This window comes from Amia ocellicauda, unplaced genomic scaffold (genome assembly GCF_036373705.1).
Source record: "Amia ocellicauda isolate fAmiCal2 unplaced genomic scaffold, fAmiCal2.hap1 HAP1_SCAFFOLD_96, whole genome shotgun sequence".
Taxonomy (NCBI): Eukaryota; Metazoa; Chordata; class Actinopteri; order Amiiformes; family Amiidae; genus Amia; species Amia ocellicauda.
The window spans coordinates 137402-275163 of record NW_027103021.1 but is presented as its reverse complement, the minus strand read 5'-3'; the positions used below and the strand labels follow the sequence as shown (position 1 = coordinate 275163).

The following is a 137762-nucleotide window of genomic DNA, read 5'->3' as shown; positions in this document are numbered from 1 at the left end:
TAAAGTTATTGGATCCTATAGGGTATAAAGTTAAAAGTCACACATAAAAGAAAACAACAACATGCCAAAAAATGCAACGAAGTATCCCATAACCACAATATGTAATCTTTACATGCAAAAGTTAATAGAAACAAGAATATCGAAGTTGCCATGGTAAGAATACATAATGTCTCCGTATAGAATAGTATTCAAAGTTATACAGTATATCTAACCTTTAATTAGTTATTTTAAATCAAACTTATGTGTAATGATTGTAGGCTATTCATATTGCAGATATTAAACAACTAAAAACATGATCCTAAGTCAAACTCACTAACAAGCCATTCAGCGGTGGTTCTAGCCCCTTTCATCTCGGGGGGCATGGCTGGGGCCAGTTGTAATCGTAGCGGGGCCATCATCGGGGGGGTGTATTGTCCATGATGTTAGTGGTGGGGGGGGTGCTGACAGTGTTTTGTCCACGGTGCCAGTTAGGGGGGCCACAGGGGGTATGTGCCAAATTTGAGGTATGTGCCTATCCTGCGTTTTCTTTTCTTTCTTATTTCTTTTTTTTTTTACATACCAAAGTAAAGCTGTGACCTTATTTGGCAAAGTAGGGTTCAGGATTTAAATTCACAGTGGCTACCTGAACTAACAGTAATGGGGCACACAACAAGTAAACAGAGAAAATAACTACACTATTCCTACCCTCCCAAATCTTACAGGACAGGTGAGATGCCCCTACTCCAAGATACTTATACAATAGAAAAACTATGGTAATAATAATATAGCCCAAGACAAAAAATATTAATCTTTCTAGACTGTATTAAAGTTCAGCACTTCGGAAAAATAGAATTATTTTGTATTTCAATAAAACAAAAATAATTACTGGTATCCACACACCCAACCAATGTAAATGTCACGGACGGTGTTAATTAGCTCCTTAATCACCATTACTTATTATATTTATATTTCACTTCACTTTATGCAATATGGCTTGTGTATTTTGTTTGGTTCTATATTGCCATTATTTTGTGTGGTGATTATCTTTCACTTTATTGTTTAATTTGTTATTCACTTAGTATTATTTTGATTGTTTGCACGTGTGCCTTATTATTTGTGTTTCTTTGAGCCAATCACCACCGCACAACTCACCTGGGTCCACCTGCACTCTTCACACGCGTCCCCACTTAATCACCCTGCCCTGGGAGAGGAGAGGAGGGAGCGTCTGATACGAGCCGCAGAGACCTCCCACATTGGAAAGTGGACTTCAGCAGACAGGAGGGGAGGTGGCAGACCTGGGAGCAGGACCCAGATCAACACGGCGCACAGGGACAGAATAGTGATGTCGTTCGCGAATGTGCCGGGTCCCGTCTGAGAAAGGATGTCTGTTCTTATGTTTTTATTTCTTATAAATGAATACAAGACAGAATAAAAGTATGAATGTTGTGTTGATGTGCTGCGTATGATGACATTGTCCCGGTGCTCCCGTTTGGTGCAGCACACACACCTCAACACAACATTCAGTCAGTGCGAGTGGTGCGGCCGAGCAGTGTGGCGAAAAGTTCATCTTTAATTACGGGTCAGAAAACAAGATGAGTGACAGGCACAAACGAAGTAGCATTTGGATGCATTTTGATAATATAAACAACAAAGGCAGAATGTAAAAATTGTAAAGTATCATATCAAGCAGGGTCTACTAACAACCTTCACAGACACATTAGAATTATAAATCCATCAATGCAGTTGGAAGAAAACAGGCAAGCTAGCATGCCTGCTACTGAAAATGAAAATACCTGTGCGATTACTGGAACCATTGCTGCTGCAGTGCTCACAGCCACCCCTCAGGCATCAGGTACTGCGACCTATTGCAACCCATAGTTCTATAAGCCAATTTATGCCAAAGGCCATGACCCCAGCAAGACCAAACACAATTGATGAGGTATTGGCTAAAATTATTGCAAGGGAATTCCAACCATTCTCAGTCGTGGAGGACAAGGGATTTAGAAGCTACACCCATGCTCTCAATCCAATGTATGTTCTTCCAAGCAGGAAAACACTCTCCCAAACAACTATTCCAAGACTGTATGACAGACAATGTGCTTCACTGCAAGAAAGGGTTAAAAAGGCTACAGCAGTTTGCCTGACAACTGACTGCTGGACATCCAGAGCCACCACTTCCTTCATGTCTGCTACATGTCACTTCATTGAAAATTATAAAAAATGGTGTCCAATCTTCTGGACTGTTTTGAGTTTAGTGGCAGACACACTTCAGATAACTTGGCAGAGGGACTGCTAAGAGTGGCAAGTAGAAAACAAAGTGGATTGCTGTGTTACTGACAACGCAGCTAACATCACCAAAGCTTTTTAACATCTTGAAATGGACCCACCACCCATGTCTCGTGCACACAATCAACCTGGTTGTAAGACATGCCCTGAAGGTGATGAAGCCCACTGTGAACAAAGTGAAGGCGATGCGGGAATTCTTCCATAAGAGCACACGAGCCACAGAGAAGCTGAAGTCTTCTCAACGCCAGATGGGTATGCCTGAGCTGAGGTCCAAACAAGAAGGTGGAATTCAACATTTCATATGCTGAAACGGGTTCTGGAGTCCAAGGATGCAATCATCTCTACCTTGGCCATTATCAATGCACCTGTTGATGCTCTGAGCCAAGAAGAGTGGGAGGAAGTGCGAGAGACATGCACTGTTCAGGAACCCTTTGAGCAGTCACTGTGGAGATCAGTGCAGACAGGTACAATGGACAACTGTTTTTACATTAGTATTACATAATTGCATATTTGAGGTGCATATTAGAGGGGAATGGCAGTAATAATAGACAAGAATAAACTGAACAAAGTCCATATACCACATAATAAAACAAAGCATAATTCTGAGTTTTCTCTTTTTTTTTCAGCTACGTGACAGCCTCCAAAATGCTACTCCTGTGCAAGGGTCTGCAGAGAATAACAGCCCACCACCAGACAGGAGGAACAGTAACCAAAGGGAAAGAGAGAGAGTTGGTGACTGCTCTCTGTGCATCTATGGAAAGAAAGTTCCACAGAATGGAATACAATACTGTTCTCTCAGAAACCACCATAATGGACCCAAGGTTCAAACAGCTGTCCTTCAATGACAACAGAGCTGTTGATGAGGCACCTCAAAGAGTAACAGCAGCAGCAAGATGCAGCCCCAGCAGCCAGCAGGCTACACCACTAGGAGGCCAAGAGGGAGAAGAGGGAGCAGGGGCACTAGAAGTGGAGCCACAAACGTCTGCTGTTTGGAGGTTCTTTGATGAAAGAGCAACAGGAGACACTGCAAGAAGGAATCCCACAGCAGATGCTATACTGGAAGTAAGATCCTATCTTGAAGAGCCCCTTATCCAAAGAGCCACAGACCCGCTGAGCTGGTGGGAGACCGAGGCTTCAGTCTACCCACGACTGGTCAAGGTGATGGCAGGGAGACTCTGCATCGTAGCAACATCAGTCCCTTCAGAAAGAATCTTCTCCAAAACAGGGCAGATAATAACAGAAACCGGATCAGCCCCTGTAAGCTGAGGCACTTAGACTTTCTTAATGCCAGTCTGCACTAAAGACAAGGTCACTGGTAATATATACATCTAGAACTGTTGGATGCTGCCGTTATGCGCATTGTAATTCATTTTTTATTTGTTATATGGTTCCATTTTGAGTGTGGTTTGCTTGGAATGGTTTGTGTTTTGGATAGTTCAATATAAATAAAACGTTCAATACACGTGTAATAGTGTTTGATGTTTTCACATGATTTACGTTTTTTTTTTAATACAAAACATGTAAATTATGGTATTCTGGAAATTATAAGATTAAGTATAATTACATTGAATAAGTGATGTATGTGCACACATACCAATCATAGGTCCAAACATTGCTAAATTTGCCTGAATTATAAAAGCCAGAAGTGGTACTAAATGAAGAGCCATTTGGGAGCCGAAAGAGCCCGCTCTTATTGCTGAATTGAGCCAAATGGTCTGGCTCACTGAAACCAGCCGGAATTCCCATCACTAGGACAGAAGCAGAGAGAGATGGATTCCTCTGGAGGCTACAGTGAGTGCACCTTTGGTTTCGCTGATTTCCATGGAGTGTGGAAACGTAGAGAAGTTTAAGACGCCAAGCTGCGAGTGATTTCCTGCTGTGCCCACCCCTCTCCCCTCCTTGGATTATAAGCGATCGAGGAAAGACATTGAACATTACAGTGTCTGTTTACATACTGGACCTACTAACCTGGGCGCTGTGTTGCTTGGGTATTCCTCCGTGCAGTGGGCAGGGCAGCTGGAAACCGGCAAACAGGGAAACCGGCAAACAGAGAAAGCGAGAAGAGGGTTAACATTAACGTTAACGAGGCTGACCCGGCAGTCCACTGTCCACATTCCGCCCTGCAGTGAGATGGTGCTGTGGGCACAGGTGCCAGAGTTCCCCCACATAGCGGAATACTGTGTCCTGATCGAGGCTTGGGATGAGGAGCGAGAGCGGCAGGTGGCACGGACCATCACGTGGGTATGCCAGGGTAGGGTCCCGTTGCCAGTGTTAAATCTTTTCCCCTACCCTGTAGATGTGCCCCAGCGCTGCCCACTGGCTAGACTCTCCCGTATAGACCAGCAGGACATTATCACTGAGGATGAGGCGACATTCCAGTTCCGATATCCAGACATGGTAGAAGTGGGGGTCCGTCCGGTCCAGACACAGGGGGTGACAGGGCCCGTGGACTGGACAGGGGGAGCCACCGACTTGTCCAGGGAGCAGTGAGGATGGTTAGGCCCTGTTGCAAAAGTGGTGTTGCGTCTAGTAATGTAACCATTCCTTATATCCCAGGACATTAGTTTATAGACACTGTTGCACCGTTTGTAGTAGAACACTTGCATTTACTCATAAGGCAGTTCCCTAATCTCAATCCCTTACACTGGTTTATTTATGGACTTCCTTCCTAATTGATAGGGTATTACTGTTTGTGAAAGAACTATTTCCATACAGTCAAAGTTTCATGACATTAGACTTTAAACTAACTCATATCTCATTCAATTATTTATTCATTTATTCTACATCAAGTTATATCTTCAGTAACGTCCATATTTTCCCACGTTTCATTCAATCACCATCAGAAGCTCTCTGTGCTAAAAGTGGCAGCACATTTGTCTCACACACATCAAACTCGCCTTTTCCTGCTTCCCAAGCCTTATCAACTTACTCAGACCCTCGTCAACTTACTCAAACCCTCTTCAACTTTGGTCAACATTGCTCTGCATTCTAACAGCTATTCTTTCTCCTATTCTTAATTTCTTACAAGAAATGTATTCAGGTTTTTTTATCAATATGTTTTATTTATATTTATACAGATGTCACTCCATTATTCGTTTATTGAAGTCATATATGTACCTAACAAAATATTAGCCAATAGGCCATTGATCTCAATAATGATTCCCATAATCCTAGGACACCTTCTCTTTTACTCTTCCTTTCCATTCTTCCTTTTCTCCTGTAAAGCATTTTATATTACTTGAGCTTACTTATTCTATAGTTGTAATCTTATACTTCTGCGGTATCTTACCCTTTTCCTACATCACTCATCTTAAAACCATGGTCTACTTTGACTTTCATTTCAGGTATTATATGCTAGGCACCAATAACCAAACATTTTCTGAAAGACTGTAACATGTCACCAGACTGTTTACATTCTCCTGCTTTCACAGGCTGTCAGGGCTGCACCAGGCTCTCTTCTAGCCTTTCGTTTCCTTGAATTTGACTTTTGACAGAGCTTGTCCATAACATGATGTTTAACAAACAAATTCTGGTTCTTCTTGTGGAGACACCATGACTATTCATGTATTACTATTATTATCCATCTGTTTATTCAATGTATATTTTGGATTACTTTTCTTATAATAGTCTTTCTTTCTGATTTCTGATGCTTGAGGCACTCTGTATAGAGCCAAAGATCCTCATGAATATGATAAATCTGTTGTTACATTTTTAAATATAATTCTAAAATGATTGCCAAAACATAGACATTTACCTTATATCACCTTCAAACTATACATATTCATAAACACACAAAGCACATACACATTGATATCTAAAGATAATTCAGATATCCAATCTGTGGCATGTTTTATTGACCCTGCAGTGTCTCAAACAGCCCTTATAACTTATTATTTAAGCTTATGATTATTTAGAATAAAATGTCAAATAATCCCACTCGATTATTTCATTATTTCACTATCTCAGTTTTCTTGATCCATTGTGAAAAAGTTCTGTTATTTCCTCCTCATCTGTAGAGGCTACATTAGCCCACTCCCCGGTCTGATATTCTCGTAGTAACTGTATCCAAATGTTGGGCGGACATTTAGCCTTCACGATGATGTGTACATCGTGCGGGTGAAGGAGGTGAATAACCATCTTTTCATCTAGAATATCCCAAAAAGTTGTGTTACCCTGGTTTGGTTTTAATTTTGGGAGGGACGCCCATATCATTTCTTTTTCTCCTGGGGAGAAGGGGACATGGGTTTTAGTCGTATAGACTATTGATTGACCTTCCTCTTTACTCTGTCTAGTTTTGACTTGCATGGGTGCAGCTGGGACCGTTTTCAGAGCGGTCAGATCTGGATACAATGTATTATTATAACCAAAATCAGTGATTGATTTATATTCCGGATTATATGGGGGAGGAGCGCTAGCAAAACCTCCTTTTTCATATTCCCATGCTTTGCGATCTAAATCATCCCAATCGGGCCTGTCGTCCTCGGAGTGATCTGTGTCGCGACGCGCTCCTAACACGGCAGCACATCGCGCACCTACACCTTCACCTTTTCTGACCACTTTTCTTGCCCTTCTAATTTGCCTTGTAGTTCTATTAATTCTATCGTATTTTTCACAACTTCTTCTCTCAATTCACATTACTGTTTATGATGATCTTCCATTTCTGTTATTTTCTTTTCTTGATTCTCACCAACCTGACACAATATCACAATTCCTTTCTCTGTCTTATCTGGTTGTTGTTGCTTCCACCAGTCCCGGTGCTCCTTCGAAGACCAGTCTTTCTCCCAACTTCCTTCCAACATTTTCTTCTCTACATTCTGTTTTTTTATTTCTCAAAAAACCAATAATGCTGGTGTCACTCACTGTGACGATTTATCTGAAATATTACATTATTATATATTATATTATGTATATATATTATAATAAAAACAAACACTCCAGTAAGGTACGGACACCCGTACATGACACTGGCTAAGGTAAGGGAACCCATAAACAACCATAAGCACCCCCGGACCTAGGACAGACTGTAACTTGCTAACTTGCTAACTGTTTTGTTTGCTTCTCATCGTTTTCTGCTAGTTGCATGCCAAACGAGTTCGTTCTGTCCAAAATATAAGCTTTTTTTCTTCTAATAAACTCAATACAAATACAGTGCACTAGCAACTATTTCCCTTTCAAAAGTTGTAGTCCCGTTTCAGTTAAAACAAAATGTGTGCTTCAAAGAAAGAAAATACTATTTTACTACTATACTTATCACAAAGCCTCTCAACACAATCTCAGGTGCAGGTGCACTCTGCGCTATCCTTTGCCCGAGCTTTGTCCAGGAAAACTCACTGTAGCCATCTTAGTTCAACACGGGCTCTCCTTACCTGCGAGTCACACGGGTCCAGTTCACTTTGCAAGTGAACAGTCTCTTCTCAGAAACAATAAGGAAACTTGGAAAGAAACACAATCCCAGGTCGGTGTTAAAAAAAAGTTCTTTGTTTTCATATTAAAAGAAAACATTTGTATTTTCTCTGCACACTTCACAGCTCCAATTAGCACACTCAACTAATCCCTGCCCCCCTCAGAACCGTCACTAAAGAAAGGTACTCACAGTCATTTTAAATATGACATCCTGTAGTGTTTCATTTCAAAATATGATCTTATTATCACTTGAACCAAATAAATCCTTTGACCCACTAATACCAAATTACAGTTAGGGGGGCCACAGGTGTGATTTGAAAATACGATCTTCCATGTCTTTCTGTTGTGTTTTGACCTGGGGATCTGTAATTGTCCAAGTGGCTACTGCACATGTACTTATTTAATATTAAATGTGTTATTTAATTAGGCTTGGTTCTGGTGAGCATGTACAAGACGTCAGCTTTTTAAATAACTGTGTGTATTGGATCATACACATTTTAGAAATACTAGGTAGAAAGGTAGAAAACAGCAATAGCATTGAAAAAGTGTGATTGTAGTTCTGCTCTTCTGCAATATATTTCTACAAGATCTTTAACATCTTCTTTAACATTGTTTTAAAGGCTGGGACCAATATGGTGGAATATCTCCAACACACGGACATTGAGAGACTCGACCCCTTTGTGCTGCTGCTCAGAGACCAACTCTCAGTTGTCTCTGAGTAGGCTATGGATCAACTTCCTTTCCTAATATGAAGGAGACAATGGATACAAAACCTATGAAAAACAGGCGATTATTGTTATTCTTCTCATTATAAACAAAATGTGTGCTTCAAAGAAAGAAAATACTATTGCTGCTGACTTGTGTTTCTTTTCCCTCTTTACCTGCTCTTATCACAAAGCTTCTCAACACAATCTCAGGTGCAGGTGCACTCTGCGCTATCCTTTGCCCGAGCTTTGTCCAGGAAAACTCACTGTAGCCATCTTAGTTCAACACGGGCTCTCCTTACCTGCGAGTCACACGGGTCCAGTTCACTTTGCAAGTGAACAGTCTCTTCTCAGAAACAATAAGGAAACTTGGAAAGAAACACAATCCCAGGTCGGTGTTAAAAAAAAGTTCTTTGTTTTCATATTAAAAGAAAACATTTGTATTTTCTCTGCACACTTCACAGCTCCAATTAGCACACTCAACTAATCCCTGCCCCCCTCAGAACCGTCACTAAAGAAAGGTACTCACAGTCATTTTAAATATGACATCCTGTAGTGTTTCATTTCAAAATATGATCTTATTATCACTTGAACCAAATAAATCCTTTGACCCACTAATACCAAATTACAGTTAGGGGGGCCACAGGTGTGATTTGAAAATACGATCTTCCATGTCTTTCTGTTGTGTTTTGACCTGGGGATCTGTAATTGTCCAAGTGGCTACTGCACATGTACTTATTTAATATTAAATGTGTTATTTAATTAGGCTTGGTTCTGGTGAGCATGTACAAGACGTCAGCTTTTTAAATAACTGTGTGTATTGGATCATACACATTTTAGAAATACTAGGTAGAAAGGTAGAAAACAGCAATAGCATTGAAAAAGTGTGATTGTAGTTCTGCTCTTCTGCAATATATTTCTACAAGATCTTTAACATCTTCTTTAACATTGTTTTAAAGGCTGGGACCAATATGGTGGAATATCTCCAACACACGGACATTGAGAGACTCGACCCCTTTGTGCTGCTGCTCAGAGACCAACTCTCAGTTGTCTCTGAGTAGGCTATGGATCAACTTCCTTTCCTAATATGAAGGAGACAATGGATACAAAACCTATGAAAAACAGGCGATTATTGTTATTCTTCTCATTATAAACTACTTAATACATCTCTCGCATAAAGTACAACAGGATAGTGGTGACGTCATTCAGGATTGGATTGCCATTGGTCAAAAGCCCTCTGAGAGAAATTGTGTGGCGACACTCCACACTCTTAGAAGAAATTGTTCTGCACAGAACCATAAAGGGTTCCTCGAGTAATCGCTCTGGTGGATCCCTTTATGGTTCTATGTAGAACCCCTTCAAAGGGGTTACATGAAGAACCCCCAAACATAGCGTTCTACACAGAACCATTCGTTTTAAAATGTTATATATAGAACCCATTCAAAAGGGGGACACGTGCTATACCTGAATTTGTTTTCCAAATACAATCTTTAAAAAATGTATGAGTTCATATATACAAACACACATACACAACGTAGAAATCGCACTACTAGTGAAGTAACTTCATTTACATTATATGCCACAACTCCTCAATTTGGAAAGCAAAAACAAGACATCTGATGTAAAAGTGTAAACTAATTACGAACAGCACTTTTGATTTTTATCTTCAATTCAGGGGCTACTTATTCGCACAGTAAACTGTATTCTCTCTTCAGAGTGACTGGAATGTTTTTGCCTACATTCAACTTAAATATGAAAGTTTCCAAAAACGACATAGTTTTCTTTAAGGCTATTCAATGCCAAACACAAAATTCTCTCTGCTTTCAGTGCTTGTCCTTCAGCACAATTACACAGGTTCATGATGTTCTCATTTCAATACATTGTTTTCTTATTTAAACTATTTGACTTTGAGCTTACATTGAGAATAAAATCACGTTTGCAAGTAAAACCTGGCCAAGAAAGGAAGCAGCACTACAATAAAACAATACACAGAATACAAAGCAGTTCCTTCAAAAGTGAAAGTGATAAAGAGTGATGTCTGTCAGTAAATTACGTTGAGATACATATTGGTTATTTTGAATTAGGAGTCCAACTTCAATAACTTCTATTAACAAGCCAAAATACAGATCAGAATTACGGGTAATTGAAAAGAATATGTAGCGCCTAGGTAAGCTTGGATGTGTTCAGAGAAACACTAAAAACGGATTGGCTTTATTTGTGGAATGCAATCCTGAAGAGTATTTGATATTTTGGGTAATAAGCTGACCGAAAATATTAGGAGAGCCATATGCACAAAATAGTATAGTCTCCTAGTGCACGTCACCGCCCTCTATTGCATAATCTACAACACCTTATACATCAAACCCAATTTACTAATATTATTGTTATGCATTCATTTGTCACATCTGCCTTTGCTGGTAAGGATAACAGTACAGGATCATCAATATGTACTGAAACGAAACCTGTCCTAGTAAGGTCGTGTCCTAACTGGATTTGACAGAGGAGCGTGTAGCTGCCACCACCTTTGGTTTACCGGACGGTCCGGTCGAATAACCCTGGAAGCTAAAATTAGTGATGTTAAAGGGAGAGTGAAAAGCCAAGAGGAAGTATATAACCAAGTCTTTTTAATAACCAATTTAATACGCTGGGTACACAATGTGCAATTTAGGCAAATAGAATAACAATCACAGTATCACTAAACAATCCATAAAAAGTAAATATCCATTAAACAGTTAAGTTAATTTCTCCCTCAAATACATACGACCAATTAATATAATAAAAACGCAATTGACCTTCATTAAAGAAATACTAAAATAAACCATACAATAAACACCAATGTAAGTGAAAAGAAACCACAATATAAACATCAGATAAACCATACAATAAACACACCAATATAAGTTACCACAATTACAACAGCAATTTCAACTATAAAAGCAAAATACAAACTCTTCAATGTAAAGCCAAAAAAAAAACAAAAAACGGGTTAATTGTTGTTTTAGATCAATTGATTGGAATATAGCTAATAGGATCAGCACAATCCAATCAATCAATCACTCACTTGGCCCTGTTACACAGACTGATTAATAGCAGTATGTTTAAGTCTAACCATAAATTCATAAATTAGAGCAAAGAAACTGTTACTATGTTTAAACTTGGTTTTATACAAGTCCTTGCCCAATGAAAACATGTAATCAAATACACATAATCCCACAAACAAACACATATAGATTTAAAATAGAGTCAGAGAGCTCCCGTCAACTGAACAGCTCCCCAGCATTTGGCGCACACTGCACACTGCACACTGCACACTGCACACTGCACACTGCACACTGCACACTGCACACTGCACACTGCACACTGCACACTGCACATGTAAAAACAAGCAGCCCCCTATTATCTGCACACAAACCAACACAAGCAATGCTAGCCGTAGAAAGAGTCTCTCTTGTGTCTTCTGAGCACTGCTTATATCCCCATCTGCTCCCGGTATGACATCCCGTGATTGGTCGCAATGCTCAGTCCAATTAGGGTTAATAAGAGCCAATTCAATCAGTGACAGAGCCGACTGGCTCATCACAGTACTACTATATTTACAGCATGACATAACAGCGCGGCGCTGGAGCGGGAAAGTGCGCTTCTTTTTGCACATCGTCTACATGCGCGAAAAGCCTGGACACTTGGGCTAAAAAAAAGACAAACATAGAAAGTGTGAAATATGAACGTTAACATTGTAGCGCAAACATTGGGCTTCGAGCCACGTGTAACAGACAGTGCGATTCAGAACAAAGTCAAAAATAGCTTCTGCACAACAATACAACTCTTAGCTAGTAAATTCATGTGGAAAATGGACGCCCCGTCTACAGGGCTGCGGCAAGTCGTGGCCTATTTGTTGGGGAAGGATGTTGAGCTCGGTTTTCCAAACGAGCCGCTGCATATTGACCTATGTCTATTGTCTAAATGTCTATTTATTTATTGATGTATTCATTTATTTATTTCAACATGTATTGATTCATTGATGATTTTCTCTGTGTATTCATTTTTAATTCTGGCATGGATTATCCTGCATACAAAAGCAAAGGCCCGGGACAGTGCGAGCATGACTTATACAGCGCAGTGCAATCATGGTCGCTGCTTGACATCGTCCTGCAAATAAAAAAACATTGGCTGGATGTCAAGTCACACATTGCCGGGCCAGACCTCGAACCCGGATCCTCCGGATCGTCACCCTGCTGCTCTCCAGCTGAGCTACTCCGGCAACGGAGCATCGGCGCGGAAGGGCGCTATTAAGTGTGCGCTGTTTCTGCCGTCACTCATCTCCTGCAATGCCGTGTTTATGTGAGAGCTGTGACGCGCTGTAGCAGCAACTACATGTTTACTACATCTCATCTCCTCTGGGGTTTCAGTGTTTGTGAGACGGTGACACTAAACGCTGAAGTATAATGTCGGCCAATAAGCGCACTGGACACCGCCCACTGGCTGTGATTGACACAGCGGGCTTGTATGACGTCATTCACTGCTACAATGATCGAGCGCAGAAATACACCGTGGTCGTGCAAAAATGCTTTTTCTACTCTTGCGGTTTTTATTTTACACTACAGGAATAAATAACTAAACCAATATTAAATACATAGATACATGTCCCTGCCGATTCATTGAACATGTAGCACTATTTGCACATGCATGTATTTATTGTCTCACATTAGAGATGAGATGTAGAAAACATGTAGTTGCTGCTACAGCGCGTCACAGCTCTCACATAAACACGGCATTGCACATGCCTGTAGCCAAAGTCCGTTTTTTTGTCTTCATTAAAATGATCCTTTACAGGAGTATTACATGCGAAGCCAAGGCCGGCCCTATCGGAACAGGCAAATGCTAGGGGCGCCCGAAAGAGTGAACATTTGTACGGAGGTTTGTTGCACTCAGTGCTTGTTATTGTGTGGAACCAAGTCACAGCAATTCCTGGTTATTAGCCAATAGGATGTGAGTGTTAATATGGGATGTCCTGTATAGAGCTGCTGTTAGGGAGTCAGTCAGTGAGTTGACTGCGCGCAGATTCCCTGCTCTCTCTGCACTGGGCAACAGCGGCACTTTGTACTGTCAAAAACAACACAAACACAGCTATTGGGTTTTGCTGATTTCTATACATAAGCAGCTAAAATTGGACATTGTCAACCTCGCCTCTAAAATATAAAAGTGCGCACACGACCGGGGGTCACGGTGCCATAGCTTGTGTTCACCTAGAAACTCGTCCGGCAGCGGCGGACGCAGCGGATTTCAGTGCAGACGCGTTTCAGCAGCGACACGTTTCCATCACACCCACCGGCACCGCGTCCAGTTTGCATATATAATGTTGCTTGATATGGGATTTTCCGCTGCTGATGTGTGGTTGTGAAGCAAAGATATGTTTGAGTCCAAATCTGCCTGATTTCATGGAGATTTTGAGCTGTTTTTTGACTTGTCTCCAGTTGTTAAAATCTTCCCCAGAACCCGCACCCTGAATTACTCAATCGTCTTCGCCCTCATTTTTCAACACTAATTTTGTGCAGTGCACAGTGGGACAAAGGGAAATGGTACAGACTTGAATCTAATAAGACACAAAATGCTTGAAAGTTTCTATTATGTTTATCTATATGACTACAATAATCTTTAACAAATTAAAATGTAAGTGGTCTGAAACCGTTTTAATACAAATATATACATTTATTTAACCAGTTGATTTTTGTACTTTGTGAAATGAATGTACTAAATATAAGCAACGGGGTAAGTGACTAATTCACAGATTTAGTCCATGTCTGGACCTTGATTATACCTTGACCAAGAAATGTGGACCCTGACACAACATAATTGACTACCCCTGCTGTAGAACATTGCTACATTATGCATATTGCACTAAGGTGTCTGTAATATCGTTTTTTCGTGCAATACTTTTATAATACTGTATTTATAATTCATTTTATGTCACTTGTTTCTTTAATACTGTTTTTATACTGTTTGTGTGGGGGTTTTGTTTCTAAAATAAAGAAGATCTCAAAGACATAAAGCTATGCAGTCTGTGAGTGTATGAACACAATGAGCCTGCGATGCAGGGGGCACCACTTAAAATCTTGCCTAGGGCACCAAATTGGCCCTGTGCGCAGCAACTGACGTTATGCAAACGACATCCAGCTGGATAGTGAGTATGGGGTGAAAAGAGCAGGAGAGACGGGAGAGAAAGCAGGCAGCAGCGTCATTGTCGCAGAATATTGAACATATGTTCAAAAACACTGCCAAACAGGGTAAGGTTGTTATATTTACTACCTAATCTAACAGTTGAGATAGATAACGCTAACTACGTGCTAGCAAACAGTCGTCAACTCCACGCAGAAGGTAGCTAATGTTTTTACTCGTGTGTGTCTGTGTCTGTCAGATTACACAAAAACTACAAGACCGATTTTCACGAAACTCAGTGGAGGGGTGTAGCATGGGTCAAGGAAGAACACAGTAAATTCTGACCATTATCCATCCAGTGGGACTAGCTAGCTACAGTGACCGATTCAGAAGATTTTTACCCTGAATATGTGTGATGTGTCGGCGCTCCATTCACGTGTGTGTGTGTGTGTGCGCATGTGTCTGTGTGTCTGCGTGCGTGCATGCGTGTGTTTGGACTGAAAAAGGTGGTACATGATCTTGGTAAGCAATTTGACAACATTGTAGTAAATATTTTCGGTGCATCAAAAAGCGTCCTCGTTAAGATACCAGCAGACAAGCTAATCCAGCACAAATTAGTGCATAAAAAGTAACCAAAATGAAGTATTTAAACCTCATAATTGAATACAAAATGAGGGGAAAAACTGCAAAAAGGTCCACTTTTTGAAAAAAAGAACCCCCCTTCCACTAGGCTGGCTACGGGCCTGTTGCAGGAGATGAGTGACAGCAGAAACAGCGCACAGTTAATAGCGCTCTTCCGGGTCTTTCCGGAGTTGCCCGAGTAGCTCAGTCGGGAGCGCGTCAGACTGAAGGTATGAAGCCCCAGGTCCGATCCTTGGCTCTGGCAATGAGCTACACTGTTTCCACTTCCACACTTTTACTCTGCACAACAATCTGACGCAGAGCAACCATGATTTTACAGCAAAGTGAAATCATGGTCACTCTGCTTCAGATTGTTCTGCAAAGTAAAAGCTTTCATTTCATGTTGTGTAAAAAAAGTGCAAAAGTCCAAAAGTGTCTTGACAAGTGTTGAAATTAAAGCTAGACCCACGCTAACGCGATTCTTTAAATCCCAGACGATATTTAAAATGGTGGGCTGCTCACATTTAACGACAGGCAGGATTTCACGGAATTTAGGTCTTTTGCATCATGATGCCCCAAAACAACTATTGTTATTTGAGGTATTTGAATCAATACTTATGAAAGTCAAAATCAAAAACTCAAAATAATGTAACTTGTTTTCGTGGATGTGCTCGACTCTCATTGGCTGCTGCCGGTCTCGGACCCGAGTCGCATCTTTAATATGAATCGTGTTGGATCTGCTCGCCTGCCTGGCGAGCTGCAGGTTTGAGCAGAGGGCAGCGGCTCATCGGTTAGGCCCCGACCTGCTGCTTTCTGTTCAACCGGACACTCAATGACTCCATTGAATGAACAACCGGCTTAGATTGTACTTTTCAAATTGTGTAAAAAATAGTTGGTTCTTTAATATGTTATTCATACAATTCTATGCTTAACTTAAACCCTCTACAGTTAAAAATAATGAAAATGCTCTGATTAAGGTTCAATTAAGCAATCGAGAGCTCTGTTGGAACAGATACCACAGGCAGTGCCCATCTTGCCCATCTTGCCAAAGACTATCAACATCAATATTATTAGCATTAGTAATGTAACTATTCTCAATTTCCCAGCTGAGCTCACAGACACTTTCACTGACCCCCCCTCCTTCCTGGGGGGTGAATCCCTTCCTAATTGATAGGGTATTTCTGTTAGTGAAAGGACTATTTCCATACAATATCATGCCTTTAGACTTTAAACTATATCTCATTCAATGATTTATTTATTTTACATTAAGTTATACCTTCAGTAACTTCCTTATTTTCCCTCATATTCCATTCAACCACCTTCACAACTCTCATGCTGAAAGTGGCAGCACATGTCTTTCACACATATCAAACTCCCTTTTTCCAGCTTCCCAAGCCTTATCAACTCTTAAACCCCTCGTCAACTTCCTCAAACCTTCCTCAACATCGCTCAGACCCACTAAATTGCTCTGTATCCTAAAAGCTGTTCTTTCTCCTTTTCCTAATTTCTTACAAGAAAATTCAAGTTATATTTATTGACATGTATTATTACTATTTATACACACATTTCACTCCATTATTTTAACTAAAATATTTACTTAACAAAATATCTTTTAGAAAATAAGCCTTTTAATTGATTTCAATAATGATTCCCAGGTACCTCAGGAAAACAAAGTTTCAAAAAATGTGTCCAGTCAATGATTTCCCCAATGAAGAGTTTGCGTGGGCACTAAGACTGTCCACCTGCGCGGCTCATATGTCCTTATTGTGTCAACTTCCTCCTATTGAAGTCCAATCTACACCGGTACATGTTCAGAAGAACTGTTCCCGAAACTAGGTTGAACTGATCAATAGTTAATTTCTTACCTACACATTGTATTTAGGGATCTTATATCTGGGAATTTCAAAAACTCTTCATTGTGGAACTCACAGCTACAAAACGACCCTTTAATTTCCTGGAGTATCTGGTTATCTATTGAAGACTCTGTATAGGAAGTTGAAGAAAGTGTTTTGTGATAATTATATAATGTTTTATATTAATACTAGCATTAGAAGTAGTTTGTATACAGACTGAGCAGATTAGATTTAGCAGCACAAGTAAAGGGTCAACAAGGTTGATTTGTTAGAAACTCCTGTCAGAAATGAAAGATCACCCAGTGCCGAAATAGCCTACAGATGTCTGCTGAGAATTTGTTTATGACTTAATCGTTTCTCCAGATAGGCAGGAATTGTTTCTGTTAACGAGCGATTGACACTAGGTAAATGACGACCGTGGGATCGCATCTTCCTAGTGCACATCAAAGACGGACATCTGCTTTGGATCCATCACCTCTTCACGGGAGGACAGATCATAAAACGGACCCGGACCTGTATCTTCTGATTGGATGAACGGCCATAAGATGTTACGTCATTTTCCTATAAAGCTGCACTCATGTTGGTAAACATTAAGTCTCACTGAAGGAATTATTCCTGACGTGGGGCTTCCGAGCGGCTTGATTAAAGTTCTATTTGCTTTATCTCCACGATTTCTCCACTGATTTCCGAGACGGTTCTACATCTATGTATTCATATCTTCACCATATTTTACTGTTTCCTCAGATTCCCATTTCAGAAATTAGCTCAAATTCAATTTTCAACATTTTATTTTGTATTTCTGGGTTGTAAAATAGTATTTTATTTTTATTTTCTCCTTTAAATGGTTCAATGTTAATTTAGCTCACTTCTTCAATGCTTGTCATTTTATATTTCTATAGTATCCTTCAAATTCGTACCCTTTGACTACTTCACTCATCTTAAATCCAAGGTCTAATTTATTTCAGGTATTTTATGCTGGCCCCAAACATTTTCTGAAAATAAGACTATAATATATCACTATTCTGTTTACATTCTCCTGCCTGGATTTTACATCAGGCTGTCAGGGCTGCACCAGAGTGCTGCTCCTGTGGATGTCAGCCTTTCATTTCCCTTTAATTTGACTTTATAGAATTTGTCCATAATATGATTTTTAACAAACAAATCCTTGTCCTTCTGGGTCTTAGACGACACCATTACTATTTATTTACTTTATTATTACTTTATTTTTATTATTTAGTGTATATTGTGTATTACTTTAACATTATTCTCATAATAGAATATATAATTTATTTATAATTTGTGATGCCTTATGCACTCTATATGCACTCTATATACAGTTAAATGTTTAGATCCAGCCTGGAGCTGAACCTCTGGAGCCACTGGGGAGCTGTTCAGTTGACGGGAGCTCTCTGACTCTATTTTAAATCTATATGTGTTTGTTTGTGGGATTATGTGTATTTGATTACATGTTTTCATTGTTTAAACTTGGTTTTATACAAGTCCTTGCCAATAGTAACAATGTCTTTGCTTTAATTTATGAATTTATGGTTAGACTTAAACATACTGCTATTAATCAGTCTGTGTAACAGGGCCAAGTGAGTGATTGATTGATTGGATTTTGCTGATCCTATTAGCTATATTCCAATCAATTGATCTAAAACAGCAATTAACCCGTTTTTTTTTTTTTTTTTTTGGCTTGTTGTGAATTTTGGCTTTACATTGAAGAGTTTGTATTGTGTTCTTTTTTTAGTTGAAATTGCTGTTGGAAGATCGTATTTTTTTTTCGCCACACTGCTCGGCCGCACCACTCACACTGACTGAATGTTGTGTTGAGGTGTGTGTGCTGCACCAAACGGGAGCACCGGGACAATGTCATCATACGCAGCACATCAACACAACATTCATACTTTTATTCTGTCTTTTTTTTTTTTTTGGCTTGTTGTGAATTTTGGCTTTACATTGAAGAGTTTGTATTGTGTCCTTTTTTAGTTGAAATTGCTGTTGTAATTGTGGTAACTTATATTGGTGTGTTTATTGTATGGTTTATCTGATGTTTATATTGTGGTTTCTTTTCACTTACATTGGTGTTTATTGTATGGTTTATTTTAGTATTTCTTTAATGAAGGTCAATTGCGGTTTTATTATAATAATTGGTCGTATGTATTTGAGGGAGAAATTAACTTAACTGTTTAATGGATATTGACTTTTTATGGATTGTTTAGTGATACTGTGATTGTTATTCTATTTGCCTAAATTGCACATTGTGTACCCAGCGTATTAAATTGGTTATTAAAAAGACTTGGTTATATACTTCCTCTTGGCTTTTCACTCTCCCTTTACATCACTAATTTTAGCTTCCAGGGTTATTCGACCGGACCGTCCGGTAAACCAAAGGTGGTGGCAGCTACACGCTCCTCTGTCAAATCCAGTTAGGACACGACCTTACTAGGACAGGTTTCGTTTCAGTACATATTGATGATCCTGTACTGTTATCCTAACCAACAAAGGCAGATGTGACAAATTAATGCATAACAATAATATTAGTAAATTGGGTTTGATGTATAAGGTGTTGTAGATTATGCAATAGATCTCAACGTAATTTACTGACAGACATCACTCTTTATCACTTTCACTTTTGAAGGAACTGCTTTGTATTCTGTGTATTGTTTTATTGTAGTGCTGCTTCCTTTCTTGGCCAGGTTTTACTTGCAAACGTGATTTTATTCTCAATGTAAGCTCAAAGTCAAATAGTTTAAATAAGAAAACAATGTATTGAAATGAGAACATCATGAACCTGTGTAATTGTGCTGAAGGACAAGCACTGAAAGCAGAGAGAATTTTGTGTTTGGCATTGAATAGCCTTAAAGAAAACTATGCCGTTTTTGGAAACTTTCATATTTAAGTTGAATGTAGGCAAAAACATTCCAGTCACTCTGAAGAGAGAATACAGTTTACTGTTCGAATAAGTAGCCCCTGAATTGAAGATAAAAATCAAAAGTGCTGTTCGTAATTAGTTTACACTTTTACATCAGATGTCTTGTTTTTGCGTTCCAAATTGAGGAGTTGTGGCATATAATGTAAATGAAGTTACTTCACTAGTAGTGCGATTTCTACGTTGTGTATGTGTGTTTGTATATATGAACTCATACATTTTTTAAAGATTGTATTTGGAAAACAAATTCAGGTATAGCACGTGTCCCCCTTTTGAATGGGTTCTATATATAACATTTTAAAACGAATGGTTCTGTGTAGAACGCTATGTTTGGGGGTTCTTCATGTAACCCCTTTGAAGGGGTTCTACATAGAACCATAAAGGGATCCACCAGAGCGATTACTCGAGGAACCCTTTATGGTTCTGTGCAGAACAATATCTTCTAAGAGTGTGGAGTGTCGCCACACAATTTCTCTCAGAGGGCTTTTGACCAATGGCAATCCAATCCTGAATGACATCACCACTATCCTGTTGTACTTTATGCGAGAGATGTATTAAGTAGTTTATAATGAGAAGAATAACAATAATCACCTGTTTTTCATAGTTGCCTATAGGTTTTGTATCCATTGTCTCCTTCATATTAGGAAAGGAAGTTGATCCATAGCCTACTCAGAGACAACTGAGAGTTGGTCTCTGAGCAGCAGCACAAAGGGGTCGAGTCTCTCAATGTCCGTGTGTTGGAGATATTCCACCATATTGGTCCCAGCCTTTAAAACAATGTTAATGAAAGGTACTCACAGTCATTTTAAATATTACATCCTGTAGTGTTTCCTTTCAAAATATAATCTTATTATGACTTGAACTAAATAAATCCTTTGACCCACTAATACCAAATTACAGTTAGGGGGGCCACAGGTGTGATTTGAAAATACGATCTTCCATGTCTTTCTGTTGTGTTTTGACCTGGGGATCTGTAATTGTCCAAGTGGCTACTGCACATGTACTTATTTAATATTAAATGTGTTATTTAATTAGGCTTGGTTCTGGTGAGCATGTACAAGACGTCAGCTTTTTAAATAACTGTGTGTATTGGATCATACACATTTTAGAAATACTCTCTCAAACTTCCCGCATTGGTACCTCACCAGGGAGGTAGAAAAAAGCAATAGCATTGAAAAAGTGTGATTGTAGTTCTGCTCTTCTGCAATATATTTCTACAAGATCAAGAACGGGCTCTGAAAACACTGAGGGTACAGGACGAGGACAGCGAAGCAATGAGCAACACTTGATACAGGATAAGAGCAACGGATACTTAGAATTTATAGGTGTAGGCCCCGTAGTAAAATATTCCCATCCGTTTTCATGGTACAATACTTTGATAATGACCCCCAATAGTCTTTCAAATGCCTGAATATCTGAAAAACATTTTTTTTTTCTGAATTGAAAACCCTAGCTGGCTATGCATTCGTTTGGCACCATCTAACATTTCGGAATCTGTGCATTCTTTACCCTTCCACAGGCGGTACACACTGGCAGCAAAACATAAATTGTTACCTTGGTTTATGTCTATTATTTTACAAAATAAAATACCTTTTAAGCGCCTCCGCGCACCACCACCACCTTGCATATTTCTAATCACAGTGACCGTTATTCGCAAACTCAAATGTGATAGAATTTTGTTGTGACTTTGTAGTAAATTAGCTATGCTCTCTAAGAAATCCGCAGCGTCCAGCTCCCCCACATTTCGACTCCTCGATTAGAAAGGATTATGTAATGACCCCGAGCTCGGTCTCAGCTGTACAAAATCATTAGGACCCACATTGTGTGATATTTCATTTAGCAATCCTTGCACAGCTCCATGCACAATACGGACAGCATTCATATAAGATTGTACCAGATCCAGGTTCACAAACCTGAATTCTTCATAAAACTCCATACCCCGAAACCTATTAATTTCTCGGTCATAGCGACGAATAATCTCCAAAAACCCCCGAGGAGGGTCCCCGCCAACGCCACCCTCAGCCATTTGTTCATCATTTTCATTATTCATCTCTAACATTGCAGCATCACCACCCCCGATCTGATTATCATTGTTATTAGCTACCGATGCTAGTTCCTTAGATACATCCTGATCTATATATTCCTGAATTTCCAAGTTTACCGGATGGCCTCCCGTCTGGAGAGTGTGCAACAGTGTCTGTGACCGTGCTAATTGTGACACATTTGTTCTAAATTTAAGCCTACGCAGCATTCTTTTCGCAGCATTAATTTTATTTCGCATTACCCCCCTAATTACACAAGCAGACTGACAGATTTTGTGCTTCTCCTTTTTCATTGTTTGTCAATTGTTGTTTTCAGAATTGGTTGTTTTTTGTAACAACCCTTCTCGATCTTGCAGAGACTGATTGATTCACAGTGTGAATTACAGATTCATCAAACTCTCATCAGAAACGGGGCAATTCCCTATTTGTTTTAACAAATTTGTCAAAACATGTATTATGCACTGAGCGGTGTTTAACGCCTCCACAAGCTGACTGCATATCTTGCTAAACACCAGGGCCCTACAATCACCAGGGGTCTGTATGTCAACACAGGGTGATTGATCACATTTCATCTCAGTATCCCCACTAGTGGTGGCTTTAACCGTGCTTTTACCCCGTTTACCTCTTTTTACAGTAGCGGAGCTCGGTCGGTTCACTTTCACACATTGCACCCCCACATCGGTGGTGTCGTGTGCCACCCGGTTTGTCTTACTCAGGGCTTTTCTGGGCGCTGTGTTTCCCCTTTGTGTGACTGGTGGCTGTCTCCCCCGCTGTAGAACGGACCTCCCTTTATCAGCACGATCGGATCTCTTCACCTGTTTTCCACTTGACAAGCCTCTCAAGCAGGGCAATGCAGGCTGTGCCGCATTTTTAGCTATAATAAAACAAACATGTCAATTACACTTTATACAGTGACTTTTCACTACATTTCGAACAAATACAAAATATAATATTATTATTATTATTATTATTATTATTATTAATAACATTGGTAAAAACGGTGAATGTTACACACCTCCATTCAAAGTTTGCTCTGTGACTTGGGGTGGGTGGGGGAGTGCTTAGTTATGTGGGTTAAACAACTGTCAAATCAAAAAACAAACATTGGTCCCATAAATGTACACAATATAATGTTTTAGAAGATGTAATTAATTTATAATATGTAACAACTTGTTCTATGGCATACCATGAAATCTGAATAAAACTGGCCATTAAACACATTGCTTTGGCCCACCTTCAGAACACGTGTCTCCTGCGGTTTGGAAGGCGCTGTTCGGGACGTAGGCATTGGGGGTTGCGAGTTCCACTCTCCGTGGTCCCCTGCGGGGTGCTCGGCCCGACAGTCTCGGCTCTGTTATTCTGTGCTGTAATATCTCGGTTCTCTCTCACCTTAAATTATACAAACCATGAACTATGCATGATATACTAACACTTTTAAACCAAACTCTATTACTATAAAAAACATTCTTACCATCAATACATGATAACGCATTTACTAGCTCTTCCTCATCAAATGGACCCCAGTCAGATGCCATTATGAAGAGTGTGTCCCTTCATATATTATATTGGATGTGTAAAATTAACTGCTTGGAGCGGCTTATTTATGGGGGGGCAAAATGGTATTTCATAATTTTTCTAAGAATCACACAAAATTGTATTCCACATAACATACCAGGAAACCGCCAAAAATGTTGTTCTTATTACAGAATTCAGTTGGGGCGGTATGTTGGGGTGTCTATTTCACTCCGATAAAGTTGATCTCCAACAGACATCTGTATCTATGCGTGCTATGGTCATGGTCTCACGTTCAAAACAACGTGTACACACTGGGTGAGGTGACCATTTGGAGAGATAAATTGTTATCACATATTTGTTATGGACACGAGCCTAATGGGTACAAATGACTGTACCCACGTGGCACCCATACACGCACCCAACTCCGCCCACACTCCTCCTCCTCTGTAGAGCCACTGCCCCCCATTTACCCACGTGTCCCCACACACGCCCCCAACCCCACCCACACCACGCCTCCTCTGTAGAGCCGCCGGCCACCATTTACAGTATAAAGAGCATGCTGGTAAACACAGAAAACATGTCACCCGTTCGGGACAGAACAGGTCTGCGGTAACTGGTGGAAACCCCCATAGCGCACTATGGCTACACCAGCTAAGAAGACACCCCCTAGCGACCACGCTGCTGATGAAGATGCGGGGGCACCTAACACAAAATTAAGATGGTCGGAAGACAGGGACCCAAAAGAGGTAACACTTTATTTTACTTTAAAAACGTGTTTAGAATATTATTATTAATTTTAAACGTATGCCGGTGTTTACATGCTGTTAGGCCGTATGTGTGTATATATAAATTTCAATGCAAAGTGAATTTAAATGCATGTTTTCTTCTTTGTATGTTTATCAAAAGAATAGTGTCAGCGCTCCTCCTCCGAGCCCCAGGGATGCTCTCCCAATGTCTGATGAAGACGAAGGTGTCAACACTGGTGATGAGTCTGAAGATGATGACAAGGACCATGAACATGGCAGGGAGGATAAAACCTCAGACACTGATGATGGAGTTGGACCATCAATGGAAAGAGAGGTAAATATAGAGGTCCTACAACTGTGTATAGTTGTGTACTTCTTTACTGACCGACACACATTACAGTTTTAAGTGTTATTTTCTTTTCTCTTCATTAGAATAGTGGAGTACCAGACACCAGTGATATGGATTCCTCTGTCAACTCTTTAAGACCCCGAACAAGATTGAACATTGCATGCTTCTGTTCTTGCCTTGCTAGAACCCACAAGAGTTTTGATTCAGACAGGGAAGTTCCGAGATATAATTGTAAAAACTATGATGATCATGTAACACTAGTGATGACACACACCATAAAGGGCATTATTGCGCTAGTGTTACAACATTGTATTGGCCGTGAATTAGTTGATAAGTGTGAGGCCTGTCTGATAGGTGACCCCAGCCAAGCACAGCATCTCTGTCTAACTTTAGATCACGAGCAAGGGAGTGTCTGGAGTAGTGTCGCTCTTATATGTAACAAAATAAGTGTCACCCACTTTCTAAATGTTGTGTTATGTGTTGCACGTGCCCTATGTGGGCTATGCATCACCAGACAGACTGAGAAAGAAGTGAAATCTCTTTTGCATAGCTTAGAAACATGCACTCTACCTTCGAGATGGTTAAGTGACTTGTTGGAAAGTGTAGATGAGTAAGTGATACAATTAATTGAGAAGGTTATAAATAACAAGCCTTATAAGATGTTTTACAAATTTGTTTTGCAATAAGACATTATATATATTTTTTCCAGAGAAAGAAAACTCCTGCTGCCGTGGGTTTATGTATACGTATGTTTGAGGAATCTCTGCTTGAAGATGCCATCCTCACTCTAATAGCTCACAAGTTTGGTGATTTGTATGACACTAGTAATCCTAATGTGACATTGCTGGTTGAGGATATTGTGAAAACAGTGGATGCCCTCCCCAACATGCTCAAGAGAATGCTGTATAAAGATCCACGTCCTGGTGTACCTGCTTTTACAGCTGTTCAAAAAGTTCTCCAGAGTTCTTTTGGAAACACCATCCCTATCATGACCAAGTCCAATATATATGTGTGTATTTAAAACTTGTATTTTTTAATTTACTAAAACAGTATCATAAGACAATATAACCTTAAAAACACAGTTTATGCTATAAAACATTACACCTCCACACAAGCAGGGTGAGGTACACTCGGACCCTCACCATGATGGATGTCACCCTAGCAAAATGGCTACCATCTTACCAAATGACCTATGACCTTACAAATGGTAACAAAATGGCTCCCATCTTACCAGATGACCTATGACCTTACAAATGGCTGACATCCAATATGGCCGATATCATCCAAGATGGCTGACAAGGGAGGGTAAAAGGGTAACCCTGGGGGTGATGGGAAGGAGAGAGAAGTTCCGGTTCAAAGGTGGGGGTAACCGGAAGGTGAGGTGGGCCTTCCGGTCTATGGTACGTAGGGAGGGCGGGACTTCCGGCTGTCAAAATTGTAAGTGATGCTGCCATCATACCGTTTGACATTGTCTCCAAGGTTCTCATCGTGAATAACAAACAAAATTCAAACTACCTTCTGGCCTGACCTTCTAGCTTGACCTAATCTTTCTTAAGTATACAAGAGAGAAAAACAGGTGTGAGAAAAGAATTTCTAACTTTCCTTCCATACATACATACATACATACATACATACATACATACATACATACATACGGAAAATAAATAATAGAATTTTGAATCACAATAAGATGTTATCAAGTACAGAAAAAGAAAATGTAATAAAATGTGATCTTAAATACATACAAATAAAGAAAATTGGTTTACTATTTCCAGATTCCTTTTTTGAAATACAATGACATGCATTACAAATGAGTATTTACATTATATTTACAGCCGGTGCTCGTGTGTCACTGTGTCCCTCAGGCTGTGGTAGGCGCTGACATATTGGGCAGCCAGGGTGGCTGTGTGTCCCTCCCCCAGGAGGACTGACCGTTTTTCTTTTTTCTAAGTTTTGTCACAGGTTGGGTGGGCATCCATTATGTTGTTACAGAATGTGTCCCTTATTTTGGGCTAAAGCTTTCCGTGGAGGGGAACGTGGATCAGTTTGTACCATTTTTGGGAAGATCTGCCTTGTTGGGGCGGAGCTGTGATCCAGGTGAACAGCAGATCGGGCATAGGTGGGCATGTGGGCAGAGGAGTAGGAAGGCCGGTCAAGCAAATAAGCTTGCTAAGGTACGCAGCAGCAGCAAGCAGCCCCCCCATCCAGCCAGCCAGCCAGTCTGGCTAGCAGTGACTGAGTGGTTGACAGACGGCAAGCAACGGAATGTACGTGCTCTGTGATGTCATAGCAGTCAGCTGAGAGAGGCTCGTGATGTCATCGCTGAGCTGTCTGTCTGTCTGTCTGTCTCTCTCTCTCTCTCTCTCTCTCTCTCTCTTCCTCTCAATTCAATTCATTTGTATTGTCAAAGCAATTGGACATACATACATACATACATACATACATATATATATATATATATATATATACATACATACAAACATCCATACATGCTAGAAAGTCATTACTATGTTATCTTAAAGGCTAACTAAGCAGAACATATATCATTATAGAACAGAGTTCATAGGTCAACACATGGTTTTAGGGAACAGGCTCGTAGGTCATACCGTTTGACATTGTCTCCAAGGTTCTCATCGTAAATAACAAACAGAAATCAAACTATCTTCTGGGCTGATCTTCTAGTTTGACCGTATCTTTCTTAAGTATACAAGAGAGAAAAACAGGTGTAAGAAAATAATTTCTAATTTTCCTTCTACACATATATACATACATACATACATATGTAGCGTTATGTTGGGTGTATTTGGATAAGAGCATTTGGGCTCTGAGCTGAAGCACGGATCTAAAGAAGACCTCTCCCCCCCCCAAAGTTATCAGATTTCCTTAGCTCATCAGCTTGGAACTGGTTTGCATCAACGTGACAGTTTTGGGGAGGATGGCACCGAGAAGAGGCCAAATAGTTTGGAATTCTGCTATGAGATGTCTGGAGAAAGGGGCCTGTAGGTGATAAAAACTCTTTGAAGTGGACGAGAGCCGAAATCCCGACATAGAGCTACGAACCCGGGCCAACCGGCATTTCCAAAAGATGGCATGGATTGACATCAGTCATAAATCAAGCCCCCCTCCAATAGGACACTGGGGGCTGAAACCGAAATCCAATCTCAAGAACTCAGGGACCAATCACCTACTGATCTGACAGACTTTAAGGAACAGCGGACAGTCTTTCTCTCTCTCTTTCTCTCACCTGAACCAGAAACTCGCTGCCACAGCTCAACCTGTAGCTCTGTTGCCAGAACCGGAATCAGAAACCAACCAAGTCTTTGCCGGCAACAGAAGAGTTAAACTGGGAGAAGGAGATTGAGCCGTACGAAGAATTCTTTTAAAGGACTTTATTAAATAAATAACTTTACAGACCCACCTGATCAGTGGAGTTTTACAGCTGGACAATTGACTAAGTCGACTGAATACGAAAGTGTCAGTCACTTAAATAGCTATTTGAGTCTTAAGAAACTTGACCCTTGGAATAAACAGGGCCCTGCTTTCCTCAAAGACTTTGTCTTCAAGTAACTACGGTGGAACCCTGCTTACAAAGAAGATTTTGTGCACAACCTTGGAGCATTCAAACCAGTGGAAAATCTGTTTGGAAAAGACTCTACATTCCCGAAACCCCAACTTACAGGTGCATCGACTGAGTGGAAGTTCTTGGACAAAGCCGAACCGGACTGCCTTTGTTCCAAACCACACGGACCTCGTGCCGAGTGCTGTTATCTGAGCCCGAAGGCAGAGAGGCCTCTCTGCGACGAAGTTCACATAAGTTTAACAGTTTGGAGTTTGTGATTCATGACATTTGAGAAATCAATTAGAAATGTTAATCTGTGATTCATAACTCTAGAATGTGTAATATCATTTAGTTTTCTTAAATATAAATGTGTGTTGCATTAAACTGTTTTGTTGATAATTTTAGAAATAAAATCTGTCAACCCCGAGAAATATCTTCTCATTCCTGTTTAACTGTTTAGTCTGAAATTGACACAAGTTAATAGACATTAGATTATTGGTGGCCCTGCCTATCCTTAATCATTGAATAATAATCAGTTAAGGGAAATTGTGGTAACAAATAGGATCTTTCTCGGCACCTAAACGTAAATGAGACTGATATATATATAACGAGAAGTTACCCGACATAAAAACGAACCTGCGTAGTTATTTAATGTCTGACTAATAATACTAACGAGAGACTCACCTTCGTCTTACTAACCGGTATTGTAGTCAATGTGTTTATAACCTTTTTTGTTTAACGATTTGTTAAACGGAATGTACGTGCTCTGTGCTGTCATAGCAGTAAGCTGAGAGAGGCTCGTCATGTCATCGCTGAGCTGGCTGGCTGGCTGGCTCTCTGTGTGTGTGTGTGTGTGTGTGTGTGTGTATGTGTGTCTCTCTGTCTGTCTGTCTGTCTGTCTCTCTCTCTCTCTCTCTCCCTCTCAATTCAATTCATTTGTATTGTCAAAGCAATTGGACATGCATACATACATACATACATATATATGGAAAATAAACAATATGTGTACATCTCTTTCGGCATTAGTGGTGCCCTCACAGATGTGCAAGTTACATGACAGACAGACAGACAGACACACACACACTTTCACACACAGACAGACAGACAGACAGACAGACACACGCATATTATGGGTCTTTGTTGGGTAGTGAAATGGGTAGCATCAGTCGCAGTGTGGGTAATGTCAGGGAGCCAATCATAGTCCCCGTTATTTGCATATCGTGGCGCAAAGCATTCTGGGAAAAGCAACTAAACACGTTTAGTCATGTATTTGTCCATAGTTTACACATGAGATGAACGAGACAGTATGACGTATTGAGCACCTAGGATTCCTCATGTGTATGTGAGGGGCAGAGGAACCGGATCCCAAGTGTGCGTCCCTGGTGCTATAGGTTTCAAAGCATGCAGGGGAATAGGCACCCCACCCTGACACCTACAGAAGACTGGATAGGGAGATATAAATAGCAATGGGGAGACTCTTGTACTTGGTGTGGCTCTATCCATATAGTGGGGCCAGCAGCCACTTAGCAGGTGCAGCAATAGAAGCTCAGCCTGGGGAGACTGGATTTAGCATTTCCTCTCCATTTTGATAACTATCCATAATCATTTCTGCAAAATACTTCTATGATACCTATGTATGTTTTTTACTTGTACTATATTATACTATCAAGTATCAGTGTACACATACAATGTGACCTGTTACATTAATACAGAGGCCACGGAAGGCCAGATCACTAATAGCCACTGTCCCCTGATATTACACTTTTTTACAATCACTTTGGCACTCATTTCAGAACCTTGATGTCATTTTTCAAAACTCTAGACACTAAACTCACACCCGATGATCAAAATGCACATTTTTCAAAACTCTAACACTTTTTTACAATTGCTTGGATACAATACACATCAACCTCAGATCATTTGTTCATTGAACTAAAATGACACAACTTACATCAAAGTATTACCATTTCAAAATGCAATTCACACATTACATCTGAGATCACTGTCTATTCATTTCATTACAGAGATCTAACTATCAATTGATACAGCTGCTCAAAATGATAAGTGACTGTTGCATTACTCTTAATGCATAGTTTTATGGAAACTGACAAACAGTATTCCATGTTTCGATCATGAAAGTTTCAGGATAATGAGATCCATTGACACCAATAACCGAGGAGCATGGTTTCTTAGGGTTACCATAGACTTGACTGTGTCTTCTTGTTTGTGAAGGAACAGGACTGTGTTTTCCTGTCTGGGTTCCCGCAGGCTTAAGTGGGTTTGACCTACTATTAGAAAAAAAAAAAAAAAAAGGAGCGCTAATTAATTGTTCAATATCTGATACGCCGGTAATAATATAAAATAACGTGTTTATAGTTTATAGAAGTTTATAGTGTTTATGGTAAATGAAGAAAAGTCATTAAGTTATATACAAGTTCTATAAATGCAAACATTGAAAAGCATGTTTGTTGTTATTCCTATATAGGATTTAGTATTATTTGTGTTTTCTTGTTTTTTGCTATGTTTTCTCCCCTGTCGTTTATTGTTATTTTGCGGGCTTGCACGCCTTGGTTGTTGTGTACAAAACGATACATAGAAAATGGGAAAACGTGTTACTGTGTGGGAACAGCTCTAGTAAGACGGGCGACCCGCCACTTAAAGGTACACATGTAAGGTACATGTATGATAACTATGGAGTGAAGCGGTGCGTTTGACTGGACAATAGGTGACAGAAAATTAAGGTTTCCAAAAGATGGGACTTTTGATTCAGATAGACTTGAGCACCTAAAAACGGTTTTGCAAAATAGGAATACAAAGCATTAAGAAATGAGAAACCAAAGCTAGCTATCTTAAAACATTTGTTAGAGAAAAGAAAGAAAAGACAACAGGCATAATTCAATCTGAATGCCCCGAAGACAAATTAAAAATATATATATATATATGTTTTTCAGTATAAATGACAGTCCTCAAGATACTGAAGGAAAATTACTAGATAAGTAATAAATAAGGGTAGTTTGAGACACTGCAGGTCAATATAACATGCCAACCAAAACCATGGTATCTGAATTTACTATGGATATACATTAATATGTGTCTCTTTGTATGTTTGTACGTTTTCAGTTTGCGCAAGGTAAATGTCCATATTTTGACTTTTTCATGTACTGTATAGTCCAGAATATGACTAAGAGAGTCATAAGTCACAAATAGTTACAGAATGATAGCTAAAAAACGCCAGTTAAATATGTTGTAATAACAGACCTACAAGAAAGTCAGCATTTAACTGTACACAGAATGCTATTGCAAACAGAAATAATAATACAAAATTAAGTTATTTAAATAGGTCTTACGAATACAGAAGTTAAAAGTAACATGTTAGAAATGGAATTAGAGCCAAATTTAGAAATAGGAATCCGAGGCAACCACAAACATTCGGTGAAGGTTTCTTACATATTGATAAATAGATAACCAGATACTCCAGGAAATTAACGATGTGCTCATTTGGAAGCTATGAGTTCCACAATGAAGAGTTTTTAAATCCCTAGTAATAGATCCCTAAATACAATGTGTAGGTAAGAAATTAACTATTGATCAGTTCAATCTGGATTCGGGAACAGTTCTTCTGAACCTGTACTGGTGTAGATTGGACTTCAATAGGAGGAAGTGACACAATAAAGACATGAGCCGCGCAGGAGGACAGTCTTAGTGCCCACGCAGGTTCTTAGTTGGGGAAATCATTGACTGGACACATTTTTTGAAAATGTGCTTTCCTGAAGTACCTGGACATCATTATTGAGATCAATGAAAAGGCTTATTTTCCAAAGATTAAATACATTCATTAACTACAATAATGTAGTGAAATGTATATAAATAGTAATAATACAAATCGATCAAATATAACTTGCATTTTCTTGTAAGAAATTAGGAATAGGAGAAAGAACAGCTGTTGGGATGCAGTGCGATGTTATCCAAAATTGAAAGCGGTTGAGAAAGGAGAGTTTGTTCTGTGTGAGACAAATGTACTGCCACGAGAGACTCTGATGGTGATTGACTGGAATATGAGGGAAAATAATGAAGTTACTACAGGTATAACTAAAGGTGTAACATAACTAATTTAATGAAACATAGTCATGGCAAGTTATAAAACTGTTTGGAAATAGTCCTTTCACAAACAGAAATACCCTATCAATTAGGAAGAGGGGGGCAGGGGGCAAGGGCCGTATGTGCTCCTCTGCTCCCCCTGTTCGCCTGAGCAGACAAGCAGCCTGAGATGAGAGAGAGAGAGAGAGAGAGAGAGAGAGAGAGAGAGAGAGAGAGAGAAGTCAGAGACAAGGCAGAGACTGTAAGTACGTGTAAGGGTTCATAACTTATTACAAACAGAGCAAGAGTGTAATGAATGGTAATTTACACTGCTTGTATTAATAATGATAATAATATTGATGTTGATACAGACGAATACATCACATACTAGATGACAACCGCATAAAACTAATAATAATGAAAATAGGAATAATAGGAGTATGGAAATAATTTCAAATTATGGTTTATTGGTAAAAAATGAATTGAGAAACAAAGATTAATAACTGCCATCATTTACCCAACTACTATTAACTATGGTGTTGAAGGAGCTGCTGTAATAGTTATTGTAATGTTCTCAGGTATTTAAGTTAGATAAAAGGACAAAGATAAGCACATTGTTTTGAAACTTTGACAACTCCACACAAAAAGAGTATCTACACTAGGAAGTAAAGCTGATTCAATAAACACAGGAGATATGATGCTGCTGACGACAGCTGAGTGCTGTACTGAAATAATTTGATAAATGAGATAAATTGGAATCAAGATTATTATTATTTTGAATTGTCCCTTTACTAGAAACCTTATAGATTGTGCGAATGTCAACTAATGTGATAGAGATGCCTTTTATAAGGACGATCTCTGATGTTGTGTGAACCACACATTGTGTCTTCAGACTGATTTATTCCACATGGCAGATATGCATATTATGAATCGTGTCCTGAAGGAACCGATGTCTGACCCATATGGAGAAGATGCTGGTGTTCTTGTTGAGACACAGTAGGCCGAGGGCGCGGCTTTAAAGACAGCCTCACAGCAACTTGAACAGACCAATGCTGAGGTCCACTACGCTGAAGTGATGCTTGACTCAGTGGAGAAATAAGTTAAAATACTATAATTAAAGGTTTTCCAGATTATAGGAATCTACAATATATTGTGAAACTGCTCAGATGACGTCCGCAGTAGCACATATTCTTCTATTGATAGTTTAATTTATAATGTACTATTAGTGGAGATGTCACATTATTCAAATGAATAGAATGACAGCCATGAAGTCAGAATCAGTCCATTGCCCTTCACTTAAGATTTGTACAATGTATAATGTTTATAAATCAAAACGCAACAAATATATGTACAATACAGTTTACAAACTGAATTTGTAAAAAAGAATGTTTTGCTGACTTTTGTATTCTCTTTGAAGCAACAAAATGTATGTGTTATGTATGTCGTAACTAGGGTTTGACTTTTATGACCTGGGGCTGGATGAAATTTAATTTGAGATGCACTGTAAAAGCTCCAGGAAATTGCAACTGGCCACTGCACCTTCCATAAGAGAGCTCAAACATTTGCTAATGCATTGGTTGCCTCACAGGCACTCTTTCCCTGGTTTGCCCATGTGGCGCATGGTGTTGGCCACACGGGCAAAGGGGGGATGTGTGCATCAGTCTTTTAAATTGGTTTGCCCCAGGTTTTATAGTAACAGCTTAGCAATATTGTAGAACTTGCCACATTTGTCAAGCTCATAATCCTGCAATATGCAAATAGATTGTGTTCAAAAGCTTAAATGTTGTGGATATGAATATATACTTGTAATAATATATAGGTGTTCTAAATGGGTTGAAGCCTATCCCGTAGGAAGGCTGAAGTAGTAAAAGTAGCAAAAATACAGTTAAGGGATGTTATATGTAGATTTCGCATTCCAGGGAAATTTCCAGTGATAGGAACACTCACTTCACTGGGACAATAGTGCAGGAACTATGCAAAGCCCTGCGAGGTAAACAACATTTTCACTGCCCCATCAGGCTCAGTCAGCTGGAGCAGTGGAGAAACAAAATGGGATATTAAAGAATAAGCTGTCTAATATATGCAAACAAACAGGACTCAAACGTCCAGATCCCCTTCCTATAGTCCTAATGACAATGAAATCGTCAGCAAATTGAGAAAAACAGGTCTTTCTCCGTGTGAGATTATTATGGGATGACTTATGAGACTCTCCATCACTCCTCCATTGTCTGTAAGGGAAATGGACATCCACTTGATGGATGATGCTATGTTGTCTTTTTGTATGGGACTAACACGTGCTTTCGAAGCTGTCCATTCACAGATGAAAGCCGCCCAGACTGAACCATCCCAGCAGGTTTACCACCCCTTCCAGCAAGATGACTGTGTATATCAAAGCACACAAGAGAAAGTCCTCCCAACAGCCCAGGTGGACAGGGCCCTACCAGGTGCTCCTGACCACCCACACAGCTGTGAAGTGCCTAGGAACGACGACATGGATCCACTCCTCACACTGCAAACTTGCCAATCGAGGCGATCAGCACAACCCTGGTGGAGAACAGAGGGATAAAGGAATTGTTCTTCCACATCAGATTTGACATTACTGTATGTATGCAGGCCCTTGTAATTGCTTTTCCAATACTGCCAACTGGTTATTGATGATTGATTTCACATTGTGGTACGAGTATCGAGTGAAATGCGTGCTATCCACCTCAACAACACAGCGATAACATGGAGCCGGCAGGTGATCCAGGTCACAATAGAGGTCAAGCAGTGGGAGGAGGAAGACGTGGTGGTCAAAGGTGTAGCGTAAGGTACACTTATAAAATTCAATTAAAGAAGTGAATTTATAGTATCACCTTATCACGAATCCTGGAATCTTGTAGAACTCATTTTCTGTAATAATTGGATGCAGACACCAATTCCAAAGATATAAATTGTCAAATTTATTCAAAAACAAAGACTAAATGTAGCACTACACTAATTATACAAAAGGGAAAAACTAATTAAAATTCAACTCTAGATCAACAAATCAAAGACAAATCACTTCCGTGACCAAATCAAAGACCATGGGATCGCATATGATAACACACAAATCATTAAACAAAAAAGGTTATAAACACATTGACTACAATACCGGTTAGTAAGACGAAGGTGAGTCTCTCATTAGTATTGTTAGTCAGACATTCAATAACTACGCAGGTTAGTATTTATGTCAGGTAACTTCTCGTTATATATATATCAGTCTCATTAACGTTTAGGTGGAGAGAAAGATCCTATCATTACTTGTTACCACAATTTCCCTTAACTGATTATTATTCAATGATTAAGGATAGGCAGGGCCACCTATAATCTGGTGTCTATTAACTTGTGTCAATTTCAGACTAAACAGTTAAACAGGAATGAGAAGATATTTCTCGGCGTTGTCAGATTTTATTTCTAAAATTATCAACAAAACAGTTGAATGCAACACACATTTATATTTAAGAAAACTAAATGATATTACACATTCTAGAGTTATGAATCACAGATTAACATTTCTAATTGATTTCTCAAATGTCATGAATCATGAACTCCAAACTGTTAAACTTATGTGAACTTCGTCGCAGAGAGGCCTCTCTGGCTTCGGGCTCAGATAACAGCACACGGCACGAGGTCCGTGTGGTTTGGAACAAAGGCAGTCCGGTTCGGCTTTGTCCAAGAACTTCCACTCAGTCGATGCACCTGGAAGTTGGGGTTTCGCGAATGTAGAGTCTTTTCCAAACAGATTTTCCACTGGTTTGAAGGCTCCAAGGTAGTGCACAAAATCTTCTTTGTAAGCAGGGTTCCACCGTAGTTACTTGAAGACAAAGTCTTTGAGGAAAGCAGGGCCCTGTTTATTCCAAGGGTCAAGTTTCTTAAGACTCAAATAGCTATTTAAGTGACTGACACTTTCGTATTCAGTCGACTTAGTCAATTGTCCAGCTGTAAAACTCCACTGATCAGGTGGGTCTGTGAAGTTATTTATTTAATAAAGTCCTTTAAAATAATTCTTCGCTCAATCTCCTTCTCCCAGTTTAACTCTTCTGTTGCCGGCAAAGACTTGGTTGGTTTCTGATTCCGGTTCTGGCAACAGAGCTACAGGTTGAGCTGTGGCAGCGAGATTCTGGTTCAGGTGAGAGAGAGAGAGAGAGAAAGACTGTCCGCTGTTCCTTATAGTCTGTCAGATCAGTAGGTGATTGGTCCCTGAGTTCTTGAGATTCGATTTCGGTTTCAGCCCCAAGTGTCCTATTGGAGGGAGGCTTTATTTATGACTGATGTCAATCCATGCCATCTTTTGGAAATGCCGGTTGGCCTGGGTTCGTAGCTCTATGTCGGGATTTCGGCTCTCATCCACTTCAAAGAGTTTTTATCACCTACAGGCCCCTTTCTCCAGACATCTCATAGCAGAATTCCAAACTATTTGGCCTCTTCTCGGTGCCATCCTCCCCAAAACTGTCACTTTGATGCAAACCAGTTCCAAGCTGATGAGCTAAGGAAATCTGATAACTTTGGGGGGGGAGAGGTCTTCTTTAGATCAGTGCTTCAGCTCAGAGCCCAAATGCTCTTATCAAAATACACCCAACATAACGCTACATATGTATGTATGTATGTATATATGTGTAGAAGGAAAATTAGAAATTATTTTCTTACACCTGTTTTTCTCTCTTGTATACTTAAGAAAGATACGGTCAAGCTAGAAGGTCAGCCCAGAAGATAGTTTGATTTCTGTTTGTTATTTACGATGAGAACCTTGGAGACATTGTCAAACGGTATGACCTACGTGCCTGTTCCCTAAAACCATGTGTTGACCTATGAACTCTGTTCTATAATGATATATGTTCTGCTTAGTTAGCCTTTAAGATAACATTGTAATGACTTTCTAGCATGTATAGATGTATATATGTATGTATATATATATATATATATATATATGTATGTATGTATGTCCAATTGCTTTGACAATACAAATGAATTGAATTGAGAGGAAGAGAGAGAGAGAGAGAGAGAGAGAAAGAGAGAGAGAGAGACAGACAGACAGACAGACAGACAGCTCAGCGATGACATCACGAGCCTCTCTCAGCTGACTGCTATGACATCACAGAGCACGTACATTCCGATGCTTGTCGTCTGTCAACCACTCAGTCACTGCTAGCCAGACTGTCCCTAAGACAAAGTGTACAATACTTCAATTATATCTCCTCCAGACTGAAAGAGAGTATTACGAGCTACGATGAAGTTACCCAAGAGACGTATAAAGCTTGCAGCACCTGGTATTTCCAGGAGGTCACCCATCCAAGTACTGACCAGGACCTGCCCCGTTCAGCTTACGCGATCTGACGAGATCGAGCGCGTTCAGGACGGTGTGGACACAAGCCGAGAGGCCTGGCTGCATGATGTCTCTTAATGGTTGGCGGGTATTGACGGAACTTCCAGCAAAAAAAAAAAAAAAGAAAAACGGAGGGAAAAATATCAGTGCAGCAAAGGATGTTGAAAGTAGCCAGGTACGTGTACAATACTTCAATTATATCTCCTCCAGACAGAAAGAGAGTATTAAGAGCTACGATATAGTTACCCAGGAGACGTAAAAAGCTTGCAGCACCAGGTTTTTCTAGGAGGTCTCACATTCAAGTACTGACCAGGTCCTGCCCCGTTTAGCTTCCGAGATCTGATGAGATCGGGCGCATTCAGGACAATGTGTCCGCATGCCAAGAGGCCTGGCTACATGATGTCTCTTAAAGGCTGGAGGATATTGACGGAACTTCCAGCAAAATAATGAAGAAAAAAGAAAAATGGAGGGAAAAATATCAGTGCAGCAAAGGGTGTTGAAAGTAACCGGGTACGTGTACAATATTTCAATTATATCTCCTCCAGACTGAAAGAGAGTATTAAGAGCTACGATAAAGTTACCCAGCAGACGTAAAAAGCTGGCAGCACCTGGTATTTCCAGGAGATCTCCCATCCAAGTACTGACCAGGTCCTGCCCCGTTTCGTTTCCGAGATCTGACGAGATCGGGCGCGTTCAGGTCTGTGTGTCCGCAAGCCGAGATGCCTGGTTGCATGATGTCTCTTAAAGGCTGGCGGATATTGATGGAACTTCCAGAAAAAAGAAAAAATAAAAAGAAAAATGGCGGGAAAAATATCAGTGCAGCAAAGGGTGTTGAATGTAGCCGGGTACGTGTACAATTCTTCAATTATATCTCCTCCAGACAGAAATAGAGTATTAAAAGCTACGATGAAGTTACCCAGGAGACGAAAAAGCTTGCAGCACCTGGTATTTCCAGGAGGTCACCCATCCAAGTACTGACGAGGCCCTGCACCGTTTAGCTTCCGAGATCTGATGAGATCGACCGCGTTCAGGACGGTGTGGCCGCAAGCCAAGCAGCCTGGCTGCATGATGTCTCTTAAAGGCTGGAGGGTATTGACGGAACTTCCGGCAAAAAAAAAAAGAAAAAAGAAAAATGGAGGAAAAAATATCAGTGCAGCAAAGGGTGTTGAAAGTAGCCGGGTATGTGTACAATTCTTCAATTATATCTCCTCCAGACTGAAAGAGAGTATTACGAGCTACGATGAAGTTACCCAAGAGACGTATAAAGCTTGCAGCACCTGGTATTTCCAGGAGGTCACCCATCCAAGTACTGACCAGGACCTGCCCCGTTCAGCTTACGCGATCTGACGAGATCGAGCGCGTTCAGGACGGTGTGGACACAAGCCGAGAGGCCTGGTTGCATGATGTCTCTTAATGGTTGGCGGGTATTGACGGAACTTCCAGCAAAAAAAAAAAAAAAGAAAAACGGAGGGAAAAATATCAGTGCAGCAAAGGATGTTGAAAGTAGCCAGGTACGTGTACAATACTTCAATTATATCTCCTCCAGACAGAAAGAGAGTATTAAGAGCTACGATATAGTTACCCAGGAGACGTAAAAAGCTTGCAGAACCAGGTATTTCCAGGAGGTCCCACATTCAAGTAATGACCAGGCCCTGCCCCGTTTAGCTTCCGAGATCTGACGAGATGGGGCGCGTTCAGGACGGTGTGGTTGCAAGCCAAGAGGCCTGGCTGTATGATGTCTCTTAAAGGCTGGAGGGTATTGATGGAAATTCCAGAAAAAAAAAAAAAAAAAGAAAAACGGAGGGAAAAATATCAGTGCAGCAAAGGGTGTTGAAAGTAGCCGGGTACGTGTACAATTCTTCAATTATATCTCCTCCAGACTGAAAGAGAGTATTAAGAGCTACGATGAAGTTACACAGGATACGTAAAAAGCTTGCATCACCTGGTATTTCCAGGAGGTCACCCATCCAAGTACTAACCAGGCCCTGGCCCGTTTAGTTTCCAAGGTCTGACGAGATCGGGCGCGTTCAGGACGGTGTGGCCGCAAGCCAAGAGGCCTGGCTGCATGATGTCTCTAAATGGCTGGAGGATATTGACAGAACTTCCAGCAAAAAAAAATGAAAAAAGAAAAATGGAGGGAAAAATATCAGTGCAGCAAAGGGTGTTAAAAGTAGCCGGGTACGTGTACAATACTTCAATTATATCTCCTCCAGACAGAAAGAGAGTATTACGAGCTACGATGAAGTTACCCAAGAGACGTATAAAGCTTGTAGCACCTGGTATTTCCAGGAGGTCACCCATCCAAGTACTGACCAGGACCTGCCCCGTTCAGCTTACGCGATCTGACGAGATCGAGCGCGTTCAGGACGGTGTGGACACAAGCCGAGAGGCCTGGTTGCATGATGTCTCTTAATGGTTGGCGGGTATTGACGGAACTTCCAGCAAAAAAAAAAAAAAAGAAAAACGAAGGGAAAAATATCAGTGCAGCAAAGGATGTTGAAAGTAGCCAGGTACGTGTACAATACTTCAATTATATCTCCTCCAGACAGAAAGAGAGTATTAAGAGCTACGATATAGTTACCCAGGAGACGTAAAAAGCTTGCAGAACCAGGTATTTCCAGGAGGTCCCACATTCAAGTAATGACCAGGCCCTGCCCCGTTTAGCTTCCGAGATCTGACGAGATGGGGCGCGTTCAGGACGGTGTGGTTGCAAGCCAAGAGGCCTGGCTGTATGATGTCTCTTAAAGGCTGGAGGGTATTGATGGAACTTCCAGCAAAAAAAAAAAAAAAAAGAAAAACGGAGGGAAAAATATCAGTGCAGCAAAGGGTATTGAAAGTAGCTGGGTACGTGTACAATTCTTCAATTATATCTCCTCCAGACTGAAAGAGAGTATTAAGAGCTACGATGAAGTTACACAGGATACGTAAAAAGCTTGCATCACCTGGTATTTCCAGGAGGTTACCCATCCAAGTACTAACCAGGCCTTGGCCCGTTTAGTTTCCAAGGTCTGACGAGATCGGGCGCGTTCAGGACGGTGTGGCCGCAAGCCAAGAGGCCTGGCTGCATGATGTCTCTAAATGGTTGGAGGATATTGACAGAACTTCCAGCAAAAAAAAATGAAAAAAGAAAAATGGAGGGAAAAATATCAGTGCAGCAAAGGGTGTTAAAAGTAGCCGGGTACGTGTACAATACTTCAATTATATCTCCTCCAGACAGAAAGAGAGTATAAAGAGCTACGATGAAGTTACCCAGGAGATGTAAAAGCTTGCAGCACCAGGTTTTTCTAGGAGGTCTCACATTCAAGTACTGACCAGGTCCTGCCCCGTTTCGTTTCCGAGATCTGATGAGATCGGGCGCGTTCAGGTCTGTGTGTCCGCAAGCCGAGATGCCTGGTTGCATGATGTCTCTTAAAGGCTGGCGGATATTGATGGAACTTCCAGAAAAAATAAAAAATAAAAAGAAAAATGGCGGGAAAAATATCAGTACAGCAAAGGGTGTTGAAAGTAGCCGGGTACGTGTACAATTCTTCAATTATATCTCCTCCAGACAGAAATAGAGTATTAAAAGCTACGATGAAGTTACCCAGGAGACGAAAAAGTTTGCAGCACCTGGTATTTCCAGGAGGTCACCCATCCAAGTACTGACGAGGCCCTGCACCGTTTAGCTTCCGAGATCTGAAGAGATCGACCGCGTTCAGGACGGTGTGGCCGCAAGCCAAGCAGCCTGGCTGCATGATGTCTCTTAAAGGCTGGAGGGTATTGACGGAACTTCCAGCAAAAAAAAAAAAGAAAAAAAAAAAATGGAGGGAAAAATATCTGTGCAGTAAAGGGTGTTGAAAGTAGCCGGGTACGTGTACAATTCTTCAATTAAATCTCCTCCAGACAGAAAGAGAGTATTAAGAGCTACGATAAAGTTACCCAGGAGAAGTAAAAAGCTTGCAGCACCTGGTATTTCCAGGAGGTCACCCATCCAAGTACTGACCAGGCCCTGCCCCGTTTAGCTTCCGAGATCTGACGAGATCGGGCGCATTCAGGACGGTGTGGCCGCAAGCCAAGAGGCCTGGCTGCATGATGTCTCTTAAAGGCTGGCGGGTATTGACGGAACTTCCAGCAAAAAAAAAAAAAAAGAAAAACGGAGGGAAAAATATCAGTGCAGCAAAGGATGTTGAAAGTAGCCAGGTACGTGTACAATACTTCAATTATATCTCCTCCAGACAGAAAGAGAGTATTAAGAGCTACGATATAGTTACCCAGGAGACGTAAAAAGCTTGCAGAACCAGGTATTTCCAGGAGGTCCCACATTCAAGTAATGACCAGGCCCTGCCCCGTTTAGCTTCCGAGATCTGACGAGATGGGGCGCGTTCAGGACGGTGTGGTTGCAAGCCAAGAGGCCTGGCTGTATGATGTCTCTTAAAGGCTGGAGGGTATTGATGGAAATTCCAGAAAAAAAAAAAAAAAAAGAAAAACGGAGGGAAAAATATCAGTGCAGCAAAGGGTGTTGAAAGTAGCCGGGTACGTGTACAATTCTTCAATTATATCTCCTCCAGACTGAAAGAGAGTATTAAGAGCTACGATGAAGTTACACAGGATACGTAAAAAGCTTGCATCACCTGGTATTTCCAGGAGGTCACCCATCCAAGTACTAACCAGGCCCTGGCCCGTTTAGTTTCCAAGGTCTGACGAGATCGGGCGCGTTCAGGACGGTGTGGCCGCAAGCCAAGAGGCCTGGCTGCATGATGTCTCTAAATGGCTGGAGGATATTGACAGAACTTCCAGCAAAAAAAAATGAAAAAAGAAAAATGGAGGGAAAAATATCAGTGCAGCAAAGGGTGTTAAAAGTAGCCGGGTACGTGTACAATACTTCAATTATATCTCCTCCAGACAGAAAGAGAGTATTACGAGCTACGATGAAGTTACCCAAGAGACGTATAAAGCTTGTAGCACCTGGTATTTCCAGGAGGTCACCCATCCAAGTACTGACCAGGACCTGCCCCGTTCAGCTTACGCGATCTGACGAGATCGAGCGCGTTCAGGACGGTGTGGACACAAGCCGAGAGGCCTGGTTGCATGATGTCTCTTAATGGTTGGCGGGTATTGACGGAACTTCCAGCAAAAAAAAAAAAAAAGAAAAACGAAGGGAAAAATATCAGTGCAGCAAAGGATGTTGAAAGTAGCCAGGTACGTGTACAATACTTCAATTATATCTCCTCCAGACAGAAAGAGAGTATTAAGAGCTACGATATAGTTACCCAGGAGACGTAAAAAGCTTGCAGAACCAGGTATTTCCAGGAGGTCCCACATTCAAGTAATGACCAGGCCCTGCCCCGTTTAGCTTCCGAGATCTGACGAGATGGGGCGCGTTCAGGACGGTGTGGTTGCAAGCCAAGAGGCCTGGCTGTATGATGTCTCTTAAAGGCTGGAGGGTATTGATGGAACTTCCAGCAAAAAAAAAAAAAAAAAGAAAAACGGAGGGAAAAATATCAGTGCAGCAAAGGGTATTGAAAGTAGCTGGGTACGTGTACAATTCTTCAATTATATCTCCTCCAGACTGAAAGAGAGTATTAAGAGCTACGATGAAGTTACACAGGATACGTAAAAAGCTTGCATCACCTGGTATTTCCAGGAGGTTACCCATCCAAGTACTAACCAGGCCTTGGCCCGTTTAGTTTCCAAGGTCTGACGAGATCGGGCGCGTTCAGGACGGTGTGGCCGCAAGCCAAGAGGCCTGGCTGCATGATGTCTCTAAATGGTTGGAGGATATTGACAGAACTTCCAGCAAAAAAAAATGAAAAAAGAAAAATGGAGGGAAAAATATCAGTGCAGCAAAGGGTGTTAAAAGTAGCCGGGTACGTGTACAATACTTCAATTATATCTCCTCCAGACAGAAAGAGAGTATAAAGAGCTACGATGAAGTTACCCAGGAGATGTAAAAGCTTGCAGCACCAGGTTTTTCTAGGAGGTCTCACATTCAAGTACTGACCAGGTCCTGCCCCGTTTCGTTTCCGAGATCTGATGAGATCGGGCGCGTTCAGGTCTGTGTGTCCGCAAGCCGAGATGCCTGGTTGCATGATGTCTCTTAAAGGCTGGCGGATATTGATGGAACTTCCAGAAAAAATAAAAAATAAAAAGAAAAATGGCGGGAAAAATATCAGTACAGCAAAGGGTGTTGAAAGTAGCCGGGTACGTGTACAATTCTTCAATTATATCTCCTCCAGACAGAAATAGAGTATTAAAAGCTACGATGAAGTTACCCAGGAGACGAAAAAGTTTGCAGCACCTGGTATTTCCAGGAGGTCACCCATCCAAGTACTGACGAGGCCCTGCACCGTTTAGCTTCCGAGATCTGAAGAGATCGACCGCGTTCAGGACGGTGTGGCCGCAAGCCAAGCAGCCTGGCTGCATGATGTCTCTTAAAGGCTGGAGGGTATTGACGGAACTTCCAGCAAAAAAAAAAAAGAAAAAAAAAAAATGGAGGGAAAAATATCTGTGCAGTAAAGGGTGTTGAAAGTAGCCGGGTACGTGTACAATTCTTCAATTAAATCTCCTCCAGACAGAAAGAGAGTATTAAGAGCTACGATAAAGTTACCCAGGAGAAGTAAAAAGCTTGCAGCACCTGGTATTTCCAGGAGGTCACCCATCCAAGTACTGACCAGGCCCTGCCCCGTTTAGCTTCCGAGATCTGACGAGATCGGGCGCATTCAGGACGGTGTGGCCGCAAGCCAAGAGGCCTGGCTGCATGATGTCTCTTAAAGGCTGGCGGGTATTGACGGAACTTCCAGCAAAAAAAAAAAAAAAAAATAGAAAAAGGGAGGGAAAAATATCAGTGCAGCAAAGGGTGTTGAAAGTAGCCGGGTACATGTACAATTCTTCAATTATATCTCCTCCAGACAGATAGAGAGTATTAAGAGCTACGATAAAGTTACCCAGGAGACGTAAAAGCTTGCAGCACTAGGTATTTCCAGGCGGTCTCACATTCATGTACTAACCAGGTCCTGCCCCGTTTAGCTTCCGAGATCTGACGAGATCGGGCGCGTTCAGTATGGTGTGGCCGCAAGCCGAGATGCCTGGCTGCATGATGTCTCTTAAAGGATGGCGGGTATTGACGGAATTTCCAGCAAAAAAAAAAAAGAAAAATAGAGGGAAAAATATCAGTGCAGCAAAGGGTGTTGAAAGTAGCCGGGTACGTGTACAATTCTTCAATTATATCTCCTCCAGACAGAAAAAGAGAATTAAGAGCTACGATGCAGTTACCCAGGAGACGTAAAAAGCTTGCAGCACCTGGTTTTCCAGGAGGTCACACATCCATGTACTGACCAGGCCCTGCCCCGTTTAGCTTCCGAAATCTGATATGATCGGGCGCATTCAGGACGGTGTGACTACAAGCCAAGAGGCCTGGCTGCATGATGTCTCTTAAAGGCTGGCGGATATTGACGGAACTTCCAGCAAAAAAATAAAATAAAATGAAAAATGGAGGGAAAAATATCAGTGCAGCAAAGGGTGTTGAAAGTAGCCTAGTACGTGTACAATTCTTCAATTATATCTCCTGGAGACAGAAAGAGAGTATTAAGAGCTACGATGAAGTTACCCAGGAGACGTAAAAGGCTTGCAGCACCTGGTATTTCTAGGAGGTCTCCCATCCAAGTACTGACCAGGCCCTGCCCCGTTTAGCTTCCGAGATCTGACGAGATTGGGCGCATTCAGGACGGTGTGGCCACAAGCCGAAAGACCTGGCTGCATGATGTCTCTTAAAGGTTGGCGGGTATTGACGGAACTTCCAGCAAGAAAAAAAAAAAGAAAAATGGATGGAAAAATATCAGTGCAGCAAAGGGTGTTGACAGTAGCTGGGTACGTGTACAATTCTTCAATTAAATCTCCTGCAGACAGAAAGAGAGAGTTAAGAGCTACGATAAAGTTACCCAGGACACGTAAAAGCTTACAGCACCTGGTATTTCTAGGAGGTCTACCATCCAAGTACTAACCAGGCCCTGCCCCGTTTAGCTTCCGAGATCTGACGAGATCGGGCGCATTCAGGACGGTGTGGCCACAAGCCGAAAGGCCTGGCTGCATGATGTCTCTTAAAGGTTGGCGGGTATTGACGGAACTTCCAGCAAAAAATAAAAAGAAAAAAAGAAAAAAGAAAAATGGATGGAAAAATATCAGTGCAGCAAAGGGTGTTGAAAGTAGCCGGGTACGTGTACAATACTTCAATTATATCTCCTCCAGACAGAGAGAGAGTATTAAGAGCTACAATAAAGTTACCCAGGAGACGTAAAAGCTTGCAGCACTAGGTATTTCCAGGAGGTCTCACATTCATGTACTGACCAGGTCCTGCCCCGTTTAGCTTCCGAGATCTGACGAGATCGGGCGCGTTCAGGATGGTGTGGCCGCAAGCCGAGATGCCTGGCTACATGATGTCTCTTAAAGGCTGGCGGGTATTGACGGAACTGCCAGCAAAAAAAAAAAGAAAAATACAGGGAAATATACCAGTGCAGCAAAGGGTGTTGAAAGTAGCCGGGTACGTGTACAATTCTTCAATTATATCTCCTGGAGACAGAAAGAGAGTATTAAGAGCTACGATGAAGTTACCCAGGAGACGTAAAAAGCTTGCAGCACTGGTATTTCTAGGAGGTCTCCCATCCAAGTACTGACCAGACCCTGCCCCGTTCAGCTTCCGAGATCTGACGAGATCGGGCGCATTCAGGACGGTGTGGCCACAAGCCGAAAGGCCTGGCTGCATGATGTCTCTTAAAGGTTGGCGGGTATTGACGGAACTTCCAGCAAAAGAAAAAAAAAAAAAAAATAGAAAAATGGAGGGAAAAATATCAGTGCAGGAAAGGGTGTTGAAAGTAGCCGGGTACGTGTACAATTCTTCAATTATATCTCCTCCAGACAGATAGAGAGTATTAAGAGCTACGATAAAGTTACCCAGGAGACGTAAAAGCTTGCAGCACCAGGTATTTCCTGGAGGTCTCACATTCAAGTACTGACCAGGTCCTGCCCCGTTTAGCTTCCGAGATCTGACGAGATCGGGCGCGTTCAGGACGGTGTGGCCACAAGCCGAGATGTCTGGCTGCATGATGTCTCTTAAAGGCTGGCGGGTATTGACGGAATTTCCAGCAAAAAAAAAAAAAAAAAAAATAGAAAAATGGAGGGAAAAATATCAGTGCAGGAAAGGGTGTTGAAAGTAGCCGGGTACGTGTACAATTCTTCAATTATATCTCCTGGAGACAGAAAGAGAGTATTAAGAGCTACAATGAAGTTACCCAGGAGACGTAAAAGGCTTGCAGCACCTGGTATTTCTAGGAGGTCTCCCATCCAAGTACTGACCAGGCCCTGCCCCGTTTAGCTTCCGAAATCTGACGAGATTGGGCGCATTCAGGACGGTGTGGCCGCAAGCCAAGAGGCCTGGCTGCATGATGTCTCTTAAAGGCTGGCGGGTATTGACGGAACTTCCAGCAAAAAAAAAAAAAAAAAATAGAAAAAGGGAGGGAAAAATATCAGTGCAGCAAAGGGTGTTGAAAGTAGCCGGGTACATGTACAATTCTTCAATTATATCTCCTCCAGACAGATAGAGAGTATTAAGAGCTACGATAAAGTTACCCAGGAGACGTAAAAGCTTGCAGCACTAGGTATTTCCAGGCGGTCTCACATTCATGTACTAACCAGGTCCTGCCCCGTTTAGCTTCCGAGATCTGACGAGATCGGGCGCGTTCAGTATGGTGTGGCCGCAAGCCGAGATGCCTGGCTGCATGATGTCTCTTAAAGGATGGCGGGTATTGACGGAATTTCCAGCAAAAAAAAAAAAGAAAAATAGAGGGAAAAATATCAGTGCAGCAAAGGGTGTTGAAAGTAGCCGGGTACGTGTACAATTCTTCAATTATATCTCCTCCAGACAGAAAAAGAGAATTAAGAGCTACGATGCAGTTACCCAGGAGACGTAAAAAGCTTGCAGCACCTGGTTTTCCAGGAGGTCACACATCCATGTACTGACCAGGCCCTGCCCCGTTTAGCTTCCGAAATCTGATATGATCGGGCGCATTCAGGACGGTGTGACTACAAGCCAAGAGGCCTGGCTGCATGATGTCTCTTAAAGGCTGGCGGATATTGACGGAACTTCCAGCAAAAAAATAAAATAAAATGAAAAATGGAGGGAAAAATATCAGTGCAGCAAAGGGTGTTGAAAGTAGCCTAGTACGTGTACAATTCTTCAATTATATCTCCTGGAGACAGAAAGAGAGTATTAAGAGCTACGATGAAGTTACCCAGGAGACGTAAAAGGCTTGCAGCACCTGGTATTTCTAGGAGGTCTCCCATCCAAGTACTGACCAGGCCCTGCCCCGTTTAGCTTCCGAGATCTGACGAGATTGGGCGCATTCAGGACGGTGTGGCCACAAGCCGAAAGACCTGGCTGCATGATGTCTCTTAAAGGTTGGCGGGTATTGACGGAACTTCCAGCAAGAAAAAAAAAAAGAAAAATGGATGGAAAAATATCAGTGCAGCAAAGGGTGTTGACAGTAGCTGGGTACGTGTACAATTCTTCAATTAAATCTCCTGCAGACAGAAAGAGAGAGTTAAGAGCTACGATAAAGTTACCCAGGACACGTAAAAGCTTACAGCACCTGGTATTTCTAGGAGGTCTACCATCCAAGTACTAACCAGGCCCTGCCCCGTTTAGCTTCCGAGATCTGACGAGATCGGGCGCATTCAGGACGGTGTGGCCACAAGCCGAAAGGCCTGGCTGCATGATGTCTCTTAAAGGTTGGCGGGTATTGACGGAACTTCCAGCAAAAAATAAAAAGAAAAAAAGAAAAAAGAAAAATGGATGGAAAAATATCAGTGCAGCAAAGGGTGTTGAAAGTAGCCGGGTACGTGTACAATACTTCAATTATATCTCCTCCAGACAGAGAGAGAGTATTAAGAGCTACAATAAAGTTACCCAGGAGACGTAAAAGCTTGCAGCACTAGGTATTTCCAGGAGGTCTCACATTCATGTACTGACCAGGTCCTGCCCCGTTTAGCTTCCGAGATCTGACGAGATCGGGCGCGTTCAGGATGGTGTGGCCGCAAGCCGAGATGCCTGGCTACATGATGTCTCTTAAAGGCTGGCGGGTATTGACGGAACTGCCAGCAAAAAAAAAAAGAAAAATACAGGGAAATATACCAGTGCAGCAAAGGGTGTTGAAAGTAGCCGGGTACGTGTACAATTCTTCAATTATATCTCCTGGAGACAGAAAGAGAGTATTAAGAGCTACGATGAAGTTACCCAGGAGACGTAAAAAGCTTGCAGCACTGGTATTTCTAGGAGGTCTCCCATCCAAGTACTGACCAGACCCTGCCCCGTTCAGCTTCCGAGATCTGACGAGATCGGGCGCATTCAGGACGGTGTGGCCACAAGCCGAAAGGCCTGGCTGCATGATGTCTCTTAAAGGTTGGCGGGTATTGACGGAACTTCCAGCAAAAGAAAAAAAAAAAAAAAATAGAAAAATGGAGGGAAAAATATCAGTGCAGGAAAGGGTGTTGAAAGTAGCCGGGTACGTGTACAATTCTTCAATTATATCTCCTCCAGACAGATAGAGAGTATTAAGAGCTACGATAAAGTTACCCAGGAGACGTAAAAGCTTGCAGCACCAGGTATTTCCTGGAGGTCTCACATTCAAGTACTGACCAGGTCCTGCCCCGTTTAGCTTCCGAGATCTGACGAGATCGGGCGCGTTCAGGACGGTGTGGCCACAAGCCGAGATGTCTGGCTGCATGATGTCTCTTAAAGGCTGGCGGGTATTGACGGAATTTCCAGCAAAAAAAAAAAAAAAAAAATAGAAAAATGGAGGGAAAAATATCAGTGCAGGAAAGGGTGTTGAAAGTAGCCGGGTACGTGTACAATTCTTCAATTATATCTCCTGGAGACAGAAAGAGAGTATTAAGAGCTACGATAAAGTTACCCAGGAGACGTAAAAGCTTGCAGCACTAGGTATTTCCAGGAGGTCTCACATTCATGTACTGACCAGGTCCTGCCCCGTTTAGCTTCCGAGATCTCACGAGATCGGGCGCGTTCAGGATGGTGTGGCCGCAAGCCGAGATGCCTGGCTGCATGATGTCTCTTTAAGGCTGGCGGGTATTGACGGAACTTCCAGCAAAAAAAAAATATAAAAAAAGAAAAATAGAGGGAAATATACCAGTGCAGCAAAGGGTGTTGAAAGTAGCCGGGTACGTGTACAATTCTTCAATTATATCTCCTGGAGACAGAATGAGAGTATTAAGAGCTACGATGAAGTTACCCAGGAGACGTAAAAAGCTTGCAGCACCTGGTATTTCTAGGAGGTCTCCCATCCAAGTACAGACCAGGCCCTGTCTCGTTTAGCTTGCGAGATCTGACGAGATCGGGCGCATTCAGGACGGTGTGGCCACAAGCCGAAAGGCCTGGCTGCATGATGTCCCTTAAAGGCTGGCGGGTATTGACGGAACTGCCAGCAAAAAAAAAAAAAAAAAAAGAAAAATGGATGGAAAAATATCAGTGCAGCAAATAGTGTTGACAGTAGCTGGGTACGTGTACAATACTTCAATTATATCTCCTCCAGACAGATAGAGAGTATTAAGAGCTACGATGAAGTTACCCAGGAGACGTAAAAAGCTTGCAGCACCTGGTATTTCTAGGAGGTCTCCCATCCAAGTACTGACCAGGCCCTGCCCCGTTTAGCTTCCGAGATCTGACGAGATCGGGCGCATTCAGGACGGTGTGGCCACAAGCCGAAAGGCCTGGCTGCATGATGTCTCTTAAAGGTTGGCGGGTATTGACGGAACTTCCAGCAAAAAAAAAAAAAAAGAAAAATGGAGGGAAAAATATCAGTGCAGGAAAGGGTGTTGAAAGTAGCCGAGTACGTGTACAATTCTTCAATTATATCTCCTGGAGACAGAAAGAGAGTATTAAGAGCTACGATGAAGTTACCCAGGAGACGTAAAAAGCTTGCAGGACCTGGTATTTCCAGGAGGTCTCCCATCAAAGTACTGACCAGGCCCTGCCCCGTTCAGCTTCCGAGATCTGATGAGATCGGGCGCGTTCAGGACGGAGTGGCCACAAGCCGAAAGGCCTGGCTGCATGATGTCTCTTAAAGGTTGGCGGGTATTGACGGAACTTCCAGCAAAAAAAAAAATTAAAAAAAGAAAAAAGAAAAATAAATGGAAAAATATCAGTGCAGCAAAGGGTGTTGACAGTAGCTGGATACGTGTACAATACTTCAATTATATCTCCTCCAGACAGAGAGAGAGTATTAAGAGCTACGATAAAGTTACCCAGGAGACGTAAAAGCTTGCAGCACTAGGTATTTCCAGGAGGTCTCACTTTCATGTACTGACCAGGTCCTGCCCCGTTTAGCTTCCGAGATCTGACGAGATCGGGCGCGTTCAGGATGGTGTGGCCGCAAGCTGAGATGCCTGGCTGCATGATGTCTCTTAAAGGCTGGCGGGTATTGACGGAACTGCCAGCAAAAAAAAAAAAAAAAAAAGAAAAATGGATGGAAAAATATCAGTGCAGCAAATAGTGTTGACAGTAGCTGGGTACGTGTACAATACTTCAATTATATCTCCTCCAGACAGATAGAGAGTATTAAGAGCTACGATGAAGTTACCCAGGAGACGTAAAAAGCTTGCAGCACCTGGTATTTCTAGGAGGTCTCCCATCCAAGTACTGACCAGGCCCTGCCCCGTTTAGCTTCCGAGATCTGACGAGATCGGGCGCATTCAGGACGGTGTGGCCACAAGCCGAAAGGCCTGGCTGCATGATGTCTCTTAAAGGTTGGCGGGTATTGACGGAACTTCCAGCAAAAAAAAAAAAAAAAAAAAATAGAAAAATGGAGGGAAAAATATCAGTGCAGGAAAGGGTGTTGAAAGTAGCCGGGTACGTGTACAATTCTTCAATTATATCTCCTGCAGACTGAAAGAGAGTATTAAGAGCTACGATAAAGTTACCCAGGAGACGTAAAAGCTTGCAGCACCTGGTATTTCCAGGAGGTCTCACATTCAAGTACTGACTAGGTCCTGCCCGTTTAGCTTCCGAGATCTGACAATATCATGCGCGTTCAGGACGGTGTGGCCGAAAGCCAAGAGGCCCGGCTGCATGATGTCTCTTTAAGGCTGGCGGGTATTGACGGAACTTCAAGCAAAAAAAAAAAGAAAAAAGAAAAATGGAGGGAAAAATATCAGTGCAGCAAAGGGTTTTGAAAGTAGCCGGGTACGTGTACAATTCTTCAATAATATCTCCTACAGACTGAAAGAGAGTATTAAGAGCTATGATGAAGTTACCCAGGAGACGTAAAAAGCTTGCAGCACCTGGTATTTCCAGGAGGTCACCCATCCAAGTACTGACCAGGCCCTGCCCCGTTAGCTTCCGAGATCTGACGAGATCGGGCGCGTTCAGGACGGTGTGGCCGCAAGCCAAGAGGCCTGGCTGCATGATGTCTCTTAAAGGCTGGCGGGTATTGATGGAACTTCCAGCAAAAAAAAAAAAAAAAAAAAATGGAAAATGGAGGGAAAAATATCAGTGCAGCAAAGGCTGTTGAAAGTAGCCGGGTACGTGTACAATACTTCAATTATATCTCCTCCAGACAGATAGAGTATTAAGAGCTACGATGAAGTTTCCCAGGAGACGTAAAAAGCTTGCAGCACCAGGTATTTCCAGGAGGTCTCCCATCCAAGTACTGACCAGGCCCTGCCCCGCTTAGCTTCCGAGATCTGATGAGATCGGGCGTGTTCAGGACGGTGTGGCCGCAAGCCAAGAGGCCTGGCTGCATGATGTCTCTTAAAGGTTGGCGGGTATTGACGGAACTTCCAGCAAAAAAAAAAAAAAAAAAAAATAGAAAAATGGAGGGAAAAATATCAGTGCAGGAAAGGGTGTTGAAAGTAGCCGGGTACGTGTACAATTCTTCAATTATATCTCCTGCAGACTGAAAGAGAGTATTAAGAGCTACGATAAAGTTACCCAGGAGACGTAAAAGCTTGCAGCACCTGGTATTTCCAGGAGGTCTCACATTCAAGTACTGACCAGGTCCTGCCCGTTTAGCTTCCGAGATCTGACAATATCATGCGCGTTCAGGACGGTGTGGCCGAAAGCCAAGAGGCCCGGCTGCATGATGTCTCTTTAAGGCTGGCGGGTATTGACGGAACTTCAAGCAAAAAAAAAAAGAAAAAAGAAAAATGGAGGGAAAAATATCAGTGCAGCAAAGGGTTTTGAAAGTAGCCGGGTACGTGTACAATTCTTCAATAATATCTCCTACAGACTGAAAGAGAGTATTAAGAGCTATGATGAAGTTACCCAGGAGACGTAAAAAGCTTGCAGCACCTGGTATTTCCAGGAGGTCACCCATCCAAGTACTGACCAGGCCCTGCCCCGTTAGCTTCCGAGATCTGACGAGATCGGGCGCGTTCAGGACGGTGTGGCCGCAAGCCAAGAGGCCTGGCTGCATGATGTCTCTTAAAGGCTGGCGGGTATTGATGGAACTTCCAGCAAAAAAAAAAAAAAAAAAAAATGGAAAATGGAGGGAAAAATATCAGTGCAGCAAAGGCTGTTGAAAGTAGCCGGGTACGTGTACAATACTTCAATTATATCTCCTCCAGACAGATAGAGTATTAAGAGCTACGATGAAGTTTCCCAGGAGACGTAAAAAGCTTGCAGCACCAGGTATTTCCAGGAGGTCTCCCATCCAAGTACTGACCAGGCCCTGCCCCGCTTAGCTTCCGAGATCTGATGAGATCGGGCGTGTTCAGGACGGTGTGGCCGCAAGCCAAGAGGCCTGGCTGCATGATGTCTCTTAAAGGTTGGCGGGTATTGACGGAACTTCCAGCAAAAAAAAAAAAAAAAAAAAATAGAAAAATGGAGGGAAAAATATCAGTGCAGGAAAGGGTGTTGAAAGTAGCCGGGTACGTGTACAATTCTTCAATTATATCTCCTGCAGACTGAAAGAGAGTATTAAGAGCTACGATAAAGTTACCCAGGAGACGTAAAAGCTTGCAGCACCTGGTATTTCCAGGAGGTCTCACATTCAAGTACTGACCAGGTCCTGCCCGTTTAGCTTCCGAGATCTGACAATATCATGCGCGTTCAGGACGGTGTGGCCGAAAGCCAAGAGGCCCGGCTGCATGATGTCTCTTTAAGGCTGGCGGGTATTGACGGAACTTCAAGCAAAAAAAAAAAGAAAAAAGAAAAATGGAGGGAAAAATATCAGTGCAGCAAAGGGTTTTGAAAGTAGCCGGGTACGTGTACAATTCTTCAATAATATCTCCTACAGACTGAAAGAGAGTATTAAGAGCTATGATGAAGTTACCCAGGAGACGTAAAAAGCTTGCAGCACCTGGTATTTCCAGGAGGTCACCCATCCAAGTACTGACCAGGCCCTGCCCCGTTAGCTTCCGAGATCTGACGAGATCGGGCGCGTTCAGGACGGTGTGGCCGCAAGCCAAGAGGCCTGGCTGCATGATGTCTCTTAAAGGCTGGCGGGTATTGATGGAACTTCCAGCAAAAAAAAAAAAAAAAAAAAATGGAAAATGGAGGGAAAAATATCAGTGCAGCAAAGGCTGTTGAAAGTAGCCGGGTACGTGTACAATACTTCAATTATATCTCCTCCAGACAGATAGAGTATTAAGAGCTACGATGAAGTTTCCCAGGAGACGTAAAAAGCTTGCAGCACCAGGTATTTCCAGGAGGTCTCCCATCCAAGTACTGACCAGGCCCTGCCCCGCTTAGCTTCCGAGATCTGATGAGATCGGGCGTGTTCAGGACGGTGTGGCCGCAAGCCAAGAGGCCTGGCTGCATGATGTCTCTTAAAGGTTGGCGGGTATTGACGGAACTTCCAGCAAAAAAAAAAAAAAAAAAAAATAGAAAAATGGAGGGAAAAATATCAGTGCAGGAAAGGGTGTTGAAAGTAGCCGGGTACGTGTACAATTCTTCAATTATATCTCCTGCAGACTGAAAGAGAGTATTAAGAGCTACGATAAAGTTACCCAGGAGACGTAAAAGCTTGCAGCACCTGGTATTTCCAGGAGGTCTCACATTCAAGTACTGACCAGGTCCTGCCCGTTTAGCTTCCGAGATCTGACAATATCATGCGCGTTCAGGACGGTGTGGCCGAAAGCCAAGAGGCCCGGCTGCATGATGTCTCTTTAAGGCTGGCGGGTATTGACGGAACTTCAAGCAAAAAAAAAAAGAAAAAAGAAAAATGGAGGGAAAAATATCAGTGCAGCAAAGGGTTTTGAAAGTAGCCGGGTACGTGTACAATTCTTCAATAATATCTCCTACAGACTGAAAGAGAGTATTAAGAGCTATGATGAAGTTACCCAGGAGACGTAAAAAGCTTGCAGCACCTGGTATTTCCAGGAGGTCACCCATCCAAGTACTGACCAGGCCCTGCCCCGTTAGCTTCCGAGATCTGACGAGATCGGGCGCGTTCAGGACGGTGTGGCCGCAAGCCAAGAGGCCTGGCTGCATGATGTCTCTTAAAGGCTGGCGGGTATTGATGGAACTTCCAGCAAAAAAAAAAAAAAAAAAAAATGGAAAATGGAGGGAAAAATATCAGTGCAGCAAAGGCTGTTGAAAGTAGCCGGGTACGTGTACAATACTTCAATTATATCTCCTCCAGACAGATAGAGAGTATTAAGAGCTACGATGAAGTTTCCCAGGAGACGTAAAAAGCTTGCAGCACCAGGTATTTCCAGGAGGTCTCCCATCCAAGTACTGACCAGGCCCTGCCCCGCTTAGCTTCCGAGATCTGATGAGATCGGGCGTGTTCAGGACGGTGTGGCCACAAGCCAAGAGGCCTGGCTGCATGATGTCTCTTAAAGGCTGGCGGGTATTGACGGAACTTCCAGCAAAAAATAAAAAATAAATAAATAGAAAAATGGAGGGAAAAATATCAGTGCAGGACAGGGTGTTGAAAGTAGCCGGGTACATGTACAATTCTTCAATTATATCTCCTCCAGACTGAATGAGAGTATTAAGAGCTACGCTGAAGTTACCCAGGAGATGTAAAAAGCTTTCAGCACCTGGTATTTCCAGGAGGTCAACCATCCAATTACTGACCAGGCCCTGCCCAGTTTTTCTTCCGAGATCTGACGAGATCTTGCGTCTTCAGGACGGTGTGGCCTCAAGCCAAGAGGCCTGGCTGCATGATGTCTCTTAAAGGCTGGAGGGTATTGATGGAACTTCCAGCAAGAAACAAAAGAAAAAAGAAAAATGGAGGGAAAAATATCAGTGCAGCAAAGCGTGTTGAAGGTAGCCGGGTACGTGTACAATTCTTCAATTATATCTCCTCCAGACAGATAGAGAGTATTAAGAGCTACGATAAAGTTACCCAGGAGACGTAAAAGCTTGCAGCACCAGGTATTTCCAGGAGGTCTCAAATTCAAGTACTGACCAGGTCCTGCCCCGTTTAGCTTCCGAGAACTGACGAGATCGGGCGCGTTCAGGACGGTGTGGCCACAAGCCGAGAGGCCTGGCTGCATGATGTCTCTTAAAGGTTGGCGGGTATTGACGGAACTTCCTGCAAAAAAAAAAAAAAAAAAAGAAAAATGGATGGAAAAATATCAGTGCAGCAAATGTTGTTGACAGTAGCTGGGTACGTGTACAATACTTCAATTATATCTCCTCCAGACAGATAGAGAGTATTAAGAGCTACGATAAAGTTACCCAGGAGACGTAAAAGCTTGCAGCACCAGGTATTTCCAGGAGGTCTCACATTCATGTACTGACCAGGTCCTGCCCCGTTTAGCTTCCGAGATCTGACTTGATCGGGCGCGTTCAGGATGGTGTGGCCGCAAGCCAAGATGCCTGGCTGCATGATGTCTCTTAAAGGCTGGCGGGTATTGACGGAATTTCCAGAAAAAAAAAAAAAAATTGAAAAATGGCGAGAAAAATATCAGTGCAGGAAAGGGTGTTGAAAGTAGCCGGGTACGTGTACAATTCTTCAATTATATCTCCTGGAGACAGAAAGAGAGTATTAAGAGCTACGATGAAGTTACCCAGGAGATGTAAAAAGCTTGCAGCACCTGGTATTTCTAGGAAGTCTCCCATCCAAGTACCGACCAGGCCGTGCCCCGTTTAGCTTCCGAGATCTGACGATATCATGCGCGTTCAGGACGGTGTGGCCGAAAGCCGAGAGGCCCGGCTGCATGATGTCTCTTAAAGGTTGGCGGGTATTGACGGAACTTCCAGCAAAAAAAAAAAAAAAAAAAAAGAAAAATGGATGGAAAAATATCAGTGCAGCAAAGGGTGTTGACAGTAGCTGGGTACGTGTACAATTCTTCAATTATATCTCCTCCAGACAGAAAGAGAGAACTAAGAGCTACGATAAAGTTACCCAGGAGACGTAAAATCTTGCAGCACCAGGTATTTCCTGGAGGTCTCCCATCCAAGTACTGACCAGGTCCTGCCCCGTTTAGCTTCCGAGATCTTCCGAGATCGGGCACGTTCAGGACGATGTGGCCGCAAGCCGAGAGGCCTGGCTGCATGATGTCTCTTAAAGGTTGGCGGGTATTGACGGAACTTCCAGCAAAAAAAAAAAAAAAAAAAAGAAAAATGGATGGAAAAATATCAGTGCAGCAAAGGGTGTTGACAGTAGCTGGGTACGTGTACAATTCTTCAATTATATCTCCTCCAGACAGAAAGAGAGAACTAAGAGCTACGATGAAGTTACCCAGGAGACGTAAAAAGCTTGCAGCACCTGGTATTTCTAGGAGGTCTCCCATCCAAGTACTGACCAGGCCCTGCCCCGTTTAGCTTCCGAGATCTTACGAGATCGGGCGCATTCAGGACGGTGTGGCCACAAGCCGAAAGGCCTGGCTGCATGATGTCTCTTAAAGGTTGGCGGGTATTGACGGAACTTCCAGCAAAAAGAAAAAAAAAAAAAAATAGAAAAATGGAAGGAAAAATATCAGTGCAGGAAAGGGTGTTGAAAGTAGCCGGGTACGTGTACAATTCTTCAATTATATCTCCTGCAGACTGAAAGAGAGTATTAAGAGCTACGATAAAGTTACCCAGGAGACGTAAAAGCTTGCAGCACCTGGTATTTCCAGGAGGTCTCACATTCAAGTACTGACCAGGTCCTGCCCCGTTTAGCTTCCGAGATCTGACGATATCATGCGCATTCAGGACGGTGTGGCCGAAAGCCAAGAGGCCCAGCTGCATGATGTCTCTTTAAGGCTGGCGGGTATTGACGGAACTTCCAGCAAAAAAAAAAAGAAAAAAGAAAAATGGAGGGAAAAATATCAGTGCAGCAAAAGGTTTTGAAAGTAGCCGGGTACGTGTACAATTCTTCAATAATATCTCCTACAGACTGAAAGAGAGTATTAAGAGCTATGATGAAGTTACCCAGGAGACGTAAAAAGCTTGCAGCACCTGGTATTTCTAGGAGGTCTCCCATCCAAGTACTGACCAGGCCCTGCCCCGTTTAGCTTCCGAGATCTGACGAGATCGGGCGCATTCAGGACGGTGTGGCCACAAGCCGAAAGGCCTGGCTGCATGATGTCTCTTAAAGGTTGGCGGGTATTGACGGAACTTCCAGCAAAAAAAAAAAAGAAAAAAAGAAAAAAGAAAAATGGATGGAAAAATATCAGTGCAGCAAAGGGTGTTGACAGTAGCTGGATACGTGTACAATACTTCAATTATATCTCCTCCAGACAGAGAGAGAGTATTAAGAGCTACGATAAAGTTACCCAGGAGACGTAAAAGCTTGCAGCACTAGGTATTTCCAGGAGGTCTCACTTTCATGTACTGACCAGGTCCTGCCGCGTTTAGCTTCCGAGATCTGACGAGATCGGGCGCGTTCAGGATGGTGTGGCCGCAAGCCGAGATGCCTGGCTGCACGATGTCTCTTAAAGGCTGGCGGGTATTGACGGAACTGCCAGCAAAAAAAAAAAGAAAAATAGAGGGAAATATACCAGTGCAGCAAAGGGTGTTGAAAGTAGCCGGGTACGTGTACAATTCTTCAATTATATCTCCTGGAGACAGAAAGAGAGTATTAAGAGCTACGATGAAGTTACCCAGGAGACGTAAAAAGCTTGCAGCACCTGGTATTTCCAGGAGGTCTCCCATCCAAGTACTGACCAGGCCCTGCCCCGTTTAGCTTCCGAGATGTAACGAGATCGGGCGCATTCAGGACGGTGTGGCCACAAGCCGAAAGGCCTGGCTGCATGATGTCTCTTAAAGGTTGGCGGGTATTGACGGAACTTCCAGCAAAAAAAAAAAAAAAAAAAGAAAAATGGATGGAAAAATATCAGTGCAGCAAATGGTGTTGACAGTAGCTGGGTACGTGTACAATACTTCAATTATATCTCCTACAGACAGAGAGAGAGTATTAAGAGCTACGATAAAGTTACCCAGGAGACGTAAAAGCTTGCAGAACTAGGTATTTCCAGGAGGTCTCACTTTCATGTACTGACCAGGTCCTGCCCCGTTTAGCTTCCGAGATCTGACGAGATCGGGCGCGTTCAAGATGGTGTGGCCGCAAGCCGAGATGCCTGGCTGCATGATGTCTCTTAAAGGCTGGCGGGTATTGACGGAACTGCCAGCAAAAAAAAAAAAGAAAAATAGAGGAAAATATACCAGTGCAGCAAAGGGTGTTGAAAGTAGCCGGGTACGTGTACAATTCTTCAATTATATCTCCTGGAGACAGAAAGAGAGTATTAAGAGCTACGATGAAGTTACCCAGGAGACGTAAAAAGCTTGCAGCACCTGGTATTTCCAGGAGGTCACCCATCCAAGTACTGACCAGGCCCTGCCCCGTTAGCTTCCGAGATCTGATGAGATCGGGCGCGTTCAGGACGGTGTGGCCGCAAGCCAAGAGGCCTGGCTGCATGATGTCTCTTAAAGGCTGGCGGGTATTGACGAACTTCCAGCAAAAAAAAAAAAAAAAAAAAATGGAAAATGGAGGGAAAAATATCAGTGCAGCAAAGGCTGTTGAAAGTAGCCGGGTACGTGTACAATTCTTCAATTATATCTTCTCCAGACAGAAAGAGAGTATTAAGAGCTACGATGAAGTTTCCCAGGAGACGTAAAAAGCTTGCAGTACCAGGTATTTCCAGGAGGTCTCCCATCCAAGTACTGACGAGTCCCTGCCCCGTTTAGCTTCCGAGATCTGACGAAATCGGGCGTGTTCAGGACGGTGTTGCCACAAGCCAAAAAGCCGGGCTGCATGATGTCTCTTAAAGGCTGGCGGGTATTGACAGAACTTCCAGCAAAAAATAAAAAATAAATAAATAGAAAAATGGAGAGAAAAATATCAGTGCAGGACAGGGTGTTGAAAGTAGCCGGGTACATGTACAATTCTTCAATTATATCTCCTCCAGACTGAATGAGAGTATTAAGAGCTACGCTGAAGTTACCCAGGAGATGTAAAAAGCTTTCAGCACCTGGTATTTCCAGGAGGTCACGGATCCAATTACTGACCAGGCCCTGCCCAGTTTTTCTTCCGAGATCTGACGAGATCTTGCGTCTTCAGGACGGTGTGGCCGCAAGCCGAGATGCCTGGCTGCATGATGTCTCTTAAAGGTTGGCGGGTATTGACGGAACTTCCAGCAAAAAAAAAATATAAAAAAAGAAAAAAGAAAAATGGATGGAAAAATATCAGTGCAGCAAAGGGTGTTGACAGTAGCTGGATACGTGTACAATACTTCAATTATATCTCCTCCAGACAGAGAGAGAGTATTAAGAGCTACGATGAAGTTACCCAGGGACGTAAAAAGCTTGCAGCACCTGGTATTTCTAGGAGGTCTCCCATCCAAGTACTGACCAGGCCCTGCCCCGTTTAGCTTCCGAGATCTGACGAGATCGGGCGCATTCAGGACGGTGTGGCCACAAGCCGAAAGGCCTGGCTGCATGATGTCTCTTAAAGGTTGGCGGGTATTGACGGAACTGCCAGCCAAAAAAAAAAAGAAAAATAGAGGGATATATACCAGTGCAGCAAAGGGTGTTGAAAGTAGCCGGGTACGTGTACAATTCTTCAATTATATCTCCTGGAGACAGAAAGAGAGTATTAAGAGCTACGATGAAGTTACCCAGGAGACGTAAAAAGCTTGCAGCACCTAGTATTTCTAGGAGGTCTCCCATCCAAGTACTGACCAGGCCCTGCCCCGTTTAGCTTCCGAGATCTGACGAGATCGGGCGCATTCAGGACGGTGTGGCCACAAGCCGAAAGGCCTGGCTGCATGATGTCTCTTAAAGGTTGGCGGGTATTGACGGAACTTCCAGCAAGAAGAAAAAAAAAAAAAATAGAAAAATGGAGGGAAAAATATCAGTGCAGGAAAGGGTGTTGAAAGTAGCCGGGTACGTGTACAATTCTTCAATTATATCTCCTGCAGACTGAAAGAGAGTATTAAGAGCTATGATGAAGTTACCCAGGAGACGTAAAAAGCTTGCAGCACCTGGTATTTCCAGGAGGTCACACATCCAAGTACTGACCAGGCCCTGCCCCGTTAAGCTTCCGAAATCTGATATGATCGGGCGCGTTCAGGACGGTGTGACTACAAGCCAAGAGGCCTGGCTGCATGATGTCTCTTAAAGGCTGTCGGATATTGACGGAACTTTCAGCAAAAAAAAAAAAAAATGGATGGAAAAATATCAGTGCAACAAAGGGTGTTGACAGTAGCTGGGTACGTGTACAATACTTCAATTATATCTCCTCCAGACAGATAGAGAGCATTAAGAGCTACGATAAAGTTACCCAGGAGACGTAAAAGCTTGCAGCACGAGGTATTTCCAGGAGGTCTCACATTCATGTACTGACCAGGTCCTGCCCTGTTTAGCTTCCGAGATCTGACAAGATCGGGCGCGTTCAGGACGGTGTGGCCGCAAGCCGAGATGTCTGGCTGCATGATGTCTCTTAAAGGCTGGCGGGTATTGACGGAATTTCCAGCAAAAAAAAAAAAAAAAAAAAAGAAAAATGGAGGGAAAAATATCAGTGCAGGAAAGGGTGTTGAAAGTAGCCGGGTACGTGTACAATTCTTCAATTATATCTCCTGGAGACAGAAAGAGAGTATTAAGAGCTACGATGAAGTTACCCAGGAGACGTAAAAAGCTTGCAGGACCTGGTATTTCCAGGAGGTCTCCCATCAAAGTACTGACCAGGCCCTGCCCCGTTTAGCTTCCGAGATCTGATGAGATCGGGCGCGTTCAGGACGGAGTGGCCACAAGCCGAAAGGCCTGGCTGCATGATGTCTCTTAAAGGTTGGCGGGTATTGACGGAACTTCCAGCAAAAAAAAAAATTAAAAAAAGAAAAAAGAAAAATAAATGGAAAAATATCAGTGCAGCAAAGGGTGTTGACAGTAGCTGGATACGTGTACAATACTTTAATTATATCTCCTCCAGACAGAGAGAGAGTATTAAGAGCTACGATAAAGTTACCCAGGAGACGTAAAAGCTTGCAGCACGAGGTATTTCCAGGAGGTCTCACTTTCATGTACTGACCAGGTCCTGCCCCGTTTAGCTTCCGAGATCTGACGAGATCGGGCGCGTTCAGGATGGTGTGGCCGCAAGCTGAGATGCCTGGCTGCATGATGTCTCTTAAAGGCTGGCGGGTATTGACGGAACTGCCAGAAAAAAAAAAAAAAAAAAAAGAAAAATGGATGGAAAAATATCAGTGCAGCAAATAGTGTTGACAGTAGCTGGGTACGTGTACAATACTTCAATTATATCTCCTCCAGACAGATAGAGAGTATTAAGAGCTACGATGAAGTTACCCAGGAGACGTAAAAAGCTTGCAGCACCTGGTATTTCTAGGAGGTCTCCCATCCAAGTACTGACCAGGCCCTGCCCCGTTTAGCTTCCGAGATCTGACGAGATCGGGCGCATTCAGGACGGTGTGGCCACAAGCCGAAAGGCCTGGCTGCATGATGTCTCTTAAAGGTTGGCGGGTATTGACGGAACTTCCAGCAAAAAAAAAAAAAAAAAAAAATAGAAAAATGGAGGGAAAAATATCAGTGCAGGAAAGGGTGTTGAAAGTAGCCGGGTACGTGTACAATTCTTCAATTATATCTCCTGCAGACTGAAAGAGAGTATTAAGAGCTACGATAAAGTTACCCAGGAGACGTAAAAGCTTGCAGCACCTGGTATTTCCAGGAGGTCTCACATTCAAGTACTGACCAGGTCCTGCCCGTTTAGCTTCCGCGATCTGACAATATCATGCGCGTTCAGGACGGTGTGGCCGAAAGCCAAGAGGCCCGGCTGCATGATGTCTCTTTAAGGCTGGCGGGTATTGACGGAACTTCAAGCAAAAAAAAAAAGAAAAAAGAAAAATGGAGGGAAAAATATCAGTGCAGCAAAGGGTTTTGAAAGTAGCCGGGTACGTGTACAATTCTTCAATAATATCTCCTACAGACTGAAAGAGAGTATTAAGAGCTATGATGAAGTTACCCAGGAGACGTAAAAAGCTTGCAGCACCTGGTATTTCCAGGAGGTCACCCATCCAAGTACTGACCAGGCCCTGCCCCGTTAGCTTCCGAGATCTGACGAGATCGGGCGCGTTCAGGACGGTGTGGCCGCAAGCCAAGAGGCCTGGCTGCATGATGTCTCTTAAAGGCTGGCGGGTATTGATGGAACTTCCAGCAAAAAAAAAAAAAAAAAAAAATGGAAAATGGAGGGAAAAATATCAGTGCAGCAAAGGCTGTTGAAAGTAGCCGGGTACGTATACAATACTTCAATTATATCTCCTCCAGACAGATAGAGAGTATTAAGAGCTACGATGAAGTTTCCCAGGAGACGTAAAAAGCTTGCAGCACCAGGTATTTCCAGGAGGTCTCCCATCCAAGTACTGACCAGGCCCTGCCCCGCTTAGCTTCCGAGATCTGATGAGATCGGGCGTGTTCAGGACGGTGTGGCCGCAAGCCAAGAGGCCTGGCTGCATGATGTCTCTTAAAGGCTGGCGGGTATTGACGGAACTTCCAGCAAAAAATAAAAAATAAATAAATAGAAAAATGGAGGGAAAAATATCAGTGCAGGACAGGGTGTTGAAAGTAGCCGGGTACATGTACAATTCTTCAATTATATCTCCTCCAGACTGAATGAGAGTATTAAGAGCTACGCTGAAGTTACCCAGGAGATGTAAAAAGCTTTCAGCACCTGGTATTTCCAGGAGGTCAACCATCCAATTACTGACCAGGCCCTGCCCAGTTTTTCTTCCGAGATCTGACGAGATCTTGCGTCTTCAGGACGGTGTGGCCTCAAGCCAAGAGGCCTGGCTGCATGATGTCTCTTAAAGGCTGGAGGGTATTGATGGAACTTCCAGCAAGAAACAAAAGAAAAAAGAAAAATGGAGGGAAAAATATCAGTGCAGCAAAGCGTGTTGAAGGTAGCCGGGTACGTGTACAATTCTTCAATTATATCTCCTCCAGACAGATAGAGAGTATTAAGAGCTACGATAAAGTTACCCAGGAGACGTAAAAGCTTGCAGCACCAGGTATTTCCAGGAGGTCTCACATTCAAGTACTGACCAGGTCCTGCCCCGTTTAGCTTCCGAGATCTGACGAGATCGGGCGCGTTCAGGACGGTGTGGCCGCAAGCCGAGATGTCTGGCTGCATGATGTCTCTTAAAGGCTGGCGTGTATTGACGGAATTTCCAGCAAAAAAAAAAAAAAAAAAGAAAAATGGATGGAAAAATATCAGTGCAGGAAAGGGTGTTGAAAGTAGCCGGGTACGTGTACAATTCTTCAAATATATCTCCTCCAGACAGATAGAGAGTATTAAGAGCTACGATAAAGTTACCCAGGAGACGTAAAAGCTTGCAGCACCAGGTATTTCCAGGAGGTCTCACATTCATGTACTGACCAGGTCCTGCCCCTTTTAGCTTCCAAGATCTGACGAGATCGGGCGAGTTCAGGATGGTGTGGCCACAAGCCGAGATGCCTGGCTGCATGATGTCTCTTAAAGGCTGGCGGGTATTGACGGAATTTCCAGCAAAAAAAAAAAAAAAAAAAATAGAAAACTGGAGGGAAAAATATCAGTGCAGGAAAGGGTGTTGAAAGTAGCCGGGTACGTGTACAATTCTTCAATTATATCTCCTGGAGACAGAAAGAGAGTATTAAGAGCTACGATGAAGTTACCCAGGAGACGTAAAAAGCTTGCAGCACCTGGTATTTCTAGGAGGTCTCCCATCCAAGTACTGACCAGGCCCTGCCCCGTTTAGCTTCCGAGATCTGACGAGATCGGGCGCATTCAGGACGGTGTGGCCACAAGCCGAAAGGCCTGGCTGCATGATGTCTCTTAAAGGTTGGCGGGTATTGACAGAACTTCCAGCAAAAAAAAAAAAAAAAAAAAAAAAAAGAAAAATGGATGGAAAAATATCAGTGCAGCAAAGGGTGTTGACAGTAGATGGGTACGTGTACAATTCTTCAATTATATCTCCTCCAGACAGAAAGAAAGAACTAAGAGCTACGATAAAGTTACCCAGGAGACGTAAAATCTTGCAGCACCAGGTATTTCCAGGAGGTCTCCCATTCAAGTACTGACCAGGTCCTGCCCCGTTTAGCTTCCGAGATCTTACGAGATCGGGCGCATTCAGGACGGTGTGGCCACAAGCCGAAAGGCCTGGCTGCATGATGTCTCTTAAAGGTTGGCGGGTATTGACGGAACTTCCAGCAAAAAAAAAAAAGAAAAAAAGAAAAAAGAAAAATGGATGGAAAAATATCAGTGCAGCAAAGGGTGTTGACAGTAGCTGGATACGTGTACAATACTTCAATTATATCTCCTCCAGACTGAATGAGAGTATTAAGAGCTACGCTGAAGTTACCCAGGAGATGTAAAAAGCTTTCAGCACCTGGTATTTCCAGGAGGTCAACCATCCAATTACTGACCAGGCCCTGCCCAGTTTTTCTTCCGAGATCTGACGAGATCTTGCGTCTTCAGGACGGTGTGGCCTCAAGCCAAGAGGCCTGGCTGCATGATGTCTCTTAAAGGCTGGAGGGTATTGATGGAACTTCCAGCAAGAAACAAAAGAAAAAAGAAAAATGGAGGGAAAAATATCAGTGCAGCAAAGCGTGTTGAAGGTAGCCGGGTACGTGTACAATTCTTCAATTATATCTCCTCCAGACAGATAGAGAGTATTAAGAGCTACGATAAAGTTACCCAGGAGACGTAAAAGCTTGCAGCACCAGGTATTTCCAGGAGGTCTCACATTCAAGTACTGACCAGGTCCTGCCCCGTTTAGCTTCCGAGATCTGACGAGATCGGGCGCGTTCAGGACGGTGTGGCCGCAAGCCGAGATGTCTGGCTGCATGATGTCTCTTAAAGGCTGGCGTGTATTGACGGAATTTCCAGCAAAAAAAAAAAAAAAAAAGAAAAATGGATGGAAAAATATCAGTGCAGGAAAGGGTGTTGAAAGTAGCCGGGTACGTGTACAATTCTTCAAATATATCTCCTCCAGACAGATAGAGAGTATTAAGAGCTACGATAAAGTTACCCAGGAGACGTAAAAGCTTGCAGCACCAGGTATTTCCAGGAGGTCTCACATTCATGTACTGACCAGGTCCTGCCCCTTTTAGCTTCCAAGATCTGACGAGATCGGGCGAGTTCAGGATGGTGTGGCCGCAAGCCGAGATGCCTGGCTGCATGATGTCTCTTAAAGGCTGGCGGGTATTGACGGAATTTCCAGCAAAAAAAAAAAAAAAAAAAATAGAAAACTGGAGGGAAAAATATCAGTGCAGGAAAGGGTGTTGAAAGTAGCCGGGTACGTGTACAATTCTTCAATTATATCTCCTGGAGACAGAAAGAGAGTATTAAGAGCTACGATGAAGTTACCCAGGAGACGTAAAAAGCTTGCAGCACCTGGTATTTCTAGAAGGTCTCCCATCCAAGTACTGACCAGGCCCTGCCCCGTTTAGCTTCCGAGATCTGACGAGATCGGGCGCATTCAGGACGGTGTGGCCACAAGCCGAAAGGCCTGGCTGCATGATGTCTCTTAAAGGTTGGCGGGTATTGACAGAACTTCCAGCAAAAAAAAAAAAAAAAAAAAAAAAAAAGAAAAATGGATGGAAAAATATCAGTGCAGCAAAGGGTGTTGACAGTAGCTGGGTACGTGTACAATTCTTCAATTATATCTCCTCCAGACAGAAAGAAAGAACTAAGAGCTACGATAAAGTTACCCAGGAGACGTAAAATCTTGCAGCACCAGGTATTTCCAGGAGGTCTCCCATTCAAGTACTGACCAGGTCCTGCCCCGTTTAGCTTCCGAGATCTTACGAGATCGGGCGCATTCAGGACGGTGTGGCCACAAGCCGAAAGGCCTGGCTGCATGATGTCTCTTAAAGGTTGGCGGGTATTGACGGAACTTCCAGCAAAAAAAAAAAAGAAAAAAAGAAAAAAGAAAAATGGATGGGAAAATATCAGTGCAGCAAAGGGTGTTGACAGTAGCTGGATACGTGTACAATACTTCAATTATATCTCCTCCAGACAGAGAGAGAGTATTGAGAGCTACGATAAAGTTACCCAGGAGACGTAAAAGCTTGCAGCACCTGGTATTTCTAGGAGGTCTCCCATCCAAGTACTGACCAGGCCCTGCCCCGTTTAGCTTCCGAGATCTGACGAGATCGGGCGCATTCAGGACGGTGTGGCCACAAGCCGAAAGGCCTGGCTGCATGATGTCTCTTAAAGGTTGGCGGGTATTGACAGAACTTCCAGCAAAAAAAAAAAAAAAAAAAAAAAAAAAGAAAAATGGATGGAAAAATATCAGTGCAGCAAAGGGTGTTGACAGTAGCTGGGTACGTGTACAATTCTTCAATTATATCTCCTCCAGACAGAAAGAAAGAACTAAGAGCTACGATAAAGTTACCTAGGAGACGTAAAATCTTGCAGCACCAGGTATTTCCAGGAGGTCTCCCATCCAAGTACTGACCAGGTCCTGCCCCGTTTAGCTGCCAAAATCTTACGAGATCGGGCGCAATCAGGACGGTGTGGCCACAAGCCGAAAGGCCTGGCTGCATGATGTCTCTTAAAGGTTGGCGGGTATTGACGGAACTTCCAGCAAAAAAAAAAAAGAAAAAAAGAAAAAAGAAAAATGGATGGAAAAATATCAGTGCAGCAAAGGGTGTTGACAGTAGCTGGATACGTGTACAATACTTCAATTATATCTCCTCCAGACAGAGAGAGAGTATTGAGAGCTACGATAAAGTTACCCAGGAGACGTAAAAGCTTGCAGCACTAGGTATTTCCAGGAGGTCTCACATTCAAGTACTGACCAGGTCCTGCCCGTTTAGCTTCCGAGATCTGACAATATCATGCGCGTTCAGGACGGTGTGGCCGAAAGCCAAGAGGCCCGGCTGCATGATGTCTCTTTAAGGCTGGCGGGTATTGACGGAACTTCAAGCAAAAAAAAAAAGAAAAAAGAAAAATGGAGGGAAAAATATCAGTGCAGCAAAGGGTTTTGAAAGTAGCCGGGTACGTGTACAATTCTTCAATAATATCTCCTACAGACTGAAAGAGAGTATTAAGAGCTATGATGAAGTTACCCAGGAGACGTAAAAAGCTTGCAGCACCTGGTATTTCCAGGAGGTCACCCATCCAAGTACTGACCAGGCCCTGCCCCGTTAGCTTCCGAGATCTGACGAGATCGGGCGCGTTCAGGACGGTGTGGTCGCAAGCCAAGAGGCCTGGCTGCATGATGTCTCTTAAAGGCTGGCGGGTATTGATGGAACTTCCAGCAAAAAAAAAAAAAAAAAAAAATGGAAAATGGAGGGAAAAATATCAGTGCAGCAAAGGCTGTTGAAAGTAGCCGGGTACGTGTACAATACTTCAATTATATCTCCTCCAGACAGATAGAGAGTATTAAGAGCTACGATGAAGTTTCCCAGGAGACGTAAAAAGCTTGCAGCACCAGGTATTTCCAGGAGGTCTCCCATCCAAGTACTGACCAGGCCCTGCCCCGCTTAGCTTCCGAGATCTGATGAGATCGGGCGTGTTCAGGACGGTGTGGCCGCAAGCCAAGAGGGCTGGCTGCATGATGTCTCTTAAAGGCTGGCGGGTATTGACGGAACTTCCAGCAAAAAATAAAAAATAAATAAATAGAAAAATGGAGGGAAAAATATCAGTGCAGGACACGGTGTTGAAAGTAGCCGGGTACATGTACAATTCTTCAATTATATCTCCTCCAGACTGAATGAGAGTATTAAGAGCTACGCTGAAGTTACCCAGGAGATGTAAAAAGCTTTCAGCACCTGGTATTTCCAGGAGGTCAACCATCCAATTACTGACCAGGCCCTGCCCAGTTTTTCTTCCGAGATCTGACGAGATCTTGCGTCTTCAGGACGGTGTGGCCTCAAGCCAAGAGGCCTGGCTGCATGATGTCTCTTAAAGGCTGGAGGGTATTGATGGAACTTCCAGCAAGAAACAAAAGAAAAAAGAAAAATGGAGGGAAAAATATCAGTGCAGCAAAGCGTGTTGAAGGTAGCCGGGTACGTGTACAATTCTTCAATTATATCTCCTCCAGACAGATAGAGAGTATTAAGAGCTACGATAAAGTTACCCAGGAGACGTAAAAGCTTGCAGCACCAGGTATTTCCAGGAGGTCTCACATTCAAGTACTGACCAGGTCCTGCCCCGTTTAGCTTCCGAGATCTGATGAGATCGGGCGCGTTCAGGACGGTGTGGCCGCAAGCCGAGATGTCTGGCTGCATGATGTCTCTTAAAGGCTGGCGTGTATTGACGGAATTTCCAGCAAAAAAAAAAAAAAAAAAGAAAAATGGATGGAAAAATATCAGTGCAGGAAAGGGTGTTGAAAGTAGCCGGGTACGTGTACAATTCTTCAATTATATCTCCTGGAGACAGAAAGAGAGTATTAAGAGCTACGATGAAGTTACCCAGGAGACGTAAAAAGCTTGCAGCACCTGGTATTTCTAGGAGGTCTCCCATCCAAGTACTGACCAGGCCCTGCCCCGTTTAGCTTCCGAGATCTGACGAGATCGGGCGCATTCAGGACGGTGTGGCCACAAGCCGAAAGGCCTGGCTGCATGATGTCTCTTAAACGTTGGCGGGTATTGACAGAACTTCCAGCAAAAAAAAAAAAAAAAAAAAAAAAAAGAAAAATGGATGGAAAAATATCAGTGCAGCAAAGGGTGTTGACAGTAGCTGGGTACGTGTACAATTCTTCAATTATATCTCCTCCAGACAGAAAGAAAGAACTAAGAGCTACGATAAAGTTACCCAGGAGACGTAAAATCTTGCAGCACCAGGTATTTCCAGGAGGTCTCCCATCCAAGTACTGACCAGGTCCTGCCCCGTTTAGCTTCCGAGATCTTACGAGATCGGGCGCATTCAGGACGGTGTGGCCACAAGCCGAAAGGCCTGGCTGCATGATGTCTCTTAAAGGTTGGCGGGTATTGACGGAACTTCCAGCAAAAAAAAAAAAGAAAAAAAGAAAAAAGAAAAATGGATGGAAAAATATCAGTGCAGCAAAGGGTGTTGACAGTAGCTGGATACGTGTACAATACTTCAATTATATCTCCTCCAGACAGAGAGAGAGTATTGAGAGCTACGATAAAGTTACCCAGGAGACGTAAAAGCTTGCAGCACCTGGTATTTCTAGGAGGTCTCCCATCCAAGTACTGACCAGGCCCTGCCCCGTTTAGCTTCCGAGATCTGATGAGATCGGGCGCATTCAGGACGGTGTGGCCACAAGCCGAAAGGCCTGGCTGCATGATGTCTCTTAAAGGTTGGCGGGTATTGACAGAACTTCCAGCAAAAAAAAAAAAGAAGAAAAGAAAAAAGAAAAATGGATGGAAAAATATCAGTGCAGCAAAGGGTGTTGACAGTAGCTGGATACGTGTACAATACTTCAATTATATCTCCTCCAGACAGAGAGAGAGTATTGAGAGCTACGATAAAGTTACCCAGGAGACGTAAAAGCTTGCAGCACTAGGTATTTCCAGGGGGTCTCACTTTCATGTACTGACCAGGTCCTGCCCCGTTTAGCTTCCGAGATCTGACGAGATCGGGCGCGTTCAGGATGGTGTGGCCGCAAGCCGAGATGCCTGGCTGCATGATGTCTCTAAAAGGCTGGCGGGTATTGACGGAACTGCCACCAAAAAAAAAAAAGAAAAATAGAGGGAAATATACCAGTGCAGCAAAGGGTGTTGAAAGTAGCCGGGTACGTGTACAATTCTTCAATTATATCTCCTGGAGACAGAAAGAGAGTATTAAGAGCTACGATGAAGTTACCCAGGAGACGTAAAAAGCTTGCAGCACCTGGTATTTCTAGGAGGTCTCCCATCCAAGTACTGACCAGGCCCTGCCCCGTTTAGCTTCCGAAATCTGACGAGATCGGGCGCATTCAGGATGGTGTGGCCGCAAGCCAAGAGGCCTGGCTGCATGATGTCTCTTAAAGGTTGGTGGGTATTGACGGAACTTCCAGCAAAAAAAAAAAGAAAAATAGAAGGAAATATACCAGTGCAGCAAAGGGTGTTGAAAGTAGCCGGGTACGTGGACAATTCTTCAATTATATCTCCTGGAGACAGAAAGAGAGTATTAAGAGCTACGATGAAGTTACCCAGGAGACGTAAAAAGCTTGCAGCACCTGGTATTTCTAGGAGGTCTCCCATCCAAGTACTGACAAGGCCCTGCCCCGTTTAGCTTCCGAGATCTGACGAGATCGGGCGCATTCAGGACGGTGTGGCCACAAGCCGAAAGGCCTGGCTGCATGATGTCTCTTAAAGGTTGGCGGGTATTGACGGAACTTCCAGCAAAAAAAAAAAAGAAAAAAAGAAAAAAGAAAAATGGATGGAAAAATATCAGTGCAGCAAAGGGTGTTGACAGTAGCTGGATACGTGTACAATACTTCAATTATATCTCCTCCAGACAGAGAGAGAGTATTGAGAGCTACGATAAAGTTACCCAGGAGACGTAAAAGCTTGCAGCACTAGGTATTTCCAGGAGGTCTCACTTTCATGTACTGACCAGGTCCTGCCCCGTTTAGCTTCCGAGATCTGACGAGATCGGGCGCGTTCAGGATGGTGTGGCCGCAAGCCGAGATGCCTGGCTGCATGATGTCTCTTAAAGGCTGGCGGGTATTGACGGAACTGCCACCAAAAAAAAAAAAGAAAAATAGAGGGAAATATACCAGTGCAGCAAAGGGTGTTGAAAGTAGCCGGGTACGTGTACAATTCTTCAATTATATCTCCTGGAGACAGAAAGAGAGTATTAAGAGCTACGATGAAGTTACCCAGGAGACGTAAAAAGCTTGCAGCACCTGGTATTTCTAGGAGGTCTCCCATCCAAGTACTGACCAGGCCCTGCCCCATTTAGCTTCCGAGATCTGACGAGATCGGGCGCATTCAGGACGGTGTGGCCGCAAGCCAAGAGGCCTGGCTGCATGATGTCTCTTAAAGGTTGGCGGGTATTGACGGAACTTCCAGCAAAAAAAAAAAAAAAAAAGAAAAATGGATGGAAAAATATCAGTGCAGCAAATGGTGTTGACAGTAGCTGGGTACGTGTACAATACTTCAATTATATCTCCTCCAGACAGATAGAGAGTATTAAGAGCTACGATAAAGTTACCCAGGAGACGTAAAAGCTTGCAGCACCAGGTATTTCCAGGAGGTCTCACATTCATGTACTGACCAGGTCCTGCCCCGTTTAGCTTCCGAGATCTGACGAGATCGGGCGCGTTCAGGATGGTGTGGCCGCAAGCCGAGATGCCTGGCTGCATGATGTCTCTTAAAGGCTGGCGGGTATTGACGGAATTTCCAGCAAAAAAAAAAAAAAATATATAGAAAAATGGAGGGAAAAATATCAGTGCAGGAAAGGGTGTTGAAAGTAGCCGGGTACGTGTACAATTCTTCAATTATGTCTTCTCCAGACAGAAAGAGAGTATTAAGAGCTACGATGAAGTTCCCCAGGAGACGTAAAAAGCTGGCAGCACCTGGTATTTCCAGGAGATCTCCCATCGAAGTACTGACCAGGCCCTGCCCCGTTTAGTTTCCGAGATCTGACGAGATCGGGCGCGTTCAGGACTTTGTGTCCGCAAGCCGAGAGGCCTGGCTGCATGATGTCTCTTAAAGGTTGGCGGGTATTGACGGAACTTCCAGCAAAAAAAAAAAAAAGAAAAATGGAGGGAAAAATATCAGTGCAGCAAAGCGTGTTGAAGGTAGCCGGGTACGTGTACAATTCTTCAATTATATCTCCTGGAGACATAAAGAGAGTATTAAGAGCTACGATGAAGTTACCCAGGAGACGTAAAAAGCTTGCAGCACCTGGTATTTCTCGGAGGTCTCCCATCCAAGTACTGACCAGGCCCTGCCCCGTTTAACTTCCGAGATCTGACGAGATCTGGCGCATTCAGGACGGTGTGGCCGGAAGCCGAGAGGCCTGGCTGCATGATGTCTCTTAAAGGTTGGTGGGTATTGACGGAACTTCCAGCAAAAAAAAAAAGAAAAAAAAGAAAAATGGATGGAAAAATATCAGTGCAGCAAAGGGTGTTGAAAGTAGCCGGGTACGTGTACAATACTTCAATTATATCTCCTCCAGACAGAAAGAGAGTATTAAGAGCTACGATGAAGTTACCCAGGAGACAAAAAAGCTAGCAGCACCTGGTATTTCCAGGAGGTCACCCATCCAAGTACTGACCAGGACCTGCCCCGTTTTGCTTCCGAGATCTGACGAGATCGGGCGCGTTCAGGCCGGTGTGGCCTCAAGCCAAGAGGCCTGGCTGCATGATGTCTCTTAAAGGCTGGAGGTTATTGACGGAACTTCCAGCAAAATAAAAAAGAAAAAAGAATAATGGAGGGAAAAATATCAGTGCAGCAAAGGGTGTTGAAAGTAGCCGGGTATGTGTACAATTCTTCAATTATATCTCCTCCAGACAGAAAGAGAGTATTTAGAGCTACGATAAAGTTACCCAGGAGACGAAATAACTTGCAGCACCTGATATCTCCAGGAGGTCACCCATCCAAGTACTGACGAACCCTTGCCCCGTTTAGCTTCCGAGATCTGATGAGATTGGGCGCGTTCAGGACGGTGTGGCCGCAAGCCAAGAGGCCTGGCTGCATGATGTCTCTTAAAGGCTGACGGGTATTGACGGAACTTCCAGCAAAAAAAAAATGGATAAAGAAAAATGGAGGGAAAAATATCAGTGCAGCAATGGGTGTTGAAAGTAGCCGGGTACGTGTACAATACTTCAATTATATCTCCTCCAGACAGAAAGAGAGTATTAAGAGCTACGATGAACTCACCTAAAGGATTATTAGGAACACCATACTAATACTGTGTTTGACCCTCTTTCGCCTTCAGAACTGCTTTAATTCTACATGGCATTGATTCAACAAGGTGCTGAAAGCATTCTTTAGAAATGTTGGCCCATATTGATAGGATAGCATCTTGCAGTTGATGGAGATTTGTGGGATGCACATCCAGGGCACGAAGCTCCCGTTCCACCACATCCCAAAGATGCTCTATTGGGTTGAGATCTGGTGACTGTGGGGGCCAGTTTAGTACAGTGAACTCATTGTCATGTTCAAGAAACCAATTTGAAATGATTCGACCTTTGTGACATGGTGCATTATCCTGCTGGAAGTAGCCATCAGAGGATGGGTACATGGTGGTCAAAAAGGGATGGACATGGTCAGAAACAATGCTCAGGTAGGCCGTAGCATTTAAACGATGCCCAATTGGCACTAAGGGGCCTAAAGTGTGCCAAGAAGACATCCCCCACACCATTACACCACCACCACCAGCCTGCACAGTGGTAACAAGACATGATGGATCCATGTTCTCATTCTGTTTACGCCAAATTCTGACTCTACCATCTGAATGTCTCACCTCTTTTTCCTATTTGTAGTGGAGATGAGTGGTACCCGGTGGGGTCTTCTGCTGTTGTAGCCCATCCGCCTCAAGGTTGTACGTGTTGTGGCTTCACAAATGCTTTGCTGCATACCTCGGTTGTAGCGAGTGGTTATTTCAGTCAAAGTTGCTCTTCTATCAGCTTGAATCAGTCGGCCCATTCTCCTCTGACCTCTAGCATCAACAAGGCATTTTCGCCCACAGGACTGCCGCATACTGGATGTTTTTCCCTTTTCACACCATTCTTTGTAAACCCTAGAAATGGTTGTGCGTGAAAATCCCAGTAACTGAGCAGATTGTGAAATACTCAGACCGGCCCGTCTGGCACCAACAACCATGCCACGCTCAAAATTGCTTAAATCACCTTTCATTCCCATTCAGACATTCAGTTTGGAGTTCAGGAGATTGTCTTGACCAGGACCACACCCCTAAATGCATTGAAGCAACTGCCATGTGATTGGTTGATTAGATAATTGCATTAATGAGAAATTGAACAGGTGTTCCTAATAATCCTTTAGGTGAGTGTATATGTATGTATGTTTATGTATGTCCAATTGCTTTGACAATACAAATGAAATGAATTGAGAGAGAGAGAGAGAGAGAGAGAGAGGAATATGAGCTCCTAAAAAACATTTGTTTTTATACATAAGCGGATTTAATTTGTGATTTACAAATGAATATATAGCACTATAAACATACACAGAAGACATGGAATAGAAATTCAGAAGAAAAAGTATTCAAAAAATAATAATTTTAAGAGAAACACAAAAAGAAGAAAGCAGAGAGACAGTTCAGGAAGAAAAGTCAGAAAAGAAAAGCTGACGACAAGAATTGGAGGTAAGAGACAAATAATTAAACAAAAAAATATGTATTAATAAAATAAATAAGCATTCTCAGTAGTTGACTCAGCCAATGAAAATGCAGAGCTCCGATTTGAATAGAGTGACAGTAGGAGAGAGCCCAACTGCCACTGAGACTGATACAAATCTATCGAACAGCAGTCTGACTGCAGAGCTGCCTTTTGAAATCCGATACCCTGAAGACATTCGCTCTGCACAGGCTAAGAAGGACTACAAACAAGCTGTGATGAGAGCATCTCCTGAGACCCTCATCCTAGACTACACCGGTAATGGAGAAAACAGGGTCAAGAACAATCTACTGTTCTACACCGCCTTTCACAAAACCCTGTGCCAGACATACCCCAATAACAACAAGAGGGGCATTAGCAGAGGCAGGCAGATCTCAGTGCTGGTAGAGAAAGACACAGACAGTGTGATGCTCACTTTTAATGTATACCACAACGGGACCATCATGGTGCAGGGCAGCGAGAGCAGCCTGGACCAATTAGCTCTCGGCTTCCACACCTCAAAGCAGCAGACTGAGGTAGAGAAACAAGAGCCAGAGCCGGCCACCCTGCAGTCTGCCCCCAGCCACACGGAGCCAGACAGTGCCCCATCTCCCACAGACTGCCCCCCTGTCTCCCCAAAACTCTCCAGCAACATTAAAACACTAAAGGAATGCCTATCAGTGCTGGAGCTGGAGTTTGCGGAGTTCAGGGAGCAGACCTTGAGCACCCTGGCCCAGACCTCCTTGTGCGATCAGCTCCGGGATGAGATGCACAGACTAAAGATGAAGCACAAGGCTGAGATCCATGAGCTGAGAGCAGCAGTGAGAGACCTGGAGGAGCAGAGCCAAACCCTGAGGACGGAGCTGCGCAGAGCGAGGGAGGAGCTGACCAGGACACCCCAGCACAGCCAGCTAAGGAGCCTGCAGAGCCAGCTGGAGGAGCTAAGAGAGGAGCTACACATCACTGGAGCACAGAGACTGCACTGCACTGACCCCACAACACCTCCAACCCCTGACGCACCCACTGATCCACCCACACTCCCCACCACTCCTGACACACCCACTATCACCAGACCTGCCACTAATACACAACCCCCTGAAACGCCACTCCCCCAAAACACACCCGCTGCCCCCACCACTCCCGACGCAAACCCGGAGTGGCAGGTCAACGCAGAGGTGGTCATTCTGAGCGAATCCAATGGGAAGTTCCTGGTTGAGAGGCGCCTCTTCCCTGGGCGAAAAGTGAAAAAGCTTTGGTGCTCCACAGCACAGAGAGCCCTGGAGCTGCTCTCCAAGAGGAGGCTTTGCCAAGTCAAACACATCCTCATCCACACCGGCACTAACGACCTGAGTGCCCGCAGGGGCGATGTGGCCTCAGCCCTGAGACAGGTAGCAACGAAAGCCACAGAGGAATTCCCAACTGCCAAAATTTCCATCTCCACACTGCTGCCCCGCACAGACGTGCCCCTGCACATCATCCAGGCCATCAACGCAGAAGTGTCCCGAAGATGTGCCCTCCTCCCCAACGTCCACCTGGCACACCACTGAGACATCCAGCCACATCACCTGTATGACCACGTCCACCTCAACAAGACGGGTGTGAGGATCATCTCAAAGGTCCTCAAGGACACAACCCTGGGCCGAAACCCCACACACCCCCACCTCGAGACCAGGAGCAACCCCCCCAGCCCCCGGCCACATCCCCAGCCACCGGCTCCACCCCAGCCCCAGCCCCTGAGACCCCGCGGCCCCATTCCCCACCCCCCCATCCCCAGAGGGCCCGTCCAGCACAGCAGAGCGGACAGCCGGGGACCAGCACAGCCACACAGCCACGCAGCAGCGGCTTCCAGAGCCTGGAGGCCCGATGCTGCCCAGCTGGCCCAGATAAGGCAACTCCTCAGTGTCATCTGTACCACACTGCTGAGTTAACTGAGCCTCAACACACATATATATGGTTGTGGAGATGGAGAGTAAGAAAAAATGTGATTTAATTATTCTGATATTTTGATGCAAAGATAAAATCTTTGAGTGATTATTATGTATATCCATATATAATTATTAATAGTAATATAATATCAGTTGTAGACCACAAATTAAACTTTCTTATGTAGAAGAGACAAGTATAATAAAATATATTAACATGTCCTTTAAAATAAGCAGTTGGAATATGCAGGGTTTACGCTCCTCAACTTTTGGAATGAAGAGCACAGGCCCTGAACTGATCAACACTGTAAATAGTTCAGATGTTTTCATTCTTGTAGAGACTTGGTGCTGTGCAGATATGTCTATACACTGGATGGATACAATGGATACAGGGAGCTGATTGTGCCCTCCTATAAAAAACCCAAAGTCAGGTGTGGCAGGGCCTCGTGGGGGATTATCGTGTGGTACAGGGAGGAGCTCCGAGCAGCCCTATGCCCAGTACAGAGAGGAGACACACACCTGTGGATGAAAATCAGAAAAGACACCCTACAAAATAACACAGATATATACCTATGTGCAATTTATATGCCACCCGCAGACTCCCCCTACTATAATGAGGAAGGCTTTCATGAGCTTCAAAACGAAATCTGCCACTTCCAGACCCTGGGCTCTGTACTGCTGTGTGGCGATCTCAATGCCAGGACTGGCAGAGAGATGGACTACATCAATACAGAGGGGAACACACACCTGTTCGGAGACTCCCCGCTGTGCCACACACACACCTCCACACTGACACAGCCACGACAGCGTGGTAAACAAGAGCAGGAAGCAGGTAGTGCGCCTATGTAAAAGCCTGGGTCTATATATCATCAATGGCAGGACCAGGGGGTACTCTCTGGGGAGATTCACATACTGCTCGGCTCTGGGCAGCAGTGTGGTGGACTACGCCATAACTGACCTGGACCCACAAGCCAACAATGCGTTTGTAGTCAGACAACAATCTCCACTATCAGACCACAGCCAAATAACACTTTACCTAAAAAGATCAGCGCAGCCACAAGTCAGAGCCAAACTTCCCACAAAACTGGTCTCCCTGCCACCCAGTTAGAGATGGTCAGAGCCCAGCACAGAGAACTACACAAGAGCCCTGAATAGTGATGAGATTGAAAACATGTTAGACAGATATCAATCCTCACACTATCAAATAAACCAAAACGGAATAAACTCAGCCACCAAAACACTGAATGAAATATTTGAGAGACTGGCTTTAAAATCAAACATTAAAACAATTAAAAACCAAAATATGAAATCGTCTAAAAGAAAAAAAGAACAGTGGTGTGACCAGGAGTGTGAAACTTCTAGGAAACACCTGAGACATCTCTCCAACACTAAACACAGAGAGCCCGACAACCAGGAGGCTCGCCTCAGCTACTGCCAGGCCCTGCGGCACTACAAGCAACTCCTCAGTAAGAAAAAAGACCACTATATGGGCAGAATAAATACCCCAAAAACAAAAAATGAAATACCAATTCAAAATGGAGAAATCTGGAAAACACACTTTGAAAAACTTTACCAAAATGTTGAAAACAATCCAAAGCCAGAACAGGTTAAAATATTAAAAAACCTAAATAAATTGGAAGAAATCATTAAGAATAACCAAAATCCCTTAGATAACCCATTTACAATACAGGAACTAAAACATCAACTCAAAATCCTCAAACCCAGGAAAGTCAGCGGCCCCGACAGCATCAGCCCTGAGATGCTGAAGCACAGCAGCCCGCAGCTGCAGGAGGCTCTGCTCAAACTCTTTAACCTGGTGCTGAGAGCCGGGTGTTTCCCTGAGGTCGGGAATCAAGGATTGATCACCCCGATTTTTAAAAGTGGAGACAAATTAGACCCCAATAACTACTGGGGCAGCTGTGTGAGCAGTAACCTGGGGAAGGTGTTCTGCAGTATCATCAACGCCCAGATACTGGCCTTCCTTACCAAGCACAGTGTCCTGAATAAGAGTCAGATTGGCTTCCTACCAAAACACCGCACAACCGATCATATTTACACTCTACACACCCTCATAAATAAATATACCCAAAACAATAAAGGAAAAATATTTGCCTGTTTTGTAGACTTTAGAAAGGCATTTGACTCAATCTGGCACAAGGGATTATTTTATAAACTTCTACAGAGTGGTGTAGGGGGTAAAGTTTATGACATCATTAAATCAATGTATTCTAAAAACAAATGCGGAGTTCAAATTGGCAACTCAAGAACAGAGTTCCTCACTCAGGGGCGGGGAGTGAGACAGGGCTGCAGTCTGAGTCCAACACTGTTCAACATCTACATCATCGAGTTGGCCACAGTGTTGGAGCAGTCTGACGCCCGCAGCCTAACTCTCCATGACACAGAGATCAAGTTCCTGCTCTACGCAGACGACCTGGTGCTGCTGTCGCCCACAGAGCAGGGGCTTCAGCAGAACCTGGCGCTGCTAGAGCAGTACTGTCAGAAATGGGCCCTGGCAGTCAATCTGGACAAGACCAGAGTTATGGTTTTCCAGAAAAAAGCCCCATCTCAGGGAAACAGGTACCGCTTCACTCTGGGCAGCACTGGATTAGAGCACTGCACCAGATACAACTACCTTGGCCTGACCATCAGTGCGTCAGGGAGCTTCAGCCTGGCTATAAACGCATTAAAAGACAAGGCACGCCGGGCATTTTATGCCATAAAGACACAATTTGGGAAAACAACAATACCAATAACTATTTGGATTAAAATATTAAACTCCATCATCCAACCAATCCTGCTATATGGGAGCGAAGTGTGGGGTCCCCTCATGAACCTCAATAACAGCAATTGGGACAAAAGCCCCATGGAAATATTCCACCTAGAATTTAATAAAAACATCTTACACGTACACAGAAACGCCCCCACGGCTCTGAGGCTCACAGAGCCCGAACACACAATGACCAAAACAACTACAATTGGGAAAATTGACATGTACCTGAAAAGCAAATACACAAAAGATTAGAGACACGAATTAGAATTACAAAACAAATTGGAATGCTACCGGGCCCTGAATAGAAACATTACATTGGCTGAATACTTAAAAATCCAAAATATAAAAGAGAGACAAAATCTAACTAAATACAGGCTCAGTGACCACAGCCTCGCCATTGAAAAAGGCCGCTACAGAAAATTCTGGGTTGCCAGAGAAGAGCGGCTGTGCAGCCAGTGTGACCTAGGGGAGGTCGAAACACAGGCGCATTTCCTGCTGTCCTGCCCTAAATACACAAAAATCAGGGAGACATACTTTAAAATATTAAAAATGCATATCCCTGAGTTCAGCATGATCCCCGATTGCTGCAAACTCCCCGTCCTGCTGGGAGAGGAGGAGCGCACTGCCTTCTTAGCAGCGCAATATGTATCCACCTGCCACAGCCTGCGAGACAGTGTGTAGACACCAGCCTGTGGCACTCCATTTGCAAAACAAAATAAAAACAGTGATTTTTCTGATGTCATGACACAAATTTTGATACAAACAACAAATATGGTTTATATCCTACTTAATTTTATTTCAATGTGTACTATATTTGTTCCACTGAATCTTGTATTGCAATGTTTTGTCTTGATTGATAGAACATTTGTATCTGCTTTGGCAATATTGTGATAGATCATGCCAATAAAGCACCTTTGAATTGAATTGAAATGAATTGACAGACAGACAGACACACGCACACACACACACACACACACACACACACACACACACACACACAGAGCCAGCCAGCCAGACAGCCAGCCAGCTCAGCCATGACATCACGAGCCTCTCTCAGCTGACTGCTATGACATCACAGAGCACGTACATTCCGTTGCTTGCCGTCTGTCAACCACTCAGTCACTGCCAGCCAGACTGGCTGGCTGGCTGGATGGGGGGGCTGCTTGCTGCTGCTGCGTATCTTAGCAAGCTAATTTGCCTGACCGGCCTTCCTACTCCTATGCCCAAATGCCCACCTAAGCCTCGTTTGTAATGCATGTCATTGTATTTCAAAAAGGAATCTGGAAATAGTAAACCTATTTTCTTTATTTGAATGTATTAAAGATCACATTTTATTACATTTTCTTTTTCTGTACTTCATTACATTATATTGAGATTCATAATTCTATTATTTATTTTCCGTATGTATGTATGTATGTATTATTGTATGGAAGGAAAGTTAGAAATGATTTTCTCAAACCTGTTTTTCTCTCTTGTATACTTAAGAAAGATAAGGTCAAGCTAGAAGGTCAGGAGGCCATAAGGTAGTTTGATTTCTGTTTGTTATTTACGATGAGAACCTTGGAGACAATGTCAAACGGTATGACCTACGTGCCTGTTCCTTAAAACCATGTGTAGATCTATGAACTCTGTTCTATAATGAAATATGTTCTGCTTAGTTAGCCTTTAAGATAACATAGTAATGATTTTCTAGCATGTATGTATGTATGTATGTATGTCCAATTGCTTTGACAATACAAATGAATTGAATTGAGAGGGAGAGAGAGAGAGAGAGAGACAGACAGACAGACAGACTGACAAACACAAACAGACACACACACACACACACACACACACACACACACACAGACACACACACAGCCAGCCAGCCAGCCAGCCAGCCAGCCAGCTCAGCGATGACATCACAAGCCTCTCTCAGCTGACTGCTATGACATCACAGAGCATGAACATTCCGTTGCTTGCCGTCTGTCAACCACTCAGTCACTGCTAGCCAGACTGGCTGGCTGGCTGGATGGGGGGGCTGCTTGCTGCTGCTGCGTACCTTAGCAAGCTTATTTGCTTGACCGGCCTTCCTACTCCTCTGCCCACATGCCCACCTATGCCCGATCTGCTGTTCACCTGGATCACAGCTCCGCCCCAACAAGGCAGATCCTCCCAAAAATGGTACAAACTGATCCACGTTCCCCTCCACAGAAAGCTTTAGCCCAAAATAAGGGACACATTCTGCCCAATATGTCAGCGCCAACCACAGCCTGAGGGACACAGTGACACACGAGCACCGGCTGTAAATATAATGTAAATACTCGTTTGTAATGCATGTCATTGTATTTCAAAAAAGGAATCTGGAAATGGTATACCTATTTTCTTTATTTGTATGTATTAAAGATCACATTTTATTACATTTTCTTTTTCTGTACTTCATTACATCTTATTGTGATTCATAATTCTATTATTTATTTTCCGTGTATATGTATGTATGTATGTATTGTGACAAACCAAGGGGCAGGGTCATACATGGCAGATATGTCAGGCCAGGTCTGCTGCAAGGTGTGTACTCTAGGGTAGAATACCGACCCTAGGCAACTACACTCCCCAGAAACCCTCAGGCAGCCATTCTAGCACCTAATGTGGTCACTTGGTGTTACTTCCTCAATTATTCACCAGGTATATAAGGCGGGCCTGAGAGAGAGAGAAGTGAGAGACAATAGGGTGAGTTATCTGGAAAACAGAGGTAGCTCATAAGGAGAAAGCCAAGACTTATTTATTCCAGACTTTGTTTAAAATAGAATGATTATGTAAGATTAGTTACAACTCCAGTGTGAGTTAGGTTTTGTTTTCAGATTTGTTTTGTTTGAAGTAAACATACAGGCACAGCCCTGTATTTGCAACCTCCTCCCTGGGTCATTACTGGTTTTTACTCCTAAGAAGATCACAGAGAAGACCCGCACATGTGTACAGCCAAGGCGTTTTGTCACATTTGGTGTAGAATGCGGGCAGCACCTCATGAAACCCAGACTGGCTGAGTGAATTTTTTTATCCAAAAAAAAAAAAACTACAGGCTGTAATAGCCCAACAGGAAGCGACCAGGGTGCAGCAGGTGGCTCACCAGGATGCTATGCGGATGCATCAGGAAGCACTGCAGGTCCAGCATGATACAAATAAAATGTTTAGAGAAGAGCAGGAAAAGGTGACTAAAGAGCTGAAAGAGAGTGTTGAAGCACTTGCAACCAGGATTGGGCCACAGGGGGCTGCAACCCATTCCACTCCCCGCACCAATCACTTTCTGCAGAAAATGACAAAACAGGACGATGTTGAGGCCTTCCTTATGACCTTTGAGAGGACAGCAGAGAGAGGGATGGCCAAAAGATTCCTGGGCAGGGCTTGTGGCACCTTATCTGGCAGGGGATGCACAGAAAGCGTACTTTGATCTGGAGCTGAAGGACGCCCAGGACTATGATAAATTGAAAGCGGAGATAATGACCCGATTGGGCGTGACCACCGCAGTGAGGGCACATCGGTTTCAGCAGTGGGCCTACCAACCAGGACAACCAATCCGAACGCAGATGTTTGATCTGATCCATCTGGCCAGGAAATGGCTACAGCCAGAGGTCCATTCATCAGCCGAGGTGGTGGAGGCCATAGTCCTTGACAACTACCAACGCTGTTTGCCTAAGGACGTTCGACGCTGGGTTGGCCAGAATGAGGTGCTGTCCGCTGACACCTTGGTGGCCATTGTAGAGCGGTTCTATACAGCCGGAGCAGCAGAGCATGTACCGGAGGTTAAAAACTCGTTCCCCAGGCCATGACGAACCAGCGGACCGGGTAAGATGGTTCCAAAGTACTCTGGGAAACATGACGCGCTGGATTGGAAGAAAAGAGCAAGACTGGGGGGGGCAAAGGTGGGGCCTAAAGCCGAGACTAAGGGTTATAGGGGGTCACCATCACAACCAATTGTCTGCTACAATTGTGACAAAGTAGGACATATTCCGGCCCACTGCCCAGGTAGAGAGGAACCAATGCAATGTAATGTGTGTGATATGGGGAAAGAGAAACCGGTATTTTATGCCTGCCCTGTTGGGACGGATGTTTTCATAGGCGGAGTACCTAATCCAAAACACATGTGTACAGTGATAGTCGATGAGAAAGAAGTGGCTGCTCTACTCGACTCTGGCAGTATGGTTACACTGGTCACAGAAAAATTAGTAGCGACCAACAAGCTGGATAGACATCAGGAGCTCAGTATCACATGCACACATGGTGACACACGCCCCTATCCCACAGCCCTTGTAAACATACAGACAGAGGCCGGGAAACTAGATTACGAAGTCGGTGTGGTACCCAACATGCCATATGATGTGATACTGGGACGATATTTTCCTAATTTTGGAAAACTAGATAGAAAACATAGTAAATTGGAAATGCACACTGAAAACTGTAAGCCAGAAGTTGCCTCGATCCCACAACTAGAGCTAAAAGTAGACCTGGTTCCAGTTGAGTCGACAGTGAAGGTTTTGGTTGGGGAAAATTAAACTGAAAACATAAGGGTGGAATGTAGTGACGTAGATGACCCTATGGAGGGTGAGGAACCCAGCACTAGCAGGGTGGGTGAGAATCCATTCATAGAGACCCCTGAAGCTGACAATGTAGAAGTGTCAGTGTTAGAGGGACTCCCCACTGATTTTGGCAGCGCACAGGTGCGAGATCTCACTCTACACTATGCTAAAGAAAATGTGAAGGTAGTAAATGGGACCCCTATGACTACTGCAGACCCGCCAACAGCTTATCCTTATTTTATGGTAAAAAATGACCTATTGTACCGTGTAAATAAGATAGGGGTGGACATTGTGGAGCAATTGCTAGTTCCCACCCCATTCAGACGAACAGTTCTCAATCTGGCACATGGGCATATCCTCGGGGGACATCTGGGGATGGACAAAACCAAGGATAGACTCCTGAGGAGGTTTTACTGGCCAGGCGTACATGCAGACGTGACAGAACATTGTAGCTCATGTCCTGAATGTCAACTACATGCTCCTAAACCAGCCTTCAGAAGCCCACTGGTCCCTTTGCCCATCATAGAGACCCCCTTTGCTAGGATAGCTATGGATGTGGTGGGACCTCTCCCAAAATCAGCCAGAGGGCATCAGTATATACTGGTTATTTTGGATTATGCCACCAGGTACCCAGAAGCCATTCCACTGCGGACCATGGCTTCAAAAGGTATTGCAAAAGAGCTAATGTTGATGTGTAGTAGGGTGGGGATACCGAGGGAGATATTAACAGATCAGGGCACACCCTTTATGTCTAAGGTTATGACCGATCTGTGTAAATTGTTGCAGGTTAAGCAGTTGAGAACATCAGTCTACCACCCACAAACAGATGGGTTGGTTGAGAGATTTAATAGGACCCTGAAGTCCATGCTAAGAAAGGTAATCGATAAGGATGGGAAAAATTGGGAATTCATGCTGCCCTACTTGATGTCTGCCATTAGGGAAGTCCCACAGGCTTCCCTGGGCTTTTCGCCTTTTGAACTGTTATATGGGAGGCACCCCAGGGGGATATTAGACATAGCCCGTGAAACGTGGGAACACGAGTCCACTCCTTTCCGGAGTGTAGTCGAGCACATCAATGCTATGCAAGAGAGAATAGCCACAGTCACTCCCATTGTGAGAGAGCACCTAAGGCAGGCACAGGAACACCAACAATTCGCCTATAATCGTCAGGCTACACTGAGGGTGTTCCAGCCTGGTGATAGGGTGTTGGTGTTGGTTCCCACTGTAGAATGTAAATTTCTGGCTACGTGGATGGGACCTTATGAGATTATAGAGCGAATACGGGAAGTGAACTATAAGGTTCAGCAACCCGGCCGCCGACCCCCAGAACAAATATATCATGTCAACTTAATAAAAGCCTGGAAGGACAGGGAAGTGTTGATGTTGACTTACCCCCCTCAGCCACTAGGGACACCGAAGGTGAATATTGCAGCTGCCTTGTCACCTGACCAGTTGAAGGAGGTGAACGACTTGATAATACGTAATAGGGAAGTTTTCTCAGGCATACCGGGGCGTACCCATTTAGTCTCTCACAACATTGTGTCTCTCCCAGGAAAGAAGGTAAATATGAGGCCTTACAGGGTACCAGAAGCTCGCAGGAACACTATTAGAAATGAGGTTAAGGAAATGCTGGAGGCAGGGGTTATTGAAGAATCCCACAGTGAGTGGTCCAGCCCTATAGTCATGGTTTCCAAACCTGATGGCTCCTGGAGATTCTGTAATGATTTTAGAAAGGTTAATGAAATTTCAAAGTTTGATGCATACCCAATGCCCCGAGTAGATGAATTGTTAGAGAATATTGGGAATGCTCGCTATATTTCAACTATTGACTTAGCCAAGGGCTACTGGCAGATTCCCTTGACCCCGGGTGCCAAAGAAAAAACAGCCTTTGCAACCCCAGATGGTCTGTTTCACTACACAGTGATGCCCTTTGGCCTGCATGGTGCTCCTGCCACCTTTCAAAGGTTGATGGACCACATACTTAGACCACACAGGACGTATGCGGCAGCATATTTAGATGATGTGGTCATTCACAGTCCAGATTGGGAATTACATTTGTCTCAGCTCCAAGCGGTATTGGATTCAATACATGCAGCAGGCCTGATGGCTAATCCAACCAAATGCAATTTGGGGTTGGAAGAGGCCAAATACTTGGGCTATACAGTAGGGAGGGGTATGGTGAAACCCCAAATATCCAAGGTTGAAGCCATAAACTCTTGGCCTAGGCCTGTCAATAAAAAGCAGGTTAGGGCATTTTTAGGGTTAACTGGGTATTACCGGAGGTTTATTCCCAACTATGCTACCTTAGCGGCCCCTCTGACTGATATGACTAAGGCTACAGAACCCAATATGGTTAGATGGGGTGATACAGCAAACCGGGCTTTCCGGAGCCTACAGGAGGCGCTCTGCCGCAACCCCGTTTTAATGGTACCTGACTTTCAGAAAGAATTTATAGTCCAGACGGACGCCTCTGAGGTGGGGATCGGAGTGGTTTTGTCCCAAAGAATGGGTGATCACGAACACCCGGTGTTGTTCCTTAGCAGAAAGTTGGAATCCAATGAAATAAATTATTTGGTAGTTGAAGAAGAATGTTTGGCAGTGAAGTGGGCTTTGGACAGTCTTCGATACTATTTGTTGGGCAGGCACTTCACCCTGATCACTGACCATGCCCCCCTCACTTGGATGCATCGTTCGAAAGACAGGAATGCCCGTGTGATGAGGTGGTTTTTGAGTCTCCAACATTTTCATTTCACCCTGCAGCACAGGCCAGGGAAGGCCATGGGGAATGTTGATGGGCTGTCCCGGGTGCATGCTTTTTTGCGGCTGTCGCTCGACCTATGGGGTCGCAGCTGGGGGGGAGGATGTGGGACAAACCAAGGGGCAGGGTCATACATGGCAGACATGTCAGGCCAGGTCTGCTGCAAGGTCTGCACTCTAGGGAAGAAAACCGACCCTAGACAACTACACTCCCCAGAAACCCTCAGGCAGCCTAATGTGGTCACTTGGTGCTACTTCCTCAATTATTCACCAAGTATATAAGGCGGAAAGATAGAGTCAAGCTAGAAGGTCAGGCCAGAAGCTAGTTTGATTTCTGTTTGTTATTTACGATGAGAACCTTGGAAACAATGTCAAACGGTATGACCTACGTGCCTGTTCCCTAAAACCATGTGTAGACCTATGGACTCTGTTCTATAATGATATATGTTCTGCTTAGTTAGCCTTTAAGATAACATAGTAATGACTTTCTAGCATGTATGCATGTATGTATGTCCAATTGCTTTGACAATACAAATGAATTGAATTGAGAGGGAGAGAGAGAGAGAGAGAGAGAGAGAGAGAGAGAGACAGACAGACTGAAAAACAGACAAACAGACACACACACACACACACAGACATACACACACACACACAGAGCCAGCCAGCCAGCCAGCTCAGCGATGACATCACGAGCCTCTCTCAGCTGACTGCTATGACATCACAGAGCACGTACATTCCGTTGCTTGCCGTCTGACAACCACTCAGTCACTGCCAGCCAGACTGGCTGGCTGGCTGGATGTGGGGGATGCTTGCTGCTGCTGCGTACCTTAGCAAGCTTATTTGCTTGACCGGCCTTCCAACTCCTCTGCCCACATGCCCACCTATGCCCGATCTGCTGTTCACCTGGTCACAGCTCCGCCCCAACAAGGCAGATTCTCCCAAAAATGGTACAAACTGATCCACGTTCCCCTCCACGGAAAGCTTTAGCCCAAAATAAGGGACAAATTCTGTAACAACATAATGGATGCCCACCCAACCTGTGACAAAACTGAGAAAAAAGAAAAACGCCAGTCCTCCTGGGGGAGGGACACACAGCCACCCTGGCTGCCCAATATGTCAGCGCCTACCACAGCCTGAGGGACACAGTGACACACGAGCACCGGCTGTAAATATAATGTAAATACTTGTTTGTTATGCATGTCATTGTATTTCAAAAATGGAATCTGGAAATAGTAAACCTATTTTCTTTATTTGTATGTATTAAAGATCACATTTTTTTACATTTTCATTTTCTGTACTTCATTACATCTTATTGTGATTCATAATTCTATTATTTATTTTCCGTGTAGATGTATGTATGTATGTATGTATGTATGTATGTATGTATGTATATGTATGTATGTCCAATTGCTTTGACAATACAAATGAATTGAATTGAGAGGGAGAGAGAGAAAGAGAGAGAGAGAGAGAGAGAGAGAGAGAGAGAGAGAGAGGAATATGAGCTCCTAAAAAACATTTGTTTTTATACATAAGCAGATTTAATTTGTCATTTACAAATGAATATATAGCACTATAAACATACACAGAAGACATGGAATAGAAATTCAGAAGGAAAAGTATTCAAAAAATAATAATTTTAAGAGAAACACAAAAAGAAGAAAGCAGAGAGACAGTTCAGGAAGAAAAGTCAGAAAAGAAAAGCTGAAGACAAGAATTGGAGGTAAGACCTTTCACCTATAGAGACAAATAATTAAACAAAAAAATATGTATTAATAAAATAAATAAGCATTCTCAGTAGTTGACTCAGCCAATGAAAATGCAGAGCTCCGATTTGAATAGAGTGACAGTAGGAGAGAGCCCAACTGCCACTGAGACTGATAGAAATCTATCGAACAGCAGTCTGACTGCAGAGCTGCCTTTTGAAATCCGATACCCTGAAGACATTCGCTCTGCACAAGCTAAGAAGGACTACAAACAAGCTGTGATGAGAGCATCTCCTGAGACCCTCATCCTAGACTACACCGGTAAAGGAGAAAACAGGGTCAAGAACAATCTACTGTTCTACACTCAGTACCCCACCGCCTTTCACAAAACCCTGTGCCAGACATACCCCAATAACAACAAGAGGGGCATTAGCAGAGGCAGGCAGATCTCAGTGCTGGTAGAGAAAGACACAGACAGTGTGATGCTCACTTTTAATGTATACCACAACGGGACCATCATGGTGCAGGACAGCGAGAGCAGCCTGGACCAATTATCTCTCGGCTTCCACACCTCAAAGCAGCAGACTGAGGTAGAGAAACACAAGCCAGAGCCAGCCACCCTGCAGTCTGCCCCCAGCCACACGGAGCCAGACAGTGCCCCATCTCCCACAGACTGCCCCCCTGTCTACCCAAACTCTCCAGCAACATTAAAACACTAAAGGAATGCCTATCAGTACTGGAGCTGAAGTTTGCGGAGTTCAGGGACTAAAGATGCACCACAAGGCTGAGATCCATAAGCTGAGAGCAGCAGTGAGAGACCAGGAGGAGCAGAGCCAAACCCTGAGGACGGAGCTGCACAGAGCGAGGGAGGAGCTGACCAGGACACCCCAGCACAGCCAGCTGAGGAGCCTGCAGAGCCAGCTGGAGAAGCTAAGAGAGGAGCACAGAGACTGCACTGCACTGACCCCACAACACCTACAACCCCTGACGCACCCACTGACGCACCCACTGATCCACCCACACTCCCCACCACTCCTGACACCCCCACTATCACCAGACCTGCCACTAATACACAAACCCCTGAAACGCCACTCCCCTAAAACACACCCGCTGCCCCCACCACTCCCGACGCAAAACCCGGAGTGGCAGGTCAACACAGAGGTGGTCATTCTGAGCGACTCCAATGGGAAGTTCCTGGATGAGAGGCGCCTCTTCCCTGGGCGAAAAGTGAAAAAGCTTTGGTGCCCGACAGCACAGAGAGCCCTGGAGCTGCTCTCCAAGAGGAGGCTGTGCCAGGTCAAACACATCCTCATCCACACCGGCACTAACGACCTGAGTGCCCGCAGGGGCGATGCGGCCTCAGCCCTGAGACAGGTGGCAACGAAAGCCACAGAGGAATTCCCAACTGCCAAAATCACCATCTCCACACTGCTGCCCCGCACAGACGTGCCCCTGCACATCATCCAGGCCATCAACGCAGAAGTGTCCCGAAGATGTGCCCTCCTCCCCAACGTCCACCTGGCACACCACTGAGACATCCAGCCACATCACCTGTATGACCACGTCCACCTCAACAAGACGGGTGTGAGGAAGGTCCGTTTTTAGTGTTTCTCTGAACACATCCAAGCTTACCTAGGCGCTACATATTATTTTCAATTACCCGTAATTCTGATCTGTATTTTGGCTTGTTAATAGAAGTTATTGAAGTTGGACTCCTAATTCAAAATAACCAATATGTATCTCAACGTAATTTACTGACAGACATCACTCTTTATCACTTTCACTTTTGAAGGAACTGCTTTGTATTCTGTGTATTGTTTTATTGTAGTGCTGCTTCCTTTCTTGGCCAGGTTTTACTTGCAAAAGTGATTTTATTCTCAATGTAAGCTCAAAGTCAAATAGTTTAAATAAGAAAACAATGTATTGAAATGAGAACATCATGAACCTGTGTAATTGTGCTGAAGGACAAGCACTGAAAGCAGAGAGAATTTTGTGTTTGGCATTGAATAGCCTTAAAGAAAACTATGCCGTTTTTGGAAACTTTCATATTTAAGTTGAATGTAGGCAAAAACATTCCAGTCACTCTGAAGAGAGAATACAGTTTACTGTTCGAATAAGTAGCCCCTGAATTGAAGATAAAAATCAAAAGTGCTGTTCGTAATTAGTTTACACTTTTACATCAGATGTCTTGTTTTTGCGTTCCAAATTGAGGAGTTGTGGCATATAATGTAAATGAAGTTACTTCACTAGTAGTGCGATTTTTACGTTGTGTATGTGTGTTTGTATATATGAACTCATACATTTTTTAAAGATTGTATTTGGAAAACAAATTCAGGTATAGCACGTGTCCCCCTTTTGAATGGGTTCTATATATAACATTTTAAAACGAATGGTTCTGTGTAGAACGCTATGTTTGGGGGTTCTTCATGTAACCCCTTTGAAGGGGTTCTACATAGAACCATAAAGGGATCCACCAGAGCGATTACTCGAGGAACCCTTTATGGTTCTGTGCAGAACAATTTCTTCTAAGAGTGTGGAGTGTCGCCACACAATTTCTCTCAGAGGGCTTTTGACCAATGGCAATCCAATCCTGAATGACGTCACCACTATCCTGTTGTACTTTATGGGAGAGATGTATTAAGTAGTTTATAATGAGAAGAATAACAATAATCACCTGTTTTTCATAGGTTTTGTATCCATGGTCTCCTTCATATTAGGAAAGGAAGTTGATCCATAGCCTACTCAGAGACAACTGAGAGTTGGTCTCTGAGCAGCAGCACAAAGGGGTCGAGTCTCTCAATGTCCGTGTGTTGGAGATATTCCACCATATTGGTCCCAGCCTTTAAAACAATGTTAAAGAAGATGTTAAAGATATTGTAGAAATATATTGCAGAAGAGCAGAACTACAATCACACTTTTTCAATGCTATTGCTGTTTTCTACCTCCCTGGTGAGGTACCAATGCGGGAAGTTTGAGAGAGTATTTCTAAAATGTGTATGATCCAATACACACAGTTATTTAAAAAGCTGACGTCTTGTACATGCTCACCAGAACCAAGCCTAATTAAATAACACATTTAATATTAAATAAGTACATGTGCAGTAGCCACTTGGACAATTACAGATCCCCAGGTCAAAACACAACAGAAAGACATGGAAGATCGTATTTTCAAATCACATCTGTGGCCCCCATAACTGTAATTTGGTATTAGTGGGTCAAAGGATTTATTTGGTTCAAGTGATAATAAGATCATATTTTGAAAACAAACACTACAGGATGTCATTTTTAAAATGACTGTGAGTACCTTTCTTTAGTGACGGTTCTGAAAGGGGCAGGGATTAGTTGAGTGTGCTAATTGGAGCTGTGAAGTGTGCAGAGAAAATACAAATGTTTTCTTTTAATATGAAAACAAAGAACTTTTTTTTAACACCGACCTGGGATTGTGTTTCTTTCCAAGTTTCCTTATTGTTTCTGAGAAGAGACTGTTCACTTGCAAAGTGAACTGGACCCGTGTGACTCGCAGGTAAGGAGAGCCCGTGTTGAACTAAGATGGCTACAGTGAGTTTTCCTGGACAAAGCTCGGGCAAAGGATAGCGCAGAGTGCACCTGCACCTGAGATTGTGTTGAGAAGCTTTGTGATAAGAGCAGGTAAAGAGGGAAAAGAAACACAAGTATTTTCTTTGTTTGAAGAACACATTTTGTTTTAACTGAAACGGGACTACAACTTTTGAAAGGGAAATAGTTGCTAGTGCACTGTATTTTTATTGAGTTTATTAGAAGAAAAAAGCTTATATTTTGGACAGAACGAACTCATTTGGCATGCAACTAGCAGCAAACGATGTGAAGCAAACAAAACAGTTAGCAAGTTAGCAAGTTACAGTCTGTCCTAGGTCCTAGGTGCTTATGGTTGTTTATGGGTTCCCTTACCTTAGCCAGTGTCATGTACGGGTGTCCGTACCTTACTGGAGTGTTTGTTTTTATTATAATATATATACATAATATAATATATAATAATGTAATATTTCAGATAAATCGTCACAGTGAGTGACACCAGCATTATTGGTTTTTTGAGAAATAAAAAAACAGAATGTAGAGAAGAAAATGTTGGAAGGAAGTTGGGAGAAAGACTGGTCTCCGAAGGAGCACCGGGACTGGTGGAAGCAACAACAACCAGATAAGACAGAGAAAGGAATTGTGATATTGTGTCAGGTTGGTGAGAATCAAGAAAAGAAAATAACAGAAATGGAAGATCATCATAAACAGTAATGTGAATTGAGAGAAGAAGTTGTGAAAAATACGATAGAATTAATAGAACTACAAGGCAAATTAGAAGGGCAAGAAAAGTGGTCAGAAAAGGTGAAGGTGTAGGTGCGCGATGTGCTGCCGTGTTAGGAGCGCGTCGCGACACAGATCACTCCGAGGACGACAGGCCCGATTGGGATGATTTAGATCGCAAAGCATGGGAATATGAAAAAGGAGGTTTTGCTAGCGCTCCTCCCCCATATAATCCGGAATATAAATCAATCACTGATTTTGGTTATAATAATACATTGTATCCAGATCTGACCGCTCTGAAAACGGTCCCAGCTGCACCCATGCAAGTCAAAACTAGACAGAGTAAAGAGGAAGGTCAATCAATAGTCTATACGACTAAAACCCATGTCCCCTTCTCCCCAGGAGAAAAAGAAATGATATGGGCGTCCCTCCCAAAATTAAAACCAAACCAGGGTAACACAACTTTTTGGGATATTCTAGATGAAAAGATGGTTATTCACCTCCTTCACCCGCACGATGTACACATCATCGTGAAGGCTAAATGTCCGCCCAACATTTGGATACAGTTACTACGAGAATATCAGACCGGGGAGTGGGCTAATGTAGCCTCTACAGATGAGGAGGAAATAACAGAACTTTTTCACAATGGATCAAGAAAACTGAGATAGTGAAATAATGAAATAATCGAGTGGGATTATTTGACATTTTATTCTAAATAATCATAAGCTTAAATAATAAGTTATAAGGGCTGTTTGAGACACTGCAGGGTCAATAAAACATGCCACAGATCGGATATCTGAATTATCTTTAGATATCAATGTGTATGTGCTTTGTGTGTTTATGTATATGTATAGTTTGAAGGTGATATAAGGTAAATGTCTATGTTTTGGCAATCATTTTAGAATTATATTTAAAAATGTAACAACAGATTTATCATATTCATGAGGATCTTTGGCTCTATACAGAGTGCCTCAAGCATCAGAAATCAGAAAGAAAGACTATTATAAGAAAAGTAATCCAAAATATACATTGAATAAACAGATGGATAATAATAGTAATACATAAATAGTCATGGTGTCTCCACAAGAAGAACCAGAATTTGTTTGTTAAACATCATGTTATGGACAAGCTCTGTCAAAAGTCAAATTCAAGGAAACGAAAGGCTAGAAGAGAGCCTGGTGCAGCCCTGACAGCCTGTGAAAGCAGGAGAATGTAAACAGTCTGGTGACATGTTACAGTCTTTCAGAAAATGTTTGGTTATTGGTGCCTAGCATATAATACCTGAAATGAAAGTCAAAGTAGACCATGGTTTTAAGATGAGTGATGTAGGAAAAGGGTAAGATACCGCAGAAGTATAAGATTACAACTATAGAATAAGTAAGCTCAAGTAATATAAAATGCTTTACAGGAGAAAAGTAAGAATGGAAAGGGAGAGTAAAAGAGAAGGTGTCCTAGGATTATGGGAATCATTATTGAGATCAATGGCCTATTGGCTAATATTTTGTTAGGTACATATATGACTTCAATAAACGAATACTGGAGTGACATCTGTATAAATATAAATAAAACATATTGATAAAAAAACCTGAATACATTTCTTGTAAGAAATTAAGAATAGGAGAAAGAATAGCTGTTAGAATGCAGAGCAATGTTAACCAAAGTTGAAGAGGGTTTGAGTAAGTTGACGAGGGTCTGAGTAAGTTGATAAGGCTTGGGAAGCAGGAAAAGGTGAGTTTGATGTGTGTGAGACAAATGTGCTGCCACTTTTAGCACAGAGAGCTTCTGATGGTGATTGAATGAAACGTGGGAAAATAAATAAACTTGATGTAGGATAAATGAATAAATAATTGAATGAGATATGAGCCGCAGAGACCTCCCACATTGGAAAGTGGACTACAGCAGATAATCCTCTCCTCTCCCAGGGCAGGGTGATTAAGTGGGGACGCGTGTGAAGAGTGCAGGTGGACCCAGGTGAGTTGTGAAAGAAAGAAGAAACAAAAATAATAAGGCACGCGTGCAAACAATCAAAATAATACTAAGTGAATAACAAATTAAACAATAAAGTGAAAGATAATCAACACACAAAATAATGGCAATATAGAACCAAACAAAATACACAAGCCATATTGCATAAAGTGAAGTGAAATATAAATATAATAAGTAATGGTGATTAAGGAGCTAATTAACACCGTCCGTGACATTTACATTGGTTGGGTGTGTGTTTTATTGAAATACAAAATAATTCTATTTTTCCGAAGTGCTGAACTTTAATACAGTCTAGAAAGATTAATATTTTTTGTCTTGGGCTATATTATTATTACCATAGTTTTTCTATTGTATAAGTATCTTGGAGTAGAGGCATAGGTGGGCATGTGGGCAGAGGAGTAGGAAGGCCGGTCAAGCAAATAAGCTTGCTAAGGTACGCAGCAGCAGCAAGCAGCCCCCACATCCAGCCAGCCAGCCAGTCTGGCTGGCAGTGACTGAGTGGTTGACAGACGGCAAGCAACGGAATGTACGTGCTCTGTGATGTCATAGCAGTCAGCTGAGAGAGGCTCGTGATGTCATCGCTGAGCTGGCTGGCTGGCTGGCGGGCTGGCTGGCTCTGTGTGTGTGTGTGTTTGTGTGTGTGTCTGTTTTTCTGTTTGTCAGTCTGTCTGTCTGTCTCTCTCTCCCTCTCAATTCATTTGTATTGTCAAAAGCAATTGGACATACATACATTCATACATATATATATATATATATATATATATATACATACATACATACATGCTAGAAAGTCATTACTATGTTATCTTAAAGGCTAACTAAGCAGAACATATATCATTATCGAACAGAGTTCATAGGTCTATACATGGTATTAGGGAACAGGCACGTAGGTCATTCTGTTTGACATTGTCTCCAAGGTTCTCATTGTAAATAACAAAGAGAAATCAAACTACCTTATGGCCTCCTGACCTTCTAGCTTGACCTTATCTTTCTTAAGTATACAAGAGAGAAAAACAGTTGTGAGAAAAGAATTTCTAACTTTCCTTCCACACATACATACATACATACATACATACATACATACAAACCAGAGGCATGCAAAAAAATATAAAGAGGAAGAAAATGTTGTATAGCACATACAAAAGGGATGGTGATGAAACAAAATACATAGAATATGTTGAGCTGCAAAGAGATCTTAAGAGAGGGATCAGGAAAGCAAAGAGGGAAATAGAAAGAAACATAGCTCTTGGAGCTACAACCAATGCAATGAGCTTTTTTCAAAATTACAACAGCAAGCGGTCAATTAAGGAGGAGGTGAAACAGATAAAGGGCAAAAATGGAGGTATCTTGGAAAACGAACAAGATGTGGCAAATATTCTAAATGAGTATTTCACAGAGGTTTGTACAAAAGAAAAAACAGATGACATGCCACAGGTTGACAATCAATCCAGTCAAACCCTAAGAGAGATCAGGATAAATGAGGAGGAGGTACTAAAGGGACTAGCAGAATTAAAATCAAACAAATCACCTGGGCCAGATGGGATATTTCCAACAGTACTTAAAGAAATGAGGGAAATTATGTATAGGCCGTTAACTCGATTATTTCAAATGACACTTAGAACAGGGGATGTTCCCACTGACTGGAAGACAGCAAATTTCATACCAATCCACAAGAAAGGGGACAAAACTGAGCCAGGAAATTACAGACCAATCAGTCTCACCTGCATCACCTGTAAAATGTTGGAAAAAATGATTAGACAGAAAATAGAGGAGCATCTCAATGAAAACCATATTCTTGGAGATAGTCAACATGGGTTTAGACGAGGCAGATCATGTCTTACTAACTTAATACATTTTTTTGAACATGGAACTGCAGCTGTAGATCACGTGAAAGCATATGATATGATATACTTAGATTTCCAAAAAGCTTTTGATAAGGTTCCACACCAAAGACTGATCCTCAAATTGGAAGCTGTAGGCATTCAGGGTCATGTAAGTAGATGGATTATGAACTGGTTGATGTATAGGAAACAGATTAGAGGAGTCACTTCTAACTGGAGTGAGGTTGTTAGTGGAGTTCCACAGGGATCAGTACTAGGGCCTTTGCTTTTTCTAATCTATATTAATGATCTGGACTCTGGGATACTTAGCAACCTTGTCAAATTTGCAGATGATACTAAAATAGGTGGCTTAGCAGATACAATCTTGGCAGCACATGCTATTCAGAGGAACTTAGATAAATTCAGTTGTGGGCTGACACCTGGCAAATGAAATTCAATGTGGACAAGTGCAAGGTAATACATGCAGTAAAACAAAAATGTCCACTATAATTACACTATGGGAGGTACAGATCTAGATGAAGTAATGCATGAGAAAGACCTAGGAATCTATGTGGATTCACTTTCTCCATCCAAACAATGTGAGGAAGCAATACAAAAGGCATACAGAATGCTAGGGTATATCGTCAAAAGTGTAGAATTTAAAACAAGGGAAGTAATGTTAAGACTGTACAATGCGCTAGACCTCATCTGGAATACTGTGTACAGTTCTGGGCACCACACTTCAAGAAGGATATTGCTGCTTTAGAGACAGTTCAGAGGAGAGCAACCAGACTTATTCCAGGTCTGAAGGGAAAGTCCTACTCGGAGAGACTGAGGGAACTGAACCTTTTCACCCTGGAACAGAGGAGATTACGTGGGGACTTGATCCAAGTCTTCAAAATCATGAAAGGTTCCTCAAACCAGAGGAGCTTTTCCAGATCAGCAGGGACACACGCACCAGGGGACAACAAATGGAAATTGGGCTTCAAGGCATTCAAGATGGAAAGTGGTAGAAGCTGAAAGTTTGGGAACATTTAAAAATAGACTGGATAGGATCCATGGATCACTTAGATATTAATGGACACCAAACGAGCATGATGGGTCGAATGGCCTCCTCTCGTTTGTAAACTTTCTTATGTTCTTATGTTCTTATGTTCTTATGAATGTTCCCTAAGCATGTTTCAAATGTTCCCTAATTTATGTTACAAATGTGCCTTAGCACCTCTCTCTCTCTCTCTCTCTCTCTCTCAATTCAGTGCATTTGTATTGTCAAAGCAATTGGACATGCATACATACATACATACATATATATGGAAAATAAACAATATGTGTACATCTCTGCATTAATGGTGCCCTAACAGATGTGCAAGTTACATGACAGACAGACAGACAGACACTCACACACACTTTCACACACACACACACACACACACTTTCACAGACAGACAGACAGACACACACACACACACACACACACACACACACACTTGTATACCTGACACGTATAGAAGACTGGATAGGGAGATATAAATAGCAATGGGGAGACTCTTGTACTTGGTGTGGCTCTATCCATATAGTGGGGCCAGCAGCCACTTAGCAGGTGTAGCAATAGAAGCTCAGCCTGGGGAGACTGGATTTAGCATTTCCTCTCCATTTTGATAAGTATCCATAATCATTTCTGCAAAATACTTCTATGATACCTATGTATGTTTTTTACTTGTACTATATTATACTATCAAGTATCAGTGTACACATACAATGTGACCTGTTACATTAATACAGAGGCCACGGAAGGCCAGATCAGTAATAGCCACTGTCCCCTGATATTACACTTTTTTACAATCACTTTGGCACTCATTTCAGAACCTTGATGTCATTTTTCAAAACTCTAGACACAAAACTCACACCCGATGATCAAAATGCACATTTTTCAATTGCTTGGATACAATACACATCAACCTCAGATCATTTGTTCATTGAACTAAAATGATACAACTTAACGTCAAAGTATTACCATTTCAAAATGCAATTCACACATTACATCTGAGATCACTGTCTATTCATTTCATTACAAAGATCTAACTATCAATTGATACAGCTGCTCAAAATGATAAGTGACTGTTGCATTACTCTTAATTCATAGTTTTATGGAAACTGACGAACAGTATTCCATGTTTCGATCATGAAAGTTTCAGGATAATGAGATCCATTGACACCAATAACCGAGGAGCATGAACCAGTTGGACTACATTATCTATGGATGTAATATTTCATCATCATTCATCATCATGTAGCACTTTTCCACACCATGTTTTCAGTGTGGAAGGAAAGTTAGAAATTCTTTCTCTAATACCTGTTTTTCTCTCTTGTATACTTAAGAAAGATAAGGTCAAGCTAGAAGGTCAGGCCAGAAGGTAGTTTGATTTCTGCTTGTTATTTACGATGAGAATCTTGGAGACAATGTCAAACAGTATGATTGAAGTGCCTGCTCCCTAATCCATGTGTTGATCTATGAACTCTGTCCTATAATGATATAAATTCTGCTTAGCTAACTTTTAAGATAACATAGTAATGACTTTCTGATTATAACCAGCTCTTTGATTTTTGTGTATAAAAGCTCTGACTGTTAAAATGAAGGCAGAGCGACTTTGGGATCTTCTTGAGTCACTGTTCCTCTCCACGCTGCGTGTATTAAAGGCATTGCAACTAACGCTCCAACCTGGTTGAAGATGATTGTTCTTCCACATCAGATTTGACATTACTGTATGTATGCAGGCCCTTGTAATTGCTTTTCCAATACTGCCAACTGGTTATTGATGATTGATTTCACATTGTGGTACGAGTATCGAGTGAAATGAGTGCTATCCACCCGAGCAACACAGTGATAACATGGAGCCGGCAGGTCATCCAGGTCACAATAGAGGTCAAGCAGTGGGAGGAGGAAGACGTGGTGGTCAAAGGAATGGAAGGGGACATGCACCCCTTCTGAGAGGTGGTCGTGGGCCTCGTCATAGAGGAGGGCTTAGGCCTCACCAGAGAGGCAGCCATGGGCCTCATTTGAGAGGTGTTGGGGGAACGTGGTAGAGGACAGGGCCACGGACCAGACAGCGGCAGCAACAGCAAATAGTGTCCAGTGAAATCCGAGAAATAGTTGTAGAGCATGTTGTAAATCATGGCATGACCATGACTGAGGCAGCTACAATGATTCAATCAAACCTCAGAATCAACTCAGGATCAACTGTGGCCTCAATCATCAGAAATGTCCGTACTGAGAAGCGGCAAGTCTTCAGCATGCACTAAACATTAGGCTACTCTCAATTGTCAAATGACTGTATACTGCATACCAATGTGTAGCACAGAGTATAGTGTGCCTTTTGAAAGAAATGCAGACAGAGTGAAGCAGCTGATGACTGAGTATGTTCAGGTATGTTCAGTTTCAAGATGCCTCTTGTGAAAAATGGTTGTGAGAACCTGAACCTGAACACAGGGCTGATGGAAATTTAGAAGTACAGTAATCAATCCTTTGTTTTGCTTTTTACACTAAGCCAGGTGAGGAACACTGCAGTTGACATTTTACTGTAGTTTTGTTCGTTTTTGTAGCTAATTATTTTTGCATGGATTCAAAGAAACCTATGGTGTGATTTGATTGTATTGCATCAATACATTTCAGATTTTGTTCAATGATTCCACTGTGTCTGTAGTATTCTCTCTACTAGTCCTTTTACAGTGATGTATTTATGTGTAGTACCATAATGAAACATGTATCACATATTTTGTACTACAATATTTAATGATTGTACGAACAACTACACAGTGAAACTATCGGTATCTTCTGTGTTACTATGTTACTATGGTATTTCATGATAAATGAGTTATTTGAACCAACAAGTCTGCAAGTGCTAGGTTTCTTTAAAGATATGAATGCACAATGCAATGTTTTGAACATTGGACAGCCTGTGTTACAAGTGATGACCGTTTTGAGTTTTGTGTCTAGAGTTTTGAAAAATGACATCAAGGTTCTGAAATTAGTGACAAAGTGATTGTAAAAAACTGTATATTCATCCTATTTAATGTGCTCTTTTAAAATGTACTTTTCTTTTTTATGTTGCCATTTCTGTTCTACCAATGTTTCAGTTGTTAGCCAAAGATTGACAGAGTACATCTCATACACACAGGCCAGACAGCAAAGATTTCTTTTTGAAATTCAATTACAAATGCTGCATGAACTCATCAATACGATTAGAGCTCCTGAAAGCAATATAACTAACTCACTCTACAGCATCTCATTAGCAGTGAAAAGAAACCAAGAAAGTTGGGACAGTCGACTGTTTACCACTATGTAACATCACCTTTTCTTTTAATAACACTTATTAAGCACTTGGGCACTGAAGACACCTCTTGGTTAAGTTTAGCAAGCGGGATTTTCCCCCATTCATCCATTATGCATTTCCTCAGCTGCGCAACTGCACAGGGCCTTCGTTGTCTTAATTTGCACTTCATAGTGCGCCACACATTCTCAATTCGGAGACAGGTCAGGACTGCAAGCAGGCCATGCTAGCACCCGCACTCTCTGCCTATGCAACCATGCGCTTGAAATCTGGGCAGAATGTGGTTTGGCGTTATCCTGCTGAAAAATGCAGGTACGTCCCTGGAAAAGACGATGTCTGGATGGCAGCATATGTTGCTCCAAAATGTGTACATCTCTTTCTGCAAAAATGGTGCCCTCACAGATGTGCGAGTTACATGACAGACACTCATACACACTGTCACACCCATACACACACAAACACACACTTTCACAGACAGACACACGCACACACACACACACACACACTTTCACAGACAGACAGACAGACACACACACTTTCACACACAATCACTTTCACAGACAGACACACACACACACTTTCACACAGAGACAGACACACACACACTTACATACATACATACATACATACATACAGTGAGGGAAAAAAGTATTTGATCCCCTGCTGATTTTGTACGTTTGCCCACTGACAAAGAAATGATCAGTCTATAATTTTAATGGTAGGTGTATTTTAGCAGTGAGAGACAGAATAACAACAAGAAAATCCAGAAAAACGCATTTCAAAAAAGTTATAAATTGATTTGCATGTTAATGAGGGAAATAAGTATTTGATCCCCTATCAATCAGCAAGATTTCTGGCTCCCAGGTGTCTTTCATACAGGTAACGAGCTGAGATTAGGAGCACTCTCTTAAAGGGAGTGCTCCTAATCTCAGCTCGTTACCTGTATAAAAGACACTTGTCCACAGAAGCAATCAATCAATCAGATTCCAAACTCTCCACCATGGCCAAAGAGCTGTCCAAGGATGTCAGGGACAAGATTGTAGACCTACACAAGGCTGGAATGGGCTACAAGACCATCACCAAGCAGCTTGGTGAGAAGGTGACAACAGTTGGTGCGATTATTCGCAAATGGAAGAAACACAAAATAACTGTCAGTCTCCCTCAGTCTGGGGCTCCATGCAAGATCTCACCTCGTGGAGTTTCAATGATCATGAGAACGGTGAGGAATCAGCCCAGAACTACATGGGAGGATCTTGTTAATGATCTCAAGGTAGCTGGGACCATAGTCACCAAGAAAACAATTGGTAACACACTATGCCGTGAAGGACTGAAATCCTGCAGCGCCCGCAAGGTCCCCCTGCTCAAGAAAGCACATGTACAGACCCGTCTGAAGTTTGCCAATGAACATCTGAATGATTCAGAGGAGAACTGGGTGAAAGTGGTCTCAGATGAGACCAAAATCAAGCTCTTTGCCATCAACTCAACTCGCCGTGTTTGGAGGAGGAGGAATGACCCCAAGAACACCATTCCCACCATCAAACATGGAGGTGGAAACATTATGCTTTGGGGCTGTTTTTCTGCTAAGGGGACAGGACAACTGCACCGCATCAAAGGGACGATGGACGGGGCCATGTACTGTCAAATCATGGGTGAGAACCCTAAGCCAGGGCATTGAAAATGGGTCAAATACTTATTTCCCTCATTAACATGCAAATCAATTTATAACTTTTTTGAAATGCATTTTTCTGGATTTTCTTGTTGTTATTCTGTCTCTCACTGCTAAAATACACCTACCATTAAAATTATAGACTGATAATTTCTTTGTCAGTGGGCAAACGTACAAAATCAGCAGGGGATCAATTACTTTTTTCCCCCACTGTACATACATATATATGGAAAAGAAACATTACAAGTATAAATCACAATAAGATGTAATAAAGTACAGATAAACAAAGTGTAATAAAATGTGATCTGTTTGAAAATGCAGGGACGTCACTGGAAAAGATGATGTCTGGATGGCAGCATATGTTGCTCCAAAATGTGTACATCTCTTCTGCAAAAATGGTGCCCTCACAGATGTGCGAGTTACATGACAGACAGACAGACAGACACTCACACACACTGTCACACCCACACACACACTTTCACAGAGAGACATATACACACACACACACACACACACACACACACACTTTCACACAGAGACAGGCACACACACACACACACACACACACACACATACATACATACATATGGAAAAGAAACAATACTTTTATAAATCACAATAAGATGTAATAAAGTACAGAAAAACTAAATGTAAGAAAATGTGATCTTTAATACACACAAATATGTATGGCTGGTCGGATGCGTCTTGGACTCGGGTTCCTCTTCATTACGTATAACGCTTTTGCCTTTTGCTAAAGCTTTCCGTGGAGGGGAACGTGGATCAGTTTGTACCATTTTTGGGAGGATCTGCCTTGTTGGGGCGGAGCTGTGATCCAGGTGAACAGCAGATCGGGCATAGGTGGGCATGTGGGCAGAGGAGTAGGAAGGCCGGTCAAGCAAATAAGCTTGCTAAGGTACGCAGCAGCAGCAAGCAGCCCCCCCATCCAGCCAGCCAGCCAGTCTGGCTGGCAGTGACTGAGTGGTTGACAGACGGCAAGCAACGGAATGTACGTGCTCTGTGATGTCATAGCAGTCAGCTGAGAGAGGCTCGTGATGTCATCGCTGAGCTGGCTGGCTGGCTGGCTCTGTGTGTGTGTGTGTCTGTGTCTGTCTGTTTTTCTGTTTGTCAGTCTGTCTGTCTGTCTCTCTCTCTCTCTCTCTCTCTCTCTCTCTCAATTCAATTCATTTGTATTGTCAAAGCAATTGGACATACATACATACATACATACATATATGTAGCGTAAGGTACACTTATACATTTCAATTAAAGAAGTGAATTCATAGTATCACCTTATCACGAATCCTGGAGTCTTGTAGAACTCAATTTCTGTAATAATTGGACGCAGACACCAATTCCAAAGATATAAATTGTCAAATTTATTTAAAAACAAAGACTAAATGTAGCACTACACTAATTATACAAAAGGGAAAAACTAATTAAAATTCAACTCTAGATCAACAAATCAAAGACAAATCACTTCCGTGACCAAATCAAAGACCATGGGATCCCATAGGATAACACACAAATCGTTAAACAAAAAAGGTTATAAACACATTGACTACAATACCGGTTAGTAATTCTAGGAATCACTAAGAAACAGTTGAAAGTGCTAAATTGCAGTTTCAGAAGATGAAAAAAAACTGTAACTGATGGGATATGTAGTACTTTATACTCGAATGGTCTATGCGATTACACCCTGTTGGTGTTATTAAGAACGCCAAGTACCAGAATGCAGAGCGGGACTGTTTTTTGTGCCGTGACTTGTCGGGGGAAAAAGGCGCAGAAAAAACGGACGAGAAGGTGAAGGTAGTATGGCGGTGATGCACGCGTTGGTGAAGTGGGAAAGCGGGGTCGACAAAGACTCTTACAGCGTGATTCCCACTGCTTGCTTTCGCAATTTTGATTTATTCAGCATTGCTGATGATGACGAAGAGACGACTCGAAACTTCAGAGCAGAGTGGAGAGACACGAACAAACCTCCAAAAGGTGGATGGCCTGTCCATGAAGCGCAGATCATTATGACTGGTAACAATGTTTATTTAAAAAAAAACATTAAAGTCTTTACATGCTATTTGATATATACAATCACAGTATATTTGAAATTAATGTTTAAGTTATTAATGTGTTGTACTTCTAACATACTCTTATAACATGGTAGGTGGTGGTGAGGGTGATAAAAACTCGTCATACTTGACTGGCATTTGTAAGAACGATTTATTGTGTGTTGTGCTTTACAATAAAATCCCCCAAATCACAAAATAAATTAAACCAGATATAATTTAACTTCAGTTTTGATTCAGTGTTGGCTGTTCATCTTAATTTGTATGGTCAAAGCACAGTATTTTTATGACAAATAAATATAATCCCCAAATATCTGTGGACATAATGCAGGGTTTTATTTATTTTATTTTTATTTTAGGAAAAGAAGGCGAACTAAGAAGAAAATTTAATGACCTAACAAAAATGCCCTGTCCTAAAATGAAGAGAGTACCTAAACCAAACAAAAAACTTCAAATTTCAGATGATAGTGACCTTGATGAACCACAGTTACCGGTGAGATAATTACTGCAAATATTAAATAAATGTATTGCAGGATTGTTTTTTTTTAATCATATTCATATATATATATATATATTTTCATTTTAAACTCTCTTCCTCTCTGAATACAGCACAAAATAAGAAAGAAAACCGATGGAGCTTCAAGAATTAGATCCCGTCATATTCTACAGACATTTAAAGAGTCCAGTGAAGTTGAGCTACAGCAAAAAGTTAAGCAGCTCGAAAAGGAAAACACAAGACTTAAAAATGAAAACCAATGTCTTCGAAACCGTATGGTTGATGGTAAGTTTTTTTATTTATAGCAAATAATTCCTTACCTTGATAAATGTTATTCTTCAGTAATTTAGATTCCAGAGTAATGTATTATAGTTGATCATACTGAAGTAATCTAGAACCACAATACAGACTCTTAATGTGCACTGTCTAATAGTTTAATAATACTGATTATTAAATAAAGTTTTTCAACATAACTTCATAATCCTACATTAATGACTATATGCATTACATTAGACCTGGTAATTCTTGTATTTTATCTTTTTTATTTTTTTTGTAGCTAATGTTAATGACCCACAAAAAGGTCAGTTTGCCAATAACATAGAGCAAGTCTCTCAAGTATAATTGCAGGCATTGATGGTTTTGTTTTCACTTTGTATTAAATATATTACTAGAAATGATTATCATTTAATACTAAGGTTTTTTTCTCCAGAGATTCCAGACCTTTTGGACAATCTGAAAAAAATTGTAACAAAAGCCACATTTATCAGCAATGAAGACAAAAGTGTGTCACCATCAAGTGGTTCTGACAGCCCCACAGCAAATTGTTCTGAATCTGACAAAGAATCACCAAAACAGGTATAACACTCTTGGTCTACAATATTACAAAGACAAGGTAAAAATATATATATTGAAAACAAATATTGGTTGTAAACAATCTAATGATGCTACATTATCAGTTATATTCATAGTTATAGTTGATAATAAGAATGTAATTGAATTATGGGTGTCACAGATTCACTGACTTTATTATGTCTGTAAATTAATAAACTTAGAATTGAGACATACTGTGGTCTTTAATAACACATTTCTGTAACAAAATCACAGCCTTACTGATAATGTATTCCACTTAACATAATATAAGAATAGTTTGGGGATAAACTTGTTTTTTATTTACCATTGTCTTTTAGGTGGAAATATTCCCAGGCACTGGAGTTTACATTGACAAACTGTCCTGGATCCTTGCAGAGAGGTGCAGCACGAATACGTCATATGCAAGAACCCTGACGGTTGCTGTCTTTGACTTTCCAACATTATTAAAGAGCAATCTTCGTGGTGGTGGCAGCAAGAGAGATCCAACTTCGGAGAAAAAGACACCTCTGGATCGCTTAAAGGTGGAAGCCATATATGGTATGTAAATGCTGTTGTACAAAATTTCTAACTCTCCTTTTTAACTGTATAGAACACAAAGGGTTAGCATTTGAAATGTTCCTTTGGCCTTTGTTTTAGTTTCAGAGACTAGAGTTAATTTATTAATAAATAATAATACCTTACATGTAGCAGCTGGAAAGATCCCAAAGTGCTCTACAGACTCACTTCACCCACCACCCTCTGGGGTGCAGCCATTTTGTACCAGCAGATTACTACACAGCAGTAAAGGTGGAGTCATAACAAATTTGTTAGACCTGATTGAGGGAAGCCTGACTTAGAATTCAGCCACGTCACTCTTTCAACAACACCTTGTAAATCACCTTGGATTAATGCTTCAGACATATTAATACATAATAATAATGAATAGTGCCATGGGATCCTTGACAATATAAACTTTCATGTCTCATTTAAATTTGACTTTTGAGCAAATACTTCACATTTCAGTCCAGTTGTGCCACATCAATGTAATGCTTAAGCAAGGTATTAATGGAGAAAAGACTGCCTTTGCATAGCTGCTTCGCCAAGTACAGATTTTACTATGAACTAGTGTAAGACAAGTTTAAGAGCATACACCAAAACGTTTAAATACACCCACACACAAAAATGTTGATTTACTGTGGCAATATGTAACTAATGAACCCTTCTCAAAGATATGTGGTATGTTTATTAAAAGATTTTTATATATCTATGTGCAAGTCATTAAATCTATGTGATACATGTTTTTTAGGGGCTACCTTGAAAAAATTGCCCAGTACCCCAAAGAGTGTAATTGGTGGTGCAATTAACAGCAAGATAAATGAACTACGACACAGAATGAAACCAGAGTGAAGATTTGAAGAACCAGATCTGTATTTTTTGTTTTGTTTTCAACAGGGTTGGGGTCAATTCCAATTCAATTTTTAATTCCCTTTTCAATTCAATTCCAATAAAGAATATTCTGTGAATGCAAAAAGTAATTGCAATTTTGAATTGATTTGTAGGAGGAATTGGAATTGAAAAACAGGAATTGACCCCAACCATGGTTTTCAGTGAGTGTTGTACAAATTGATAGGTCAGGGTTTCTGTAAAAACTTAATAGAGGCCAGCAGGCGTGCACGATCTGGGAAAAACTGCTCCACTACAACAGACCTCTTTCCCTTCGTTTTCTCTAAAAACCTCCTGATATCCTTCACTGCAGCTCTGACTCACCGAGGACGAGGAGGCGAGAGAGGAATCCGTGAAGCCGCCCTCACTGTCACTCCGAGCCCGAGGCGTCCCCGGTGGCTGCCGCGATGCTCCAGCGTGTAGCCGGACCTTTCCCCACCAAGCCGCTCGCTACCCCAGCTTCACTACTGTGCCACCACTTCTTTTACTGCCACTATTTACCAACACCGTCCGTGCTCCCTCCCAGCACCTTCTTAGTGCGTTTTTTCCACCCGGCGCCTCGGCTTGTACCGCCGAGCCTGGCCCTGCCTCCTCCTCGGCTACACCCTGTGTGTCTGTCCGCCCGTCTGCTGGCTGCTGAGGTTGTTCCTCGTCACTAACCAGCGCCCCGTGCACCGCCTCAACACCATCTCCCCCCGGCGTCTCGGTCGTCACTATCCCCCGCTGCCTCGACCCCGTCCCCCAGCTGTGCGTCATCGCCTCCGGGCAGCTCTTCCCCCGTCACGGCATCAGTGGTACCATCGGTCCGACCGGCGACTGTCTCCTCCGCCGGGGCTCGATCTCTGTCTGCCCGCTGCAGCTGTGGCTGCGGGCCGGTGTCTCTATTCCTCCCCGCGTCGCCCCGCTCCTCCTCCCGCTCCCTGTCCTGCTCGGGACAGTTCCTCACGACATGCCCCTCGCTCCCACACCTGAAACACTTCATGGACTCCGAAGTAGCGAACACGACGTAGTCGGTATTGTCGATCTTAAATTTAAAAATGACATTAAGATCCTCATTGATGTTATTGAGGATCATATACAGCTGCCTTCGGAAGGACATGACGTGTTTCAGTTGCGGGGCTTTGCAGCCCAGCGGGACCCTCTTAATGCCGGACATCAGCTGCCCGAGCCGGTGCGGATGAACGGAGGGACGTTAGACAGCGTTACCTTCCGGGCAGGAGCAGCGAGCGGCAACACCGGGGTGAAAGTGTCGTCTAACACTGTGCCATTAGCCACTAGCTGATTGACCAGATCAGTGGTTTTTAAGAAGATAACAATGGCAGCAGACTTGATATTTTCACACCCTGCTACCTCCCCAACCGCTAACACACACTGCTCTAGGGGGCAGAACTGCACCGGAGCGATCTTGACTCCATGGCGTCGGGTCAGTTTTTCAAAAGACGCATTCAGGGGGTTCGACCCCCCGACCCGGGAAGAACTACCGGTACTCCCCCCTCCCCTCCCCTGTTCCCCCACAATAAGAAAAGCACTGAAAACAGAAGACAAAATAAACAAACTGAAAAAAGTAAAGCAACAAAAAAACGCAGCCAAAAGGACAGAGCTCTCAGCAGCACTCCCGCTCACTGCAGACCCCTCCCACACACTCCCAGCTGAGAGAGAGAGAGAGAGAGCGAGAGAGAGTGTTAGTGTCTGTCTCTCTCTCTCTCTCTGTAGATGCATCATAGGGAACATATGTAACAATCTCTCTTTTTGTTTACCAAAAATGAGAATGAACGTATTTCAAGTGGGTGTTGCCTTGGTTGGAAACGTTTTAAGATTATTTATGAAGTGTAAAGTGGATTTGTCTCAGTTCTCCGTAGTTTTCAATGTATGTGCCATTCAGTAGCGTTCATGTTACAGATGTGCCCTATGCAGTGGTAGGGTCAATAAAATGTCAGTAAAACTTTATTTTAGCAATTATGGAGGGGAAGAACTGCAAATAGAGGGTCCCCACTAATTATCTAACTTACCAACAACGTTTCAAATTAGGTCTTGCGAAGCTGCCAAATAATGCTGTATAATCGTATGTGTCTTCATACACCGGCTGCTATAGTCTGATAGCTTTGATTATATATATATATTTTCTCGTGAACCACAAATGCTATTTGCTTGATTTTTACAGAGTATGTTATAAATACCATTCTTATGAAGCCTGACAAATTGTATGCTGTAATTATGAATATTTTCAAATCATTTGTTTGTTTTTCCTAACATGTTACAAATGTTCCCTATGTGAAAGATGCATTATATCTTAATAACGTCTAAACAATTAAAGATATACAGATTATTATTTTCGGTAAAGTTATAACACATTGCTATTAACTATGTGTGTCAGTAAAAGTTTAAAAAATCCTAACAATTTTTTATTGATCCTGCAAAATAAGTGTTTAGGGAACATTTGTAACATAGTTAGGGTTAGCCACTGGGTAAGGGTTACATCTTCAGCAGTAAGTTTATTCATGTTAATTATTCTCATCAATGTTAAAGAACAATAAGTTCTATCATGTGTGTCGATAAAATGCTGATATTCCATAACGTTTGCTTGTGTATTCTGCAAAACACATATTTAGGGAACATTTGTAACATTAGGGTTACGATTTGCCATAGACGCGGAATGAGTTTGATTGTGATGTTAAATGGGGTTTAAAGACGCAGTCGCCTCAGTGCTGATTACTATTGCTGTGTTTCTCCACTTCTACTCCATGCTTGGGAACGCCCACATCCAGTGACGTCAAAACCGGTGGAAAAGCGGGCCGGTTCAAAAAAGATCAGCTGGATCCCAGGCCGAGCAGCAGCTCCGGCTCCAGCACCGGCACCATGTCGCTGGAAAAGCGCTAAGTGAGCTCACAGTGAGCTCAGTGTAATGTCTGCTCTGGTGAGCTCACAGTGTGACCTAGTCGTGAGTTTACGTCTTCACTGGGTAGTCCTTGACAACTTAATTGACTCAATTCTTGGGCTTAATTGGTCAAAATGACCATTGGTTGAAGGTACTCAGGGACTGATGTGTAGAGAGACTTATTAAACCTGCAGGATTGTGGTTTTCCCAGAACAGAATTAACCAGTGTAGCGTTATGTTGGGTGTATTCTGATAAGAGCATTTTAGCTCTGAGCTGAAGCACTGATCTAAAGAAGACCTCTCCCCCCCAAATTTATCAGATTTCCTTAACTCATCAGCATGTGAACTGGTTTACATCAAAGTGACAGTCTTGGGAGGATGGCACCAAGAATGGGCCAAATAGCTTGGAATCCCTGCTGTGAGATGTCTGGGGAAGGGGGCCTGTAGGAAATAAAAACTCTTTGAAATGGACGAGAGCCGAAATCCCGACACAGAGCTACGAACCCGTGCCAACCGGCATTTCCAAAAGATGGCATGGATTGACATCAGTCATAAATCAAGCCCCCCTTAATCGTTTGACTTAATGACTTAAATGACTTAATCGTTTCTCCAGATAGGCAGGAATTGTTTCTGTTAACGAGCGATTGACACTAGGTAAATGACGACCGTGGGATCGCATCTTCCTAGTGCACATCAAAGACGGACATCTGCTTTGGATCCATCACCTCTTCACGGGAGGACAGATCATAAAACGGACCCGGACCTGTATCTTCTGATTGGATGAACGGCCATAAGATGTTACGTCATTTTCCTATAAAGCTGCACTCATGTTGGTAAACATTAAGTTCTCACTGAAGGAATTATTCCTGACGTGGGGCTTCCGAGCGGCTCGATTAAAGTTCTATTTGCTTTATCTCCATGATTTCTCCACTTATTTCCCACACGGTTCTACACCATATAATCACAGTTTAAACGATATTAAATCAAATCGCAGCCAATCAGCTTTTCTTCATTTTGAAATCATTTAATGAGAGCATTACATTTATTTTGGTAAGACTAAATTAGAATGCATATTTCCTGTAACCAACTAAACACATTTATACATTTTGCTACAAGTAAGACTAAAAATAGATCATGTAGTACTGTATACCCGCTGCTACAGCCATCACTGTGATTCTCTCTCCGTCACAAGAGGCACGTCATCAGGGGCCCAGTTGATAAGGACAGTACAGGAACCTAAAACATGCACTGCAGCAGTCACATGATTCACAGCAAAAAAAATGTTACAATACAGCTTCATGTGAAACCCTCAAAACCCAGCACAGAAGACTGGTGAATAATCATGTACTGGCACTAGGAAACACATGAAAACAAAAAACAATAAGCTCGTACCTTATCCATATTAAGATCTCTTTGTAGTGGCCTTACATAGATCATGGCAGAGCCAATGTGGATTTCTGGGTCCCTTCAATATTTCATGAGTACCCCTCATCAGGGCAAGGAATAACATCCAAGATCCTGAAATCTTCATGAGTTCAAATCCAGCCCCTCACTCAGTTTAGGATACGATTCCAAGAACTGATTTCTGAATCCTTCACAACTGCGCTCACATCCTGACATGAAATACAACTCAAATGTGAATCTAATGAACATCTTACTCACTAATAGACAACCTTGGATTCACAATAGGTTTCTATTCTTTTCATTTGTATAGCATGTGCACGTAGAACAAGCGAATGGATCACAAACGGGCAAATATTCCCGATCTGAATTCCACACATTTCATTAGGAGAGGCATCTGAAAGGATTTGGGGAGCTTTCAAATTGTAATAGTTGATGATATTTCAGTAGCACAGGACAGTCCTTTAATAAAACGTCTAAAATATCCAAGGTACATATAACATTACATGTCACTCATATAGCTGTCTTGTTTTCCCAATGTTTCTTGTGCTGTGCAGTATATGTACAACTAAATAACACTTTATAAGATCTGTCTTCTAGTTGTTTTACGGTGCTGCTCCGGTTGCGCTGCGGGTTAAACGCCCAGAGCATCAGAGCGGCGGCGTCGGAGCAGCACTGGGCCCCCAAACAGCGCGGCTCGAAACCTACATAGAGCCAAACATTTTAACCTTTTGACTTGTCCATTATAACCTCAATTAAATCATTAATATCATATATAACTCTTTTAATAATCATTATTGTAATCATCGCTTCACTGCACCGGCTCTTTTCATGCTGTATTACAGCAGTGCTCTGTTCACACAATCTCTCTCTCTCTCTCTCAATTCAATTCAATTCAATTCAAGGGTGCTTTATTAGCATGACAAACAGTTTCGTAGTGTTGCCAAAGCAGTTAATATTATATACATAAATTGAAAAATAATAAAAGGTAAGAAAAATAATGTATAAATAAAATCTTAATAGACATGTACATTTACTTTATTTATACTTAACAAGTTTACAGCTGGTGCTCCTGTATGTTTTCACAGTGAGCCCCTCAGGCTGTGGCAGGCGGCTACATATTGGGCGGCCAGGGGGGCAGTGTGTCCCTCCCCCAGGAGGATAGCTATTTGTTTTTCATGTATCAATTCAGAAAATGATTTTACAATATTTATGAATTTATTAAAGAATGTGTCCCTTATTTTGGCATATTTATTGCAGTGGAGGAGGAAGTGCATCTCTGTCTGGACCTCTCCTGTCTCGCAGTGACCACAGCGCCGCTCCTCTCTGGGCAGCCAGCTCTGCCTGTGTCGGCCTGTCTCTATGGCCAGGCTGTGGTCACTGAGCCTGTACTTGGTCAGGATGCGTCTCTGCTTCGTATCTCTGACAGTGAAGAGATACTCTGTCAGGGTGTTTTCTCTGTTTAGGGCCCGATAGCAATCCAGTTTACTTTGGGAATTTGGTTTCATTGTTCCAATGTTCCAGATAGGAGGTTTTGATTATCTTTATGATTTGGTTGACTCTAATTGGGGGCAGGTAAGCAGTGCCGACCTGAAGCTGGTCTCTGTTCGCAGTATTAGCGGGGGTCAGTGCCGTGAGCTTCAGGGCCAGCTGACTCAGGGGACTCTTTTCAGGGCTGAACTCTTGGGTTTGGAGGACCTTGTACTGCAGTGAGTCTGACTCACTTTTCTTCAGGTGCACCAGAATTGCAGTGCTCTTTTCTTTATATTAATGAGAGTTGGGTAGCGGCCTTATTCTGCCCTGCATGCGTGGTTTGGTGTGTTCTTCTTCTGATTGTGTAGAAAGCTCTTCTTGTTTTGTCTTTGAGTGCCTTCACTGCCAGGTTAAAGTCAGGGGTGCTGAGGACCATGTTGAACAATTTAAGCTCAGCCTCCTGCAGTTGTGCGCTGCTGTGTTTGAGCATCTCAGTGCTGATGCTGTCCAGGATGCAGGCTTTTCTGGGTGGAAGTGCCTGGAGCTTTTTAGATATTTCCTGTAGGGTGATTGGAGCATCAGTTGGGTTTTGATTATTTTTAATTGATTGTTCGAGTAATTTCAGTTTTTCCCTGGGTTCAATTTGTTTGTGTGTCAGATCATTTTGTTGGATATCTTTATAAAGCTTTTCAAAGTATTTTTTCCAAATGGTTCCATTTTGTATTGCCAATTCTTGTTGTTTTGTTGAATTTAAATTGTTCCACATTTCCCAGAAATGGATGTTTTTGATTGGATAGGTGCCTTAAATTTGTTCGTATTGATTTACACTCATCATCAAACCATGTCTGTGTGTGTGTGTGATTCTGGTTTATCTTTTTCTTTGTCTTTTTAAGATTTGCCATTGTGGCTGCAATTTGAAATATTTGATTGATATCATTTATGGCCAGATTTAGTCCTGAGATGTCAGGCTGATACTGTGAGCTGAGGAAAGAGTTGATGATGTTGGTTATTTCTGTAGAACTGATTGCTTTGTTAAATTCCTCTGTGCTGTTTGGAGCCCATCTGTATGTTTAATTAAGGTTGTACAGCTTACCGGGCTGTGTCTGTGTGTTGCTGGCCTGACTTCTGCTTTTCAGAATCGATTTGCAATGGTCATTTTGACCAATTAAGCCCAAGAATTGAGTCAATTAAGTTGTCAAGGACTACCCAGTGAAGACGTGAACTCACGACTAGGTCATACTGTGAGCTCACCAGAGCAGACATTACACTGAGCTCACTGTGAGCTCACTTAGCGCTTTTCCAGCGACATGGTGCCGGTGCTGGAGCCGGAGCTGCTGCTCGGCCTGGGATCCAGCTGATCTTTTTTGAACCGGCCCGCTTTTCCACCGGTTTTGACGTCACTGGATGTGGGCGTTCCCAAGCATGGAGTAGAAGTGGAGAAACACAGCAATAGTAATCAGCACTGAGGCGACTGCGTCTTTAAACCCCATTTAACATCACAATCAAACTCATTCCGCGTCTATGGCAAATCGTAACCCTAATGTTACAAATGTTCCCTAAATATGTGTTTTGCAGAATACACAAGCAAACGTTATGGAATATCAGCATTTTATCGACACACATAATAGAACTTATTGTTCTTTAACATTGATGAGAATAATTAACATGAATAAACTTACTGCTGAAGATGTAACCCTTACCCAGTGGCTAACCCTAACTATGTTACAAATGTTCCCTAAACACTTATTTTGCAGGATCAATAAAAAATTGTTAGGATTTTTTAAACTTTTACTGACACACATAGTTAATAGCAATGTGTTATAACTTTACCGAAAATAATAATCTGTATATCTTTAATTGTTTAGACGTTATTAAGATATAATGCATCTTTCACATAGGGAACATTTGTAACATGTTAGGAAAAACAAACAAATGATTTGAAAATATTCATAATCATACAATTTGTCAGGCTTCATAAGAATGGTATTTATAACATACTCTGTAAAAATCAAGCAAATAGCATTTGTGGTTCACGAGAAAATATATATATATAATCAAAGCTATCAGACTATAGCAGCCGGTGTATGAAGACACATACGATTATACAGCATTATTTGGCAGCTTCGCAAGACCTAATTTGAAACGTTGTTGGTAAGTTAGATAATTAGTGGGGACCCTCTATTTGCAGTTCTTCCCCTCCATAATTGCTAAAATAAAGTTTTACTGACATTTTATTGACCCTACCACTGCATAGGGCACATCTGTAACATGAACGCTACTGAATGGCACATACATTGAAAACTACGGAGAACTGAGACAAATCCACTTTACACTTCGTAAATAATCTTAAAACGTTTCCAACCAAGGCAACACCCACTTGAAATACGTTCACTCTCATTTTTGGTAAACAAAAAGAGAGACTGTTACATATGTTCCCTATGATGCATCTACAGAGAGAGAGAGAGAGAGTGAGAGAGAGAGAGAGAGGTGCTAAGGCACATTTGTAACATAAATTAGGGAACATTTGAAACATGCTTAGGGAACATTCATAAGAACATAAGAACATAAGAACATAAGAACATAAGAAAGTTTACAAACGAGAGGAGGCCATTCGACCCATCATGCTCGTTTGGTGTCCATTAATATCTAAGTGATCCATGGATCCTATCCAGTCTATTTTTAAATGTTCCCAAACTTTCAGCTTCTACCACTTTCCATCTTGAATGCCTTGAAGCCCAATTTCCATTTGTGTCCCCTGGTTTGTGTGTCCCTGCTGATCTGGAAAAGCTCCTCTGGTTTGAGGAACCTTTCATGATTTTGAAGACTTGGATCAAGTCCCCACGTAATCTCCTCTGTTCCAGGGTGAAAAGGTTCAGTTCCCTCAGTCTCTCCGAGTAGGACTTTCCCTTCAGACCTGGAATAAGTCTGGTTGCTCTCCTCTGAACTGCCTCTAAAGCAGCAATATCCTTCTTGAAGTGTGGTGCCCAGAACTGTACACAGTATTCCAGATGAGGTCTAGCGCATTGTACAGTCTTAACATTACTTCCCTTGTTTTAAATTCTACACTTTTGACGATATACCCTAGCATTCTGTATGCCTTTTGTATTGCTTCCCCACATTGTTTGGATGGAGAAAGTGAATCCACATAGATTCCTAGGTCTTTCTCATGCATTACTTCATCTAGATCTGTACCTCCCATAGTGTAATTATAGTGGACATTTTTGTTTCCTGCATGTATTACCTTGCACTTGTCCACATTGAATTTCATTTGCCAGGTGTCAGCCCACAACTGAATTTATCTAAGTTCCTCTGAATAGCATGTGCTGCCAAGATTGTATCTGCTAAGCCACCTATTTTAGTATCATCTGCAAATTTGACAAGGTTGCTAAGTATCCCAGAGTCCAGATCATTAATATAGATTAGAAAAAGCAAAGGCCCTAGTACTGATCCCTGTGGAACTCCACTAACAACCTCACTCCAGTTAGAAGTGACTCCTCTAATCTGTTTCCTATACATCAACCAGTTCATAATCCATCTACTTACATGACCCTGAATGCCTACAGCTTCCAATTTGAGGATCAGTCTTTGGTGTGGAACCTTATCAAAAGCTTTTTGGAAATCTAAGTATATCATATCATATGCTTTCACGTGATCTACAGCTGCAGTTGCATGTTCAAAAAAATTTATTAAGTTAGTAAGACATGATCTGCCTCGTCTAAACCCATGTTGACTATCTCCAAGAATATGGTTTTCATTGAGATGCTCCTCTATTTTCTCCACTTTCTTGTGGATTGGTATGAAATTTGCTGTCTTCCAGTCAGTGGGAACATCCCCTGTTCTAAGTGTCATTTGGAATAATCGAGTTAGCGGCCTATACATAATTTCCCTCATTTCTTTAAGTACTGTTGGAAATATCCCATCTGGCCCAGGTGATTTGTTTGATTTTAATTCTGCTAGTCCCTTTAGTACCTCCTCCTTATTTATCCTCATCTCTCTTAGGGTTTGACTGGACTGATTGTCAACCTGTGGCATGTCATCTGTTTTTTCTTATGTAAAAACCTCTGTGAAATACTCATTTAGAATATTTGCCACATCTTGTTCGTTTTCCAAGATACCTCCATTTTTGCCCTTTATCTGTTTCACCTCCTCCTTAATTGACCGCTTGCTGTTGTAATTTTGAAAAAAGCTCATTGCATTGGTTGTAGCTCCAAGAGCTATGTTTCTTTCTATTTCCCTCTTTGCTTTCCTGATCCCTTTCTTAAGATCTCTTTGCAGCTCAACATATTTTATGTATTTTGTTTCATCACCATCCCTTTTGTATGTGCTATACAACATTTTCTTCCTCTTCATATTTTTTTGCATGCCTCTGGTTTGTATGTATGTATGTATGTATGTATGTATGTATGTGTGGAAGGAAAGTTAGAAATTCTTTTCTCACAACTGTTTTTCTTTCTTGTATACTTAAGAAAGATAAGGTCAAGCTAGAAGGTCAGGACAATGTCAAACAGAATGACCTATGTGCCTGTTCCCTAATACCATGTGTAGACCTATGAACTCTGTTCTATAATGATATATGTTCTGCTTAGTTAGCCTTTAAGATAACATAGTAATGACTTTCTAGCATGTATGTATGTATGTATATATATATATATATATATATGTATGAATGTATGTATGTCCAATTGCTTTGACAATACAAATGAATTGAGAGGGAGAGAGAGAGAGAGAGAGACAGACAGACAGACTGACAAACAGAAAAACAGACACACACACAAACACACACACACACAGAGCCAGCCAGCCCGCCAGCCAGCCAGCCAGCCAGCTCAGCCATGACATCACGAGCCTCTCTCAGCTGACTGCTATGACATCACAGAGCACGTACATTCCGTTGCTTGCCGTCTGTCAACCACTCAGTCACTGCCAGCCAGACTGGCTGGCTGTCTGGATGGGGGGGCTGCTTGCTGCTGCTGCGTACCTTAGCTAGCTTATTTGCTTGACCGGCCTTCCTACTCCTCTGCCCACATGCCCACCTATGCCCGATCTGCTGTTCACCTGGATCACAGCTCCGCCCCAACAAGGCAGATCCTCCCAAAAATGGTACAAACTGATCCACGTTCCCCTCCACGGAAAACTTTAGCCCAAAATAAGGGACACATTCTGTAACAACATAATGGATGCCCACCCAACCTGTGACAAAACTGAGAAAAAAGAAAAACACTCAGTCCTCCTGGGGGAGGGACACACAGCCACCCTGGCTGCCCAATATGTCAGCGCCTACCACAGCCTGAGGGACACAGTGACACACGAGCACCGGCTGTAAATATAATGTAAATACTCGTTTGTAATGCATGTCGTTGTATTTCAAAAAAGGAATCTGGAAATAGTAAACCTATTTTCTTTATGTGTATGTATTAAAGATATTAAAGATTAAAGATTAAAGATCACATTTTATTACATTTTCTTTTTCTGTACTTGATTACATGATTCATAATTCTATTATTCATTTTCCGTGTATATGTATATATGTATGTATATGTGTGTATATATATGTATATGTATGTATGTCCAATTGCTTTGACAATACAAATGAATTGAATTGAGAGGGAGAGAGAGAAATAGAGAGAGAGAGAGAGGAATATGAGCTCCTAAAAACATTTGTTTTTATACATAAGCAGATTTAATTTGTCATTTACAAATGAATATATAGCACTATAAACATACACAGAAGACATGGAATAGAAATTCAGAAGAAAAAGTATTCAAAAAATAATAATTTTAAGAAAAACACAAAAAGAAGAAAGCAGAGAGACAGTTCTGGAAGAAAAGTGAGAAAAGAAAAGCTGAAGACAAGAATTGGAGGTAAGAACTTTCACCTATAGAGACAAATTATTAAACAAAAAAATATGTATTAATAAAATAAATAAGCATTCTCAGTAGTTGACTCAGCCAATGAAAATGCAGAGCTCCGATTTGAATAGAGTGACAGTAGGAGAGAGCCCAACTGCCACTGAGACTGATAGAAATCTATCGAACAGCAGTCTGACTGCAGAGCTGCCTTTTGAAATCCGATACCCTGAAGACATTCGCTCTGCACAGGCTAAGAAGGACTACAAACAAGCTGTGATGAGAGCATCTCCTGAGACCCTCATCCTAGACTACACCGGTAAAGGAGAAAACAGGGTCAAGAACAATCTACTGTTCTACACCGCCTTTCACAAAACCCTGTGCCAGACATACCCCAATAACAACAAGAGGGGCATTAGCAGAGGCAGGCAGATCTCAGTGCTGGTAGAGAAAGACACAGACAGTGTGATGCTCACTTTTAATGTATACCACAACGGGACCATCATGGTGCAGGGCAGCGAGAGCAGCCTGGACCAATTAGCTCTCGGCTTCCACACCTCAAAGCAGCAGACTGAGGTAGAGAAACAAGAGCCAGAGCCGGCCACCCTGCAGTCTGCCCCCAGCCACACGGAGCCAGACAGTGCCCCATCTCCCACAGACTGCCCCCCTGTCTCCCCAAAACTCTCCAGCAACATTAAAACACTAAAGGAATGCCTATCAGTGCTGGAGCTGGAGTTTGCGGAGTTCAGGGAGCAGACCTTGAGCACCCTGGCCCAGACCTCCTTGTGCGATCAGCTCCGGGATGAGATGCACAGACTAAAGATGCAGCACAAGGCTGAGATCCATGAGCTGAGAGCAGCAGTGAGAGACCTGGAGGAGCAGAGCCAAACCCTGAGGACGGAGCTGCGCAGAGCGAGGGAGGAGCTGACCAGGACACCCCAGCACAGCCAGCTAAGGAGCCTGCAGAGCCAGCTGGAGGAGCTAAGAGAGGAGCTACACATCACTGGAGCACAGAGACTGCACTGCACTGACCCCACAACACCTCCAACCCCTGACGCACCCACTGATCCACCCACACTCCCCACCACTCCTGACACACCCACTATCACCAGACCTGCCACTAATACACAACCCCCTGAAACGCCACTCCCCCAAAACACACCCGCTGCCCCCACCACTCCCGACGCAAACCCGGAGTGGCAGGTCAACGCAGAGGTGGTCATTCTGAGCGAATCCAATGGGAAGTTCCTGGTTGAGAGGCGCCTCTTCCCTGGGCGAAAAGTGAAAAAGCTTTGGTGCTCCACAGCACAGAGAGCCCTGGAGCTGCTCTCCAAGAGGAGGCTTTGCCAAGTCAAACACATCCTCATCCACACCGGCACTAACGACCTGAGTGCCCGCAGGGGCGATGTGGCCTCAGCCCTGAGACAGGTAGCAACGAAAGCCACAGAGGAATTCCCAACTGCCAAAATTTCCATCTCCACACTGCTGCCCCGCACAGACGTGCCCCTGCACATCATCCAGGCCATCAGCGCAGAAGTGTCCCGAAGATGTGCCCTCCTCCCCAACGTCCACCTGGCACACCACTGAGACATCCAGCCACATCACCTGTATGACCACGTCCACCTCAACAAGACGGGTGTGAGGATCATCTCAAAGGTCCTCAAGGACACAACCCTGGGCCGAAACCCCACACACCCCCACCTCGAGACCAGGAGCAAACCCCCCAGCCCCCGGCCACATCCCCAGCCACCGGCTCCACCCCAGCCCCAGCCCCTGAGACCCCGCGGCCCCATTCCCCACCCCCCCATCCCCAGAGGGCCCGTCCAGCACAGCAGAGCGGACAGCCGGGGACCAGCACAGCCACACAGCCACGCAGCAGCGGCTTCCAGAGCCTGGAGGCCCGATGCTGCCCAGCTGGCCCAGATAAGGCAACTCCTCAGTGTCATCTGTACCACACTGCTGAGTTAACTGAGCCTCAACACACATATATATGGTTGTGGAGATGGAGAGTAAGAAAAAATGTGATTTAATTATTCTGATATTTTGATGCAAAGATAAAATCTTTGAGTGATTATTATGTATATCCATATATAATTATTAATAGTAATATAATATCAGTTGTAGACCACAAATTAAACTTTCTTATGTAGAAGAGACAAGTATAATAAAATATATTAACATGTCCTTTAAAATAAGCAGTTGGAATATGCAGGGTTTACGCTCCTCAACTTTTGGAATGAAGAGCACAGGCCCTGAACTGATCAACACTGTAAATAGTTCAGATGTTTTCATTCTTGTAGAGACTTGGTGCTGTGCAGATATGTCTATACACTGGATGGATACAATGGATACAGGGAGCTGATTGTGCCCTCCTATAAAAAACCCAAAGTCAGGTGTGGCAGGGCCTCGTGGGGGATTATCGTGTGGTACAGGGAGGAGCTCCGAGCAGCCCTATGCCCAGTACAGAGAGGAGACACACACCTGTGGATGAAAATCAGAAAAGACACCCTACAAAATAACACAGATATATACCTATGTGCAATTTATATGCCACCCGCAGACTCCCCCTACTATAATGAGGAAGGCTTTCATGAGCTTCAAAACGAAATCTGCCACTTCCAGACCCTGGGCTCTGTACTGCTGTGTGGCGATCTCAATGCCAGGACTGGCAGAGAGATGGACTACATCAATACAGAGGGGAACACACACCTGTTCGGAGACTCCCCGCTGTGCCACACACACACCTCCACACTGACACAGCCACGACAGCGTGGTAAACAAGAGCAGGAAGCAGGTAGTGCGCCTATGTAAAAGCCTGGGTCTATATATCATCAATGGCAGGACCAGGGGGTACTCTCTGGGGAGATTCACATACTGCTCGGCTCTGGGCAGCAGTGTGGTGGACTACGCCATAACTGACCTGGACCCACAAGCCAACAATGCGTTTATAGTCAGACAACAATCTCCACTATCAGACCACAGCCAAATAACACTTTACCTAAAAAGATCAGCGCAGCCACAAGTCAGAGCCAAACTTCCCACAAAACTGGTCTCTCTGCCACCCAGTTAGAGATGGTCAGAGCCCAGCACAGAGAACTACACAAGAGCCCTGAATAGTGATGAGATTGAAAACATGTTAGACAGATATCAATCCTCACACTATCAAATAAACCAAAACGGAATAAACTCAGCCACCAAAACACTGAATGAAATATTTGAGAGACTGGCTTTAAAATCAAACATTAAAACAATTAAAAACCAAAATATGAAATCGTCTAAAAGAAAAAAAGAACAGTGGTGTGACCAGGAGTGTGAAACTTCTAGGAAACACCTGAGACATCTCTCCAACACTAAACACAGAGAGCCCGACAACCAGGAGGCTCGCCTCAGCTACTGCCAGGCCCTGCGGCACTACAAGCAACTCCTCAGTAAGAAAAAAGACCACTATATGGGCAGAATAAATACCCCAAAAACAAAAAATGAAATACCAATTCAAAATGGAGAAATCTGGAAAACACACTTTGAAAAACTTTACCAAAATGTTGAAAACAATCCAAAGCCAGAACAGGTTAAAATATTAAAAAACCTAAATAAATTGGAAGAAATCATTAAGAATAACCAAAATCCCTTAGATAACCCATTTACAATACAGGAACTAAAACATCAACTCAAAATCCTCAAACCCAGGAAAGCCAGCGGCCCCGACAGCATCAGCCCTGAGATGCTGAAGCACAGCAGCCCGCAGCTGCAGGAGGCTCTGCTCAAACTCTTTAACCTGGTGCTGAGAGCCGGGTGTTTCCCTGAGGTCGGGAATCAAGGATTGATCACCCCGATTTTTAAAAGTGGAGACAAATTAGACCCCAATAACTACTGGGGCAGCTGTGTGAGCAGTAACCTGGGGAAGGTGTTCTGCAGTATCATCAACGCCCAGATACTGGCCTTCCTTACCAAGCACAGTGTCCTGAATAAGAGTCAGATTGGCTTCCTACCAAAACACCGCACAACCGATCATATTTACACTCTACACACCCTCATAAATAAATATACCCAAAACAATAAAGGAAAAATATTTGCCTGTTTTGTAGACTTTAGAAAGGCATTTGACTCAATCTGGCACAAGGGATTATTTTATAAACTTCTACAGAGTGGTGTAGGGGGTAAAGTTTATGACATCATTAAATCAATGTATTCTGAAAACAAATGCGGAGTTCAAATTGGCAACTCAAGAACAGAGTTCTTCACTCAGGGGCGGGGAGTGAGACAGGGCTGCAGTCTGAGTCCAACACTGTTCAACATCTACATCATCGAGTTGGCCACAGTGTTGGAGCAGTCTGACGCCCGCAGCCTAACTCTCCATGACACAGAGATCAAGTTCCTGCTCTACGCAGACGACCTGGTGCTGCTGTCGCCCACAGAGCAGGGGCTTCAGCAGAACCTGGCGCTGCTAGAGCAGTACTGTCAGAAATGGGCCCTGGCAGTCAATCTGGACAAGACCAGAGTTATGGTTTTCCAGAAAAAAGCCCCATCTCAGGGAAACAGGTACCGCTTCACTCTGGGCAGCACTGGATTAGAGCACTGCACCAGATACAACTACCTTGGCCTGACCATCAGTGCGTCAGGGAGCTTCAGCCTGGCTATAAACGCATTAAAAGACAAGGCACGCCGGGCATTTTATGCCATAAAGACACAATTTGGGAAAACAACAATACCAATAACTATTTGGATTAAAATATTAAACTCCATCATCCAACCAATCCTGCTATATGGGAGCGAAGTGTGGGGTCCCCTCATGAACCTCAATAACAGCAATTGGGACAAAAGCCCCATGGAAATATTCCACCTAGAATTTAATAAAAACATCTTACACGTACACAGAAACGCCCCCACGGCTCTGAGGCTCACAGAGCCCGAACACACAATGACCAAAACAACTACAATTGGGAAAATTGACATGTACCTGAAAAGCAAATACACAAAAGATTAGAGACACGAATTAGAATTACAAAACAAATTGGAATGCTACCGGGCCCTGAATAGAAACATTACATTGGCTGAATACTTAAAAATCCAAAATATAAAAGAGAGACAAAATCTAACTAAATACAGGCTCAGTGACCACAGCCTCGCCATTGAAAAAGGCCGCTACAGAAAATTCTGGGTTGCCAGAGAAGAGCGGCTGTGCAGCCAGTGTGACCTAGGGGAGGTCGAAACACAGGCGCATTTCCTGCTGTCCTGCCCTAAATACACAAAAATCAGGGAGACATACTTTAAAATATTAAAAATGCATATCCCTGAGTTCAGCATGATCCCCGATTGCTGCAAACTCCCCGTCCTGCTGGGAGAGGAGGAGCGCACTGCCTTCTTAGCAGCGCAATATGTATCCACCTGCCACAGCCTGCGAGACAGTGTGTAGACACCAGCCTGTGGCACTCCATTTGCAAAACAAAATAAAAACAGTGATTTTTCTGATGTCATGACACAAATTTTGATACAAACAACAAATATGGTTTATATCCTACTTAATTTTATTTCAATGTGTACTATATTTGTTCCACTGAATCTTGTATTGCAATGTTTTGTCTTGATTGATAGAACATTTGTATCTGCTTTGGCAATATTGTGATAGATCATGCCAATAAAGCACCTTTGAATTGAATTGAAATGAATTGACAGACAGACAGACACACACACACACACACACACACACACACACACAGAGCCAGCCAGCCAGACAGCCAGCCAGCTCAGCCATGACATCACGAGCCTCTCTCAGCTGACTGCTATGACATCACAGAGCACGTACATTCCGTTGCTTGCCGTCTGTCAACCACTCAGTCACTGCCAGCCAGACTGGCTGGCTGGCTGGATGGGGGGGCTGCTTGCTGCTGCTGCGTATCTTAGCAAGCTAATTTGCCTGACCGGCCTTCCTACTCCTATGCCCAAATGCCCACCTAAGCCTCGTTTGTAATGCATGTCATTGTATTTCAAAAAGGAATCTGGAAATAGTAAACCTATTTTCTTTATTTGAATGTATTAAAGATCACATTTTATTACATTTTCTTTTTCTGTACTTCATTACATTATATTGAGATTCATAATTCTATTATTTATTTTCCGTATGTATGTATGTATGTATGTATGTATTATTGTATGGAAGGAAAGTTAGAAATGATTTTCTCAAACCTGTTTTTCTCTCTTGTATACTTAAGAAAGATAAGGTCAAGCTAGAAGGTCAGGAGGCCATAAGGTAGTTTGATTTCTGTTTGTTATTTAGGATGAGAACCTTGGAGACAATGTCAAACGGTATGACCTACGTGCCTGTTCCTTAAAACCATGTGTAGATCTATGAACTCTGTTCTATAATGAAATATGTTCTGCTTAGTTAGCCTTTAAGATAACATAGTAATGATTTTCTAGCATGTATGTATGTATGTATGTATGTCCAATTGCTTTGACAATACAAATGAATTGAATTGAGAGGGAGAGAGAGAGAGAGAGAGAGAGAGAGAGAGAGAGAGACAGACAGACAGACAGACTGACAAACACAAACAGACACACACACACACACACACACACACACACACACACACACACACACAGACACACACACAGCCAGCCAGCCAGCCAGCCAGCCAGCTCAGCGATGACATCACAAGCCTCTCTCAGCTGACTGCTATGACATCACAGAGCATGAACATTCCGTTGCTTGCCGTCTGTCAACCACTCAGTCACTGCTAGCCAGACTGGCTGGCTGGCTGGATGGGGGGGCTGCTTGCTGCTGCTGCGTACCTTAGCAAGCTTATTTGCTTGACCGGCCTTCCTACTCCTCTGCCCACATGCCCACCTATGCCCGATCTGCTGTTCACCTGGATCACAGCTCCGCCCCAACAAGGCAGATCCTCCCAAAAATGGTACAAACTGATCCACGTTCCCCTCCACAGAAAGCTTTAGCCCAAAATAAGGGACACATTCTGCCCAATATGTCAGCGCCAACCACAGCCTGAGGGACACAGTGACACACGAGCACCGGCTGTAAATATAATGTAAATACTCGTTTGTAATGCATGTCATTGTATTTCAAAAAAGGAATCTGGAAATGGTATACCTATTTTCTTTATTTGTATGTATTAAAGATCACATTTTATTACATTTTCTTTTTCTGTACTTCATTACATCTTATTGTGATTCATAATTCTATTATTTATTTTCCGTGTATATGTATGTATGTATGTATTGTGACAAACCAAGGGGCAGGGTCATACATGGCAGATATGTCAGGCCAGGTCTGCTGCAAGGTGTGTACTCTAGGGTAGAATACCGACCCTAGGCAACTACACTCCCCAGAAACCCTCAGGGAGCCATTCTAGCACCTAATGTGGTCACTTGGTGTTACTTCCTCAATTATTCAACAGGTATATAAGGCAGGCCTGAGAGAGAGAGAAGTGAGAGACAATAGGGTGAGTTATCTGGAAAACAGAGGTAGCTCATAAGGAGAAAGCCAAGACTTATTTATTCCAGACTTTGTTTAAAATAGAATGATTATGTAAGATTAGTTACAACTCCAGTGTGAGTTAGGTTTTGTTTTCAGATTTGTTTTGTTTGAAGTAAACATACAGGCACAGCCCTGTATTTGCAACCTCCTCCCTGGGTCATGACTGGTTTTTACTCCTAAGAAGATCACAGAGAAGACCCGCACATGTGTACAGCCAAGGCGTTTTGTCACATTTGGTGTAGAATGCGGGCAGCACCTCATGAAACCCAGACTGGCTGAGTGAATTTTTTTATCCAAAAAAAAAAAAACTACAGGCTGTAATAGCCCAACAGGAAGCGACCAGGGTGCAGCAGGTGGCTCACCAGGATGCTATGCGGATGCATCAGGAAGCACTGCAGGTCCAGCATGATACAAATAAAATGTTTAGAGAAGAGCAGGAAAAAGTGACTAAAGAGCTGAAAGAGAGTGTTGAAGCACTTGCAACCAGGATTGGGCCACAGGGAGCTGCAACCCATTCCACTCCCCGCACCAATCACTTTCTGCAGAAAATGACAAAACAGGACGATGTTGAGGCCTTCCTTATGACCTTTGAGAGGACAGCAGAGAGAGGGATGGCCAAAAGATTCCTGGGCAGGGCTTGTGGCACCTTATCTGGCAGGGGATGCACAGAAAGCGTACTTTGATCTGGAGCTGAAGGACGCCCAGGACTATGATAAATTGAAAGCGGAGATAATGACCCGATTGGGCGTGACCACCGCAGTGAGGGCACATCGGTTTCAGCAGTGGGCCTACCAACCAGGACAACCAATCCGAACGCAGATGTTTGATCTGATCCATCTGGCCAGGAAATGGCTACAGCCAGAGGTCCATTCATCAGCCGAGGTGGTGGAGGCCATAGTCCTTGACAACTACCAACGCTGTTTGCCCAAGGACGTTCGACGCTGGGTTGGCCAGAATGAGGTGCTGTCCGCTGACACCTTGGTGGCCATTGTAGAGCGGTTCTATACAGCCGGAGCAGCAGAGCATGTACCGGAGGTTAAAAACTCGTTCCCCAGGCCATGACGAACCAGCGGACCGGGTAAGATGGTTCCAAAGTACTCTGGGAAACATGACGCGCTGGATTGGAAGAAAAGAGCAAGACTGGGGGGGGCAAAGGTGGGGCCTAAAGCCGAGACTAAGGGTTATAGGGGGTCACCATCACAACCAATTGTCTGCTACAATTGTGACAAAGTAGGACATATTGCGGCCCACTGCCCAGGTAGAGAGGAACCAATGCAATGTAATGTGTGTGATATGGGGAAAGAGAAACCGGTATTTTATGCCTGCCCTGTTGGGACGGATGTTTTCATAGGCGGAGTACCTAATCCAAAACACATGTGTACAGTGATAGTCGATGAGAAAGAAGTGGCTGCTCTACTCGACTCTGGCAGTATGGTTACACTGGTCACAGAAAAATTAGTAGCGACCAACAAGCTGGATAGACATCAGGAGCTCAGTATCACATGCACACATGGTGACACACGCCCCTATCCCACAGCCCTTGTAAACATACAGACAGAGGCCGGGAAACTAGATTACGAAGTCGGTGTGGTACCCAACATGCCATATGATGTGATACTGGGACGATATTTTCCTAATTTTGGAAAACTAGATAGAAAACATAGTAAATTGGAAATGCACACTGAAAACTGTAAGCCAGAAGTTGCCTCGATCCCACAACTAGAGCTAAAAGTAGACCTGGTTCCAGTTGAGTCGACAGTGAAGGTTTTGGTTGGGGAAAATTAAACTGAAAACATAGGGGTGGAATGTAGTGACGTAGATGACCCTATGGAGGGTGAGGAACCCAGCACTAGCAGGGTGGGTGAGAATCCATTCATAGAGACCCCTGAAGCTGACAATGTAGAAGTGTCAGTGTTAGAGGGACTCCCCACTGATTTTGGCAGCGCACAGGTGCGAGATCTCACTCTACACTATGCTAAAGAAAATGTGAAGGTAGTAAATGGGACCCCTATGACTACTGCAGACCCGCCAACAGCTTATCCTTATTTTATGGTAAAAAATGACCTATTGTACCGTGTAAATAAGATAGGGGTGGACATTGTGGAGCAATTGCTAGTTCCCACCCCATTCAGACGAACAGTTCTCAATCTGGCACATGGGCATATCCTGGGGGGACATCTGGGGATGGACAAAACCAAGGATAGACTCCTGAGGAGGTTTTACTGGCCAGGCGTACATGCAGACGTGACAGAACATTGTAGCTCATGTCCTGAATGTCAACTACATGCTCCTAAACCAGCCTTCAGAAGCCCACTGGTCCCTTTGCCCATCATAGAGACCCCCTTTGCTAGGATAGCTATGGATGTGGTGGGACCTCTCCCGAAATCAGCCAGAGGGCATCAGTATATACTGGTTATTTTGGATTATGCCACCAGGTACCCAGAAGCCATTCCACTGCGGACCATGGCTTCAAAAGGTATTGCAAAAGAGCTAATGTTGATGTGTAGTAGGGTGGGGATACCGAGGGAGATATTAACAGATCAGGGCACACCCTTTATGTCTAAGGTTATGACCGATCTGTGTAAATTGTTGCAGGTTAAGCAGTTGAGAACATCAGTCTACCACCCACAAACAGATGGGTTGGTTGAGAGATTTAATAGGACCCTGAAGTCCATGCTAAGAAAGGTAATCGATAAGGATGGGAAAAATTGGGAATTCATGCTGCCCTACTTGATGTCTGCCATTAGGGAAGTCCCACAGGCTTCCCTGGGCTTTTCGCCTTTTGAACTGTTATATGGGAGGCACCCCAGGGGGATATTAGACATAGCCCGTGAAACGTGGGAACACGAGTCCACTCCTTTCCGGAGTGTAGTCGAGCACATCAATGCTATGCAAGAGAGAATAGCCACAGTCACTCCCATTGTGAGAGAGCACCTAAGGCAGGCACAGGAACACCAACAATTCGCCTATAATCGTCAGGCTACACTGAGGGTGTTCCAGCCTGGTGATAGGGTGTTGGTGTTGGTTCCCACTGTAGAATGTAAATTTCTGGCTACGTGGATGGGACCTTATGAGATTATAGAGCGAATACGGGAAGTGAACTATAAGGTTCAGCAACCCGGCCGCCGACCCCCAGAACAAATATATCATGTCAACTTAATAAAAGCCTGGAAGGACAGGGAAGTGTTGATGTTGACTTACCCCCCTCAGCCACTAGGGACACCGAAGGTGAATATTGCAGCTGCCTTGTCACCTGACCAGTTGAAGGAGGTGAACGACTTGATAATACGTAATAGGGAAGTTTTCTCAGGCATACCGGGGCGTACCCATTTAGTCTCTCACAACATTGTGTCTCTCCCAGGAAAGAAGGTAAATATGAGGCCTTACAGGGTACCAGAAGCTCGCAGGAACACTATTAGAAATGAGGTTAAGGAAATGCTGGAGGCAGGGGTTATTGAAGAATCCCACAGTGAGTGGTCCAGCCCTATAGTCATGGTTTCCAAACCTGATGGCTCCTGGAGATTCTGTAATGATTTTAGAAAGGTTAATGAAATTTCAAAGTTTGATGCATACCCAATGCCCCGAGTAGATGAATTGTTAGAGAATATTGGGAATGCTCGCTATATTTCAACTATTGACTTAGCCAAGGGCTACTGGCAGATTCCCTTGACCCCGGGTGCCAAAGAAAAAACAGCCTTTGCAACCCCAGATGGTCTGTTTCACTACACAGTGATGCCCTTTGGCCTGCATGGTGCTCCTGCCACCTTTCAAAGGTTGATGGACCACATACTTAGACCACACAGGACGTATGCGGCAGCATATTTAGATGATGTGGTCATTCACAGTCCAGATTGGGAATCACATTTGTCTCAGCTCCAAGCGGTATTGGATTCAATACATGCAGCAGGCCTGATGGCTAATCCAACCAAATGCAATTTGGGGTTGGAAGAGGCCAAATACTTGGGCTATACAGTAGGGAGGGGTATGGTGAAACCCCAAATATCCAAGGTTGAAGCCATAAACTCTTGGCCTAGGCCTGTCAATAAAAAGCAGGTTAGGGCATTTTTAGGGTTAACTGGGTATTACCGGAGGTTTATTCCCAACTATGCTACCTTAGCGGCCCCTCTGACTGATATGACTAAGGCTACAGAACCCAATATGGTTAGATGGGGTGATACAGCAAACCGGGCTTTCCGGAGCCTACAGGAGGCGCTCTGCCGCAACCCCGTTTTAATGGTACCTGACTTTCAGAAAGAATTTATAGTCCAGACGGACGCCTCTGAGGTGGGGATCGGAGTGGTTTTGTCCCAAAGAATGGGTGATCACGAACACCCGGTGTTGTTCCTTAGCAGAAAGTTGGAATCCAATGAAATAAATTATTTGGTAGTTGAAGAAGAATGTTTGGCAGTGAAGTGGGCTTTGGACAGTCTTCGATACTATTTGTTGGGCAGGCACTTCACCCTGATCACTGACCATGCCCCCCTCACTTGGATGCATCGTTCGAAAGACAGGAATGCCCGTGTGATGAGGTGGTTTTTGAGTCTCCAACATTTTCATTTCACCCTGCAGCACAGGCCAGGGAAGGCCATGGGGAATGTTGATGGGCTGTCCCGGGTGCATGCTTTTTTGCGGCTGTCGCTCGACCTATGGGGTCGCAGCTGGGGGGGAGGATGTGGGACAAACCAAGGGGCAGGGTCATACATGGCAGACATGTCAGGCCAGGTCTGCTGCAAGGTCTGCACTCTAGGGAAGAAAACCGACCCTAGACAACTACACTCCCCAGAAACCCTCAGGCAGCCTAATGTGGTCACTTGGTGCTACTTCCTCAATTATTCACCAAGTATATAAGGCGGAAAGATAGAGTCAAGCTAGAAGGTCAGGCCAGAAGCTAGTTTGATTTCTGTTTGTTATTTACGATGAGAACCTTGGAAACAATGTCAAACGGTATGACCTACGTGCCTGTTCCCTAAAACCATGTGTAGACCTATGGACTCTGTTCTATAATGAAATATGTTCTGCTTAGTTAGCCTTTAAGATAACATAGTAATGACTTTCTAGCATGTATGCATGTATGTATGTCCAATTGCTTTGACAATACAAATGAATTGAATTGAGAGGGAGAGAGAGAGAGAGAGAGAGAGAGAGAGAGAGAGAGAGAGAGACAGACAGACTGAAAAACAGACAAACAGACACACACACACACACACAGACATACACACACACACACAGAGCCAGCCAGCCAGCCAGCTCAGCGATGACATCACGAGCCTCTCTCAGCTGACTGCTATGACATCACAGAGCACGTACATTCCGTTGCTTGCCGTCTGACAACCACTCAGTCACTGCCAGCCAGACTGGCTGGCTGGCTGGATGTGGGGGATGCTTGCTGCTGCTGCGTACCTTAGCAAGCTTATTTGCTTGACCGGCCTTCCAACTCCTCTGCCCACATGCCCACCTATGCCCGATCTGCTGTTCACCTGGTCACAGCTCCGCCCCAACAAGGCAGATTCTCCCAAAAATGGTACAAACTGATCCACGTTCCCCTCCACGGAAAGCTTTAGCCCAAAATAAGGGACAAATTCTGTAACAACATAATGGATGCCCACCCAACCTGTGACAAAACTGAGAAAAAAGAAAAACGCCAGTCCTCCTGGGGGAGGGACACACAGCCACCCTGGCTGCCCAATATGTCAGCGCCTACCACAGCCTGAGGGACACAGTGACACACGAGCACCGGCTGTAAATATAATGTAAATACTTGTTTGTTATGCATGTCATTGTATTTCAAAAAAGGAATCTGGAAATAGTAAACCTATTTTCTTTATTTGTATGTATTAAAGATCACATTTTTTTACATTTTAATTTTCTGTACTTCATTACATCTTATTGTGATTCATAATTCTATTATTTATTTTCCGTGTAGATGTATGTATGTATGTATGTATGTATGTATGTATGTATATGTATGTATGTCCAATTGCTTTGACAATACAAATGAATTGAATTGAGAGGGAGAGAGAGAAAGAGAGAGAGAGAGAGAGAGAGAGAGAGAGAGAGAGAGAGGAATATGAGCTCCTAAAAAACATTTGTTTTTATACATAAGCGGATTTAATTTGTGATTTACAAATGAATATATAGCACTATAAACATACACAGAAGACATGGAATAGAAATTCAGAAGAAAAAGTATTCAAAAAATAATAATTTTAAGAGAAACACAAAAAGAAGAAAGCAGAGAGACAGTTCAGGAAGAAAAGTCAGAAAAGAAAAGCTGACGACAAGAATTGGAGGTAAGAGACAAATAATTAAACAAAAAAATATGTATTAATAAAATAAATAAGCATTCTCAGTAGTTGACTCAGCCAATGAAAATGCAGAGCTCCGATTTGAATAGAGTGACAGTAGGAGAGAGCCCAACTGCCACTGAGACTGATAGAAATCTATCGAACAGCAGTCTGACTGCAGAGCTGCCTTTTGAAATCCGATACCCTGAAGACATTCGCTCTGCACAGGCTATAAGGACTACAAACAAGCTGTGATGAGAGCATCTCCTGAGACCCTCATCCTAGACTACACCGGTAAAGGAGAAAACAGGGTCAAGAACAATCTACTGTTCTACACTCAGTACCCCACCGCCTTTCACAAAACCCTGTGCCAGACATACCCCAATAACAACAAGAGGGGCATTAGCAGAGGCAGGCAGATCTCAGTGCTGGTAGAGAAAGACACAGACAGTGTGATGCTCACTTTTAATGTATACCACAACGGGACCATCATGGTGCAGGACAGCGAGAGCAGCCTGGACCAATTATCTCTCGGCTTCCACACCTCAAAGCAGCAGACTGAGGTAGAGAAACACAAGCCAGAGCCAGCCACCCTGCAGTCTGCCCCCAGCCACACGGAGCCAGACAGTGCCCCATCTCCCACAGACTGCCCCCCTGTCTACCCAAACTCTCCAGCAACATTAAAACACTAAAGGAATGCCTATCAGTGCTGGAGCTGAAGTTTGCGGAGTTCAGGGACTAAAGATGCACCACAAGGCTGAGATCCATAAGCTGAGAGCAGCAGTGAGAGACCAGGAGGAGCAGAGCCAAACCCTGAGGACGGAGCTGCACAGAGCGAGGGAGGAGCTGACCAGGACACCCCAGCACAGCCAGCTGAGGAGCCTGCAGAGCCAGCTGGAGAAGCTAAGAGAGGAGCACAGAGACTGCACTGCACTGACCCCACAACACCTACAACCCCTGACGCACCCACTGACGCACCCACTGATCCACCCACACTCCCCACCACTCCTGACACCCCCACTATCACCAGACCTGCCACTAATACACAAACCCCTGAAACGCCACTCCCCTAAAACACACCCGCTGCCCCCACCACTCCCGACGCAAAACCCGGAGTGGCAGGTCAACACAGAGGTGGTCATTCTGAGCGACTCCAATGGGAAGTTCCTGGATGAGAGGCGCCTCTTCCCTGGGCGAAAAGTGAAAAAGCTTTGGTGCCCGACAGCACAGAGAGCCCTGGAGCTGCTCTCCAAGAGGAGGCTGTGCCAGGTCAAACACATCCTCATCCACACCGGCACTAACGACCTGAGTGCCCGCAGGGGCGATGCGGCCTCAGCCCTGAGACAGGTGGCAACGAAAGCCACAGAGGAATTCCCAACTGCCAAAATCACCATCTCCACACTGCTGCCCCGCACAGACGTGCCCCTGCACATCATCCAGGCCATCAACGCAGAAGTGTCCCGAAGATGTGCCCTCCTCCCCAACGTCCACCTGGCACACCACTGAGACATCCAGCCACATCACCTGTATGACCACGTCCACCTCAACAAGACGGGTGTGAGGAAGGTCCGTTTTTAGTGTTTCTCTGAACACATCCAAGCTTACCTAGGCGCTACATATTATTTTCAATTACCCGTAATTCTGATCTGTATTTTGGCTTGTTAATAGAAGTTATTGAAGTTGGACTCCTAATTCAAAATAACCAATATGTATCTCAACGTAATTTACTGACAGACATCACTCTTTATCACTTTCACTTTTGAAGGAACTGCTTTGTATTCTGTGTATTGTTTTATTGTAGTGCTGCTTCCTTTCTTGGCCAGGTTTTACTTGCAAAAGTGATTTTATTCTCAATGTAAGCTCAAAGTCAAATAGTTTAAATAAGAAAACAATGTATTGAAATGAGAACATCATGAACCTGTGTAATTGTGCTGAAGGACAAGCACTGAAAGCAGAGAGAATTTTGTGTTTGGCATTGAATAGCCTTAAAGAAAACTATGCCGTTTTTGGAAACTTTCATATTTAAGTTGAATGTAGGCAAAAACATTCCAGTCACTCTGAAGAGAGAATACAGTTTACTGTTCGAATAAGTAGCCCCTGAATTGAAGATAAAAATCAAAAGTGCTGTTCGTAATTAGTTTACACTTTTACATCAGATGTCTTGTTTTTGCGTTCCAAATTGAGGAGTTGTGGCATATAATGTAAATGAAGTTACTTCACTAGTAGTGCGATTTCTACGTTGTGTATGTGTGTTTGTATATATGAACTCATACATTTTTTAAAGATTGTATTTGGAAAACAGATTCAGGTATAGCACGTGTCCCCCTTTTGAATGGGTTCTATATATAACATTTTAAAACGAATGGTTCTGTGTAGAACGCTATGTTTGGGGGTTCTTCATGTAACCCCTTTGAAGGGGTTCTACATAGAACCATAAAGGGATCCACCAGAGCGATTACTCGAGGAACCCTTTATGGTTCTGTGCAGAACAATTTCTTCTAAGAGTGTGGAGTGTCGCCACACAATTTCTCTCAGAGGGCTTTTGACCAATGGCAATCCAATCCTGAATGACGTCACCACTATCCTGTTGTACTTTATGGGAGAGATGTATTAAGTAGTTTATAATGAGAAGAATAACAATAATCACCTGTTTTTCATAGGTTTTGTATCCATGGTCTCCTTCATATTAGGAAAGGAAGTTGATCCATAGCCTACTCAGAGACAACTGAGAGTTGGTCTCTGAGCAGCAGCACAAAGGGGTCGAGTCTCTCAATGTCCGTGTGTTGGAGATATTCCACCATATTGGTCCCAGCCTTTAAAACAATGTTAAAGAAGATGTTAAAGATATTGTAGAAATATACTGCAGAAGAGCAGAACTACAATCACACTTTTTCAATGCTATTGCTGTTTTCTACCTCCCTGGTGAGGTACCAATGCGGGAAGTTTGAGAGAGTATTTCTAAAATGTGTATGATCCAATACACACAGTTATTTAAAAAGCTGACGTCTTGTACATGCTCACCAGAACCAAGCCTAATTAAATAACACATTTAATATTAAATAAGTACATGTGCAGTAGCCACTTGGACAATTACAGATCCCCAGGTCAAAACACAACAGAAAGACATGGAAGATCGTATTTTCAAATCACATCTGTGGCCCCCATAACTGTAATTTGGTATTAGTGGGTCAAAGGATTTATTTGGTTCAAGTGATAATAAGATCATATTTTGAAAACAAACACTACAGGATGTCATATTTAAAATGACTGTGAGTACCTTTCTTTAGTGACGGTTCTGAGGGGGGCAGGGATTAGTTGAGTGTGCTAATTGGAGCTGTGAAGTGTGCAGAGAAAATACAAATGTTTTCTTTTATTATGAAAACAAAGAACTTTTTTTTAACACCGACCTGGGATTGTGTTTCTTTCCAAGTTTCCTTATTGTTTCTGAGAAGAGACTGTTCACTTGCAAAGTGAACTGGACCCGTGTGACTCGCAGGTAAGGAGAGCCCGTGTTGAACTAAGATGGCTACAGTGAGTTTTCCTGGACAAAGCTCGGGCAAAGGATAGCGCAGAGTGCACCTGCACCTGAGATTGTGTTGAGAAGCTTTGTGATAAGAGCAGGTAAAGAGGGAAAAGAAACACAAGTCAGCAGCAAAAGTATTTTCTTTGTTTGAAGCACACATTTTGTTTTAACTGAAACGGGACTAAAACTTTTGAAAGGGAAATAGTTGCTAGTGCACTGTATTTTTATTGAGTTTATTAGAAGAAAAAAGCTTATATTTTGGACAGAACGAACTCGTTTGGCATGCAACTAGCAGCAAACGATGTGAAGCAAACAAAACAGTTAGCAAGTTAGCAAGTTACAGTCTGTCCTAGGTCCGGGGGTGCTTATGGTTGTTTATGGGTTCCCTTACCTTAGCCAGTGTCATGTACGGGTGTCCGTACCTTACTGGAGTGTTTGTTTTTATTATAATATATATACATAATATAATATATAATAATGTAATATTTCAGATAAATCGTCACAGTGAGTGACACCAGCATTATTGGTTTTTTGAGAAATAAAAAAACAGAATGTAGAGAAGAAAATGTTGGAAGGAAGTTGGGAGAAAGACTGGTCTTCGAAGGAGCACCGGGACTGGTGGAAGCAACAACAACCAGATAAGACAGAGAAAGGAATTGTGATATTGTGTCAGGTTGGTGAGAATCAAGAAAAGAAAATAACAGAAATGGAAGATCATCATAAACAGTAATGTGAATTGAGAGCAGAAGTTGTGAAAAATACGATAGAATTAATAGAACTACAAGGCAAATTAGAAGGGCAAGAAAAGTGGTCAGAAAAGGTGAAGGTGTAGGTGCGCGATGTGCTGCCGTGTTAGGAGCGCGTCGCGACACAGATCACTCCGAGGACGACAGGCCCGATTGGGATGATTTAGATCGCAAAGCATGGGAATATGAAAAAGGAGGTTTTGCTAGCGCTCCTCCCCCATATAATCCGGAATATAAATCAATCACTGATTTTGGTTATAATAATACATTGTATCCAGATCTGACCGCTCTG

The 137762-nt window shown here is 43.0% G+C and overlaps 33 non-coding genes and 68 pseudogenes across 33 annotated transcripts; 1 reads left to right on the top strand and 100 right to left on the bottom strand.

The window, feature by feature from the left end:
* Nucleotides 1-37492: 37492 nt before the first annotated feature.
* LOC136746133 (uncharacterized) lies at nt 37493-37611 on the bottom strand (annotated as a pseudogene).
* A 213-nt stretch (nt 37612-37824) lies between these two features.
* On the bottom strand, nt 37825-37943 carry LOC136746139 (uncharacterized; annotated as a pseudogene).
* A 216-nt stretch (nt 37944-38159) lies between these two features.
* LOC136746142 (uncharacterized) lies at nt 38160-38278 on the bottom strand (annotated as a pseudogene).
* Nucleotides 38279-38493: 215 nt separating this feature from the next.
* LOC136746100 (uncharacterized) lies at nt 38494-38612 on the bottom strand (annotated as a pseudogene).
* A 216-nt stretch (nt 38613-38828) lies between these two features.
* LOC136746132 (uncharacterized) lies at nt 38829-38947 on the bottom strand (annotated as a pseudogene).
* Nucleotides 38948-39160: 213 nt separating this feature from the next.
* On the bottom strand, nt 39161-39279 carry LOC136746151 (uncharacterized; annotated as a pseudogene).
* Nucleotides 39280-39493: 214 nt separating this feature from the next.
* On the bottom strand, nt 39494-39612 carry LOC136746205 (uncharacterized; annotated as a pseudogene).
* A 215-nt stretch (nt 39613-39827) lies between these two features.
* LOC136746136 (uncharacterized) lies at nt 39828-39946 on the bottom strand (annotated as a pseudogene).
* A 213-nt stretch (nt 39947-40159) lies between these two features.
* LOC136746150 (uncharacterized) lies at nt 40160-40278 on the bottom strand (annotated as a pseudogene).
* A 215-nt stretch (nt 40279-40493) lies between these two features.
* LOC136746110 (uncharacterized) lies at nt 40494-40612 on the bottom strand (annotated as a pseudogene).
* A 214-nt stretch (nt 40613-40826) lies between these two features.
* LOC136746154 (uncharacterized) lies at nt 40827-40945 on the bottom strand (annotated as a pseudogene).
* Nucleotides 40946-41160: 215 nt separating this feature from the next.
* LOC136746126 (uncharacterized) lies at nt 41161-41279 on the bottom strand (annotated as a pseudogene).
* A 217-nt stretch (nt 41280-41496) lies between these two features.
* On the bottom strand, nt 41497-41615 carry LOC136746114 (5S ribosomal RNA). Its single transcript, XR_010816299.1, has one exon. It is a non-coding gene; the product is annotated as a 5S ribosomal RNA (ribosomal RNA).
* A 213-nt stretch (nt 41616-41828) lies between these two features.
* On the bottom strand, nt 41829-41947 carry LOC136746148 (uncharacterized; annotated as a pseudogene).
* A 214-nt stretch (nt 41948-42161) lies between these two features.
* LOC136746203 (uncharacterized) lies at nt 42162-42280 on the bottom strand (annotated as a pseudogene).
* Nucleotides 42281-42495: 215 nt separating this feature from the next.
* Nucleotides 42496-42614, bottom strand: LOC136746135 (uncharacterized; annotated as a pseudogene).
* Nucleotides 42615-42827: 213 nt separating this feature from the next.
* On the bottom strand, nt 42828-42946 carry LOC136746147 (uncharacterized; annotated as a pseudogene).
* Nucleotides 42947-43161: 215 nt separating this feature from the next.
* LOC136746109 (uncharacterized) lies at nt 43162-43280 on the bottom strand (annotated as a pseudogene).
* Nucleotides 43281-43494: 214 nt separating this feature from the next.
* On the bottom strand, nt 43495-43613 carry LOC136746153 (uncharacterized; annotated as a pseudogene).
* A 215-nt stretch (nt 43614-43828) lies between these two features.
* LOC136746124 (uncharacterized) lies at nt 43829-43947 on the bottom strand (annotated as a pseudogene).
* Nucleotides 43948-44164: 217 nt separating this feature from the next.
* LOC136746103 (5S ribosomal RNA) lies at nt 44165-44283 on the bottom strand. Its single transcript, XR_010816298.1, has one exon. It is a non-coding gene; the product is annotated as a 5S ribosomal RNA (ribosomal RNA).
* A 217-nt stretch (nt 44284-44500) lies between these two features.
* Nucleotides 44501-44619, bottom strand: LOC136746119 (uncharacterized; annotated as a pseudogene).
* Nucleotides 44620-44829: 210 nt separating this feature from the next.
* On the bottom strand, nt 44830-44947 carry LOC136746115 (uncharacterized; annotated as a pseudogene).
* A 216-nt stretch (nt 44948-45163) lies between these two features.
* LOC136746188 (5S ribosomal RNA) lies at nt 45164-45282 on the bottom strand. Its single transcript, XR_010816332.1, has one exon. It is a non-coding gene; the product is annotated as a 5S ribosomal RNA (ribosomal RNA).
* A 211-nt stretch (nt 45283-45493) lies between these two features.
* LOC136746186 (5S ribosomal RNA) lies at nt 45494-45612 on the bottom strand. Its single transcript, XR_010816330.1, has one exon. It is a non-coding gene; the product is annotated as a 5S ribosomal RNA (ribosomal RNA).
* A 224-nt stretch (nt 45613-45836) lies between these two features.
* LOC136746106 (uncharacterized) lies at nt 45837-45955 on the bottom strand (annotated as a pseudogene).
* A 209-nt stretch (nt 45956-46164) lies between these two features.
* Nucleotides 46165-46282, bottom strand: LOC136746108 (uncharacterized; annotated as a pseudogene).
* Nucleotides 46283-46502: 220 nt separating this feature from the next.
* On the bottom strand, nt 46503-46621 carry LOC136746098 (uncharacterized; annotated as a pseudogene).
* A 220-nt stretch (nt 46622-46841) lies between these two features.
* On the bottom strand, nt 46842-46960 carry LOC136746199 (uncharacterized; annotated as a pseudogene).
* A 217-nt stretch (nt 46961-47177) lies between these two features.
* On the bottom strand, nt 47178-47296 carry LOC136746118 (uncharacterized; annotated as a pseudogene).
* A 210-nt stretch (nt 47297-47506) lies between these two features.
* LOC136746113 (uncharacterized) lies at nt 47507-47624 on the bottom strand (annotated as a pseudogene).
* Nucleotides 47625-47840: 216 nt separating this feature from the next.
* Nucleotides 47841-47959, bottom strand: LOC136746187 (5S ribosomal RNA). Its single transcript, XR_010816331.1, has one exon. It is a non-coding gene; the product is annotated as a 5S ribosomal RNA (ribosomal RNA).
* A 211-nt stretch (nt 47960-48170) lies between these two features.
* LOC136746185 (5S ribosomal RNA) lies at nt 48171-48289 on the bottom strand. Its single transcript, XR_010816329.1, has one exon. It is a non-coding gene; the product is annotated as a 5S ribosomal RNA (ribosomal RNA).
* Nucleotides 48290-48513: 224 nt separating this feature from the next.
* Nucleotides 48514-48632, bottom strand: LOC136746105 (uncharacterized; annotated as a pseudogene).
* Nucleotides 48633-48841: 209 nt separating this feature from the next.
* LOC136746107 (uncharacterized) lies at nt 48842-48959 on the bottom strand (annotated as a pseudogene).
* Nucleotides 48960-49179: 220 nt separating this feature from the next.
* Nucleotides 49180-49298, bottom strand: LOC136746209 (uncharacterized; annotated as a pseudogene).
* A 218-nt stretch (nt 49299-49516) lies between these two features.
* On the bottom strand, nt 49517-49635 carry LOC136746120 (uncharacterized; annotated as a pseudogene).
* Nucleotides 49636-49853: 218 nt separating this feature from the next.
* Nucleotides 49854-49972, bottom strand: LOC136746206 (uncharacterized; annotated as a pseudogene).
* Nucleotides 49973-50189: 217 nt separating this feature from the next.
* LOC136746171 (5S ribosomal RNA) lies at nt 50190-50308 on the bottom strand. Its single transcript, XR_010816316.1, has one exon. It is a non-coding gene; the product is annotated as a 5S ribosomal RNA (ribosomal RNA).
* A 213-nt stretch (nt 50309-50521) lies between these two features.
* Nucleotides 50522-50640, bottom strand: LOC136746099 (uncharacterized; annotated as a pseudogene).
* Nucleotides 50641-50864: 224 nt separating this feature from the next.
* Nucleotides 50865-50983, bottom strand: LOC136746122 (uncharacterized; annotated as a pseudogene).
* A 217-nt stretch (nt 50984-51200) lies between these two features.
* LOC136746170 (5S ribosomal RNA) lies at nt 51201-51319 on the bottom strand. Its single transcript, XR_010816315.1, has one exon. It is a non-coding gene; the product is annotated as a 5S ribosomal RNA (ribosomal RNA).
* Nucleotides 51320-51873: 554 nt separating this feature from the next.
* On the bottom strand, nt 51874-51991 carry LOC136746182 (5S ribosomal RNA). Its single transcript, XR_010816326.1, has one exon. It is a non-coding gene; the product is annotated as a 5S ribosomal RNA (ribosomal RNA).
* A 218-nt stretch (nt 51992-52209) lies between these two features.
* Nucleotides 52210-52328, bottom strand: LOC136746204 (5S ribosomal RNA). Its single transcript, XR_010816334.1, has one exon. It is a non-coding gene; the product is annotated as a 5S ribosomal RNA (ribosomal RNA).
* Nucleotides 52329-52882: 554 nt separating this feature from the next.
* Nucleotides 52883-53000, bottom strand: LOC136746179 (5S ribosomal RNA). Its single transcript, XR_010816324.1, has one exon. It is a non-coding gene; the product is annotated as a 5S ribosomal RNA (ribosomal RNA).
* A 218-nt stretch (nt 53001-53218) lies between these two features.
* Nucleotides 53219-53337, bottom strand: LOC136746192 (5S ribosomal RNA). Its single transcript, XR_010816333.1, has one exon. It is a non-coding gene; the product is annotated as a 5S ribosomal RNA (ribosomal RNA).
* Nucleotides 53338-53891: 554 nt separating this feature from the next.
* LOC136746178 (5S ribosomal RNA) lies at nt 53892-54009 on the bottom strand. The gene has a single exon (XR_010816323.1). It is a non-coding gene; the product is annotated as a 5S ribosomal RNA (ribosomal RNA).
* A 218-nt stretch (nt 54010-54227) lies between these two features.
* On the bottom strand, nt 54228-54346 carry LOC136746180 (5S ribosomal RNA). Its single transcript, XR_010816325.1, has one exon. It is a non-coding gene; the product is annotated as a 5S ribosomal RNA (ribosomal RNA).
* A 554-nt stretch (nt 54347-54900) lies between these two features.
* LOC136746177 (5S ribosomal RNA) lies at nt 54901-55018 on the bottom strand. The gene has a single exon (XR_010816322.1). It is a non-coding gene; the product is annotated as a 5S ribosomal RNA (ribosomal RNA).
* A 220-nt stretch (nt 55019-55238) lies between these two features.
* On the bottom strand, nt 55239-55357 carry LOC136746125 (5S ribosomal RNA). Its single transcript, XR_010816300.1, has one exon. It is a non-coding gene; the product is annotated as a 5S ribosomal RNA (ribosomal RNA).
* Nucleotides 55358-55578: 221 nt separating this feature from the next.
* LOC136746158 (uncharacterized) lies at nt 55579-55697 on the bottom strand (annotated as a pseudogene).
* Nucleotides 55698-55912: 215 nt separating this feature from the next.
* LOC136746123 (uncharacterized) lies at nt 55913-56031 on the bottom strand (annotated as a pseudogene).
* A 216-nt stretch (nt 56032-56247) lies between these two features.
* Nucleotides 56248-56366, bottom strand: LOC136746112 (uncharacterized; annotated as a pseudogene).
* Nucleotides 56367-56917: 551 nt separating this feature from the next.
* LOC136746116 (uncharacterized) lies at nt 56918-57036 on the bottom strand (annotated as a pseudogene).
* A 218-nt stretch (nt 57037-57254) lies between these two features.
* On the bottom strand, nt 57255-57373 carry LOC136746183 (5S ribosomal RNA). The gene has a single exon (XR_010816327.1). It is a non-coding gene; the product is annotated as a 5S ribosomal RNA (ribosomal RNA).
* Nucleotides 57374-57593: 220 nt separating this feature from the next.
* Nucleotides 57594-57712, bottom strand: LOC136746152 (uncharacterized; annotated as a pseudogene).
* Nucleotides 57713-57928: 216 nt separating this feature from the next.
* Nucleotides 57929-58047, bottom strand: LOC136746168 (5S ribosomal RNA). Its single transcript, XR_010816313.1, has one exon. It is a non-coding gene; the product is annotated as a 5S ribosomal RNA (ribosomal RNA).
* Nucleotides 58048-58271: 224 nt separating this feature from the next.
* LOC136746140 (uncharacterized) lies at nt 58272-58390 on the bottom strand (annotated as a pseudogene).
* A 209-nt stretch (nt 58391-58599) lies between these two features.
* LOC136746200 (uncharacterized) lies at nt 58600-58718 on the bottom strand (annotated as a pseudogene).
* A 216-nt stretch (nt 58719-58934) lies between these two features.
* On the bottom strand, nt 58935-59053 carry LOC136746143 (uncharacterized; annotated as a pseudogene).
* Nucleotides 59054-59263: 210 nt separating this feature from the next.
* LOC136746172 (5S ribosomal RNA) lies at nt 59264-59381 on the bottom strand. The gene has a single exon (XR_010816317.1). It is a non-coding gene; the product is annotated as a 5S ribosomal RNA (ribosomal RNA).
* Nucleotides 59382-59600: 219 nt separating this feature from the next.
* Nucleotides 59601-59719, bottom strand: LOC136746131 (uncharacterized; annotated as a pseudogene).
* Nucleotides 59720-60283: 564 nt separating this feature from the next.
* LOC136746167 (5S ribosomal RNA) lies at nt 60284-60402 on the bottom strand. Its single transcript, XR_010816312.1, has one exon. It is a non-coding gene; the product is annotated as a 5S ribosomal RNA (ribosomal RNA).
* A 210-nt stretch (nt 60403-60612) lies between these two features.
* LOC136746184 (5S ribosomal RNA) lies at nt 60613-60731 on the bottom strand. The gene has a single exon (XR_010816328.1). It is a non-coding gene; the product is annotated as a 5S ribosomal RNA (ribosomal RNA).
* A 220-nt stretch (nt 60732-60951) lies between these two features.
* Nucleotides 60952-61070, bottom strand: LOC136746117 (uncharacterized; annotated as a pseudogene).
* Nucleotides 61071-61276: 206 nt separating this feature from the next.
* LOC136746130 (uncharacterized) lies at nt 61277-61395 on the bottom strand (annotated as a pseudogene).
* Nucleotides 61396-61614: 219 nt separating this feature from the next.
* Nucleotides 61615-61733, bottom strand: LOC136746190 (uncharacterized; annotated as a pseudogene).
* A 224-nt stretch (nt 61734-61957) lies between these two features.
* Nucleotides 61958-62076, bottom strand: LOC136746129 (uncharacterized; annotated as a pseudogene).
* A 217-nt stretch (nt 62077-62293) lies between these two features.
* On the bottom strand, nt 62294-62412 carry LOC136746166 (5S ribosomal RNA). The gene has a single exon (XR_010816311.1). It is a non-coding gene; the product is annotated as a 5S ribosomal RNA (ribosomal RNA).
* A 554-nt stretch (nt 62413-62966) lies between these two features.
* LOC136746176 (5S ribosomal RNA) lies at nt 62967-63084 on the bottom strand. Its single transcript, XR_010816321.1, has one exon. It is a non-coding gene; the product is annotated as a 5S ribosomal RNA (ribosomal RNA).
* A 220-nt stretch (nt 63085-63304) lies between these two features.
* On the bottom strand, nt 63305-63423 carry LOC136746169 (5S ribosomal RNA). Its single transcript, XR_010816314.1, has one exon. It is a non-coding gene; the product is annotated as a 5S ribosomal RNA (ribosomal RNA).
* A 221-nt stretch (nt 63424-63644) lies between these two features.
* Nucleotides 63645-63763, bottom strand: LOC136746157 (uncharacterized; annotated as a pseudogene).
* A 215-nt stretch (nt 63764-63978) lies between these two features.
* On the bottom strand, nt 63979-64097 carry LOC136746198 (uncharacterized; annotated as a pseudogene).
* A 215-nt stretch (nt 64098-64312) lies between these two features.
* On the bottom strand, nt 64313-64431 carry LOC136746141 (uncharacterized; annotated as a pseudogene).
* A 220-nt stretch (nt 64432-64651) lies between these two features.
* LOC136746163 (5S ribosomal RNA) lies at nt 64652-64770 on the bottom strand. The gene has a single exon (XR_010816308.1). It is a non-coding gene; the product is annotated as a 5S ribosomal RNA (ribosomal RNA).
* A 223-nt stretch (nt 64771-64993) lies between these two features.
* On the bottom strand, nt 64994-65112 carry LOC136746202 (uncharacterized; annotated as a pseudogene).
* Nucleotides 65113-65337: 225 nt separating this feature from the next.
* LOC136746156 (uncharacterized) lies at nt 65338-65456 on the bottom strand (annotated as a pseudogene).
* A 215-nt stretch (nt 65457-65671) lies between these two features.
* Nucleotides 65672-65790, bottom strand: LOC136746196 (uncharacterized; annotated as a pseudogene).
* Nucleotides 65791-66005: 215 nt separating this feature from the next.
* Nucleotides 66006-66124, bottom strand: LOC136746138 (uncharacterized; annotated as a pseudogene).
* A 220-nt stretch (nt 66125-66344) lies between these two features.
* On the bottom strand, nt 66345-66463 carry LOC136746173 (5S ribosomal RNA). The gene has a single exon (XR_010816318.1). It is a non-coding gene; the product is annotated as a 5S ribosomal RNA (ribosomal RNA).
* A 224-nt stretch (nt 66464-66687) lies between these two features.
* LOC136746201 (uncharacterized) lies at nt 66688-66806 on the bottom strand (annotated as a pseudogene).
* Nucleotides 66807-67030: 224 nt separating this feature from the next.
* LOC136746159 (5S ribosomal RNA) lies at nt 67031-67149 on the bottom strand. The gene has a single exon (XR_010816304.1). It is a non-coding gene; the product is annotated as a 5S ribosomal RNA (ribosomal RNA).
* Nucleotides 67150-67373: 224 nt separating this feature from the next.
* On the bottom strand, nt 67374-67492 carry LOC136746111 (uncharacterized; annotated as a pseudogene).
* A 558-nt stretch (nt 67493-68050) lies between these two features.
* On the bottom strand, nt 68051-68168 carry LOC136746191 (uncharacterized; annotated as a pseudogene).
* A 220-nt stretch (nt 68169-68388) lies between these two features.
* LOC136746097 (5S ribosomal RNA) lies at nt 68389-68507 on the bottom strand. Its single transcript, XR_010816297.1, has one exon. It is a non-coding gene; the product is annotated as a 5S ribosomal RNA (ribosomal RNA).
* Nucleotides 68508-68728: 221 nt separating this feature from the next.
* LOC136746155 (uncharacterized) lies at nt 68729-68847 on the bottom strand (annotated as a pseudogene).
* Nucleotides 68848-69062: 215 nt separating this feature from the next.
* Nucleotides 69063-69181, bottom strand: LOC136746189 (uncharacterized; annotated as a pseudogene).
* A 216-nt stretch (nt 69182-69397) lies between these two features.
* Nucleotides 69398-69516, bottom strand: LOC136746149 (5S ribosomal RNA). The gene has a single exon (XR_010816303.1). It is a non-coding gene; the product is annotated as a 5S ribosomal RNA (ribosomal RNA).
* Nucleotides 69517-69739: 223 nt separating this feature from the next.
* LOC136746194 (uncharacterized) lies at nt 69740-69858 on the bottom strand (annotated as a pseudogene).
* A 224-nt stretch (nt 69859-70082) lies between these two features.
* On the bottom strand, nt 70083-70201 carry LOC136746137 (5S ribosomal RNA). Its single transcript, XR_010816301.1, has one exon. It is a non-coding gene; the product is annotated as a 5S ribosomal RNA (ribosomal RNA).
* A 224-nt stretch (nt 70202-70425) lies between these two features.
* On the bottom strand, nt 70426-70544 carry LOC136746128 (uncharacterized; annotated as a pseudogene).
* A 210-nt stretch (nt 70545-70754) lies between these two features.
* Nucleotides 70755-70873, bottom strand: LOC136746175 (5S ribosomal RNA). The gene has a single exon (XR_010816320.1). It is a non-coding gene; the product is annotated as a 5S ribosomal RNA (ribosomal RNA).
* Nucleotides 70874-71082: 209 nt separating this feature from the next.
* Nucleotides 71083-71201, bottom strand: LOC136746193 (uncharacterized; annotated as a pseudogene).
* A 224-nt stretch (nt 71202-71425) lies between these two features.
* Nucleotides 71426-71544, bottom strand: LOC136746121 (uncharacterized; annotated as a pseudogene).
* A 210-nt stretch (nt 71545-71754) lies between these two features.
* On the bottom strand, nt 71755-71873 carry LOC136746174 (5S ribosomal RNA). Its single transcript, XR_010816319.1, has one exon. It is a non-coding gene; the product is annotated as a 5S ribosomal RNA (ribosomal RNA).
* Nucleotides 71874-72088: 215 nt separating this feature from the next.
* LOC136746207 (uncharacterized) lies at nt 72089-72207 on the bottom strand (annotated as a pseudogene).
* A 219-nt stretch (nt 72208-72426) lies between these two features.
* LOC136746144 (uncharacterized) lies at nt 72427-72545 on the bottom strand (annotated as a pseudogene).
* A 212-nt stretch (nt 72546-72757) lies between these two features.
* On the bottom strand, nt 72758-72876 carry LOC136746208 (uncharacterized; annotated as a pseudogene).
* A 217-nt stretch (nt 72877-73093) lies between these two features.
* Nucleotides 73094-73212, bottom strand: LOC136746104 (uncharacterized; annotated as a pseudogene).
* A 215-nt stretch (nt 73213-73427) lies between these two features.
* On the bottom strand, nt 73428-73546 carry LOC136746146 (uncharacterized; annotated as a pseudogene).
* Nucleotides 73547-103688: 30142 nt separating this feature from the next.
* On the top strand, nt 103689-103803 carry LOC136746164 (U5 spliceosomal RNA). The gene has a single exon (XR_010816309.1). It is a non-coding gene; the product is annotated as a U5 spliceosomal RNA (small nuclear RNA).
* Nucleotides 103804-137762: the final 33959 nt, after the last annotated feature.